We start from the raw sequence: 120,656 nt of genomic DNA, 5'->3' as shown, positions 1-120,656 counted from the left end.
GTGCCAGCTCTCCGAATCTGTCTTGAAAGGACTGTGTTTGAAACAGAAGCCATGCTGCACGGTCACAAGTGGGTGAGTGAGGAGCAAGAGCATCCTGCTGGCAGCCAGGACATGGGATGTGTGGGTAGTGGGGGCCTTGCCCTGCTTCAAGCACCAGCCTGGCTGAGAAGGCATTTCATTTAGAATTCCTTGGATATCTGTGTAGAGACAGAGGAAAGGTGTGCCTCCAGCAATCTGTTCATCCCATCCTGAGGAGTGCCATTTCCATTGCCTTCTGACAGCAGGAGGACTCCAGCATCACTCGTTCTAACCTCAGCTTGTAACCTTTTTTCCTATGGCTGACGGCCAAGTCATTGCTGTCACTTTGACCTTTGCAAACTTGCCTGGAAAATAATAAAGTATATATCTAGAAGGAGCAAGCAGTTCTGACTTTAAAAATAACTAATTGGCAGAGACGTTTCCTCAGCCACGTTTCATTCATTTTTGACAGCTTACTGGGTTTCAAGCTGGCAGCGGTTCTTTCCGATACTAAGTTGAATTTCCAAAGATTAAAAGGCTGAAAGGGTGCCTATGTAATACCATACAAGAGAAAAAGGTCCTGTAACAAAGAAGCGTCCCTGGAACGGCTGTGTTTTCAGAATCCACTCGCATACATAACATTTTAAGAGCTGTCACCATCAGAGCTCGTTTTATGGCCAGTTCCTGAAGGAAGTGGTTGTAAAGATGTGGCATGAAGAGCAGAAAATCCAGGTGCTGAGCAGAGAGCTTTTGAACTTGCAGCAAATGCGTGATGCTTTTTTCTAACCAGAACAACTGCTGTTTGTGACCATCTGAACTTTGAGCTACAAGAAAATGTCTTTGGGGTTCGTAAGGCTGATATCCTGTCTCTAACCACAGCCTGTACCAGACACTTCAAAGGCAGAGAATACAAGAAACTCTGTATTGAAATCATCTGCTAGAAGGGGAAATTTCTTCCCAGCAGCAGACAGTTTGTCACTGATTTATCCCCTCAAACAGGGAAGTTTATGTGCCTTCTTGGGGGAAAAAAATCCGATTGAATGCAACAGCGATGTGAGTTGATTCATTAAGCCTAACAAATTTTTATTTGAGATGCATTGGATTTCTCTGAAATACGATAGCAACCCTTCTACTGTTTGCTCTGGAGATTCCTGTAGTGCCAGATTGGTAGTTTGCGGTTTTTTCCCAGCCTGTTTTTTGTACAGATAGCCCCAAAAATGTGATGATGTTTGGGAGCTGCGGCCCTTTGTTGCAGCTATGTTGCAGATGATGATGTCTCCTCCAAAGCCTCCTGTTGGCAAGTGTTTCTAATCCCCTTTTATGGATCCTTTAGGTTATTATTTTCTTTTTATTATTGCTGAGATGATATTGTGTTCTTATTGTTGTTTGGCTTCTCTGAAGCCTCCCGTGTGTCAAAGACAAAGAGCAGATTTGAGGGTATAATGCGGATAGTGGAAAGGAAGCAAATACATAATTTTCTTTATTTGTTAGACTGCTGTTGTCAGGTAATTTAAATGTGCCCATGCTGTAGCTGTAAATATAAGCTAGGATAAATTGGGTGTCCATGCTGAAGGTGTAAACCCTGTATTTATCTCCTGAGTAAGGTGCCTTTGTTGCAAGAGGTGCTGAATGTCTTCGCTTTTTTTCTGAAACACGTTGGATTTCCTAGATGGCTAGGTATAAAATACTGTATCTGCTGAGGTCAATGACAGATTTCTCACTAGCTTCAGTAACATTTAGCTGCCTCCAACACACAGAGTCAGCAGACTATTGGCAGATGTCTTTGTAAGAGCAGAGAGCAGAACCAAAATGCCTCTTATGTTTGTCCGTGTTTTGTGCAAAGCTCTTCTATGTATTTTCCCGTCTCCAGTGAAGAAATACAAGACACCTCCTCAGCTTGAGTTGCCATCACAATCTATTCAAAGGTCACCTTTTCAGTCTCAGCCACAAGGAACACAAGTGGGAGAGTTGCTCTGGGTGAAACAAGGCCTAGCCAGGAGCTCAGCCACATCGCCAAAGGTGGATCTGACGCAGTGGCTCATCGGTTGATGTTCAGATCCTACCTTAACCCTTCTGATTTGATTGCTTAGCCGGGTCTAACACGATGCAGATGATCAGCCTCTCTAAGCCAGGCTGTAGACAGCTGAAAGTAGTCACTAAGGGTTTTTACAACATGGGTCCTGAGGCTCTGTGCCTCATTGAGTTTAATCACAGCTCGGTGTAAGAAGACACACGCAAATTCAACTTTGGCTTGCGCTCTGAAGGATTTGTATTTGCACAGTTAATCTTCTGCTTGTCCTACTCCCGTATTGGTTCTTGAACCTCACGGCTGGTGAAAAGCAAACTGAAGTCCTGAAGAAATTAATTTCCTATGGGCTTCATAAAAGTAGGCAGCTGGGCAAAAAGAAGAGCTGTTAGTACTGTCGCTGAGGCAAAGCAAAGCGTGAGCTCATCCCTGATTAGACACCAGGAAAACAGTGTGGGAAAAGACTTGCTGAGAATGCCCTACCTGTGGATGAGCCCTCAGCTGGCAGTCATGCCTGACTGGGCACTGGAGATCCACTCCACAAGAGCAGCTTTGCTTTTATACCATATCTCTCTTTTAAACAGCCAGTCATGCTCAGACACATCCTTTGGAAACCAAGCCTTGTTGTTTTCATCGCTTGTAGAATACTTGTTTTAACATATACCAGTGATATCTGTGAGGGAAGTGACATGTTTTCCCAATCAGGGCAAAGAAATGTGTCAAGTGATGCCCTGGTTTTTTTCGGTCTGGCTCTAGCAGCTAAAGGGTCCGCTTCACTATTTGTTGATTCAGCTGAGTGTCAACTGTCTGCAGTGCTGTAGGTGGATGATCTGCTTCTTTTTTGTTGCCAGCTTGAAGTCTGCTTTCACCTTCTGTTTTTCTCACATTCACGCGCATCAGTACAACTATCTTTCCATCTATGAAATTAAATTATTGTAGTTGGAAAGTCAGTGTTTACAAGAGATTACCTATGGCTTTTATTTGCATGATGAGATTCCTGGGCTCCAAACGGCTTAAAATGTCTGAGTCTTGCTAATAATAACAACCCAAAGGGAACGGTCCCACTGACTGTATGTAGGCCAAACTTAATAAGTTAACTCACTCAGCTAATGACATAGCATGTAGAGCCAAATAAATATGACTGCGTGTTAAGATAGCCACTGGCTACCAAAGCTCTGATCGGCTTCACAAATTAAATAGCACAGAACTGCCAGTGCTTAGACTTTGGATTTCCTAAAAGCCACACTGAGACCAAAGGCAACAGTGATTTCTGAAGAAATGCCCATCTTTCTCTGTTAATATCTACACCAAACCCACGGCTCGGTGGGTCACTGATTTCAGAAGCAAACATCTGGGATGTGTTCCCTCTGGCTGCAGGCTGGTACTGCTTGAGTTGCCCAACTGAAGACTGCTCCAATGCTCCCCTTTGCAGAGCAGAGTCCAGCTTATGGAAATGTCACTGCTGACTTGGGAAGCTTCAGCTGCACGCCTCACCGCGTTGTTCAGGCTCATGTGAGCCAAAGTTAGCATAAAAGCTCTTAAAAAAAGGGGCCCTGGAAATGTCAGAGGGAGCCCCTGTTCATGTAAAGGACGAAAGCCATGTTGTCGTGGCTGAATTCCAGAATCTATCCTTGTGTGTTCAAGCGGATGATGGAGGTTTTCTTGTGATGGCTCCCAAACCGGGTGCTCTTTTACAGCCAATAAAGCTAAGTCAGTGTGCCTTCATTTTGCTGTGGGCTCAGCGTGTACAAAAGGCTTACAGTAAACTGTTAATTGGTGGCTGCCTGAGTGCATGTGTGAGCCCTCGCTTTGCCCATCTGTACAACGAGGGCACGAGAGGGGTCCCTTCCTTTTTGACCCTTTTGTCTAGTCTGGCTTGGCTGTGAGAGCTTCCAGACGGAGGCTGTTACCACATGGTTGCACACTGTCTACTGGGATGGGGACCCTGGTCCCAGTGGTAAATAACAGCCTTCATCATCTACTCTCACATTAATAAAATACAACCAGCAGAGTGATCTGAGTCATCTATCAAATAACCCACAGCTCCACCCGCGTGCAGCTCCTCCATATGAATCCTGAGGTTAATTTAAAAAGAGTCTAAGGAATGGTGAGCTCAGGGTGACTTTGGTTGAGTGCTGAAGATTGATGTATCCTCACAAGCTCTCTGTGCTGTTTCTCCAGGCTGGGGTTTTGCATGGTTCCTGGCCAGTCTCTGAAAGGCCGGGGCTGGGTTCCTAGCCACGCTGTGTGAGCTGTGCCAAACTGCAGGTTTAAATATTCATTGCATTCTTCACATGCCAAATCATCTAAGTTGGAAAGCAGGAGCCTAAGATTTGCAAAGCTGCTTTTGCACGTAAAGACTATTAAAAATTCATCAGGACAAGGAAAAAACAACAACATTGCCAGTAGTAGAGAACTTTATGTTGACTTGGCTAACGCTGTGTGGGGCTAAGTTGGATCTAACCCGCATTAATCCACTTAAATGGAAGGGTGAGCCTGATCCAGTAAAAGCAATAAATCCTCTTTAGAGCTGACCAGACTATAGGAGATCGGGGCTGAATTGCAAACAGTTGGCAGGAGGTAACTGGATGGAGCCTGAATTTCCAATGTGCCAGGTAATTTAACCCGTGGCATCCCTCTTCACCCATCTCTCAGGACTGGATCCCTGTGCTGTTGGCCCCAGAGGAGCGATGATAGACAGCGGGGCAGGCAAACTCCAGGCTGAGGCAGAGCTGGAAAGCTCCAAACAGCTCTCCCATACCGCAGGGAGTGGGTAGCAGGGTTAGCCCAGACAGCTCAGGGAACAGGGGTACGATGCAGGAAGGAAAGATGGAGCTTACATGAGCTCCTGCCTTGCTTGGAGGCAGTCTGAAGATACCAGGAGAGCCAGACACCATCTTGCTCTGGGTGAGGGTCCAACTGTGTCCACATCTAAGGCTGAACTGGCGCAGGAGTAAATGAACCTGCATGCCTGGGAAGTGGCTGCGGCTACCGGACAGCAATTTTCTCAAGGCTGACCCAAGGCATGGAACTAAATCCAGACAGGGTGAATAGCTCCGTTTCCTTATTCCTCTGAGAAGCTGGGCCTGAATATGAAAGGCTGTTTAACACTTTGAAGCCACCCACAGTTCTGTCTTTGCCTCCCACACAAACTCCAAGGAACTGACTCATTCCCACCGTATTTTCAGCTGCGCGTAGATCCTGCTCTCAGCCGGGAAGATCCCCGTGCAGCCGAGCCAATGAAGCACACATTGTGACTTCAGTTAGCTGGGCTTGAAAGGGTTTCTCTACGCCGACTAACAGTCAACAGCGTCTGAAGGCATCTGGCCCGCTTGAAAGTAGAGTAAGAAGCATATTCTTTGGTTAGCTGTGTAATTTATGCCTCGTCTGCTGCTCCCTACTCATGATGCTTCCTTATGTTGACTGTTAAATAGCTGTCTGTGAAAATAAGTGATGCTGTCATCCGCCGTTAAATGGAAAGAAGTCTGCTCCACGAGCATGCACTCACCTCTCCTCTCCCCCTCTCTGTGGCAAACATGTTGCCTCTCTCTCTGTGGGGACTCTGGGTTTTGCAGCACTTTAAGAATGTGAGCAATACTCACAGCTCTCAGTGGTTCCTAACTCCAAAAAAGCAGCAAGCTTTTCTTGCAAGGCGAGAGACCGTGCTGTTCCCCTGCCCCCTGCCAACCTGGTGAGCTGAAATGCTCTTTCCAATTTGGATGGATGTCCTGACATCCCTGGAGTTCTAGCTCGCTAATTCTCTCAGTGCTGGGGAAAACATCTCACTTCTTGCTGACATCACATTGTCCTCCTGCTATGTCTTATCCACTGTGAGTCTTTACAGCTTCATGCTATGCCTGAACAATTACACCCACGTTTTGGCTGAGAAACAGAGACAGATGAAGGCAGCTAGAATTAGGACATGGGAGACCTGCCTTCCATTTTCCTGTTCTTCTCACCAAGCTCATTTCTGCTGTCTTTTTCCCTGCTGGGTAGCAGGTCTCTAGCAAATACCTGCAAGGTCACTGCCTTGCACCTTTTCCCTGCTTCTCTGTAGAACTATCTGTGGGCTATTTGGACTCTGCACCACTTCTGCATGCCATGACACCACAGCACTCTCTGCAGATTAATCTTTGCAGATTTTTGAGCATAATCCTGTTCACTATATTGTTATAGAAGATGGGGAGTGTAAACACCCTCTCTGATGCAAAGGAGGTAGCAATGGACTCAAAGAAGGAGGAGGGGATGTGAAAAGGCACACATTATTTTCAGCATGCTACATTTGCCTTCCTTCATGCAACTTTCTGAGTGTTTGCCCCCCTCTGCAAAAATCTGGGGCAAAAGCCTGGCTCCTGTCTGCACTATTGGCTGCCCAGGTGAAGAATTTACCACTGTCACCACCTGAGAACTGAGCAGTGTGAAAGCCTGCTCTTCCATCCTGCTGGCACCGAGCTGGCTTCCATCCACCACAGGGAGCTGCTGGGAGCTCAGAGCCCTGACCCACTCACTATGGCCACTATGAGCTGGGACGTGAATAAACAAAACAGAGATAAAGGAGAGGCTGGGCTGAAAGCAACAGCTGTTTCCTTTGGTCTCATGAGTAAATTCAGGCTTCTCTCCCTGACGGGCTGTGCTTTTTGTCCTTATGCAAAGGAATGAGTGAGAGTGCCTTTCTGGTACAGCAGGGTGGGACTTGTTTACCGTGAAACATGAGGGAGCAGCTCAAAAGGGTTTAAGAAAGAAAAACATCTCTTTTAAAGTGTATTTATTTCAGGTAGTTGCAAAGCTTCTAGCTCTGTTATCTTGCTCCAGCTGTGATTCCGGGAGCAGAATTACATCCTATGCTTGCATGTGTCAATGAAACAACAGAGAGCAAAGTCTTTGGCCCCAGATAGCCTTTTGCTGACTACAGATGAGCTCTACTGTAGATCTGTTTGGATCCTGATGTAACGTTATACAAGCCATTTGGATTTTTAATACCTACATTAGTAGAAGGAGCAAAATCTCCTCTATGTAATTAAGCAGAAGTTTTGGCTTGAGCCTGGGAGAGGCTGTTGTTATAATGCCTCTCTAAAGCCAGGCTTGAGGGAACGGTTCTGCTCTCCATCCGTGGAGCTGAGAGGAGAGCTTAGTGAGGAGAGATGGATTTTCCTGGTACTTCCCTTGTGTAAGCTCATTCTGTCTGTGTGGAAATCCAGTGCCTTTCTTCTACACAGCAACAAAGCCTTTGGGTATTTTCACAGTAAGAGAAAATTCTAACATCGTGATCTGGGAACCAGAGAAATGCAACCTATCTTAACCCTTTCAGTTACCAGGTTACAGTGCCTGAAAACCCTTTGCCAACTCTCTTCACCTTAACTTGTTGAGGAAGAGGGTTGTTCTTGTGGGTTTTGTTTCTTTTTTTCTTTTCCCAAAGGGATGATTTTTTCATGCTATGCTCAACATCCTCAAGCTGATGTAACAAGGCCCCAGACTGTCTGCATGGCCCGGCCACTTCTGTTTACATGTACAAAACCTGCAACAAATTTGGATTCCAGATTAGCCTGTCCCTATTCCCCCCATGCCTCCAAGCTGCAGAAAGGTGGCTGCAAACTGCAACCGTTTGCTCCTAGCAGCACTGGCATTGTCAATGCACAGACCTTCCCCATCGAAACAAAACCACAACCGTTTGAACTGGTCCCATTTTTATGTTATTTTTTTTGTTTCTTTTGAAGCAGGTAGTATCTGTCTTATCATTTGTATTAGCAGACCCTGGTATAAGTCCCCCAGTGCCTCTGCCTTGCGGAGGTGAGGCCCTTAGCCTCAGCTGCAATGCAATCCAGCACAGCTGGGCCTGCTGGGCAGCACTTGGGGTCAGGGCAGCCACAGCTGCACTGAGTTTGGTGCTCTCTGGGGCAGCTGTGGGGTGCTTGTGCTGCTAGCACATGAAATACATTGGGAGAACAGGTCCCTTTGGCACCATTTCCTTGCTGGTTGAAGTGGTGAGTGACAAACTGGAGCCTTGATATTCTATTTACTGTGTTCTGGTTATCTATATCTTCCTTTATTTTTGTTTTTTATGGGGGAGAAGGGAGGTAAAATCCCCAGGAAAGTGAAATCCAAGAGTAATCAAGCCTTAAACACTTCACGCTTTGTATGTTTAAAATGACTGCTACGTTGCTTTAGAACAAACTTATGTGCATAGAAATAAACTGCTGATGTTTTAGAGTGGGGTTGATAGGCTTTTTAAGGTTTAATATTAGCTGGAACTCAAATAGATCCCTTCAGCATTTCCTTTTGTATTTCTCATTTCTATTTTTCACCAAGTCTTGCCCATCTCTGCTTTCCTGAGGCTCTTTTTTGTTTATCCTACACGATTTCCTTCCTTCCTTCAAGTCCAGACCCCTTTGCTCCCCTGGGGCTTCCTATGATAGCTAGGCACTAATCATGTACTTCTGCCCCAGAAGCGCAGATAGAGGCTTCCTCCCCCTGCTTCCAGTCAAAGGAGGATGTAAGGCATAATGGTAATCTTAAACAACACTGCTATTCATTGTTTGGGAGATCTGGGAAATATCCTTGAATTCAGCTTGCTAAATTAGCTGCTTCTTGAGTAACCCACAGCTGCTGCGTATCTGTCCCATTACATTTTACAAAAATGCAGCAGTTCTCATTACATACAATATTCTCTCGACATATGGACCTTCCATTAGTTTATGTCTCTGTGTCGCTCCGTTGCCATGAATGTATACACAGAAACATTTTCTTTTGTACTTAAGGAAAAAAAAAAAAATAAAATCAAACCCAACAATTCTTGAGAACAGATTAAAGACAGGCACTCGCAATTATTCAGATGGAGGAAAGATGTTGCAGTGCCTTAGAATACAGCCTCTGTCGGGAGCCAATACTTAGATTAAAATGTTGCTTCTGGCAGTAAAAGTGCAACTACTCGCAGTTTCCAGGCTTCGTCCTGCACATGGATATATCTCCCTTGAAGTTGGCAGGCGTCTTCTTGTGCATGCAGATCCTGGAAGGCAGATGGACCAGCAGCGTAAGGTGATGCACAACCATCTATCTGAGGTGCCTGAGGAGGCAGCAGTGTGATTTTTGGATTTGGTCTGGTGTCTTTTCTCTTTCCTAGTGGTTCACAGAGGAACTTGGTTTGGAGAAAAATGGATTTCTGGCATTAGTGGATTTACACTCCTTACCCTTTAACAACTTCTCCAGCATAAGAACTTGAACAAACCATGGGGATAAAGGCTTTTCTCTCTGCTCCCTCTTGTGCCCTTTCCTCAGCTTTGTTTCTCCAAGTGAAGCTATGTCCTTGAGGAAAACCCAGACCTCCATCTGTGCTCTGATCCCCTTCAAACTGCTGCTTCCAGGGCAGTGTAAGCCACGATGCATCCATTACTTTAAACAAAATTGCAATGCTGGGACAATCAAAATAAAGTTTTCCTTAGCTCCCTGGAGCACTGTTGGACATCTTCCCCTGCCTAAGGCTTATTTCATTTCCTTCCAGCATCTGGCCAGGGGCGAGCAATGGCTGTGCTCTACCAATGGTACAAAAGTGCTCCGTGGCTGCGGGCTGATTGCTGCCACATCTCACAGACCAGAGGAGGGCAGCCCACAGCCTCTGAAGAGCACCTGAGCACCTGCTCTGCAGCGAGGCCGGCAGATATGCTTGTAGTGGTCTTGACTCTGTGATCGTGATCGGTAGGCCAGAACCATGTGGCTCAACACTGTTCTTCCACCTACCACAAGCTCTCTGTTTTCCATCGCTCCTTCTGTCTGCCTTATTTTTCTTTTCCTGAATTGCATTGATCATACTCTGTTGTCTCTTGCCGTGAGCTGCAGACTTGCTGCTTTAAGTTTGAGGCTCTAGATTTGTCTCATTCTCCAGGATGTTGCTGGGTTTGATCTTGCCTGCTTCAGGAATGTGATTTCACGGCTCCCAAGTAACATTCCAAATGAAAAATGAATAATGAACTCTGCTCTGATGCTCCTCTTTCATCCCTTTAGGACTGAACTACAAACATGCTTTCTCAAACCTTGGAAAAGGTATCCACCTGTCTGCAGATTTGGCCTGCGTTACTCCTGCATCTGAGCCTCCTGCAAGGTAAGCTCATGGCCAACATGTGCTCAGGGCCCTGTGCTGCTGGAGGGGAGGGTGACCTCACAGGAGCTGCAGAGCAGCTGGGAGCCTGTATCTGTGTAGTGATATGCATTGGGGAACTGCTTGTGCTGGGGGGCTGCTTTCTACTGATTCATGTGGGACAGGGTGCAGGATGTCCCCAAGAACTGCCCAGCTGTGTGCAAACCAGTCAGATGGGAGAGGCTGAGGGTGCTGCTGTGACCTCTGGTAGTCCCAGAGGTGCTTAATCCTTGTGATAAGGGGATATCTCCTTCCCTTAATATGAGAGATCCTTCTCACAGAACAGAGGGTTTGGGTTTCCGTTCAGTGGCCTCTAAATTCTTTGTCCAGAGCCCAGAAGCGTCTCTTCCTGGAGTCACTTAGGCCCATTCCTTTAGAAGTCATCCATGATTGTGTTAGTATTTGTGCATAAATGAATATTAATGGTGAATGTGGTCTGACTACTGGGCCCATTTCCTCCCGCAGCTGTTTTTGTGTGAGACCCGATCCCCAAACATCTTGCGCACACATCTTGCAGCCTGGCTCTGCAGGCGAGCTCAATGGGGAGCGCGTTGCCTTGCTGGTGAGGCCTGTTGTGGTTTCGGCACGGACGGAGCACATAGCTGCCGAGTGCTGTCAGGGTCTCAGCAGCCCCACATTTGCCTTACAGCAGACATTTAGGTACCCAGAGAACTTGTGGTTCAATTGAAAAATAGCTCATCTGCCCAAGGCCTCTCAACATGAGTGAGGCTGCAGCTAAACTGAAGTTTGGGGGGGGCTGGATGTTGGGTTTTGCCGCTTCAGCTGGCAGTGAAGGCCCACCTGCAGCTCAGGGGGAAATTACAGCTTCAGCTCTCAAACTGAGCACCAAATCAACTATTGAAAGCACCTGTGTGATGGCACTTCTATTCGGGCTCTGTGCGTGTCTGCATTTCTCCTTTTGTGGATTTGTCCCAGAGAGATTCTTGAGACTGACCGTGGGACTGCTGTAGGAAGATGGTCTTTGGGACAGCAGGTTCTGAGACACAAACCCACATTCCCAACAAACTGTTCTTAATCATTAAGTGAGCATCACCTTACAGATTGTGGATAATAGATTTATTTAAGTAGGGAAATCACGGTGCGACTCACGTGTCCAAACAAACTACCACTCCTCTTTTTTGATGTGCGATCCTCACGACCTGCAAGCAGCCTGCAGTGGATGTGTGCTCTCAGAAACCCTGAAGCAAAAAGCTCTGGCCTTCAGAATGCTGTTTGCACAGTGCTTTTCATGGGGGAAGCCTAACGCAGGATGCGCTGCAGGCAGCAGAAAGGTTCCCACTGTCTGAAATTAATCCCAAATCATTTGCCTGGATCTTGGTTTGAATCACACAATCCAATTACAACTTAATCCCATCAATATGAAATAAATGTTCCCACCTTTGGTAATTTTCTCCGTGCGGAAAGCTGCTCTGCAGCACACAGCCTCACGCCTGTCAGTGTGTATGTTGTGTTCCTGCTGCACAACGGGAAGGGGGGCAGAGGAGGATGGCTGGTGAAACACACAGCTTGAAAATCCTTCTTTTGGCCCAACGTGGGAACGCTCTACAGAGATACTGTCATGGATCCAAGCAGGCTGGGGTTAAACGGTTTCCTCAGCTTTTCTCCCTAAATCAATTTGAATATTCTTGGCAAGCTCTGTTACTATGCATGGTGGGCAGCTGTGATTCAAGCTGGGATTTTTTTTTCCCCTTTCTACTGTCCCAGTCTTCCTGTCTTGTGCAGATGTGATCCTTTCTCTCTGTCTGCCCAACAGCTAATTATTTTACCAGACCAGCCAATAGTCTGAAGAAAACAGACCACGCATATTCTTGAAAGCAACAACTGTGTTACAATGTTGGGGGGATGGGGAAGAAAAAAAAAAAAAGTCACTTCCTTCTGACCCACTCCTTAAGCAAACCTCCATAAATAGCATGCACGCTGACTAATAAGGGACCCATCCATCTCCTAAGTTAGTTACCCACCTTTCACAACAGAAATGTACCCTGTGTATTTGGGGAAAGTTGGAGAAAGCCAGATTGAGTGTACAAGTCATCTTGCCAAGATCACCAGCGACCCAGAAATGTACGTGCCCATGTTGGTGTGAGAATGTGGATGGCACGTCAACTGCTCCCCAGAAACTGCCAGGGGTCACTGTGCTCACTGAAATTTCATTCCCAGTCTCTTACAGGCAATTATGCCCTTCTTTAAAATATTGGAATAAATAATTACTACAATTAAAATAATTAGCCACTGAGTTTGGACAGTACTTCTGCAAAGCTGACTGCTCTGTAATAGTCTGTCCCATCCCAGGTGTGAGCTGTTGAGCTATCAGGTGCACCACAATCACAGCGTTGTGTTTTGTGGCCCACAGCCTGCTTTGAGAATGCCTACTGGTTTTGCTGGCACAAGAGGAGGAATAGTTCATTCCCAAACAACAGCCATCGCTTGCTGCTGCAACACAGAGGAGAGGTGTGCTGCCTTGCTGACCTTAGCCCCAGGATGAAACCTGTCTGCACCCTACAACAGCAAAGAACAGCAGGTTAGTGGGGCTCACTCTGCTCTCAAGAGGCTGGTCTGTTCCTTGTGCCTGGGGATGTTGGTTTAAGCTGTGAGTGGTTGTCGATTTCACAAGTAAAGCAATAGTGTACGCATCCTGAGAGGAAGGAATGAAGGCTCTGAAAGAAAGCATGCACTTCAGCGTGAGGTGGAAGCTGGTCACTACTGTTTGGAAAGTGAAATTAGAGTCTAAGGTGCTAAATGCTGCTGCATTCAGGTTGAGGTCTTTACAGAGATCCTCTGTACCTCTGGTACAAAAGCTGCAGGACCTGAAACAATGCAGAAAATTCCACTGCTTTTTTGACAGGCAGCTTTTTTCCTTGGTAACAACTGCAAGCCCCAGTGCAGTAAAAACCGAAGCCTTCTCCCACCACGTTCCATCCACACCAAAGGATCCAGTACTCTAGACATACTCTGTTTAAAATTCTGCACGAGCAAATCCTCAGTTGTAAATGATCATCCTTATTGCACTGAAGGTAAGCAATGTTCAGCATCAGCTGCTTTCATGGATAAGCTGGGACAGTGAATCAGTGAATCCTCCTTACTGCAGAGTTGCAACTCCAAAGCTAAGTTGTTTTTGAGTATGCAGTCCACTCCTAGAAGAAAGTTCCTTGCCTCTACAACCTCCTGCAGCATTAACAGAATCAGTACGCAGAGCACTACATCCCCACCACACTGCCTCATTCACTTCTCAAGAAACATGAGCAGCGGAGCAGGAACCAAAAAAAACCCAAATATTCCTCACTTCTTTGCTATCTTTTAAAAAGTGGTAACAATTTAATTAGTTTTTCATCCTCCAGGGCTGTAAGTTCTTGTATAATTAGATAATGGGTAATGATCATACAACATTTTGTTCTCATATGGTACACGGGTTCCATCACTGAGAATGTTTCATAGGTTATTCCAGTTACAGCTCCAGGCTATCACCCAGCAATGCTATAGGAAGCCCCAGCCCCTCCCTCCCCTTTTACAAGACTTTCTTACAGAGAACTATTTACCAGCATTACAGGTGCTTGCATAAATCCCCTCAGCTTTTACAAGACTTGCCACAGGGTAGTTTGAAGTAGCACTGACATACACTGCAATGGGAAAAGACAAAAATGGAATATTCCAAGGAAGCTGAGTGGCTGGGCATTTCCCAAAATATTGCTTCTCATGTCTTTAATGCCACCCTTGTACTTCATGCTTTGGCAGGAAAGCAATATCAAGTTTACACTGGGTGATTCAGAATGGGAATTTATTGGACAACAGTAAAGTTTAGATTTGGAACAGCCCCCAAAAGGGCTGCTCTGCTCAGAAAAATGCCTGATGCAAGTCAGGACTTACAGGATGTACTTGTGTTGAGGTCAGCAACTGTCAATTAATTAATTCATTAAAATACTTGGAGAGATTTAAAATGGGCACACAGTGAAAACATGCATGCAAGAGGATCCTGAAACCACTTAAGCTTTAGGGCAAACAAAAAGCAGATGGGAGATGGGTGTGGTGATGAAAAGGTGTAGGCAAGAGGCCCGTATCTGTCATTATTCCTGCAGCTACAATTTAATTACTGTTCCTCAGCTTCGTGGAAAGATTTTTTTAAGTTACAGGAAGGAGCACAAGTTGTGCAGTTGGAAGATGCCCCTCAGCATCATCCTAAATCTGTTAGAGATGCATAATATGCTTTATTTGTCACCTAGAATAGAAAATGTTTCCCTCAACTTTAAAATGAAGGAACTGCTTTCAAAACAACCTTAAAATGCAGAAGCAAAGTCCTACACTTCATCTCCTCCCTGAGCTTCTCCTTGCACCAGCAACACCAAAGCAGAACCCTGCACGTGGCACAAGGAAGGCAAGGAGCCCTGCTCCAGCTGTTGGGGATATGCAGATGTGCACTGCAACCTTGGTTTGTACACTTAGCTGGGACAACAGGATGCAACAACGCGTTGCAGAAAGGTAAGCTGCCTGCCTGAGGGATGTTATTTAAAGCTTATCTTAATACTGTGATGCAGCAGAGGTAAGAGGCTACAGTAGCACCTACTCAAAAAAGTAGCTTTTCCCTCGAGTTCTATGATGGCAAAGTGACAGTGACTTATCTCAACAGGACAGCATACAAATTTATTGAAAAACAAACCAAAACAACTATTTCTGCCTGTGGCAGAAATAAAGCAAGTTTTCAGTTCAGATTTGAATACTTGCTGAAAAGCTTAACTATTTTTTCTTAACAATTCTCCTGGTTGCTAAGAACAAAGGAAGAGAGATATTTGGATTAAAATAAAACCAACCTGCGTTTTTCAACATAATGAAACAGCAAATGAGGCTCGTTTGTGGCAAATGCATGAAGTATCTGTAGGAAGGAAGTCAACACTGAAAAAGTTGACAAGCAAACACTGGCTGAGCAAAAGCCACGTCAGGCAAACCAAGCCAGGGCAGGGAGAGTGGGGAGCACGTATTATCATCACTGCACAGAGGCAAAGCCTGCCTTCCCCCCACCTACAAATACAGTGATGAAATTAAGATTATAGGGGGAATCTTTTTACCCCATCTATTGAAATCCAATCTACAACCCGTATCTAAGATGGCACATAGTTGGCCTAGTCCTTCAGACAGATTCATCCAGAGCCAAACTACACTTTGGATTACTGTAAGAAAACCAAAGTCGTTGTCTGCTGGAGACATAATGCCTGGGAATATCCATACAGATCAGCACATGTAATATGCTAAGATGAAGAAGCTGAATGAGCTTGCTACAAAGCCAGATAAATGAGTTTTTTCCACAACAGAATGCTATTATGTGGCTACCACGCATGGCCAGGTCACTGAAATCAATCAAGCACAGAGCTTGAACTAGGTAAGATTCCTCTCCAAGGCTATATATTAAGTTTATATATGTATATATATATATATACACACATACATACACACACACACATATATATATATACATGTATATATTAATTTAAACAAACTAGGGTGGAAGGAAGGAAATCTTGGCTAGAGAATGGAGATGAGGTGCCTTTTTCACTCTGTGACAGCAATCAATAGGGAACGTGCTATTCTGCCACATCAGATTTCCTCAGCAGAAGCAGCTTGTGATAGTTTCATGATGAAAGTTATGTTAGAAAAAAAACCTGACAAAACTGATTTCCCAAAGGAAACAAAGCAAACGTCATCTACTTTGAAAAAAATCTGATTTTATTTTTATATTGAAAAGACCTGTCAATTTAAATAGATGTTTATTTCCATTCATGGTCTCAACCAGTGCTGCGTGTTAACATGCTGTTCAGAGCTGTATAAAAAAGCCATTTGTGTTACATAGGTTAACATCCTAGAACACTGGGGGAGGGGTTTGAAGCAGCTTAACGTTAAAAGTGGGGTAGTTCCAAAAATCTTACAGCTGATGCAGCATCTTCTAGTCTAATTTTATAGGAGCTGAAGCATGTTGCAAATAGAACCAAAGTTATTTGGTCTTTAAAAATAAAAAAAACCAACAACATGAAAACCAGATTACTTTCATATAGTGCTTCAGTAGTGAAACTGTCAGCTGAGAGAACAAGAGAACAAACACACACTCGTGTGTGCTAACACATTGAGAACCACACTGAGCACAACTGGAACCCCATTCAGTCTGTGGATGTCGTATTCATTCTTCTGGATTCAGGATAGCTGTAATGCAATATGCTTTGTCTTTCTTTCTTTTCTTCCCCCCCCCCCCAATAAATACATTGTTTCCATGAAATCTTAAGATACTGCATAATCAACTGACATTTATTTCTAATGGTGCTGTGAAGTTCTCTTGTGAAAGGGCCAAATTCCAAAACCTTTATTGAAGATAGGCACATACCTAACCGAAGCCAATGAAGAGGGGAGAATGTGGCTTAGAAAAGGGGTTCAGGTCAAGGTCTGGATTTGTACAATTGATCACGTGGCAGATTGTCATTCAAAAAAAGGTTGTTAAGTCATTCTTTGGTTTATTTACACGATTCTCAAAGCTGTCCAGAAAGCCCAGAGACAGTCACGTGAGAAACCATAGCTGTAAAGCAAGCGCACAGCATTTTTAAATCTTTGTGTATTAAATGTTCAGAAGACTAGAGGAATTCAGAATACCCCTTACATTCACGTCCCCAAAAATCTAGTAACTGCATAAGTGCATGCACTGAGGCATGACCGGCATGCCTGTAAATTCATATTGTTCAAGTTAAGAGTAAATATAGCTGCAAAAAACCCCACCCACCTATAATTAAATGGTCATTACTAGCAATACTATAGCATCTGTCCTGTTGCTTAAGAAATGCAGACATGGTCTCTGCCTGTTTGGCTCTCTTGGCCAAAAGGAAGCTGTCTGCTTGATTTAGAAAGAAAGCAACCTTTAAGAATCCAAGGGAGTTTAATATTTCCCCGTTCCCGGGGTCGATCATTAATGTAAAGATGTAGACAAATGGCAAGTATATGAAAGCACATCTTGTACATTCCAAGGTTTGGAAGTCAAAAGCAGATCTTAACCTCCTCACGTTTACATGTTATGGTAGGCTTGGAAAACTAAGTAAGAAGTGAGATAACATTTCCATGACAAGCAAAGTAGAACTACATCTAACTGGCAAATCCGTATGCGAGCAGTTTTTGCTATGCTTTGTGTAAGGCAGATTTGATTGTGCTGATCAGTCTGCTACGGGAAAGAAAATACAGGCAACTCTACTGGGAGAAGATGGCTGATAATTACTAGTGACAACTTCTAGTTTTCAGTACAACTCAGCTTTAATGTACTTTCTGCAAACAGCATTTTTGTCATTGTTTTTCACTTCCTTCCCCATCCCACCTAAAGTATCCAAAAAATCAAAATGAGTTGCAGATATTTACCAACCAACATCTCCTCTTCCAGTGCTATTTTCAACTAGAACAAACACAGGTCATTCTTTATAACCTACTGCCAGTGGTTGTTTATAAACATCTGCTTGCTGCGATGAACACTGGGCATTGAAATATTCATTTGCAATAACTACTTGGCACTAGGTTAATATACTTGTAAAGTTTAATACAAGTGCTTCTGATGTACATACAAGCACTTAAAACATTTTAAACTTAGTTTGGGGAGCTTTAATATCTTTAATTACAGTTTTCACAAGCATTTCTGAAAGTATTTAATCTCTTTAGAAGTTCAGAGGCTCCTCTCTCAGCACATCTAAGTAAGTTTCTCAACAGTTACAGAACAGCTAACGTAACATTCTTGCTCCCTATGCTGAGATAACACGGTACCAAAACGTAGCTACAAAAAGAGGCATTTTTGGTCAGACTGACCTCCAGCTGTCCCTTAACAGAAAAGCAACACAGCTCAAACCTGTCTCCTCCCTCCAAAATAATAAAAAAAAAGACATCTAAGGCCACAAATTTACTTTTGCCAGAATATCCGGTGTTCCCTGGTTTGTGGCAACTGTGTACATGCCCACTTAGAGAAATACAGCATGGAAGCCCCACCTCCTCTAAGGATTCTGATAAACGGCCTCAGAAACCAGTTTGAGGCAGCAGGGCATACAGAACCACATTACATCGACACGGTGTGTAAAGCCATTCCAGCTAGTTAAACTAGTTTCTAACTATGCTTAATCAAAATTCCTTATTGCAGGAAAGAAAAAGAAGTCTTAATGTAGAGAGAGGCAAAAAGATGCAAAGATAACCACCACAATGATCCAATAGCAAAAGCTCCCGTTTAAAGGTTTTCTTATGCTAAAAAAGGCACACAACCCCTTGTGAACTAGAGACAAAAGCTAGCAGTACTACAGCAATAAACCCAGAAGAAAAAGCCTACCAGAATTACCCAATTGCCTACTGGGAAGGAACAATGAAGTAGACAGGCTGCTCTTGCTCTGTTTTGTTTGCGGGGAAGTGGTCAAATTTAATAGTCAAATTTAGCCACATTAAGAAACATTTAACAAAAGCTACCCCAAGAAACCAGAACAAAACCTGACCTTTGGGTCAAAGGCCACAGACAGGCCTTTCCATAGCATGTAGCTGAGTGAGTTCAGAGATTGGCAATGAAAGAAAAAAAGCTTTAGACGTGATGGGAACAAGCTTTGGGATTTATCGAACAGTCACACCAAGCTTCTCCAGCACACGCACTCCCTTTTCTTGGTATTCTTGTCGGGTCATCCAGAAGTTGTCTTTGTCTTTCATGATGTCTGCTAGAACTGCGCCGCCCAAAAACACCATGTGCTTTCGGCGAGGTGGGTCTTCAATTCGGATCTTAAATTTCTAAGGAAAAAAAAACCAACAAAACTGCTGTTAGGATTCTCAAAACAAAGCCTACTCAAACAGAACTGTGCTTTCTACTAGAACAGTGAAAGAACAAAAGCTGCTTAGTGTGAGAAACGCAACCAAAATGCAATGCTAGCACGGGGCACTTTGTGTGAGCTTCCAGCTCGCACAACCAAAGTCAAATAACTACTTTGCACTGGAAATTAGAGAGGGCTATTGACACGTCCCCAAAATTATACCTTCCACGTATCCACAAAAAGCCCAGAAGTCAGAACAGAAAATTAAAGATCGTATTCTTGCATTTTATGAACACGGAAGAAGAGTTAAATACTTGCTAAGCTTTGATGGCTAAAATTATCAGGAGTTTACCAGATCACAAAATGTTTTAGAATTATACCAAATTTGAGGAGGGCAGATGGAACAGATTCTAAATTTATACAACTTAAGCCAGCTTATCTAATGAATATTCTTAATTATTTGATGCCCAAGCTCCAACTGCAAGAGCAAAATGAGCACAGTCAAAGCTACATGTGATTTTGTGATTCTATTCTGTGCAACTGAGTCATTCTAAATGGCTGTAAGAGATCTTCAGAGAATACTGTATTCAAAGCTGAGGAAGTTCAATTCAGTTCAACGTTAGAAACTTCACTCTGAGAAATTTCTTCCATAAATATCTCCTTTTTGAAAAGCACATGACATTGTTACTAGATAGAAGGCAATGCTACCTCCATCATCTGTTTGGCTTTTGTCTGCAGGTGAGCAAGGAAAATGATTCCACTTGACGACGTGTGAACTCTAGCCTTAAACTTTTGAGCATTTCATCTACAATGCATAGCATGAGCCCAAGCTTTCAAAGACAGAAATAATTTTTGCTCAGCGATGACCTTCTATAGCACAAAAACTCACTAGCACCCCTCATTCTACATGAGAGTTGTACGCTAGCATTTAACTGCACATTTTATGCTCAAACTAACCCAAGACTTCAGGAACGACTTTCTATTAGCATGACCAGAAGGCAGCTTTACTGCATATATATGCAAAAGCCAGCACAAGACTGTGAAGAACCGGGATGCACCAAGCTTTTCAAGCTGTGTGGAGGGTGATCCACAGCTTGTCATTTCTGACTACTTGGTTCCCTCTAGTGGGGATTCAGGATAAACCCGTGCCCCACACAAATACAGCAGTGACTCAGAACTTACCGAGAGTTTTTCCACATCTCCTTTCAGAACTCGTTCCAGGTAGAGCTGTTTAAGTTCTCGCTCCAGTCGTGAAGGCAGCCCAGGGTACATAGTGGACCCTCCAGACAACACAATGTGCTTATAGAATTCAGACCTAACCAAGAGAACAATCTTTTTAGTGTGCTACAGAGTTTCTGATAGGACAAGTAGGTAGCTGTACATACAGAGAAGTAAATACAGATCTACAAAACTGACATCACACAAACACAAAAACAACCTTTGCCCAAGTTTGGCACACTTGCTCACACTTCTCCAGATGTCCCAGAAAGCAGCAATTAAAAAAGAAGGAACACAAAAGAAACCCCACAATTCCAAGATTTAATCCTTGCTTATTCATACAAAATAGTAATGTTTTCAGATAATGCATTAAGCTTCAAAAAGTCATCTAAGACCGACCCCCAGTTCCAACATATATCTTCACACAGCTGGTGGTGACTAAAGCAAAAAGATGTTATTTTCTTGGAAAGCAATCCCTGTGTCACAATTCACTGTCAGAGTGCAGGAGTAAGTGTGCTCTTACCTGGTATCAATGTCAGCAGCCTGGATGGTGTTGAACAGCAGTTCAGCCACACCAACCCCCTCCACATTGATTAAGTGAGGCTGGAAAAGTGCCTCTGGTGCCTCAAACCGTTCTCCACCGACTTTGATAATCCTGCCATCTGGGAGCTAGTGAAGAGAAAGCCATTCAGCAGGCTGTTTTTAGCCACTTAGATACAGAAAACAGGAGGAAATGACTTACGTTGTTACTAGGTGTTTTAAAGCAGGAAATTGTTGCTTATTGTCACCACTGCAAGAAGTCAGTGCTACTGAAAGAAGATTCTTCAATTGCTATGTGATTTACTTACAGAGATCAAGGACCAGATACACTGATACTGAAGTACCAAATGCTGCCTTGCAATACAGCTCTTAATTTTGATTTTAAAGATGAACTTGAGGCAAGAAAAATGCTATTCTGAAACTCCTTTCCTTTCATGTGCTATGACAGCACGTCTCCTAAGAGTAAGTTTACCCCCCTTCTTACCAGTTTCCAGTCCCAGATGTATCACAGCTAGAGGGACGAAGCTGAAACAATCTGACATGCTAGCCTAAGTCCACTTTCTCTACAAGTTTTTGTGCTGTAATATTCAAATTTCAAGCATCTACAGTTACAAAAGTCAATACAAAGCTTTAAAGATATCCCCAAAATCAGCTTTTCAAGTTTTCCCAGAACCAAGTAATGTGATTCTACAGACTTCTATGTCTGGGAAGTGAGCTACTGCCAAGACAAACTTACAAGGAATCAAAGCTAAATGCTACCTGATTTTAGACCTCATACATTCAGGTCAAGAAAATGTGCCTCAAAACACTCACCGTGTACGACTCAACTAGTACTGTGGTCTCTAATGCCAATTTCTGCTCCTGTTCAATGTTGTATCCCACATAGCACAGCTTCTCCTTGATCATGCGAACAGTCTCGAAATCAGCAGAGTGGTTGAAAGCATAGCCTCGCAGTAAGAGGAGCTACAGTGAACAGATTAGATTAGCTATAAAGGTGAGAAACAGCACAGATCTCCTTGCCTCCAGTGTGCACAGTCAAAAACTTGTCACGTTTCCCTGGCTTTTCTAACTGCAAATTCAGTATTAAGTCAAATGTGTAACTGTATCCATTATTATCAGAACAAGGAAAAAAAACAACCAGATACAATATCACTGTAAGTAGGAAATCTTCCCAAGAACTTCCAGTGCAATTGTTACAGAAGTGAAAGATACTAAAATAATCCTCACATTTAGGACATTGCTTCAGAACAGCACAATATTGCAGTTAAGCAATATTCTGGATTAAAAAATCCTAAGGTTTACATACTTTTTAAAAGCAAATAATAAAACAGTCTTATTTAATAATCAGATAAGAATCATTACATTATTTTCTACGCTAAAAAAGATGTTAGAATACAGTCTTGTTTTTATTTTACATCTCAAGAAAGCCAAATGTGAGATTTCCCTTCCCAAACACAGAAGGAAGGTCCTTCCCTTCTTAGACTATAACTAGGAAAGTGAGTGAAGTCTGAATAACATCAGTGCTATAGATGAGGAAACGTAACACAGAGAGGCTGAAGCAATACAAAGAATACTGGTTCTCTTTATGTAAAGAACACACAAACAATAAAGTTTCTTTCTACCAAGGGATTTTAACTTGAACCCATGTGCCATCAGCCTCAGCCTTAAAGACTCTTTCCAGCTCACCTTAATGAGGTACCTGGTGATATCCCTCCCAGCAATATCTAACCGTCTGGTGAGATGAGGGAGAGAGAAACCTTCATAAACTGGGCAGATATGAGTGACACCATCTCCAGAGTCCACAACAACACCAGTCAGCAGACCTAGAAGAATGAAACAGGGGAGGAAGTACAACTGTTAGTAGCACCTCCATAAATAGAGCAGAACAGTTTTATCATTGTAATCATATCCTCGTTGGTATCCTAAAAGAACACTGTAATGGCCATCACCCTTTTGGGAAAAGGAAGCAAAACCTAAAATTCAGTTATTTCCACTCACCTAGATTTTAAACATAAAATTTTCACAGTGAAAATGCCTGTATATACACATGTTAAAAATGGATTATCCTTCCTCTTGCCTAGGTGCTTCAACTCTACCATTTGCCATTTTTTCCACTGTTTTCACATCTTAAATTGCATCTTAAATTAAAGAGAATAGCTAAGGTCATTAAATGTTTGTTGGGTTATAAATTCCTGAGCAGATCCAGCTATGTATGTGCAACATGATATTAATTGCTCCAATATAAAGAAATGCAGAGGTATTCATGCCACAAGTTTCTCTTGTTAGAATTACTGTTAGGATTTGTTCATGATGCTTTCTTCTCAAGTACCAATTAATGCTTTCATAGGGCAGAAAATATCTGTTCTTCAACAGCAGGCTGCTCCAAGTTGTTTTATGTTTTGTTGTTCAGAGTAACTGAGCACTATGCAGTATTCTGCTGTAATTGTAAATGGGAGACTGTGTATTTTTCAGACAGATAGACTTGTAATGAACCAAACAAAAAACAATGATAAAGGAAAAAAAAGAAAGAGTGATCAGCAAATAAAACTGAAAACCAGGCCTGCAGGAGTGGTTTGGGTTCAGTTGCTTTTAGTGACTTGCATAGCAGTCCCTCCCTTGAACTTCTGCTCTTGGGCACAGACGCTATGATGACATGTCAACAAGGAAGGACATTCTGATTTCCTGCCACACAGTGGTTAAGTACACCAAGCCACCAGTAAACAGATGTAAGAAGTCATGTTATTAGAACCCACGTCTTGAACATCCTAGATCATGGATGAACGGCAGCCAATGGCAGAATTTCTATTGAATTCAGTGAATCTGTAATTTTCTTCTTATGCTGGCAGTTATTTATTCTTGTTTATATATAGCAGAAGAACCAACATGTTCCTGAACTGAGAACAGTGCAAAGTCACCTAATCAGCTGCTTGACATTCATTGGTGGTGATAAATCTTTCAGAAAACCAAGAGCATGTCATTCAGGCTTGGAAAGATGCTGAAGACTAAAATGAACTGCACCTTGAAACAACGAGTTTTGATAAACTGGATTTTACAAGTAGGTCTGCTAAACATGCACACAAAGATAACTATCCATAATTCCCAAAAACGAAAAGCAAACCTTTAAAACAGAACTGAGCTTGCTTACAGCAGTACCCAAGCCTCATTAATACTATATTAGAGCTCTGCCTTAGCAACACATAAATTAAACATATTTTAAGTTATCTTTGCCTACCTTGAGCATACAAAGTAAGGACAGCCTGAATGGCTACGTACACTCCAGAAAACTGGTATGTCTCAAACATAACCTGCAAGATGAAGGCAAAAATTAGTGTGCAAGTAAGGCCCATCCTTGAAGGAAGTGTCACAAATGTTTGAAAACAGTCCTCATGTAATTCTGTGTTTTCACCGATCAAAAACACTTTCCAAGAAATTTCATCACAAATACTGTATGCAAACATTGAAAACCCACTTGCTTTATGGCAGTGATTAGCACTGTCAGTTTTATACCTTACCTGTCCATTCATGTGAGACGAATCATCTCAAGGACTTGAAACATTTCACATCCACTCAGCAACAAGAAGTGAATGCTTTCAAGAAACCTATGTGCCAAATCCTGCCATTTTACCAAGCCATTTTCTAAAGTGTGTATTGAGTGGGAGGCACGTACTTGCAGGCCAGCCAGCTACTTCATTATTTAAATGTGACTTGGGAACTAAACATTTGTTATAGCTGGATGTTCTACTTCTAATGAGGTTCAGGTTTTTTCTTCTTCATATCAGGATCACCATCTTTACACAACCGGAGATTGTCCAAGACAGAGCAAACAAACCTACTCATACTGGTCTAGAATCAGCACAGTGTCACAGACTGTCCTCTGGGCCTTCTTCCTTTCTTTGAAGTGCAAGAGGTGACAAACTTCTAGAATCAGCTTCAGTGCAAACCTCGCTACAGTGGAAGGAGTACATCTAGAATGACTCAGCTGCTACTTACAGAACAGTCATAGAGTACAGAATCATAGAATGGCCTGGGTTGGAAAAGACTGCAATGATCATCTTGTTTCAACCCCCTCCTGTTATGTGCAGGTCGCCAACCAGCAGACCAGGCTGCCCTGAGCCACATCCAGCCTGGCCTTGAATGCTCCAGGGATGGGGCATCCACAGCCTCCTTGGGCAGCCTGTTCCAGTGCATCATCAGCCTTTTTTTAAAAAAAAAACAATGCAGGTTTGCAGAGCAGCTCTTATTAAAACATGAAAGGAATTGCCCGTCTCATAAACTAGGCTCCCCTAAGCACTGAAACTAGTTGCAGTGAAGAAATGGTTTAAAATTAAAGGATGTCCAGTTTATCGGATCTTGTCCTCTCTATAAACACAAAGAAGGCAAAGTAAACAAGTAATGCACAGCAGCTTCCTCCTCCAAATGCTTTACCATGAAAAAATGATGAACTCTGATCATTCCGGCACAAAGGTCTGTTTTTGCTCTTCTACAGCCTCCCAAGCACTTCTGCCACTTCCAGGATTAGAAACTGATTAAATCCTAAGCACTCCCACAGTTCAAGTAAAAGATATCTTAAAGATCTTAAATATCTTAAAGATCTTAAATATCTTCAAGGAAAAAAAAATGCTGATGCCTGACAATTTCAAAATTCTGAACTATTTAAAGACCCTCCTCTGTTAGAAGAGCACAGTTTTAAAATGGCTGTTCCATATCAAAATCCTGATCCTTGCAAAGTCAAGTTAATTATTTCATAGCTATATTGAGCACATAGCAAAATCCCTGGGAGCACAGATGCTCCCTTTCTAGGAACATCTGCAGTGAGCATAGAGCATGACAGAAGTTAGAGGAATGTAGAGGGAGTGACTGCAAAGCACCTTGCCATGAAAATGGCTTGCTTTGGGTTTTTACAACCCCTCCTCTGACATGCAAAAATCTGCTGAAGCTCATATACAGAGATCTGGGGTTTGCTGTTCTTTCTTTCAATGTTCTTTCTTTCAAGCCATCTAGGTCTGCTCTCTTTGACTACAAAAACACCTCGTCACAGGATGAACATATTAAAAAACCTAAGATGTAAACACAGAGCAGAATTTCCTTCTAGTGACAGCTGCTTTTGGATTAGCTGGTGATGTTCTAAGCGGGCCTAGGGAGGAAGAACAAAGAATTGGGATAAAGAGACCAAGAAAACTAGACTGAAACTAGGAGAAGTGACTGTGTTAGAGTGTATCTCTAACACTACATGACATGCAACGAAATTCAAGCTGCTCCTAGGGGTATTTCAGAATGATAACGGAGCAACAACTGGAGACAAGCAGCAAACATTACCTTAAATTGAATAGCAATCTGTGCCTTGTGCATGCTACAAAAGAAACAGCACTTTAAAAGTATCTATGTTACAATGTACACATCATGTGAACTGCTATTTCTGTGTAGCTGTGTTTGATGGAGAAATGCAGCGAGGAATGAGAACCAATGGAAGTAGAATGAAGTACAGCACAAGTAATTATCTACCACCTTGAGATGGTCCAAGTGACTAAGCTTCTTCTTTGAAATACTATTACTGCAATGCATCACAAAACATAGAGACATCTACTACAGGCTTTAGGAAAACATTAATTCCATTCCCTGCTTCATTCTGGTCTAGCCCCCTGAAAAGGAAGAGCATGCTTCAAAAGTGGAGGACAGACAAGTGTAAATAGGTTGCAGTTAAAAATTAAATATTCCTAGTCCTCCTAATGCTATGATCCATTAAGAATATTAATAGGAACAGGGAACTCCTGTTCAGCTCAAGTTTGAGTTTATGAAAATGGATTCTGGTTCTCCTTAATCCTCTGAATCGTGGTTAAGTATCTACAGTCTCTGGAGTGGCTTTAGAAAGCACACAGGGCAATACAAATGTTTCCTCAGACTTCTGAAGCTATAGGAGGCTTCTCAATTTATGGGATAAAATTACTCAGTACCAGAATAACTAAAACTCAGCCTGTTGCACTTAGCAGGAAAACAGAAACAAGTACACCATTGTAGGCAGCTGAAAAGCAAAGCAGCCTCAACAGGAAATTCAGCCGTTCCTACTGCATGGAGGCAACCCAGAACAGGTCACTACATCCATCACACCACAGCTGACTGCTACACAACAGGTAACACTGCTAATGTTGAGTTACACAACACTGAGATAATGGGCCACTAATGTCTATAAGTGCTAGAAAATTTTCAACTTAAAAACACAAAAAATTGCACAGTTTGATTAATCCTTTTCCACATTGGGTTTATTTAGCAAGACACCAAAAGAAAAGATTGCTGTAAAAACACCCAATGGTCACACTGCAGAAAGCACTGCTATAGCTGTGACAACTAATGGTTTAAAAGGAAAGTTAGTAGGTCATGATAAAAGTAAGTTCTTATTCCTGTAACCAACCAAATTCAGAGGTAGTTTAGGTTGTCCAGGGCAGCACGGGATCCAAGAACCCAGCTTTCTTTCTAAAAAGGCTTTCATTGACAATCCCTAGTGTTAATCAAAGATCAATGTTGTCATCACACCTTTGTCTCAGCTACTTCCAACAACACTGCTCCATCTGGTAAGCATCATCTTGTTCAAGCCTCAGTCTCTTCAGAAACATTACGGGCTTACAGAAGTTCGAGTCATTTAAATTACTTAACATTCGTCCAATACCTGGTAATCAACATATCTCAGATACCTGACGAAAAGCATGCATTGCTGACTGTTTTGTAGGTGATGTGGCTTTAGACACCCAGTCTGCTTATAACTTTTGGATAGAGGGACTGTTTGAATTTGACCACAGCAGCCTTTATAACCACGGCTGATGACACATTTTGCTCAGAAGGTAGGAGAACTGCCTCGCCTCAGGCAGCTTCTGTGCATTCCGAGAAAATGCAGGTTTTTTATCCATGCTTCAACAACAGCACATCCTAGTTCCTATTAGAGAGACATACCTCCACGATCTTCTCTCTGTTTTTAGTTGGGTTCATAGGAGGCTCTGTAAGCAGTATTTTACAATTTTTTGTGTCAATATTAAGTTTCTCTGGTCCAAATGTGTAATCCCAGAGGTGCTTCATATCATCCCAGTTCCGAACGATGCCATTCTCCATTGGATAATTAACTTCCAGCATTGAACGCAATTCACTTGCTTCATCTCCAACCATGAGATCCTGTAAAACGTTAACATTGAAGTATGTCAGTTGTTGCAAAGTCTCCTAAAGAACAAAATCCTCAAACAGTGACAGCAAGCTGTGCCAGCCCACATGTATGTGTTATTAAACAAAGCCCACATTTCAGGATTGCTTTCAGGAACTTAGGAGACAAGTAGAATATATTCCATCTAGTATTTAAATTGGGCTGTTATCCATTCCAAACCTTCTCCAAAATGAACTTTAATTCCATTTTCCAGTTAACCCCACACACACCAACAAGCCCCACTAATGCTAGATACTGCCAAGACTTCTGTACGTGTAGATGTTTCTCCACTGACACCTCCAAAGTTTTGTCATCAGATTTCAAAAGGCTGAGATGCAAAACAGCATGTAAGGATAGTAGACAGACTGCAGAATATTTTCCCTGCACACTGCATGATGCCAGAAAAGGAATAGTGAGTGCTCTATGAGCAAGCAGAACAGCAGCAATAGCAAATCAGTGATTACAAGTTCCACTCTATACATTAAAAGAAACAGTGGTTTACACGTTGCCTATTCCAGTAGGATGTGAAGAGGAGAGACACCTAAATGTAAAACATACCCTGGTTTGTTCCATGCTGCAAGTCCCAGGTCAAAAACCACGGCAACGCATTCTTACGCAAACACAACCAACAAATGCAGTTTGTACAATCATCTCCCACTAATTAAGCAATCTGTTTCTTAAAGGTAGTTATGCAGTTATGCAAACATTGCACATTCAAATTAGTAGCACTCTATCTTCTCCTTTCCCACGTACTTCCCAGAGGAAGTATGCACAATACAACATTGTGTTTGTTCCCTGCTGTCTCTCTCGTTTTCCTAAAGAAGCCTTAACTGATCGGCTCACACGTAGCCTCTAACAGCATGCTTCTAGAGCACTGCTTACAGCACTGCTTTCACTCTACATAGCTTTCATTTCACTGCAGAAAATTGTCTGCTCCACACAAAAACATGCCAGCAGTTACCACGGTGCAGAAAACTTTCACAGTGAAGGTTATTCAATTTACTACTCAATGCAAGAGGTAAAATAAGACACACACAGAGAAATGCAGCATCAAGTCCATAAAAGCCCATTTCAGAAGCAACCTAAAGAGCTGCCAGCAAAAATAGGAAGTTTATTGAGAACAGTTCAAAATAATCTGTTCCTCTTCCACCCCTTCTCCCTGACCAAGGGCTCCATTTGCTTTCCCTTGTGCAGTAGATCACACCTCCATTACCCAGACCGTACAGAAGACAGAAGTCAAAGCTCTACCTTTCAAAATCAAAGGTACTTCAGTGAAGCATACGATGGATGCTTCCCCACCCCACACCACATTATGCCATCAGAAACACCAGCAGTGAGAGGAATCAGCAGCGTTTCATTGTGTGCTGCTCTTGGAGGCTTTGTACTCCTGGACAGGACATGGCCCAGGAAAAGCCTGTATTCAAACACACAATCAAGTCACACCAAACTTCTGCGTCCTGTTAACAAAACAAAGCTGAAGGGCAGAACCATTCATTGTTCTCCAGGGCACACAAACAAACAGCATGCACACTGGGTGAAGGAGGGCAGTGCATACAGCGTCACTGCCGTGACATTCAATGTTTCCATCACTCTGGGACTCAGTAATATTTGTCTGATTGGAAATTGAAACTTTTTTCAAGCCCTTGGTCTGTAACTTTATGTAAAGTAATTTCCACTGTTGGAGATACTGAGCTCACGTTGGTCTTGAAGTGTTATTCTTGCACCTTGCAAAACCACAGGTTATCTCATAAACACAATACATAAAATATTCTCATCAGTTAGTTGCTAGTAAACCAAAGCAATGAAAAACATCCAAAGTGAGTATGTATTCCAAGGCAAAATGTAAGGCAAGACAGAACAATGAGTAGCAAAAAACAGCAGAAGAGCTCCAGGTCCCACCAAGCATAAACACTAAACAAGCAGCATGAGGCACCCACTTACCATTTTTTTGTTATTCTACTTCAACCGGTCAAGAAAGGTGAAGAAAAGGTAGAAGCAAGAAAGTCAGAAAAAGCCTAAATGAAATTCTCCAATTATTTTAAGAACACAGTAGAAATAAGCCAAAAAAAAGATGCACGCACAGCTGGAAAATATTCAGGTTAGTATCGTTAGGGCCAAGTTAACATCCTTGGGATTTTAGCTTAAAAGTCTCCATTTAAAGCTACTGCAACAAGTCACTGGCACGTCGTGTTTGTGCACCTCATGTTGCAAACAAAATCTGTCCCTTTCTAGTAGGATTCTGTGCATAACTACTCTGTAACACTGGAATTTTCTCCTGAGCAACGTGCTCATCTGAACTAGATGAGACTCTGCAGAAAGGGTTCGACTACAGCTAGCTCTGGCTGCTGCTACGTTTAGATTGTTCTAAGTATTCTGCCTTAAATACACAGGAATTCAAAACAATAACATAAAAGTACTCATCTATAAGGAGGCTTAATTGTTCAGATATCATGGAACCAAAGTTCTTCACAATAGCAAGCTACGGATGTAGGAAAATAGAAGAATTAAGGAGCTGGGAAGCATCCTGAAGTGCAACATACAAATGCTGTCTGAAATTATACTAAGGTCATTTTCATTACCAGTGAGATTCTTCCTCCTTCAAGTAAATCTACATGTAAATTAGCAAAAGCCATAAAGGTAACTATCAGCACTATGGAGGCAAATCTACCTATTGTGTGAATTGTGTCAGAGGGAAAGCGTTCACAATTTGTGGCAGCTGCCTTAGCACAAGGAGACTGGTCAAAGCTCAGCCTCCTTCCTCACTTCAGATGCAGAGGAAGTACAGCACCACGCTGCCTTTGGCAGAAACTGAGCACAGCTGTAAGACATGGACTAATGGCTCCCCGAATCTCAAATGCCCTAAAATCCTGTCTTAATTGGTCAAAGATGCTCAGTGATCCGGCCTTCCTCAGGTTATTCACTCCCAGACTTGCTTCAGAGACCAGCGAATCGGTGAAGACTGCAAAGTGGCATCCACACGTCTGGTTTCCAACTTCTGAGGCTACAACTTGAAGCAAAATAATACCAGTGATACCTGAATTTTGTGTTTATGTCCTCAACTGGGGACTGCAGGTACAAGAAAATGATACACCCCCAACTACTGAGGCTGGAGTTCCACAATCATTCCAGAGCCAGCAGCAGATGCATGAGGAGGGTGACCACGCTCTTCTTGCTTTCTAGTGGCTATCTGTTTCACTGTGTTTAAATGCTTTTATGGCAGTAAGCAAAAAAATGGGAATTAATTCACCTTACTGTGAAATGAGAGTCCAGAAAGAAAACGTGGACAGAGCAACTTCACACTGGTAACTCAGTAGATGGATGATAACCACTGTTCTGATCGACTTCAAGTTTCAGAACTGCACAGCAATGACAGCCTGTCTGCATATTTTTCAAAAATTAAACTGATAATCTTCTGGCCACTTCCCTTACCCAGTTTTAAGCTTACAACGTAAGAACCTGTAGTGAATGGATAGAATTCGATTTTGGCACAAAACTCAACTGCTGAAATACATTGCAGTTAAGAAATCTGCAAGCATCTCACAAAGGAAAATGGCACACGCACCTAACAAGTCAACCCACTGTGTTATCCCACCGGGATATTCAAAGCATCTGTGGCATAGATTTCTTGCTACAACGTTTTCTTAAAGTAGGAAGCTGTTACAGGCAGATGCTCTAAAACAGCTAGGAAGAAATCAGGACACAGTTTACACTCTCTAAAATAGACGCATATAATCCACACTTTGGCATAAGAAGGGCAATAAAAACAAAATTATAATTTTGGGGGTCTTTTGCATCTCTCTCATAACAATTACTTGCTTGTACTTCCCATCCTTTTAGTTCAACGCTGACATCTGGAAGGATATTAAACTAAGTTATTAGATAATCATGACACCAGAACTGGCAGGACAGGCTATATCAGATCAGTTGGAAAGAAAACACGACTTCAACAATATGATTTAATGCCAGAGAATTTTTTCTTGCCTTTTATGACTTGTTAACCACTTTATAACTTTCATAAAACTTTACTACTTTACCAGGACCTGCTTGAAGAAATTTTTACACTGAGTTAAAGCAGACACTCAAAGAAACGCCCCTGCCCAAGTCCTGCCAGAGAAAGATGCTTTCTCTGTACTTAAAAATAATAGTAAATCAACCAACACCCTCCTAGCTATTGGGAAGGGGAAAGGCCTTCATCTTTTCAAGCAGATTGTCATGGCTGACACAAGGTAAGGAGCATTGCAATATGAAAAAAAAAAAAAAAAGCAGCTTGGGAAGCTGTGATATCTTTCATCCTCTTGACTTCCTAGCACTACCTCCTGCTGACAGTACTGACTTCTACAGGCAGCAGCAGAAGTCATAGCATCACAGAATAGCTTGGGTTGGAAGGGACTGTCAAGACCATCTAGTTCCAATTCCCTCTCATGGGCAGGGTTAGTCAGATAAATGAAGTTCTTCTTGTCACTCCTAGGAGTCTGAAAATAAGGAACAAGGCTGCAGAGATGTGCGTATTTTCCCCTTTTACTGTGCTGCTACTTAGAAGCAACAGGGAAAGCAACATTGAAAGCCTGTACATGTGAGGTTCTACTTGCCCTTCAATGACTGAAATGAGGGTTTCTACAGTTCTGCATGCACTTCTGCTTCTCTCTCAAGTTTCTGCTTCTGCCTTGCCCTCAAAGCAGCTTTCACAATTCTGTTAAGAGGTGGCCAAAATTTACCTGACAAAGAAATTCCACTTTTTCAGCTGGACCTGCTCTCTAAAGTGGCTCAGCACACTACTGCAGCACATTAGGGCCAGCACAAGGTGAGAATGTGTAGCTAGAAGCAAGACAAGGCTGTGACCACAGCAGGGCCAAGGCTTACTGGGGCCTCAAATGCAGAAGCAATTACTAACAACTGAAGCATTGCTCTGTAACTACAAAAGAAAGTGAGAAATGATAGACTATAAGACTTCTGAAGAAGATCTGGGATCAGTGGTTCCCCTCAGCACCCCACACACACAATAACACGCCAAGAAGTAGCTCAGATACAGCCTCTCGCTCTCTGACAGTCCAGTATCACACACCCATCCACAATAAAACAAAAACACCAACAGAAACAGTGAAACGCAAACACAACCGAGCTTAAACATCTCATGCAATGTCACAGACGATAAACTGTGATCAGAAAGCAAGGAGTACAAAAAGACCTCGAATTTTCAGAAGCTCTTCAGCATTGTCTCATAATCTTAAAGTACAGCTTGATGATAAATAGCAACCACTGCTATTCAATTTCTGCCTTCTGATGTTGACAGCACTGACATACTAGCATTTCAAGTCCCCTTTTGCCCACAACTACTTGAGATCTATCCGCTGTCTCCTCAATTGTAGCACAAGGCCTCTGCGGAGCTTTAGACCACACTCTTGATTTCTTTGTAGTACGTGACAGGGTAAAATCCAGCGTGGAAGTTTATCAAGAGATACAGAAAGGGCATAAAGAAGAATACAGAAACAAGCATTTGCAAACACTGCGTATGTCAAAGGATGCCCTAAATATTATTTATCTGTTAGAGAAGAATAATGAAAAGAATTACCTTGATTTCAATGTTTCCCACTTTAGCTGTTGATCTTATAATAGGTCTTCCAACCAAAGCTGGAAATATGTGCTCCGGAAAATTGGAGCCTGCATAGCCACATTTCACAAACTGAAAAGAAGAAATGATTTGATTAGAGCACTTATTACTTTCTTTTACTAATAATCATCTGTTTGGGAGTAAAACGCCAGCTTTAAGAGCACGAGTCCTACAAGATTTATGCTTTCACATTCCTTTTACACATTTCAGATAGGTGGATATACAACACTGAATTCAAGTACCTTCCAGAATGTTTTCCACAACAGACTGTCAGATTGTGAAGAAGCAGTACGAAAATGACTAAGTGCACTGAGAGGTATAAAAGAGTGCAGTGTTCAAACCTGACTTCCCTGCCGCCCTGTGAGAAGTTCCCCAGCAAACAAACTTACCATTTTGTAACGGATCACCTCATAAGTACCCCAATTAATTTGCCTTTCCAATTAACGCAAGGATCAGCAAAGCAAATGATATGTCAGAAAACACAAAACCTTTGTGAATTCGGGTGTTACAGTGCTATGGAAAAGGGATTCTCTGTGATGCTCTGTACAGTTCAAAACAGATTTCTCAAGAGTTTAACATTTTTAGGGCAGATTTTAAGGAAAAAAAGCAATGAGCATGCAGCAAAACGTACAGGACACAAGTGAAGTCCCAGCTAGTGGTGGCTCACATCAAACAGGACGTTCTGAAAGTGTTTGTTCCTCAAATACATACAAAGGGAAGTTTTACAGTGCTAGCTCCGAAGATACAGCATATGTGCTAAGAAAGCATTAACTGAGCACAAAAAAAAACCTGCCTGTGATGATGTGCAACTCTAACATGAAAAGTTGCTTTCTGTTGCTCTACATTATTCATCTGTGAGGAATGCTTCAAGCTAATTATGGAAAGGTGCAAGAAACATTCCAGTTAAATTTGGGCTAATAGGAGTGGAGAGGGAATTCTTAGCTTTTTGTGCCCCTCAGTTCTTTCCCTGACTCAGAATTTGCTCTCTACAGCAGCAGAGCTGTTCTGAATACCAGCAGAATTACATTACATATAACATTCATTTCACTCATTCTGTTGCAATCTATGTTCTCTGTAAAGGCATCTACTTACTGACATTAGGACAAAGAGTACAAGGGAGTTGCACAGATCTTATCTGTGTATTCAAGAATGCACTGCTGCTATGAAAAGCAAAGAGCCACATTTTTGGATCCCGCTACCTGGACATGCCACAAGGCTTTCCAAATGTTTTACACCACAGGAAACATTCGAGACATTCTGAAGGTCTGGCAGAGTGTAAATAAAGGCTTATAGATGCTTAAAAAAAAACTTTGCCTTCTAACAAATGACTGCTTGCAGAGCACTACACAAGTTTACTGCTACAACATTCTGGCATACAAGAGAACTGAACTAGAAAACATTGAGCTACAAAGATACTATTCTATACTATAAGTTTTACCCTCTCGTTTGTAATTGTAACTTTCAGTCTGTCCCTATGTTAAGCCCTAAGGCCTTGACACACCTTGCTGGGACATTGCACAACAGTAGGATACTGGCAATTCACAAACCTGATAGCTTAGCCATTCACTGCCTCCTCCCTCAATCTCACTCATTTTATTTTGCACAGCCTAACTCCAGCTCTCTCTTTCAGGTCAGAACCAAGAATCTGTACGAGTGACATTTTTACAAACTGTGGTCAGCTCTACGTGGTTAAACAAACAGAAGGGGCAGATTTTCATTCTGACTCTTTCTCCCCTTCAAATCCATCTTGTTTCCCCAGGCCACATGAATCATTACAGAATCACAGAATGGCCAGGGTTGCAAAGGACCTCAAGGATCATGAGTCTCCAACCCCCCTGCCACATGCAGGGCCACCCCTGCATTTCATACCAGCCCCAGCTGCCCAGGACCCCATCCAACCTGGCCTTGAACACCTCCAGGGATGGGGCATCCACAGCCTCTCTGGGCAGCTGTTCCAGCACCTCACCACTCTCTCTATAAAGAACTTCCCCTTGACATCCAAACTAAATCTTACCTCCCTAATTACTAGTGAGTACTGAAAGCAGCTCTGTAGCCAGCATTCCCTGGTGGGAGATGCTGAGTGTTCTCAGGGTAGCATCCTCCCCACCACCACAGTGAACACTAGCTGGTGGGTAGGGTGGAGACGATGTCATGTAAGGTGCTAAGGCTGAAGAAGGACACTTAATCAAACTACCAAGAGATAGCTGACAACAGATAAATGCACCTCAGCAACAAACACGTATCCACGTAACAAATCCTGAACTGTCTTGGATTTTTTGAAGAAGAAACGTATGATGCTCATCCCCTTCTTACCAAAGATCTTTCAAAACATTTGATTGAAGGTTATAAACTAGTTTGGAATATAATCATCTGGAGCCAAATATTAAATAGTCGTGGTGTTCTTTCCACCCTCATGTGAAGCCCTCTATTAAAACTGAAGTACAGTGTGCTTATTGCTCTGCCATCCCTTCTCTGTGCAGCCCTTGGAACAATTAGCCAATGATTTCAGTACAGCACTGTGTACACCACGGCTCAAACATTAAAATCAACACTCGATGTATTTATACACATCTTGGCAAGGAAGCCAAAGTTCACCATCAGTCATTTTTGCAAGTGTCTGCTATACATTCAAAATGCTTTAAGAGCAGCTACTTGCTTTGCCTGTCCGCATGACCATTTTACCATATATAGTTTCTTCTCCATTGCACTGTGGTTTGCACGGACTCTTTCACTTCCTACTGAGTCATCAAGCAGCAAGAACTTGAACGTATAAGTGTTCTTTCAAAGCAAAGAATGAGGAAGCTCACAGACATCACGTGACAGGCTTTAAAATGAACACACTTATATTCTTATCGGGGGCTGTGTTTGATTCCTTCAGTTGATGCAATTCTCAAACAAAAACACTAAATACTATTAGAGAAATACTACTGGCCACTCAGTTACTTTCTGCTAGTCCTATAACAGAACATCCACCTCTATCACTCTCGCTGTCAAGATGCCATTGCCTGCCTCTATTCTGCACTACATGTTGCAAGAACTTCCTCCTAGTCACCTCTTCCTCAAAGCAGTAAGCCACATTAAGGTTGTATTTCAGCACAACAAGAGCAGTAAATTCAAGTTTAAAGTTAAAGCTGCATCTGGGTTTTCTAGTCTCCATTTTTACACAATATTTCTGGCTCCTGACTAGCGACTTAATTTCACACATTAATTATGACATGTGATGCCATAAATGTCAGAAATCCTTTTGACATAAAGCAGGTCCTCTTGGTCACACATGAAAATAGTTACTGTGAAAAATACCTTTTTGAGAAAGTAGGGCTAATTTGACATATTCAATTCTGAGCTGAGGTTTCAAGCATTTTCTGATGTCAAGAACAAAACTTTCTTCCAGTTTAATTATCCTAAATTAACCTAAATATTTCAAGCTGACTGATTTAACAGCCGTGTCCTGATACCTGTTCTTGCACAGAGCTGATCCTGCAGATATGCACTGTTCTGCTCAGAGGTAAACGCAACCTAAACCAACAGAAGCTGAAGTGATGCTGGCCCCTCCTCCAGGTCCCTAACAGCAGCATAAAGGCACCTCACCCTGTTATTTATACCCAGTGCTGGTGTTACCAACTCCAGCCAAGCGCCGTACAGCTTAGTGCTGCGCTGCCACCAGAAGGGCAGCACTGGAGGATGGAGAGGGTTCCTGAGATATGTGCCTCGTGGGCCAAGCCTGATGAGTAGAGCATTAAGCACTAAAAGGGGGAAAAAAAGAAAAAAAAGGGAGGAAATGGGGAAATGCCGTCTTTTTCTAAACAGTACTGTGGGAAGTGCCAGCTGACCCTCAGCCCTGTTCATTTTCCTTAAAAAGGGGAAAACAGGAGAATCACAGAACGGCCAGGGTTGGAAGGGACCGCAAGGATCATGAATCTCCATCCCCCCCTGCCACATGCAGGGCCACCAATCTCCCCATTTAATACCAGCCCTGGCTGCCCAGGGCCCCATCCAATCTGGCCTTGAACACCTCCAGGGATGGGACATCCACAACCTGTCTGGGCAGCCTGTTCCAGCACCTCATCACTCTCTCTGTAATGAATTTCCCCCTGACATCCAACCTACATCTTCCCTCCCTCAACTTCAAACCATTTCCCCTTGTCCTGCTGTTATCTACCCTTTCAAAGAGTTGATTCCCCTCCTGTCTGTAGGCTCCCTTTAGGTACTGAAAGGCTGCAATGAGGTCACCCCGCAGCCTTCTTTCCTCCAGGAGAAGGCACCAGGACTGTCAGAACAGCGCTGTCAGATCCCCGCTCTCATCACTTGCAGTGCTGACAGCACGCTCTGCATTTCAGGAGGCCGAATCCCTAACAACGCCATCCTTTGTCTCAGCTATCCCATCCTTGGCTTTAAACATTTCCTTTTTTCTATCTTCTAAACGCTTAAAAAAATAAATAAATACACACATATATCTATCATTATTTTGGGGGGGGCACACGGGACACACCGCCACCCCTCCCGACGGTCCGCGATGCGATCTCTGCCACTTCCTGCCTCCACGCTACGAGCGGACGACCAACTCCCGCCGTGTGCGCTCACGGGCGGCGAGGCGGCAGCGAGCCCCGAGCTGGGAGCGCCCGGCGATGGCGGCGCCGCCCCCGCTCCGCCCGCGGCCCATTCATTCCCCGCCGCCTCACCGCGGCGCAGGCCCCGCCGCTGGGCCGCGTAGGGCGCGGCGGGCAGACCGGGCGTGCCGGCAGGAAGCCGGCCCGGGGGAATCGCCCTTCTCCCTCCCGCCGCCGCCGCCTCGCGGGACTCACCCCGGTGCCGTTGTCGCACACCACCACCTTCCTGCCCAGCGTGTCCATCCTTGCACCTCCCTCCACCCGTCCGTCTGCCCGACCGCCGCACCGTCACCGCACGACGCCGCCGCCGGGCCGCGCGCCCGCCCTGCCGCCCGCCCTGTCGCGCGCGCACGCCGGAAGCCGTCAGCGCCCCGCCGCCAGCCAATCGGAGCGGGCGGGAGCCTATAAACCCCGCCCACCGCCGTTGCCATGGTCCCACCATCCCCCACATGGGAAATGGCAGGCGGCGTGCCGCAGGGGTTAACTTCTGAAAACGGTTCAAATTCGGCTATCGAGAACGAGAAGGTGGCGAGGCATCCAGCTTCCGAACGTGCCTGAGTTAAGCAGCACAGTGTAGGAGCAGTCAGCGTTGCAGAGAGAGGTAAATTGGTTTAAAAAAAAATCAATTTTCCACATAAATTCCACATGTATACATATATATCCTCATTTTTATAGGCATAACACATCCTTTCAAGAGAAAGCAATTTCTTACCCAGATTACCTTTTGAACTGATGCCTCCCAGAGAGGAAAGAGCTACGAAAACAGATTTTGCAGATGCTTAAGAATTGGGAATATGCTTCCTTCTGACAAATAAGCATCATTCAGAATTTGTATGCTAGCGGCCTCTGTACCTCTGTAACACCTCGCTTGTTCTGTCAGCGTGCAGAAAATGGTGTACAGGAGAATGGAGAGAAGAGATGGAGCAGGGAAGAAAGTAGAAGCTGGGAAGGGTTTTTAGTAAATCGTGTTTTAACTGCTAATAACATGGGCTGAAAGCCGTATTTTGTTAATTGCTTTGTATTTTGCATTCTTTGTTAATGTTTCAAAGTGCATTGTGTTCACAGGAGCATTTTGTGGACCTTCTGTAGTACTTCCACTATGCAAAACGTTTGCAAAATCCAGTCTTTTTTTTTCATTCCCCTGCTTGTTGTTTCAGTGACGAGGCCAACACAGTGAGAAAAGGTCACTTTCTCTAAACAACAATAACAATAATAATCAGAATTTGAAATCACTGAATGAATGACTACTCTTTAAGAAAAAAGCCTAATGCTGTCAGGAAGCTGAAATGTTTCGCTTTTATTTTAATGACCTGATATGACTTTAGATAACGTCTTTATTTCAAAATTATGAGAAACATTGCAAATACCATGGAAAAGTTTGAAAGAGCCATTGAAATGTGTCTATTTTTATTATCTTAGGTTATGCAGACAAGTTGTTCTGTCTATTCCTTCCCCATTGTGAACAGGCTGCCCAAGGAGGTCATGGATGCCCCATCCCTGGAAGCATTCAAGGCCAGGCTGGATGTGGCTCTGGGCAGCCTGGTCTGCTGGTTGGTCACCCTGCACATAGCAGGGGGTTGGAACTGGGTGATCATTGTGGTCCTTTTCAACCCAGGCCATTCTATGATTCAATGACTTCCTGGTCATTCTGGAGCATCAGCAGCTGTACCTGGATATGAATTGCACTGTGATACAGGTAAGTTTTGCATTAATATTTTCAATTTTTCAATGTGTGACATTTTCATATTCATACAAGCAAAGGGTTTACGTTGTGGCTTGACACATGTAACAGATACATATAACAGTTGCCTTAAAAGGCAGTTCTTCACCCAGAAAAATTAGTTGATCCATTTATCTGAAGTCACTCATCTTGTTGAATCCATTGTAAAGGGCTCAGACTGAGGAAGTAGCCTCTGCCTCCTATTCTACTGTTAGACTTGCTATGTAATTCTGGACACATGGCTTAACCTTCCCAAATCTGAGTTTAATGAGCTGGATATGTACCATGCCATATGATGCTTATGCTCATGAATAAAGCACTTGAGCTCTGTGAATGAGAAGTGTTTCAGTTTGAGTTCTAATCCTCTGCTGATCAGTCAGACAGAATGCTTCCACTATGTTTCCTTATGTAGCGAGGCGTTCTCTGCTCTGAGATAAACTAGCCTTTATGTAGGAGATCTGAAGGAGAAAAAAAAAAAACCAAAGAAATGATGCATTTCCTAATTTTTCTGAGATTAAACATTCAGTAGAACTCAAAAAAAATGTTTATTAGTTTAATTGTATTACATTAATATACATCCCCGCAGCTTTTATTACATAAGCCTTTTTCTACTAGGGATTTAAGTTAAGGAAGCCCAAGGGATTAATCTGATAGCTGCAGTCAGAAATCGTAGTGTAATTAAAGTCACCCAGGAAACAGTAATACTGAAGTCTGCCAATCCCTGCAAAACAAATGGTTAATTTGCTGCATCTAGCATAGCATATAAGGTGACATATTAAAGGGGCACAAGTTCTGCACCAGAAATAGGCCTGTTAAGGAGGAACTTGTGCTGCACAGTGTACTGCACAGTGTAGGCATGGCTGTTCTTGCTACCAACTGTTGCTGTGTTTTTGAATAGACTTAAAAGTTTTTGGTGTTTTATTAAAGGTCACATGCAGTGCAGGAGAGGAAATGTAACGTGGCTTGCACAAAAGTCTATTTTAAAAGTTTCTTTACTAATTTAGTTGGACTGAGATGTTACTTTGTGTTCAAAAGAAAATGGAAAATGCAGTGGCTGTAAAGGAGGAAGTTGCAGAGCACCAGAGCAGCCTTGTTAGTAGTAGGGAGAGCCGTTCTGTCGTGTTCTGTACTTGTCAGTGTCTTTTGCTGCAAGCAGGGTAATGGAGAGCATCCATTGGTACACAATTGGAGGAGAAGATCTGCTGTCTGCATGAATGGCATCAAGGAACAGCACAACATTCCCAGAAACTCTGCAGTGTCAGTATTTGTGTCGTGCTTGAGCCATTCTAATAGCATAAAATACGCAGGAGAGATTTAATTTAACTATATCCAAAATACACAGGGTTTGGTATTTCTTTTGTACATAGCTCTAATGATGTACATTCTAGTTAGTGCAACTTGCTTTCTAGGTTGTAAAGAAATAAACAACAAGAAGAAAATAACATGTATTTGTTTCTATTGTCAGAGTAGATTTGTGCATATACTTCACAGCTTTGTTTTCTTGCTGTAAATTGCAAAGTAACCTTCACATAACATTGTGTAAATGGAAAATATCTCTGCCAGAAAGCTAGAGCCCACTATCTGTTGCTTGTGAAGCCACAGAGAGAACTACCCACTGTTTCCTAGGAGGAGATGGAGCAGTGACTTGCTGTGGCTTTAGCAAGAGGGCGAGGCTTTGTGATAGAAGATAAGCAAAGTATGATGACTAAGTGGAGTCCTGAAGCTTTTACTGCATCTGTCTTGTACTGAGTTGAACAGATTTTTAGGAACTTGCCAGTCAGGAGACCTGCCTTCATCCTATTGTGCAGGCATAGAGAAACTATGAACAGAAGCAGGAAGCACTCGGAACAGAAAGGGAAAATGAGCTACTGATGCACACAGAGCTCTGCTTGGTATGGCAGGCAAAGGAGGATCCAGGAGGAACAGAAGACATCTCTTCTTTGTCTGATCAGCCTGAGAAAAGTCCTTAACAAAACAAAGTGGCAGCTTGGAGAGTATAAAAGCACAGGAAATGATGCAATTCCAGTCCCACTTTCGCTTCTTTCTCAGCCTTTGCAGGGTGGGTGAGTAGGAGTTGCCTGTGCCAGCTCTGTGCAGGCTGGCAAAACTGGGGCCAGACCCTACGTTGTTGAGGCTGCTTCCAGTTTTGTTTGTCAGATCGAGAGAAGGACACCCTACAGAAGTGCTGGTATTAATTCTTTTCTCTTAGTTAATCTGTTTTCTTTCCTGCTGAAGCATTTTACCTTTGTCTCTAAATTACATCATTTGTCAAAATCAAAAGAAAATAGAGATTCAAAGAAAGCACACCTTAGAATAGACTAAACACCAAGTATAATTTGTTAGATATACATGAAACAGGGGAAACAGGAACTTATGCACCCAAATAGTTAATGTTTTAGGGGCAGATAAGCCAACACATCCAACCCCCCCCCCCCCCCCCCAGCATTGCATGGCTATATCACCAGCATTCAGGGATTCCAACCTTTGCTAAATCTATATCTTCAATATCTTTGGTTATCAAACCCAAACTCAGTCATTTGCCAGAAGCAGTGTGGTAGTGGGAGCCTGTGCAGGGAATTTTTCACGCTCAGAGAAGACAGCTCATGTGTCAAACTGTGTCAGGTAAGAGTGCTCAGCAGGCCTGAATTTCTGCTGAGAAAAAGGACGGGATTCTCCTCCCTGTTAGCACCACCCAGTCTGAGTCATGCAAGCTGGAAGCGGTAATGCAGTTGCCAAACTTCCTCACCTCGATTATGCTATCCGGTGTAGGCTGCACTGGGATTGCTGAGTGAGATGTTCAGATGTATTATTAAAGTATGTTAAGCACAGGATTGTGCTGTTGGGGATTTTTCCACAACATTTCTTCACCAGACAGAGAAAATCGCAGGGTAACAGTATAAACTTTTGTTTTTGTTGATTCATTTCCAAACAAATATGAGAACACATAAAAGTCACATTTTGCTGGATTTACTTTTAGAATCATAGGATTGCAGAATGGCTTAAGTGAGAGGGAACCTTAAAGATCATCTAGCTCCAACTCCTCTGCCGTGGGCAGGGCTGCCCCCACCAGCTCAGGCTGCCCAGGGCCCATCCAACCTGGCCTTGACACCTCCAGAGATGGGGCACCCACAGCTCTGGGCAGCAGTGCCAGGGCCTCGCCATCCCTTCAGAGAAGAATTTCTTCCTAACGTCTAACCTAAATCTCCCCTCTAAAATTGAAATTTTAGTTTCAATTCCTTGTAGAATTCCAAGTGTGTTTGGCATCTACCATCCAAAATACAGACAAAGTTGTATGATAGAATTCAGACATTGTAAATAGTAGTGGATTTTGATCACAGGATATGATGCTACTTGGTCACAACAGCCCAGGTCCCTGTAGGACATATACTTCCATTGACTTCACTGGAATTTAGAGGCCACAGAGGCCTCTGTGATAGAGGAAAATCTGTCTTTTCAGCTATGGCTCCTTATTTGAAGCACTTTCATTTCTGACAGCCTCAAGTCATGCACTGAAACGTGCAGGCAAGGTATCCTGAGCACTGATCACCTCACTCACAGTAAGCCCCTGTGTGCTCTGCACTCTACCCCCACTGCCCTAAAACACCTGTAGTTGTTTCAGGATGCGTAGCATGTGCAAAGTATTCATAAATTGGAGTTCTCCATTATGCCATTGGTAACATTTTATGGATGCTTTGCAGAGCACCTGGATAACAACCATTCAGGCTTTTGGGAATCTGATCTGCAAAGATTTTGAGTTCTTTTCATACCAGCTGAAGTCAGTGAAACCACCTTCTGAAAACTGAGTTCCAGATACTACAGTCTAGCAGACAAAGCTGGCTTATCCCAAATTAAATGTCACCTCTGAGAGTGGAATTTAAGTGATTATGGCATAGTGGAAGTCTAAGACAGAGCCGAGGCCAGAACGTAAATGATCTGATGCCCAGCCCTGTGCATGAACCACAGTGCTGATTTTTGATTACTGTGAGGTTGGATACCTACTCTATAAGAAAGAAATGCAGTTTTCAAAACTTACCCACAGCAAATGCAGAACCCTTTCTGTATTTCTTATTTCAGTTTATATAGCATACTTTTACTTGAATGAGTGGCTGAGGCAAGATGAGGTGTGAGCAGCAATTTCAGAGTGGAAAGTCCCATAGAAGCAGGATGTGAGGGCAGACAGGCAGGTGCTCAGTAAATAGGCCACGTGCACAGACACTGGGGAGATGAACTCCCAACTCCTGTGTTGCTTGGAAGCAGCATACAGGAGGTTAGGAGATGGAAGCACCTGTGTCTTGGTTTCCTAGTCAGTGGGATACAGGAGAGCCCACTGTGCTTCTGTTTAGGGATAAGAACTTGAGTGAAAGTATGCCACCCAACTCATGTTTCCTTGTGCTTCCTTATGAGGAAAATCTCAAGGTCTCAGACTGGATAATGATGTGGAAATGCCCACTGATAGTAACCCCAATAGCCAGGCTTATGGAAAGAAAGCCTCAGATGTGAATGAAGAATGTGAGGCTGCAGCCTAATTGATTAGAAGCAAAGAACTTTCAGACATCTGAAGTGTGCAAAGCATAAGGCTGTCCTCTAATTTCTCAGTTTTGGCAGTTTTGTTGCCTCTTGAAGGTAATGCCAGTATTAATCACTGGGGGGTAAATGCAACCTTTCTCTCTTTGATCTTTCCTCCTTTAATCAACAGTTTCTAAGTGCAATAAGACATTTCAGATGTCAGCAATGTATTTTTATCTGGCAGTGGTTCAGTGAGTACCCTAAAATGGAGAGGTGCGTCTATTGAAACACAGCATGGTGCTTCTGGAGGAGGAAACCATCTCCTTTTTGGATTTGCTCATTGGTCTGACAGCTTTGGATATCCATGGAAATAGGACTGTTCCTAAGATGAATCCCACACATTGCACAGTTGCTCTGCTTCCTGTAACTCATGTAAACGTTGGTGACTAATTATTCTCAAAGAAACATCCTTTCTGTGTGGAGTTAGCTTTGCAAGCAAAAGAACATTAGAAGCAGCACCCTGACCAGGTCACTTAGCCAGGAGAGAGCAGGGATTGCAGGCAGGAGGTGGCAGCCTCGAGTAGCAATGAGCTGCTATCTCTGCTCAGTTATGCTCAGACCTGAACACTAATAGGAGCAGGGCACGAATAGCTTGGGGTCTGGGTGCTTTAAGCACTGCAGCTTGAAGATGGAAACCTAACTTCGTCCCTCGTGCCCAGTAATTACAAATGTAGCTAAGCTGCTATATAGTTGCAGTGTTGGAGTTGTATGGGTTTTCTCAGAATTTTTAATATTTTGTTCAGTATCTTCAGAGGGAAAGAATGTAGCACTCTGTATTCAATTCGTCGCATTTTCATCTGGCTTTGTTTCTTCTTCTGTGGAAAATTATGTTGCAGACGAGAATAAGACCTCCCAAAATACTGTATCGTTTTGATTCTTTAATTCTCAAGCCCCATCTTGAAAAGTTGATGGTCCTCCACGGCCTGGCTGTAGCCCACAAGGAGATCTATAAGGGAATTTTGCCTCCCTTGTGAACTACAACGAAGTAATGGCAAATGAACCTGCTTTGATTAAAAATGTCACTGACTGAAATGTTCTAATCAACAAAACCTTGCAATTATCCTCTCTCAGCAGAGAGGGGAACTTGATGACATCATTGTTTTTTCCCTGTGAAAATGCTTAGTTGGAAAAGGACAAAAAAAGACTCAGTGAATCACATGCAACATCCCACTTGGAATCTTTGAACAGTCCCAAAGAGTGCCGTTCACTGCAACAGTCAGAGTGTAAGCCAAGAGAGTTGTGCAGCGTTGCTTTCTGCCCACTGGGTGGGTATGGTAGAAATTTTCCTTGTTCATTTTATTGTAAAATCTGTGTATCCCCTTGATTGTGTTTTCCTGGAGTCCCACATTTGAAAAAACAAAAACATATTTTGGACCAATTTTCAGTTTTCTTTTTCCTTTTCCTTTTTTCCTTCTGATGCACATGAAAACTCCTTCCTTAGATGTTTCCATGTAGCAAATGTCCCATCTGACATCCTTCAGATGGAATCCTGCGATTAAACTGTGTGTGCACAAATCTGTTCCCCACAGGGACAGTGGTCTACCTGGGCAGATATGAATGCAAGACTGGGTTTTCTGTAGTAGTCCAATCCTGTCAGACACAGAAGACACTGTCGTCAATGGTTTATCTTTTCGTTAAACAAACATTTTCCTAAGTTTGCATAAGCCGTCACCCAGCTGTGACTTCCACACAGCCTCAGTAACTGGGAGGGTGTGGTGATTAAATTTCCTCGGAGACTTTCCTTCCTCCTGACTACCAGAGTAATTCATTCCTCAGCTAACATCATTTGTTTGCTTTGTTTCTTCGGCCTACATCTGCAGGAGATACCTTGGTGAGGTTAACAGTGGTCTTTCTGATGCAAAAGAGAGATGATGTGTTGAGCCAGATTCTCTAAAGAAAAAAAGGCTTATGTGCATAGATTCTGTCTGGCCCAACACCCAGCATGAGAACATGGAATCCCATTGGCCAGTTCACTTCAGTATGAAAAAGAGAAGACTCCAGTTTTCTGCCATTTGAGCAATTTTATGAAAGGAGATGGCTGGGAAAGAGAGAATGGCTCTTTTTTTTCCCTTCAGAATGCAATTTTTCACGTATCGAAATGATTTATTTGTAGTCAAGATGAGCATCTGTCTTTGTGTGTTTGTGTTTGTTTTTTAAGTAAGGCCACTGAAACTGTGCAAGGATGTGCACAACCTTGTTTCATGCAGCTGAGCAGTGCTATCAGGACTTTCAGCTGAAGGGCTGAGCCTAACAGCTGTCCTGTGTAAGTGTTTGGACTAAACTGTTTAGTTTTCACTCCTTCACAGCCGTATCACTGGAACAGGGGAATGTGCCAAAAGATGTTTTGCTCAATGAAAAAGTGCAATAGATTTGAGCCTTATCAAGTCCCAAGGAGAAACATGCTTTCCTTTTTTAAAGTGTTTGGAATCCTACAACTTCATTTCTGTTTCTTGGTTTTCTTAACATAACAGTAGCTGCAGCATTGGCTTGTGTAGAATGTCAACAGAAGTTTTGTTTCAGGTCCAGATGTGCAGAGGAAGAAGACTTTCCTTCCACAGCTCTGTGGGTCCTTCTAGCTGTCACATACTGACCTGTCACAGAGGGGTCCTGTGAGTTCTCCTTAAGTCATATTAAGCACAATTAGGTAGATTTTATTAAGCAGTTTAAAATCCTGTTCTGACATATGGCATCTGGTTCTGCATCACTTGAATTAGCACAAACTCTTCTCTTAGCACATCTGGAGTGTTAATCCTATTGACTGGTATGACCAGATGTAAAAGAAATCATCTGTATGTGACATGAAGCCCTGTTGCCAATGCACAGTCATACAGCATCGTGGTCGTGGCTACTGCCTGTACAAAAGAGTGGCTAGTTCTATTTGGAGGGCTTGACTATCCAAGCTCTATGAACAGAAAGAAAAGGGCTGACTCATATACAAGCCAACATCAATGAGCAGAATCACATTTAAATAAAGCTACTTAAGCAATTGTTCTCTTATACTGAGAAAAATTGCAGGTAGATTGAAATGATGTGTTTAAAGTACGACTTCGTGGTTGGGGGCACTAAGGAATCTATTCCAAGTGTGGAAAAAAGTCTTTACATATCCTCTAGAGGTTCTAAGAAGGGATAGTTGGGGTGTCAGGGATAATCTTGAGCTGTGAATGGTATGAGCAGACATTTAGGGAACCCTGGCTCTCTGTGTGATAGGAAAGTCTAAGGGAAATGAGCTAGTGCATCCGTGAGCAATGGAATCAGCAAAGCCTGGTTTCTGATGGGTTTGTGTCCCATTCTGGGCTCTTTCCCATCTAATCTGGTGCAAGATCTGATCCAAATTTTCCCTTGGCCTGGATGGTCTTTGTGTCTGTCCTAGACATCATCTAGTGAACAGGGATTTGGTACATCCTTTCCCATGGCTGGAGGTGCTGTTTGGATCTCTTCATCCCAGTTGGCTGCCCACGTCTGATAAACCTGCAACAAATTTGTATCTTGAATTCTTTATTTTGGTTACAGATTTATTTGAAAAGTACACACTGGACTCAAGAGTTATTTAAAAGGGAAGTTAAAACAGCAGAATATGCCCTCATACACAAAATACAATGGCACAGGCCTTTTGCCTTAAGAAATCAAAACAGAGAAGGCATGTTCCCCAAGTATGGTAATTTCCAGCACTGGTGGTATCATTTCAGATGAGGGGGGGATGGGGAAAAGAGAGGGTTTGGAATAGAAAGGATGGATGGAAGCATGATTAAAACCTGCTTTCACTTTGTGACCTTTGAAGTTGTTCCATACAGAGCTGGCATACAATTTTACAACACTGTACACTTGTGGTAGCTTCATTTGTTCATTTTGATCTATTTTTTTATTTTGCAACTCAGTTATTTACTGGGTGAGAAAATGTATAGTTAAAATCCCAGATTTAGTCTAAATGTATGTACAGATTATTTTTTTTTTATTGACTCTTTGTTATGCTGGCATTACTGGTATGATTTGTTTTGTTTAACCTGTTTGTCATTCCAAAGTAATATATATTTTCTTTTCTAAGAGGAAGTTGCACTGGTATCACAGAATCACAGAATCACAGAATCACCTGGGTTGGAAGGGACCCCAAGGATCATGTAGTTCCAACCCCCCTGCCTAGCAGGGCCACCAAACATGTATGGGAAAACTAAATCCAACACAAGTCTATGAAAGAATCTACCCAAGCATGTATCTAAATCCATCTTAATAGGCACATTTTGTAAACTGGAGAGACTTTCTGTAGTTCTTATCAACATTTTTATCAAATCTTCATGCCAGTAGGTCAGAACTCCATTGTTTTGCTGGTGCTGTGGCTGACTTGAAAAATAACCTTCCTTTTATTTGAGAACCTGTAGCTGAAATGTGTGGTCGAGCTAGTCTGCTCTTTTGTCCAAGGAAGAAAAGAAAGGCCCTGATGGAAATAGAAAGGGGAAACTATTGGAAGAGCTGTTTAAAACAAACATCTGTATGTTTTTCCCCCTCTACCTTTGAGAAATTCAACTAGTTCCAAGCATGGATTTAATCTGATGAAGTTAATGTCTATTCATCTCTTGTATATAATTTCTTACATCATTCTGTGAAATAGATTTCCGTGTTCAGTTCATTATTCAATCATTACTTTTCTGATTCTGATAAGCAGTCAGCCTGCAGAGTGCAAGCCCTTCTTTCAACAGTTGCAGTTGATAATACTGAACAATACTGAGTAGATAGACTGGGATTCCCCTCTTTAAGGAATTCAGGACATCGTGAAAGCCCCAGAGTGACTCCTTCTCAACACAGATGGCACGACTGGTGTGTTCAGCTGACTCTTGTCTGAGAGTGTTTGCAGGGTGGTAAACTAGCAGTATCCTGCCTGTTTAGTCTGTGTTTGCACTGGCTTAGCCAACATCAGAACCTGCTCCAGGGATAACAAAGGTAGCAGAGGTGGGGCTCTTTTGGACTTGTTAGGCCATTTTCCTGCAGTGGATGTAATGTTTGTTAGCAGATTAGAACTGAACCTTGGGTATCATAAATGAGTTGGCCACGAGCCCAGTGTGCCCTTGTGGACAAGAAGGCCAGTGGTATCCTGGGGTGCATTAAAAAGAACATAGCCAGGCTCTTCTTGGTGGTGTGTAGCGATAGAACCAGGAGTAATGGCCTACAACTTGAACATAGGGAGTACTGTACAAACTTTGTGGTAAGGGAACAGGTTGACCAGAGAGGTTGTGGAGTCTCTTTCTATGGAGATACTCAAGACCTACCTGAACACCAAACTTTGTGACCTATTGTACGGGACCTGCCTTAGCAGGGGGTTGCACTCAATGATCTCTTGAGGTCGGTTCCAACCCCTGCGATTCTGTGAGTTTGTGGGGTATGTACAGTAAAGAAGAGCTGTCTTCCAGAGAACTCCAATTTAGTTACAAGTTCTCAAAGGCAAATCCTTACATTTAGCTGAAAGGTATTCTCCTTCCTTTACAGTGTATGAAAAAGGCCTCACAGTTTATTTCTGAAGTGAGAGGAGGGAGTATCAGCCTGTTCTTCTGCCTTTTCCATACAGAAATGTTCAACTGATACCAGTGGGTAGATGCTGCACCACAGAGCTGCAAAATATAGAATGACTGAATCGTTAAAAGAAAAGTCCTTATTCCCAACTAGCAACTCCTTCATGAGGGTGCATATTTTTTTAATTTAATAAATATAAAATATTATTTCTTATTCAAAATAAGAACCTGTCAGGTTACACTCTTGTAATTATAATTGCAGTATTCTCTCAGCAAGGACCAGGAGTTTTTCTACATAAAAACAAGCTTGGGAAGAAAAGAGAATATAATTTGAGGCCTCCTTTAAATATCATGAGGATTAAATGCCCCTTTTCTGTCTATAGTAACACTTTCTATAGTGTGTGAATTTGGGGGTATTTGTTCTTAGCACAGTGAGTGAACAAAATGGTCCTCTTGATTCTGTGAATGGAAGAAGTCTTTTTTTGTGTGTAACCTTGGCAGCAGACGTAAGTATGCTCATGGATGAAGGAAAGACAAATGATTATGGAAGCTGGAGACTGGAAGAGGACTTAGAAGTTGTATCACAACGTGTTTATTCTACCCTTAACATTCTTCCCTTGATGCTAAGTATATTAGAAGCGTTGTCTGGATCATGGAAAACAAGATCTATTCACAAAAGAGCCACACTGTGATCCTGGTGCCCCAGAGCACAGCCCACATCCATATCAGTCACAGTTCTTCTTACCATACTCAGTGTAAGTCCCAGCATCTCAAATCACCTTTTCTAGTAACACTTTTGCAATTCCTTGTGTCTCCCTGTAGATCAAGCCAAAAGTAAGCTTTACACCACTACAGCAAGCCAAGCACGGGACTGCCAGCTTAGCAGTGCCTTGAACATCACCACATGGGACTTGTAGTGGCAAAGTGATACTTAACAACTCTATTTTCATAGTACTTTGCTGCATCTCTTTGGGTCATTCATATATAATGAAATATTCACACTGTTGGAGGTGGGATGCTGAGCTCAGCAGCCTTTCAGTGTGACCAACTATACTGTCCATATGTAGATGCAGCAGTTATTTTAGGTAAGTCTGTTCTGCAGTGTAGACATTGGTGAGTCCATTGTTATGAAGGAAACAGAATGATAAAACATTTAATTGATTAATTACACTGTATTCATAATGCAGGCAGATCAGGGTGGGAATGAAGTTAGTAAGGAAAAATGGTGTACCTTTCAAAAAGGAATATTGTCAGTTTAACATAAGTGCTGCTCGAGACTATTTCACAGATCTCACTGATGAATATGTAAGAAAATCTGGAAGTTACAGCATACACACACAGAACAATTTCTCATTCCATTTGCATTTCTTTCCTCCTACCCATATTTTCTCTCCTTAAAGCTGGCCAAGCCACACCTTTAGGGATTTTTACTCTTTGCTCTCATGTCCTGAAATACAACCTCATCATTCCAGACCAGTATGTGACAGTCATTTAGCAATACCTCTGCAAAATATGAGGATGTTAGCAGAGTTAGCAGAAAGCATGTAGTGCAACGTCTAGAAGCCAGGCTAAAAATTTAGTGCCAACGCAGGGGTCATCTGCTTTTTTTCTGTACAAAATGAATAGACTGAATTACTGAGACAATAAAGATGGAGTCTCGTGGTGGTATTGTACACTGCTTTGCTTTTCATTTTGAAGGGAACTCATAAGTAATGGACAAAATCAAATGAATCACCCCCTATATTTCAGCCATCTTGTCTCAGCAAATGGTCAGCAGTCAGTAAGGAGAAGCAGAAACTTCAGGCAATGATTTGTTCCATTTATTTTAGATGCTCATTTCAGGATAGAGGAACTCAGAAGGAGGAAGGCACACCATCTTGTATGTGTCTTGCTTAGCTTCTTAATGAATACTACTCTAACTAGCATACCTAACCTGTTTTGGCTACTGGAATCAGATGGAAATACAGTCAGTATTTGCAAATGCAAAGCTCTATGGAAATAGAATTCATCGTTATATTTCACCCTGCTTCACAGAGAGGCAGAGAAGGCATTTTTTTCATCTACCCACTAAGAACAAAGTGCTGATTTGGCTCTATGGTTCTTGGAAACTGTCTTTGCTCTGCTATTTCCTGTTATTTTCTCAAGCTGTGTATTTTAGATGTGAATGAGGACCAGCCCTGAATCTCTTTTTGCTGGTAGCAGTGTGACATGATGCCTCGGACAGATGTAGATGGGTGTTTCTTGCCAGTAAAAAAAAGGAATGGAAAATGAAAGCACAGCAGAAAGTGTTCTCGGTTTAGTTCTGAGGATTCACTCCTCACTGCCTATGGTAAACCACGGCAACACCTTCAGTAGTGCTGACCTTACCTGACACCAATTATTCTGACACCAATTCCCATCCCCTAGTAGGGCCTTTGGCACTTTGCATAATTGTTATTTGTTTCATCCCCAGACACACGTTGCACTGGCAGACCAAGGCAGCGAGTGCTTACTTCGGTAGCATTGGCAGCGGCTCTGAGCATCTCCTTTCACAGCTCTTTGCTGCAACCTGACATTGTGAAGCTGCCTGCAGGCCAGGCAGTGCTGCAGGACAGGCAGACAGTTCCAAACAGCATTCCTGGCAGCACCAACAGACAATTAAATTTAAAGACGAGGCACTGCCATTCATTTGAATGACTGTGGTGCTTCAGCATATTGCTAGTGCTTGTTGACATATGTAATTTACAGAATTTGGTTTGTGTGTGGTGGGAAGAGGAAATATATCACTGTGGTGATCTGACACCTCATCTGTGTCGGTGGCCTTATTTCATACCTTTTGCATGCCAAATAGAATGAAGCGCTTTCAGAATCTGTAGATGACCTGGCAGGAGCTGAATGAGTGTCCTTAAAACCATTTGTACCGGTGTACCTTTGTGCTTTCTGTTTTGTGACCTTGGCAGATCAGTGATTGGGAAAGTTGCTCACATGCCATCTGCACCTGCTACTTTTGCCGTGCAGCAGTAGGTCATTTCCTTCCCAAACATGACTGGCCTCTGATACCAGTGGGAAATTGGCAGCTCTTCTATGAAAGCAGTAGATTCCAGTTTCTTCTTTTGGCTTTTCACTGAGATAGGAAAGGAATTGTTATGGTTATATCCCCAGCGCTCCGTGTCAGAGCTTTCTTTCCTACATAACTGCTTTTTCAATCAAGTACAATCTGTATATGGAATCATATCTTGTATTGTATAATACTATAGTACCCTGAGATCTTTTTTCTTCCAATACTGTGGTCTCAATTCTAAACAGAGCTGCACAACCTACAGTCAAAATGTTTCCCTTCTGTCTCATGGCCTTTCTTTCTCATTTCTATGAGAAGAAGAGAGTGCAGAATAAAGTTGCTACCTTGACTTCCATGGTCTGGCTAAAGAAACAACATAGCAGGACCTTTCTCCTTGTATTTCTGTAATATCGAAAATGAGGTGTAGGAGTGTTCATTACTCTTCTAATTCTTTTCTCCAAAGAGGATGGAAGCTGTTGCAATTCTTCCTTATGAGGTATCCTTAAAATCAACAGGTAAGGAATCACTGTGTTGAGCAGCACACAGGCAATCCCCCCATCTCCAGCCTCAAGGATCACCTCTGCAAAGAGCTGGAAAGGAGCTGTGCAGCTGGCAGGGAGGAGCAGGAGGTGGTGAATTTAGTTCCTACTCTTAACAGCATGAAACAGCTGCATTGGCTTTACGTGTGGTTCAAAGAGTTGCTCTTTCTGAAAGTTAGGGTACATTGTTTGTGGCATAAATGTGCCTTAAAACAAATGTGCAGTCTTTTTCTTCCTGTCAGCAACTGGAGATGGTGATAGGACCACGTGTTTTTGCCCATGATTTCATGTAGCCTTGTTAATGAAACAGGTAATCCTATTTATCTTAAAATCAAGGCAAACATCTCTCATGTTCTGTCCATCTGTTCCAGACACTAATAGCACACTCATCACCATGGTATTGGAACAGTCTGGTACACAAATAACAATCAGCAGCTATTAGCATAATATTATTACTAGATCCATAAAGCTAATATTGGCAGAGATAGGAGGTGTCACACGTTGTGAGCTAGTTTCTCAGCAGATGTACTGTGTTCTGCCAGAATGTGATAATATTCTGTATAAAAATCAGTAGATGGATGCAATTTTTAATTATTTCATGCAAGCAGCATAAATTGTCCATATAATATAAGTCAATGATCTCTTTTTACAATCAGTAATTAGCAATCCATTGCTGTCTTGTAGTAAAACAGCATTTTTTAGAAAGCTAAGTGTATAAATAGGAGGAATGGCTGTTTGTGAGGGTGGGTAATGACAGGACAGGACAGGACAGAATGGTTTTAAACCAAGAAGGGGAGGTTTAGGTTAGATATTAGCAGGAAGTTTTTCACACAGAGGGTGGAGATGCACTGGAACAGGCTGCCCAAGGAGGCTGTGGATGCCCCATCCCTGGAGGCATTCAAGGCCAGGCTGGATGTGGCTCTGGGCAGCCTGGTCTGCTGGCTGGTGACCCTGCACATAGCAGGGGTTGAAACTGGATGATCATTGTGGTCCTTCTCAACCCAGGCCATTTTGTGATTCCATGATATGATTCTAAGTCCTGTTTTTTTTCAACATTCATCACATCAAACAATGAAAGCTCCTTTTTTCCGTCCTCCTAACCCTCAGTCACTGATGCACACTGATACAGGAGCAAATCTTTGCACGCAGGAGGTCACTCATCCCAAATGTCCAGCACGTGAGACAAGGTGTACTCAGTTGGAGCAGTGCAGTGTTGGAGAGGTGGAATGTCACTGCAGCTTGCCAGATAACTGTCGTGCTGTGTCTGCACACACTCCCAATGCTTTCTGAAAGGAGTGAAAGTAGCTTTCTGCTTTGCTGGCCCACAGAAGGAACACAGATCTTTCAGATCAACAATTTCAGACCTCAGACCTCAAACCTTTCAGATTACAAGGGAAGCAGATTGCAGATCCCTCCAAAAGGTCCTGACTGTCCTTACACCCCTTCACAAATCTAATTTACACACGTTCAGAAGTCCAACTTCAGGTGTTTCCTTTTCATTTGGTCGCTCTTCCTATAAGATTTGTTTTGGAGCTGAACAGCCACACTTGTTCAATCTCTGGTATACAAATAGATAGTTAAAAGAAGTGGATTCCTCTCAGGCGGCATATTTTTGCAGATCTGGCTCAATGAATAGCTCATATATATATATACATATATATATATACACACACATATATAAAGCTTTCCTTTCTTAGTCAGAATATATTCCTGGAAGACCTATTTTGCAAGCTGGTCTACTGAGACTTCTGTAGAGAAGAAAGCAGAGCCTTTTCAGATTGCAGCTTCACAGTTGCTGTGTTGAAAGCATGAAGCAAAAGTGAAACCGAGCTATTATAGTTCTTAGTTTTCATAAACAGCTTTTCCTTGCTTTGCTCTCCAGCAAATTCCTGCTGAGCTAACATTTCTGTTAGCATGACAGTGTCCATACATGCTCTGCTGTAATGAGAGTGAGCATCTTTGTCTGAGCTGGTTGTGATTGTGTTGAAAGAAACAGATCGTCATTGTCTCTTCCACTGAACATGAAACTTCCTTGGTCGTGCTGTTGGTTCAGTCTCCAGTCTCCATTTTCATCTCAATAGCAGCTTTTTGTTTTCTTTTTATCTCACAGAATTCTGCATGTATAATAAACTAACGAGAAACGTAAATGGCTCACTAATAATAGTGCTGCCAAACAGCTGTGTGTGCGTGGAGCTCAGCTGAAATGGACAGGGAGACAAGTAGGAACTGTGTTACAAAAACAGAGGATCACTCCTTGCAATTCAGCTCTGCCTTCCACACAGCTTTTGGCTCAGCTGTGGGAAAGAGTCCAAAGTACTGGGTGACATTCATACATGCTAGATACAGAGGAGGCCACAGGGCAGTATTTTTATCCTGTTATTCACTTTTATCAATCTCAGATATTAAGCAAGAGGTGCAAATTAGCATTAACCTTGACTTAAACATCTAAAAGCTATTTCCCATTAGGCTAAATATGTATATCCCACTGTGTTTCTTGCAGGGTTTGTGTCTCATGGGTGCATGCCATACTGCCCCTTTGGGATACAGCGCAGTGAGTAGGAAAAGAAATGTGTTTGAAGTTGGCATAACTGCAATAAACATAACATTACAGCTGGAACTTTCTTGGATTGCTCTTTTCTCTCTTGCTGTCATAGGCCAATATCTTGGTTCTCTGCTGTCAATTGCTTAGAAGCAATGGTATTGAGGAGTCACTTCTGCCTCAGTTTTGTGCATTTAATGAGACTAAAAAACTACAGCTGGACTAAGTGCTGTAACCACAGCTCACTTGATGTGCCTCTTCTTGCCATGGACATGACTGCCCACCAAAGAAAATGAAGATGCATCACTTTCATTTTTTTTAAAGGTCTTGTTGTTTCCATGAACAGAAAGCAGTAACAAAGGTTTATTTTCTCCTCTGACTGCAGCATGTGTTGCAATATGACATACTGCCACTGCAGTTCTCCCTTGCTTTCTTAGTTTTAGATAGGCTGCATCCTTCTCAGCAGTCTTTTATGTTTATGATACGAAGCTTAACAGACGCAGCCGTGAAATGTTATTATTTTACATCATTTTGCACAATTCTGAATGACACCTTGAGACAGGACTTAGGGGAGAACCATGGCCTCGTAGATGTGTAGAAGTGTGTGCCTCCCCACACGGAGTCAGGGGTCACTACATCTGGCAAGTGCCACATTAGTGCAGGGGCTTGCACTAGAAAAGAGCTGGCGGCACGCTTTCCATTAATGAAGGATGCTGGGGTCTCCAATAATGTTAATTACGTGTTGATGGAGAGAGCAGTAGTCCACTGCTCCTTCCAAACTCTACTCTTAGAGCTAACAGCAACTAAAAATCAGCTCAGTGGAAGCTGTTGCCCTATTCCCCATGTGCTGTATCTCTTCCATGTGGATCTCAGCTGGATAGCCAATAGCAAATCAAGTGTGGCTGTTCTGATTTTCGGTTCAAATGCTATCTCAGATAATAAACCCCAGTGACTTTCCAACCCACTCAGCTTTGTGATGCTCCTTATTTAGTGATGATTTTACCACATCTTCTGAACCATGAGCAAGTTTTGTATTTGGACACTGAACACTAGCCATGGAATGAATATTAAATGGAACAGTATTGTGCTAGATAGCAGCTGAATCTGAATAAGCTCATGCGTTCAAAATGTGACCTGTTTTCTCCACAGTACAGAAAGAATCTCATTAGTTAATGAACATAGGCAGTGTGTGCAGGAACTGATTGTGTTTAATTGTTTATTACTTCATCTTTAAATAGCTATAAATAATTTTAGTTCCTGATTTTGGACAGCATTCTTTCTAATTATTTTTTACCATTGTTACCAGTGGAATGTAAATATTTTCTTTTTTTTTTTTTTTTCTCTTTAATCCTTAGTGGCTAATTTACAGCTCCTGAAATTATATATCTGTTCTGTCTCCTTTGGTTCGCTTTTAGGGAGAAACTGGAGCTGCCTCATCAGTGCCATTTCCATGTTGTCTGATCTCAGGAGAAGGACAGCATGGATGAATTTGTGCAACAACCCTTCCAGCCATAGAAGATTATATCTTACAAGAAAATCCACTGGTGACCTGTAAGCTTCACTGGCCATTCCTCACCCACAGTGGTAAGCAGTCTTTTGAGATCTGCAAGAATCTTTTTGGTATACCTGGAAACTAGTCTAATTATCTAAGTTTCTAAAGACAGAATTTAGAACCCACCCTCTGTGGACTAAAGAATCTGTTTAGTGCTTGTTTCTTGTCTTGGCTGTTCCATGATAGTGAGCTTTACCACTTGAATTCACTGATTGAAGTTATAAGCTGAATTTATTTCTTTTTCCAAAATCTGTTACCAAAATTCAGAGTATTTTGCAGTTCAAAAACTGTTCTTTGCTTCATCAAAGATTTTATTAAACTGCTCTGTACCATCCTCCTCACAGGACTGTAGTGGTGCATATGCTTGTATGATACAGATAACAGGAATTACGAGATTGGCTCTGAAATAATAGGGATGATACTTTATCCTCATCTGCCATCTGAAGGAATTGGAGTAAAGGCTGTCAATTACAGATCTAATTGACTAGCCTTACAGATGTGCTGTGTTAGGATGAAGGCATTTGGTTCTTAACAGACACAGAGCCCAAGCTTTCTCACTGCGTTTCTGTTACATGTAAGGATTAATGCTGAATAACAGTGATAACAGATGAATCCCATCTAGTTTTCTGTTATTTGTTAGCTCAATTCAGTGTATAACTACTCACAGTTTAGTCTGCCAGCCAAGGAAGGTATGCAATTATCAACAATACTGATAGGACAAACCTGTTATGTAAGCATACTTTCAGATCTCTCTAAATTCCATAATAAAACTCTTGAGGTGAAATGCACCTGCTTACAGAATGATTCAGCATCAAGGAGAGGTGTGCTTCAGAGCTCTGGGTAGACTAAATGTCCTTGCTGACTGATCCTGTGCCTTCCAGTTGATCTCCTTCCTATTGCCTCTTTCAGGCATGAAATATAGCAGGATACTTATAAGAAGTAGAAACAAGAAAAACACAGAGTTGTAAGGAAGATTTGTGTTCAGAAGACTGTGGGGGCCCAAGCACGGCATGCACTGTATTTGGGGGTGGGGAGGGTCTCGTTAGTGTGACACCTTTGAGCTGCAACTTGTTTCTCCAACTGCATATCCAATCATTGGCAGGGCAGGAGTCCAAAATAATCCTCTTTGGAGAGAGGAAAGTGCCTGTGGAGCTGGGCTGAAGTTGAAGATAGGCGTAGTGTGGGAGGTGGTTCCTCCTTCCTCCCTGCATCTTTAGCCCATGTGAAAACTGATAATTCCATGAGACGGTCAACTATGCAACTGCAGATCCACAGAGCATCACAGAAGTCTGAGATGCTCTCTCCCGACACACAACTAAGCAGTACACAGACATGCAAGCAGCTTCACAAACTTGCTAACAGATGCCCCATACCAAGTTAAGTTAGTGATGGGTGAGTTGGGAGAATGATGGCCCAAAAAGCTGATATTGAAGAAAAAGGATGAGGCAGTGGAAGATGAAAAGAAGTACAGACGCTGATTTGATTTGCCATTGTTTGCTAGAAATGTATCCTTTTGCCCACTTCTAGATGCCATACAGATGTATAAGAAAACTGCAGCCTGTCAGTCTAACCAGGTGAAGCTCTCCTCCAGTGCCCTGGCATCAAAACTCAATAAAACAACCTTTGGTATTAAATCCATGTCAGTGTTAAATAACATCTGTGCCAAGCAGGGAGGTGCCAGCCATGTTGGATGAATACATGCCAGAGCATTTAGATGATAACTGGTGTGATGAATTAAACTCTTACACAAATAGATACCTAGGCAAAGAGCACAGCGACCAAATTCCATCGTGCGCTACCCTGTTATCTCCACTGGGTTGCAAAATGCTTGAGTCAGAGGCAGGAGATGGCCTTTGGCATTATCTGTGAAGAGTATTATGATCCCCACTAAGCAAACCAGTGTGGTTTTACTTCCTGTTGTTCCTGGGCCTTTTTCAAGCGAGCTTTCTAGCAGTACTCTGCCCCAATGTTTATGTGGCAATCAGCTGAAGTCTGCATTAGCAAGAAAGGGTTTATTTCCAGGAAGGGAACCAGGGCTGAGGCATCAGGTGGCTCAGGGTCCAACCTCCTGTCACACAGCTGTGGTCCTCAGGCTGAGCTGCCATGACAAAAAACAAGATACAGAACCCATCCTTGGATGGCGCAGAGCCACAGACACCAAGCACATCAGTTTGAGCTCTTTCTTCTTTATCTTTTGTGGTGCTGAAGATTATGATTGAAAAGATGGCCAGGATGTAACTTATTAATTAAAATGTACTGGGTTCACCAGCAATCTTAACTGAAAGCCTGAGCTGCTTAATTTATCACTGGAATCGTTTTACCACTGAGCTTTTTTAGATTTCTTGTGGGCGCTGTAAGGGAGCACTGGAATTGCCACTTCTGGAAGCTTTTAAGAAAACAGTTATTTGGATTGAAATAGATACAATTTAGGCAGAGGATACAACTCAGTTGTCTCTTGGTGTCTCTTCCAACCTTATTTTTCCTACAATTTCAGTAGGTGTATTCAATTCCTGCCCTGAGCTGGCTGTGTTCAGCTGCTTCCAGTAGGTCTGTGCAGCCAAAGCTCCAACGGCTTCCTCCGAGGCAGCTCATGCAATACAAAATGTGGTCTTGTCAGTTTTGAAGAAGGTTGGGAAATCGAGATCTGAACTATGCCAACAATGCAAACTCAAGAACAATATAAAGAAAAGTATAAAAGTTAACAGGTATTCCATTTAATATAATCTTCTATTTCAAATCTGCATGGCAATTACATCCAAAACTCCCACGTGCTCACCACAGTACTGGAACAAAATGAGGCTTGGATTCTGAAGAAAGGAGCCAGAATAAGATGCTAGAACTCTTTCCAGAAGTTCCCCAACAGAGATGGATGTCTGCTCTCCTGGGAGAATATCCCTCACATCCCACTAAATGCTCCTGACACTTGATTGTACAATCAATGAATATACAGATGAAATAGTACATTGGAGATCTTGGCTCCTTCCCTCTCAGTGCTACCCATGGGCCCATCAGCTACATGCTTCTCCTTTGACCTTTATTTCCTAAATTAAGAATTCACAAGGAGGAGAAGAATGTGCCGATACCACTTTCGATGTGCTGCCAGCACACCTGAAATGGACTGGTTGTACTGTTAGAAAAACATCGGCATCTGAACAGCACTGCAAAGAGATTAAATACATGGGAGGATTGTGAGCAGTACAGGAGAGACGGGCTGCTATTGATAAGCCCAAATCAGTGTTTGTTTGTTCCCCAGGACTCCCAGTATCAAAACTGCCATTTGTAGAATCTCAGCTTGCTGTTGTGTGTTCCTGGTACCTGACCTTCTCGGTCTGGTTGTGCATTTGTTAGCCTGTGACCTTCCCACAGCATGTACCAGACACTGAGCAGGGGAGGGAGAAGGAAGAGCAGAGGAAGACAGGTGGAGAAACAGTTTTATTTTTTATTTTCATTTTACACAAGGTCTAGGGAAAAGGACACTGGCAGAGGCCAAATGATATCTGAACACCACTGTGCTAACATGGCAGCTTTGTGGGAGGGCAGTATTTGAGTCAGATTGAGGCCTGATTCTCCCTATCTTTGGTTCAAGACGAAGGTAAAAACTGTTTAAAAACTGGTAGACAGCAGACCTGAAACCAGCCCTTGCCCTGTGAGTGTGTGGCATGATGATATAGCTAAAAAATAGAACATTTTTGTATGAAGTGAGGGCAGAAGAGGAAGGAGGAGTGAACCTCATGCAGTTCAATGCTCTCTGCAGTCTGTAGGGGTGATACCCTCGCAGTCCCACTGTCAGCACTGCAACAGAGCAGGCACATGGGCTCCATACTGCAGTGCAGCATCTGTGCTCAGAAGTGGATTATGCAGCTGTTGCATTCTTCCACCATCATTTGTGCTGCTTTGCCTCCTTCCTCTCCCCCCTTACATCTGCCTGCAGCCATCACAGATTGTTCTTCTCTCCTTCCCACTCTCTAAGTTGTGTCCTGTCCCCTTTCCACCCCCATTTCCCAAAGCATCCTCTGGCAGCAGCTGCCATGGGCACCTTTTGTGGCCTAGGGAGGGGAGAGGTGGGAAACAGGGAAGGCAGGTCCCAGCCTGTCACCTAAGTTGGGACAACAGTCAGAACCAGCAGAGTTCAACCTCAAAAACAGGAGTTACTGAGTCAAGTTAGTGAAAACAAGGCACACAGAACCAGGGAGGGCCATTACAGTTCAAGGCAACCTACACACATGCCTTTTCCTAGGCTGCTCTGGTAGCACAGTACAGCTGGAGCCAAAGGAAATTCTGCAGCTGATTTCACTAACAGGATAAAATCAGTCCCATTGGCACAGGCAGAATTCAGCCCTGAAGGTATATGAATAATATTTCTCCAGCCAGCACATGATACTGCTGCTTGTGTTATCCTCCTTTCAGTAAGAGACCGGGAGGGCCTCTTGGACTATCCAGTGGTTCGTGGTGTTCAGGATACACCATGACACCCACTTAATGAAGGAGGAGGAACAGGATATGCTGTGACACAGACAATAAATCATTGCTCCCATCCCAGCTGGAAAGCAGGCAGTGGTCCCAGCCTGTTCATCCAGTCCAACAGGTACGGAACTGTGACAGCAACAGATGACCTCAGCCTGCACCTCCCAACAGACACCATGTAGTTCTGCCCTCCCAGAGCAGATAGGCAGCCTGCAGTGACAGGTTACCTTGCCTGCTGTGCCACTGCTTCGGTTGTACCGATTAAATATGCTTTTCTCAGACATGGAAGCTATTATTTCTCTGCGATGAAGCAGCATCCCACATTCTTATCAACCTGTGCCCTACTTTAGAAGCAAATCTAATCTGCAGCTTTCATAGTTTGCTAGAGCCAGAGCTGGTTTGTTCCTGTGTATGCTCTGAGTTTGCCGATTCTCTACTGCACCAAGTATGGCAGAGCTCTCTTTTCTGTGGCCTGTCAGCATTACTCCTGAGAAAAACAGAACAAGGCATTGGGGTGGTTGGAGCTGTTTGTTTCAACATTCACACACAAAAAAGGTAGAAGCGTTAAAACGTTAATAGAACAAACATCAACTTGTGGCAGCAGAGAACAATGTTCTGTCAATGTTCTGTCTGGGATATTCCTGTGCTTCCGGTCACCTCACACTGAGCATCTCAAATATGATATGTAAGAGAAATGTGGGTGAAAAGAGAGAGTTTCAAAGGTTTCACTGCATTTCTGGTGGTGTGCATTAAAAAAGGGGAGATGGGGAGTATTATTTCACACATACACCATATAGGGAAAGGGAAGCAGAGCCTTCCATGATGGCCACCACGAAAGCAGAATGCACAGCAACGTGACCGATCCACACGGAGGTCACTGTCTGACAACCAACACAAGCAAGCAAAGGAAACCCAGAGCTTTTAAAACCAACGCTCAACATTTCCCATTTCAGTTGGCACACTTTGTTGACTTCCTTTCTGGAAATTAACATAACCACGCTACAAACGCGGAGCCGCATGGAGCACGAGCAGCTCATCACAGTCTTACTGTGGGGAAACAAGACGATCAGCTCCTGTGGACACTGAGCTCTGCTGCCACGGGAGCACTGGCACGGGACGTAGGCAGCAGCATGCAGGCTGTTTGCGGGTTGTTCCTTTGAGCCACCTGGATAATAAACTTTGGTCAACGCGTTACACGGTGCCCTTTGTAACCAAGGGATGCCAGATAACGTGTCGCCGGGGACTGACATTCCCCAGGCGATTATGTGGAGCCGCTGGGATGTGCAGGGCTGAGCAGCACCGAGCGCCCGCCATCCCAGCACGGCTTCTCAGCGACCTGCTGGGTCAGGAAGGGCAGAGCCTCGGCGGGAACACGTGTGCCAGCACCGCGATAGCGCTCCATCGCCAACCGGCCCAATGGGCACCGCGACCGCACCGCCACAACGGCAGCCAGGCCTCGGCAGGCCGCGGCCCCGCCCCGCCAGGCCCCGCCCAGCCGGCTCGCCCGGGCTGCCACGTCTGCCCGCCGACGTCACCCCGGCCGGCTCCTCGGTGGCCAATGCGCAGCGCCTCCCGCCGCGCCGCGCCGACGGGGCCGAGGGAAGAAAGGCCTGCCGGCGCGCATGCGCCACCGCCGCCGCGGGGGCCGCCGGGAAAGCGAGTCTTCCGACCCCCTGCGCTGCCGCCGTCCGCGCGGGGCGGCGGGCGGGGCGCGGACTCGCTTTCCCGGCGTGCCCCGTGGCCGCCCCCCGGCCATGTAAGCGCCGCTCGGCAAGACACCGCCCCGTTTCCTGGTTGGGCTCCGGCGGCCATTTTGGGCTGAGGAGCGAGCGCGGAGGCCGCGGAGCGGGCAGGGCGCCGGCGGACGGGCAGGCCGAGCCGAGCGCCGAGAGAAGGCGGGAGCCGTTGGACGCCTGCATCCGCGGAGCGCCCGCCTCGGCGGCGGGAGGTGCCAGGCCGCGACCGCCACCACTCACAGCGCGCTCGCCGTCCCTCGGGCCGCGGGCCCCACGGACATGTCCAGCATGAACCCCGAATAGTGAGTGCGGGGCGGGGGACGGCGGCGAGAGGATGGGCGGGGGCGAGCGGGCCGCAGCGGGACGGCCGTGGGGAGCGGGGCCTTCCTGCAGGCGGCCTTCCCGCGGCGCCGGGTGACGGGGCGCGGCCACGGGGCCGAAGGGCGGCGGCGGAACGCCACGGCGGGCGGTGCTCGGGGACGGAACGGCGGGGCTGCAGTGCGATCGCGGCCGGGCCTCGGAGGGCTGCGGGGGAACGGCGCTTTGTGAAAGCCGATCCGGGCCGGCGGCTCGGCAGGCGGAGGTCCGCCCTTCGCTTAGCCGCGAGTCATGTGTGTGTCACATGGCTCTTGCAAAACACCTCGAGCTTCTGCGGGTTTTGCAACGCCGGGGCTCGGTAATGAAACGGTCGTCGTCAGCCCGAAGGCGGCGCGGCTTTCCGGGGGGTTGCCGGATCTCGCGGTCTGTCCGTGCGACCCCCCTTCCTCGCCTATCCGCTGGGAGCGAGGCTCGACCCGGGGCCGGGGCTGCCGCAGCCTGGCGGCGGTGAGAGCAATTTCTGTGCCCCCCCCCCCCCCCCCCACCATCCTCGTGGGGCCGCAGGGACAGTCGCTCTACTCGTGGTTCTTCACGTGAGGAACAAGAGGAGAGATTTGGAAAGAGCTTAAAAAAATATTTTGAAACCTGCTGTAGCGCTGCAGAGTGTTTTTAGGGCTCTTTCCCTAACATTGGCTTTGCCAGTGCTCCGGGTTGGGATGACAAAGCTGCTGTGCCCTCTGATGTAACCGGAGTGGCTCTGGTGTTGAGCTGCGTGCATTGGATGGCATTGCTGCTCCAGATGACACTCAACCAATTTCAGTCTCAGAGCTTACTTTTTCTCACAGTGCTGGCTTGTGTGGCCATGGTTTGTGCTCCCGGAACATGGCAGCCTGACTGCGAGCACTCTGTGCCCATTAAATCACCTGAAGAGCGAACAGAAACAGAAGGCAAAGTAGTCATCATCTAGTTTGAGATAGTTTGTGAAAACCAAGAGGTACGGCCAGCAACTCAGATTACATCTTGGCAAGGTTACATAACGAGCTTGCTAGTGTAGGTTCAGGAAACATGAAAACAGCAGCAGGATGCAGCCAGTGGATGAGCAACCAACAAGTGCTGGGTGCCTTCATGGCCATGAAAGCTCCCAAGGCCCCACCTGAGTTCATCCTATGTGCCAGCAGACTTTGGATCCAGAGGCTCCCTGCGGAGTGCTAGGCTGGGCTGTGAGGAGCTGGGGGAGGAGGATGTTCTTCCCATAGCTTTCTGGCCTTAGCAAAGGCTCTCAGCTGATACAGAGGAAAGTTTCCTACACAGAGGTACTGAATGCTGCTCTGAAGTTGAATGAACATTTTGAGGGAGATTTGTTCTCTGCAGAGCACATTTGTTCCTGATGGTGAGGGCTGTTGAGCTCTTGAAAGCGGGTTGAGGAGGAAAGGCTGTAGTTTAAGATTAACTTGTGATATTAAAGTGTCACTTCCTGACAGGGCCGTCTCTGCCGGATGAGGATAAGAGATGGGAAGAGTACAGTGAGATGACAGATATTTTCTTTCCCTGTGGTATACTTTGATCAATATTAAACCAGAAGCAAGACTGATAGGGCTAGAACATTCTTCTTTATAGTTCATCTGCAACAGGTGCAGGTGTCTGTTTGTCTTTCTAGCAGCGCCTTGCCTGTAATGTATGTTCATTTCCTTACCACAGCCCCACACCCTCCTTCCCTGGCATGCCAGAGCTCCATCAGGCATCAGTGGGTCAGATAATGTTTCTAGTGAAAAAGACTTGCAGTCTTCATTTGGTTTATTTAAAATGTTATGAAATTAGAAGCATGGTGTCAGAGCTTGCAGGGATTGTGTGCTTCTGAGAGCTTCCTTGGAATTTTGGTGCTCCAAGACAGCTTAGTGGGTTAGTGAGTGTGCTGCTCCCTCTGAGTGAAGGAGGGCTGGCTGAGATGTCGCTGTGGTGTCTGTGAAGCCACGTTCTCAAAACATCTGTCTGGGCAGTGCTGGGTTGTGTTCCTTTGTGTTCCTCCCCCGCTGTGGTGTTTAAGTAAGCAAAGTGTCCATCTTGACTTCAGTGTCAAGGTCTTGCCGGGTTTGGTGCTTCCTACTTGTTGTGCAAGCTGTGTGCAGCAGGCTGGCTGGTGTGAACGCCGCAGGGTGAGCAGGTCAGCAGTGTTGGGAGCTCATCCTGCTGAGTGCTATGTCAGGTCTGGATTTCATGTTAGGGAGCCGGAAGGGGAATAAGGAAATGTTTGTGGAATACATTTGCTTATAGTATTCAGAGGTGTTACCAAATACCTGCGTGGGATTTTCATCTTGTATGGTGGAACTTGGTGGATGATGATTGAGTGACAGCTTTGGGTTACTGGAGACATCTGGAGTCACGTGTTCTAACCTTTGTAAACCACAGTATGTGTTGCAGAGTAGCATTGTCTTCTAATCCTGTTTGCTTCCACAAGCAGAGGGTAATCAGTGGCAGTCATGCTCCTCTTCAGCAAATCTTGGATGGTGGAACAAAGATGGAAAATTGGAGGCTGCTGTGTCTGTTTGCAGTAACCCTGCAGCTGACAGCAGTGATTAAAGCTGATTCCGGCAGTTCCCTGTAGGGGATGGATGTCTACCTTGTCTTGTCTGTTTTGGGATAAAACCTTCCTGATACTAGGAAAAGAAAGGACACCTTCAGCTAGCTGAACAACAGTATCATGGGCAAGCAGATCCCTCATTCTGTGTGACTTTGGCCTCATCTGTCCTGAACTTCCTGGTCATGGCATGGAGAATCTGGTAGTGCTACTCTCCACTCAGATGTGACAGTTCTCTTTGGAGATCTCCTCTTTTGCAAGGGGCAGTTGAACTTAGTATTATCCAACCCTTCTCTTTGGCAGGAATCTAGTGTGTCCTCTTCCTGACAGGGAGGATGGAAGAGCCTCCCTTGTACTTGCTGTACCTGCCTGCCTTGCTGTGCATCCTCCTCCAGTGTGCTGTCTGGTATGGGTTTAGCACCTAAGTATGCCTGTTTAGCAGCTAAATATGCCTGCTTACATATATAATGAGAGATGGCTGAATGATCAGTCTGATTCATGCCATCTCGAAGTGGTGTGGGGTAGCTGTACTGCTTGTGCTCAGCCTGCTTCACTAGGGCTTTCTGTGCCCTAAGAGCCAGTGACCAAACTTATCAGCCCTGGAAAACAAAACTCAGTAGCTTCAGAAATGGTCGTTGCACTTCAGAGCCAACACCAAAATTAACCTGTGTGACTTGGACACATGAGAGCAGTGGAAGGTGTTTATTCCATCAGCTGAGTTCAGTCTGGAAATAGACTTCAGTAAAGCTTTGTAGTTTGTTTTCGTTTCTGTTGGTTTTAAGCTGTTAGAAGTGTAACATCACGCCCCCTGTAGCACTGTTCATCTGGTTCCTGAGGTCTGTATATAGGCACCTCATGTTTTAAAAGTACCCAGAAATGCAGTGTGCAGTTGGGTGTTATGCATGCAGTGACCTTCGTTTCTGAGAACCTAAGCAGCAAGGTTCTACTTTCAGTTATCCTTGAGTTCACACAGGTCTAAGCTTCAGTCGTGCTGATCTGGTGAAAGTAGGCTTGTGACACAGCGCCCGTTTTTGGGGTGGGAGCCACTTGGTAAAGGCCATTGCCTTGTGCCAGGGCCAGAACGGTGCTGGAGCTGCTGTGAGCACCGGATTGCTTCTGAAATAGAGTGAAGTTGGGAAGGCCTTAGTGGTAAAGGTGTCCAAAGCAGTATTTAAGGGTTTTGGATTCCTGTTGCTTTAATTTAGCAGTAGTGCTGGGTAAGCTGTGAGAGCCTTTCTGCTGTGAGAGCTTTTGGACAGTAAATGCTTGCATGTAAAATGGAAGACTTAATAGCAAGGTGAAGGTGGCTGGTGGCTGCCCTGAGCACCAGGAGGAGGGCAGGGAAGGCCACACGGTGCTTGGGGGCTGAGGACACCTGCATCTTCCTGATGACAGGCTCCTCACTGGGACCTTATCTGCACTAAGAAGGAATTAATGCTTTTCTCCCAACATTAGCAGCAATGTTTTAGTGAGAACAGTGGTAATATTCATATGATACTGTTCTTAAGGAGATTAGAAACGTGCTGCAGGCTCCCATACTTTCAATTGTATTAATGCTTTCCAGAAGTAATAATTTAGTCTTGCAGGGAACTTAAGCTTTGCCAGCAAGTTAACAACCAACATGTATTGTAAAACTTGAAAGCTGAGGAAGCTGTAGCTTCAGTTTGTGATCATGGAGAAGGAGGGATAGGTTGAACTACAGGCCAGGTCTGAGAGCTGCATGCCTTCACCTCACCCTCCAGCCTATGTCACTCTTCTCTGCTGCTCCCAGGGCAGTAAATCCTTGGTGGGGGTAAAGAGACTTCAGTGCTTGTCTGCAGGTGCTTGGGGGGTAACTCCTGCCTCAGTTCCTGGGTGTGGGAGGTGGCTGGAGGAGCACTGACCAAGCTGTAAGTCTGCCCGTGCAGTCCTGCTGGCTTGCTGTCAGGCTTAGAGCTCATCTTGTGATGGAGCTCAGCAGGGCGTCCTCAGCTCCCACCTCATTGCTGTGGCAGCTTTTGCAGGTTGGCCCACAAGACATGGAACTGCTGTCCCAAAGGGCGTGGGGGCACGGGGTGCTGCTGGGTCAGCTCACAGATAGGCCAGCTTTGTGAATGGCCTGTCACTGCTGTCCTGGCAGTGATCACCAGTATGAACTGCTGGCAGTAATAGTGGCCCTGGTAAGCAGTAGTTCTTCATCTGTCTTGAAGCTGTTGAGATAAGTGGGTTGTGTGTGTGCAATCAAACTTCTCTCTCCTGAACTATTTGGGTTAGTGACTGTCATTTTACTAAAACAGTCTTTCTTCATGTCACTACATGACTTGACCTTAGTGAGTTCTGGTCGCCATAAATTGCTAAATATACTTTAGATTACTTTGATTTTTTTGAAATATCTTGAGTGCTTTTTGCTTTATCATGTGTAGGAAGCATGCATTTCTGAAAGATTAGTTGTTACATTTTCTTCTCTCAAGGTTAGAGACAAACCAGAAGCACTATGAGGGTGAGTGGAAGTCTCAGCTGACCAAGTTCCTTCAGCTTGGGACCAGCGAAAAGGCAGGTCACCCAGGCATGTGAGCAGAACAGCTCACCAGCTGTTTGTTTGCTACCAGCTGAGGATGCATGCAGGCTGCTGCCAGCTAGAGTTGCTGCAGTGGTGGGGAGTAATAGGCAGGGACAAGTGGCTTCAGGCACTTGGATGAGTCTTATCTTCATTTGGTTACATGGCACAGACACGTAGCTGTTGTAAACTTGCTAAATGAGAATAGGACGTCGTTCTGGGCAGCATGGGGCTGAAGTGCTACAAGCCTAGGGTGAGTTAGTCTAACGTGGGTTACCTGCTTGCTGCGAGTGGTGGTCCTCATCACACCACCACCTTCCTGAGCACAGATGTGTGGATGTCACACCTGAGCATGAATACATTCCCATTTAGCAATGGCTTTCATTCTCCTTCTGTTCTGGAAGACCAATAGAGTAAGTGGCCGTTCTGATGTGAAGTCTGCAGCAGAAGGCAAGTGTTCATTTTCTGCTAGCAGGCTGTTAAACTTAATTTAGGTGTACAAGCTATTAACACTGTGTATTCCGTTGGTTTTGTTTGCTTTTAGCCAGCTGTTCATGGAGTTACAAGTGGCATTGGGCCTTTGACTTAAAAATGATGTGAAGAAAGCTTGCTGGCCACCAGAACTATTACTTCTGCCATCTGTTGCTGCAGTTGCTCAACCAAAGAGCAAGGCTTGCACTTAACTGGGAAGTGTGGTTTCAGCTTTAGCTAGACCACAAAGGGCTGAAGCAGGGCTGTCTTGCCTTGCTGATAGGCCAGTGTCCTCAGTGGGACTTCCTAGGAAGAAATGCTTTTATCCAAAAGTGCTGTGTTCAGAACATGCACCTCACACTTCCTTTACAAAGCAAATTGAGCGACTTGTGAAAGCGTGTAAACTGGGTAAAGGAGTTTGGAGTTGTAGGTGCCTGTTCTCTAGCAGTGAATTAATTTTACTCAGTCAGATATAATATATTGCTTTAATGAACTTGGCTGTGTCAGTGGCTTTTTTCATTAAGTGCTGTTTTTTCTTCTTGCAGTGACTATTTATTCAAGCTACTTCTGATTGGAGACTCCGGTGTTGGGAAATCTTGCCTTCTACTTAGGTTTGCAGTAAGTGACTGTGCTTAAACTTTATGGGAAAGCAAAACAAAACCTGCTGGATACTTAAGAAGAATTTATCTGCTGTAAGAACTGCTTGAAAGGACTGATGTCTGTCTAATACCTAGCCATAATCAAAGTATTCCAAAGTTCTCCTGTCCTCTGCACTTGTTTCTAGCTGATGTATCCTCAAGCTGTAAGGACAGATGTTGAGGATGTGCAGTTAAGTTTGATTGTCACTCTTTCTCTTGAGGGAGAACATCCTAATGCTAGGTTTTGATACTATTGCAGATAATGGTGGCAGTTCCTGCCCAGGCATCTGCTCTGGGAGGAGCCTGCTGTGCTGCATGAAGTGGTGGTCTGCTGTGCACCAGCAGCATCACATGTGTGGAAACTATCAGGATGTGTGGTGCTGCTTTAGGAGGACAGGGTAATGTGAAAAGCAGAGTGAGCACCTGCTGTAACTGGAGGAGCTGGAGGCAGTGGATTGGAAGTGACACCAGGGCTGGAGCCATACTCCCAGATCAGTCTAGCCTGTTTTTCTTGCAGATGCTTCTGAATACATTTTGTCTTCACATGAATTGTCAACTTTTCTTTTTGATAACCAGCTCAAGTTTGTGTCACCTGATATTTCTGTAACTAAGTAGCTTCTTCCTGTGGAAATGTGACTTTCTACAAAGCTTTTATTTTGCTTGACACAAGGAATTATTACAGCATTCTCTTACATGTGCTCCTGCTGTAGGTTAAGCAGCAACAGGCTTTTGAACACACCTGCCTGAGCGTTGAAATGTTAAGGACATAAATGTCACATTCTAAAAGGTTTAATGCTTTATTTCTACTTTCTGCTTCTTCAGGCAGATGTATTATCTGAGGTGTTTTCCATTCACAACCCAAAGAAATCCCCTGCTTTCGTGCCAGCTGCTGGTTATGTGAAGCCCTTTGTGGCATATTTTACCCAAAGTTCCATCCTGCTGGTACTTCAGGGCTGTAAGCTCCTTTATGCCAGTAGGCTCACGATCTCTAGAACATAGCAGTGAGCCCAAGGTTCCTGTGCTCCCTAAGGGCAGCTGGGAGCTCAGAGCAGCTGTGTGTGCTCTTAAACCAGTGCTGCCATTGGCTTCCTGTGTTTACTCAGACTGTGCAGCAGGGGACTTCAACACAGGAGCCCAAGCTGTAATTCTAAACTGCCTTAGCAACCAAAGGATCTGAAATTCAGATGTGGAGTGTGACTGAGGCAAAACCTTTACCTTCTTGGAGATAGCTGCTGTGTCACAGGTAAAGGAACCTCCAAGGAAGATAAAAATTTGAGGCATTTTAATGACCATCATGGTTATTCAAAATAGCTCCTCAGTTTGCCAACTCGAGCAAAGCTGTCTTTTAAGCTATGGTTCATGAGGACTTAACGTTGTACTGGTTTTCAAAATGAATTTTACTGACTAGTTGTGGCACATAAATCTTGTTTTATGCCATGCTTTCAACTTTTGCTACGTTTCTGAAGTGTAAATATTGATTGAAGTGGTGCAGGTAACCGTTGGACTTTGTAATGGATGGTCAGACTGCTTTTTGCTGGAGGACTAAGTAGCTTTGTGTGCATGGTGTTTGTCTGTTGCATAATTAAGTAGGTGACTGCAGAAGGGCAGCTGGCTTGACTTCTGTTCACTCTTTCCTAGGATGACACGTACACAGAAAGTTACATCAGCACAATTGGTGTGGACTTCAAAATCAGAACTATAGAACTAGATGGGAAAACAATCAAGCTTCAGATAGTAAGTAGTATTTCTGAACTCCTAGCTACATCAATCTGTTAAAGCGTGGTTGCCTTCATGATTACCAGTGCTTATATTTGATTATATTTTAATGATAAAATGGTTTCTTCCCTGTACCAGGAGGATAGGCAATTATTACAAGACTTCTCATTGCCTGTTTCTAAAGAAGGATGCTGATGAAGCCTGCTGGCCCAAAGGGGGAAATGACCTGTTGTTGTGTTTGTTTTTTTCTTCCTCTGGGAAGCAAAGAAAGCTGAAGTGTTACAAGGCACAGTGGGCTGTGAGCTGAGGGGGGAAGGATCCTGTGCTCGTGTGTTCTCATCAAAACTGGGCTCATTCTGCAGTGGTTGGCAGGGATTTGTGCAAGGACATCACACTACTGCCCCGGATGCCCAATTTCTGCAGCAGCTGTTAACAGCTGTCTGTACTGTTTAGTGCTGGAAGTGTGCTTTCGTGCATCTGAAAGGAGGAAGTAACACAAATGCTTGTTAGTTGGCTTGCCCATCTTAGCACTGACTGCTCTCTGGTTGTTTGGCCTTTCCCTTAGAAGAAGCAGGGGAAGAGGCTTGGCAGCTTTTTCCTCTAATCTTGAAGCACTCCGAAACGGTGACTTGTGTAATGAATATCTGTGCAAGGTCACACAATCCCTGCCAGCCATTGCTTCCAGCTCCAGCAGAGGCACTCAGGATGGGCAGGCAGTGACTCAGGGATTTCAGGCTGTGTTGTGGAGCAGCAGTCCGGTACATGGCCGGAAACCTCTGTGGCAGAGCCTGCAGACCTCCAGAGCCAGGAATGCTGTCAGTACTGACATCTGTCTCTGAGTCTGGCTACTTTTAATACGTGCTTAGCCCTGCTCATGATGTGGCCCAGGGAACAGCAGTGTTTGGGTGAGTGCTGCTCCTGCCCTGGCAGGGGAGGAAGTCAGGAACTGCATACCCTTCCTTAACAGAGGTTGCCTTTGCAGCTCCTGTACCAACGAAGCCGGAGGGTTTGGTGATGTTAAAAGATGCCCACACCTATCTGATCTTAACAGGTTTTAAAGCTCTGGCTCATGTGTTTGTTCTCCTCACCACTGCACTGTAGTTTCCATTGAGGTCCAAAGGATGTGAAATGTTATTTTTCATTGAGGTAACTTTAGTGCACTTGTCCAAAAGCCAAATGAACGGGCAGTTCTGGAAAAGCACCTACTGAAGTGCTTCACAGTTAAAGCATTGATTATCTTGAGTCCTGTTTGTTTCTGTCTCTGTAGTTGTGACTTGGCTATGCCTGCAGCTGGATGGCCGATCAGCCAAGCTGCATTTCCACAAGGCTGTGTAACACTACACTGCAGTAACTGGTCCTGTTTGTCTTGCAGTGGGACACAGCGGGGCAGGAGAGGTTTCGAACTATCACTTCCAGTTACTATAGAGGAGCTCATGGCATCATAGTTGTGTATGATGTTACAGATCAGGTAAGGGGTGAGTCTGTGCCTGGTGTTTTCCCACACGGACTGCACTAGGCTGGTATGTAAATAAATGCAATCTGATGCTTTTTGCACTGCACAGGATTTCAACAACTTGGCATTTCTTAAGCATACAAGTGGCATGTTCTTCTGACTGTTAATGTTTATCATATGTGTCTGCTTTGGGGCTTAACACAGGAATAAAAGGAGCTTTGGGATACCTGGCTGTAAAGCTGTGGTATCCTAGGCTTAAGCTAAGATCTGCTGGGCAGGTAACTGACTGTTCTGTGTGAATATTGCTCAGCCTGCCTTTGGCAGCAGAAAGTCTGAGTTACTGATATTCTGAATGTACTTGAACTTTGGTCTGCAATGAAGACTGGAATTTGAAAGAAATGTCAGTGTGTGTGCAGTGTACAACTGAGCCAGTGTTTTCTGTGCATCTTGGAAGATTACTGGTGCTGTTGTGCTGCCTGAAGGGCTCTTTGGAGGCGTCGAATTTCATGAGCTGCTAGAAAAGGAGCAGTTGGGCTCAGTACTAACCTGAGTGGCAGTTCTGTATTTCTGGAGTCAAAGACTCCATCATCTCTATGACAAGGTGGCTTGCACCTCATAGCTGGTGCTCTTAATACCTGGGCTGGTTCTGCTTTCAGCTGTGTGCCTTTTCTCTCTGCTACAGGAAGAGGAGGAGGAGTCCCTGATGGTGTATGTTGGCCACTCGGGAGGGAAATACAAAGGGGTGGAGGGGGAAATGCAGCAAGGGAGGAAGAGTGATTGTACAGGGCTTGGAGCAATGAATTCTAGAGTTTCTAGATCCTGTGTTGACTTCCTTATCCTGAGATAATCAGGGGAGTGCTGTGTTGTGGATAAATACAGCAGCATTATAGTTCTGTCCCTTGCTGATAAGTACGCTATTCTTCATCTTTTTCCAGTCATTACCGAGTAGTGCTGACCTCTGTCATGGTGAGGGGTCTTGCTTACAGTTCTCTTGTCTCCTAGGAGTCTTTCAATAATGTAAAGCAGTGGCTGCAGGAGATAGACCGTTATGCCAGTGAAAACGTCAACAAGTTGTTGGTGGGGAACAAGTGTGATCTGACCACAAAGAAAGTAGTAGACTATACAACAGCAAAGGTATGTTGGTGATATCCTTGCATGGCCGAGCGCTGCTCTGGGTCGCAGATGCAGCTGAGTAGGGCAGAGGAGGCCCTGTGTGCAGCTAGCTTAGGTGCACAGCAGGCTGGGGCTTGGGAGTGGGCTCGTGGTCTGGGAACTTGCAGCTCGTGTGGAGCTGCGCTGGGAAGCAAGGTGAGGTATGAATCTGTACGTGAGCTCACTGTTTGCTGTTTCTCAATTTGCAGGAATTTGCAGATTCTCTTGGAATTCCATTTTTGGAAACCAGTGCAAAGAATGCCACAAATGTAGAACAGTCTTTCATGACCATGGCTGCTGAGATTAAAAAACGAATGGGTCCTGGAGCGACAGCTGGTGGTGCAGAGAAGTCCAATGTTAAAATTCAGAGCACTCCAGTCAAGCAGTCTAGTGGAGGTTGCTGCTAAAACTTGCCTCCCCCCTTTTGTCTCACAACAATGAATTTGCAATCTGAACCCAAGTGAAAAAAAAAAAAAATTGCCTGAATTGTACTGTATGTAGCTGCACTACAACAGATTCTTACCGTCTCCACAAAGGTCAGAGATTGTAAATGGTCAATACTGACTTTTTTTATTCCCTTGACTCAAGACAGCTAACTTCATTTTCAGAACTGTTTTAAACCTTTGTGTGCTGGTTTATAAACGTGTAATCCTTGTTGCTTTTCCTGATACCAGACTGTTTCCTGTGGTTGGTTAGGATGTATTTTTGTTTTGATGTTTCTATTGGCATGTTTAGATGTCAGGTTTAGTCTTCTGAAGATGAAGTTCAGCCATTTTGTATCAAACAGCACAACAGTGTCTGTCGGTTTCCATGCATAAAATTTAGTAAGATATATGTAAGATCTGATTTGCTAGTTCCTTCTTGTAGAATTATAAATGGAAAGATCACACTATCTCTGATTAATAGTTTCTTCATACTCTCTGCATATAATTTGTGGCTGCAGAATATTGTAATTTGTTGCACAATATGTAACAAAACTGAAGAAATGTTTAATAAATATTGTACTTATTGGAAGTAATATCAAACTGTATGGTGATAAATATTGTCTTAATTTGTATTGGCTAAAGGGGAAACGAGGCTTGCATTGTGCACAAAACATATCTTTGTGCAGCCATGGCTCTCAGACCTTGTAGTAGAGCAGAGACCTTCCTTCCCTGCGACAAACATTGTGCTGTGCCCCAAAAGCCTGAGCTCTGGCAGTGCTGGAGGCACACACCAGGCCCAGGATCACCCCGGTGCTGGCGGAGGCGTCGTGCACTCTGAATGTACTGCAGTTCCCCAGCTTAGTCTCAGATCTTAATTTATTTCTCAAGGACTCCACGTAGGGCATCTGTCCGCTTGGTGTGAGGGGAGAGGAGCGCTACTGCCCTAACGTGAGTGACTTCAGCGTGACCTTGAGGTGGTATGACTTTCTACCAGTATAGTACGTCTTTTCTATATACTGTTAATTCCATCCTCTTTTAATTAATACTCTTCTTCGTGCAACAGCTTAGTTTCTCTTCTGTTACGTGTAGAGGCACCAGAAGGATGCGGTGGGGACAGGGCAGCCCCACGCCAGGCTGTTGCTCCGGTAGGCTCTATTGCACCCAGCGTGGAACTAACCAGCAGCAGTGAGGTTTGGGCAGCGTGTGATTTGTTGTACAGAGCTAATCAAGTCATTAGTGCCTGATGTCTAGCTAAAAGCCACAGGAAAGCTAGCCTATAACACTTCCTATACATGTAAAATTGTTCAGCTTTATCTAAACTCAAACGTTCAGCCTATTCTGTAAATAGTCTCATGTTTGAAAGACCATGTAACATTCCCCTAGTAGTAAATACACCTCGTGGTAGTAAGAATATAGCCTAGGTATGTTGTGAGGTATAAACTAAAATTGGTGCAAATATCCTCTGATCTTTTTGTTTTGGGGGGGGACTTTGGCTAACAGCTTTCTTCAACATAGTTGCATCAATCAACAGGCAATTGTAATACATAAAGTATTGTCATGGTTAAGTTGAACTCTTCCACTTGAGACCTTCACAATAAAGTGATGTGCTTTCTATTAGAGATGTGCTTGTTGGTATAATTCATTATAATGTGACTGGCTCCTCCTTGAGGGCAGGAGCCATGGGAGCAGTGAGTGCTGCTCAGATCAGGAAGCGACCCAGAAGGTGTACTGAGGGCAAAACATCTTCCCTTCAGAGAACTGCACAAATGAACTTAAATGTTGAGATGCCTGCTACATAATATCCAAAACAATGTTAATATATACAGTAATAAAAGCATTGCAAAACCAACTTGGCCTACACCAGTTGTTTGGTGTTTTTTGTTGTTTTGTTTTTTTTTCCTAAGTCATGACTTATTTTGCTGGCACTGTTTGATGCTGGGAGCAGGGGGAGAGTAGAGCAGGTTTAAAGGCAATCCCTGCTGAACCAGGCTCTCACTTGTGAGCTCCAGCACGCTGCTTTGTGCTCAGAACCTGCCAGTGGTGGCCACCAGGCAGCAGCCTTTCCTTCCATCAGCACTGGGGTAATGCTGATTCCTGCTGCAGGAGCCACACCAGTGCTGAGAGGAGGAGGTGGAACTTGGAAAAGCGTTAAACAAAAAAGACCAATGTGTTATTTAGAACTCCTGGCTGCTTTGGTGTAACTGTACTTTTTGCCTTCCACTTGTGCACTGCATGTGCTGTATCTGTTCTCTTTGTAAGAATGGGAGGAAATGATGTATTCTGCAAGAGAACATGACTTGCTATTTAGTGTAAAGGTTAATTACAAGTACCAACAGCCTGTAACTTTCTTTTTTTGACTACTTACCTAATGAAGTTGCTCCAAGCACACCCTTTTTTGTTGCAGAAAGGCTCTAGAGCCCCTTTCTGATAAAGGGGAGCTGTAAGAGGGGGGTGGCACAGTCCTGTTCAGCCAGGGGGACCAGCATGGTGCAAGCAGCTTGTGCACAAACCTGCTTGCTGTTGTCAGAAGTCACTCAGAGTATTGGCTCTTTGCATTTATGCGTAACAGAACAGTTCAGTGGGCACTGAAGGATAATTATAAACAAGAGTTTGCTCCCAAGAACCAGAAGGAGCTGCTGCTACTTGGCTTCCAGCACCTATTTCTGAAGGGCACAAACACAGAACGCTGCTATTAGAATCACACAGCTTTACTTAGGTGTGAGTTGCACTGCACACTATGGATTACTGAGATAAAAAAATGTGCTCCTGCCCCGTGGGACAGAGCACTGCAATAAAAGAGTAAGCTACATTCCAATAAAACAAAGAAGGAGGTGGAGAGCTGTACATTCCTCACTCGTAGAGCTCCCAGCTTAGCAATAACAGCAATACCAGGAGCTGCACAGCTTGCCCTTCTGTGGCTACAGTAAAAACCAAACCGAATGGTCCAACACAGCAGTGGCATCCCTGCAGAGCTGTGCATGCAGTCACTGCTCAGCCCTCCTGAGCCTGGCTGACGAAGCTCAGCTCTGATGGAGGCAGCACCTGCAATGAAACAGAAAGCTTTAATGTCGGGCAGTGGCTGCAATCCAAACACAAACAAAACCAACCCACACCGTGCCTCAATCACCTCCACGTACACTCTGGAGAGCATGCAGTGTGTGTCTTTAAGTATTAGAAATACAAACTTTGCAATGCAGCGTTACCCTCTTCTAAAGCTCTGGAAATCTTTATTTCTCCTTCACCACTTGAACAAATGTTCAGAAATGCAGAAATACAGAGCTCTGGGGGAGGAAGGAGTTCCCAAATTGTGCCTCTCAGGGTGCAGGAGCTGCACCAGCCCTCCTGGCGCAGCACAGAGTCAGGCTCCACACTGGCACCCACAGTCATTTCATAAGGACACGGTTTTAGAAGGATTCCCAGTGACAGCTCAACTGGCTGAGGGAAATGGGACCGGATTTCCTCAGTGACAGCCCTCAATCACCGCTCTGTGCCAGTGTTCCCTCTCCCCTTACCCTGCTCGACCACTGGGCCTCTGGTGCCTGAGCTGCTGCCTGCTGCGCACTGCTGCTGCTCTCCCCCTGCACGGGACCCACAGCAGCCAGGACCGACTGGTACAGGCGCTCTGCGTGGTTCTCCAGCTCCTCTGACTGCTTCTCAATCAAACCCAGTGTGTCCTTTAAGGCTGGAAAACAGAAGGCATGAATGGAGTTATTAACATGACTGCAAGAACAAAGAATAGAGCTCCACCTGCCCCAGACAGACTTCTGAAGGAAACCGACTGTCAGATCTCACTGAGCGAGTCCATGTCTGCCCCTTCCAAATTGTGATGCAGTGTTACAAGGGCAGCAGGATGTGACATAGGAAGCTGCAGAGTAAGACTGAAAGTACAAAAATAGGGGCTCTCAGAGGAGTCCTTTATGCAGAATGCAAAAGTAGACCATTAAGACACCTTTGGTGGCTGCAGACAAAGACTTTTTGGCCACAGGATGTGCACATATCCATCAGCCACACAGGCAGCAAGCACTGTGACGGATGACACGGCATGGAGCAAGGTTAAGGCACGGGGCAACCACAGCACCTCCAGCCACAGATACACCTCTGCATCAGTCCTTTTCTTACATCTGCCTCCGTTCTCACAGCAACAACAAACTGCCCACCAACTGCCAGGGATCTGGGGGGCAGGCTGTACCCACATGCAGCCACACAGAAGTGCCCATCCCCTCCACCCCCACCCAGCAGCTCCTGCTCACCTGGCGAATTGGAGGCCATGCACTCAAGCAGAGCAGCTCCACGCTGCAGCACGCTCTCTGTCAGGCTCCGGTGGTCGGCCACATCCTTCCTGAACTCCTGGGGAGAAAAGGGGAGCGCTGCTCAGCAGCGTGTTGGGCAGCAGCCACCCCAGCGTGGCCACGTGCTCCAGGCCATACCCACCACGTAACGGTGCAGCGCCGCCCTCACGCTGGCAGCATCAGGCATAGGGGGCACCCAACCGTCCGCCGTGTCCGCCACATCATACAGCCAACAGATGAGCTCCTCCAGCTGGTGGCAAAACACCTGCAGAACAAATCACAGCTGCTGCTCCGCCAGCTCCCTGCCCTCCTCCTCACAGCGACCCAGTCCCATGGAGTTCATCTGCAGCTGCTCCTCCCCGGGGGATTTTCTCTCTCAATTGAGTACCTTCATTTATTTTTAAAGCGTCTCAGTGAGGGATTATTTTTGTAGGATGCAGTGTAAAGCCTGGGGGCCTCTGCTCCCTCTGAAGCCTCCAGCCCTGCTGGGCTCCGTCTGGGAGTCGTGCTGCTGCTCCAGGTACAGAGAGCTCCCCAAGCAGCCCTGTACACCCCAGGTACAGCCCTCATACATCCAGGCAAGGCCATGTTACAGCTCCAGGTAAGGCCCTTTACCCTGGTTTGTAGCACAGCTGCCCCGACTTCCCAGCCCTTCCCAAAAGTTGTGACTGCTGTTATTAGGTGAACTCAAACCACCAATAGGAATAACCCAGCGAGCAGAAATGTTGTGAGGACGCACAACTCCCCACTACCAGAGGTTCTTGCTCCATCTGAGGAAATTATCTGCCCTGGTGAGCCACCCTGCACAAATTCCTACCAGCTGCCAGGGACCGAGCACCAGACAAGAGGCACTGGGAGCACAGGAGCAAAGTACAGCCCCAAAGAGCAGTGGTGAATGGAAATAGCTGAGAGAAAGAGGACTGTTTAGTCTGGAGGAGGCTCAGGGAAGACCTTAGAGCTCGCTATGCCTGAAGGGAGTGAGGTGGGGGTCAGCCTCTTCTCCCAGGTAACAGCAATAGGACAAAAGGGAATGGCCTCAAGTTGCACCATGGAGGTCAGGTTTGGTATGACGATCTTAGCGGTGTTTCCAACTGTAACGATCCTACAATCCTACATTGCATGCAAAACCTTCCCCCAAGAAGCTTCAGTCCCCTTGTCTCAGCCTACCTTAACGCACTGGGCAAGGGACTCACTCCACTGGTCCCCCTCTGTGGGACAGCCTGCAGCGTGCAGCCTGCTCAGGCGTGTCCCCTCCAGGACAGCCCTGCTGCTGGCAGGGAGATGCGGTCTGTGCAGAGGGTCTCTGTTGATTCTGCTGCTTGGCTGAGCACTGTCCCAGCCGTAGGGGTGACATAGCCCAGCAGGGCCTTCAGTTCTCTCCCTTAGGTCCCTGCTGCCCACTTCTCCAAAAGGAGCCCATTCAGACGAGAGGGTCTCTGGGCCATTGCTGCAAGGTGGAAGGTCCCAGTGGCTTTGCCTGGGTGTCCTTATAGTTAAGGAAAGATCAGACAAAATCTGAGACAACGTTTCCAGCTCCCGGAGCCGGGGAGGCAGGGAAAGGAATTCTTCATCACCGTCCCACTCCCTTGTCAAGGGGAGTACTTGTGTTGTAGGCAGAAACCTCTCAGCGCTTTTCACCTTTCCTTTGTGACTGGAAAAGGGATTCCTGGTACACCAGCTTCCCCCATCCACATCAGGGCAATCAAATGAACTCAGTCTGGCTAACCTGGATAACGTTAAACCCTTAGCAAAACCTCCAGCAGGACCTGCTGTGCCAGCAGAGGAAGCGCTCCTTGCCAAGGATGCTTTTGCAATGGGAGAAGGTTCGTAGTGAGAGAAAGCTCCCGCACTGCCTGCTTTTCCAGCCACTGGTGTGGAGTGTCTCCTTGTGGAAGCCACAGCCCCCTGATGCCGATTCTCTCTCCTTCCCTGATCCTGCCAACGTAGGCCATAGATGCTGGTGGATCTGAAAGTGCCCTCAGGAGACAGAGAGAAGCTGTCCAGATCTACTCCTGAGTCATGGAATAGAGGCTCCGGCACGTTCCCAAGCTTGTACTTTGGCTTCAGCGGGTATGTATAGTCCAGCAAGTCTTCATACTCTTTATTGGGGTTCCAGTGGGGAGACTGACGATCCGGGGATGGGGGTAATGAATCAGGTATGGCGCATGCCCAGTAATCAGCCTGATAGGAGGACATCTTCCTGACACGCTCCATGGCGGCACAGTCACGCAGCAGGGGGCTGAGGGCCTTGCGTGCCTGCAGTGTCCTACCTCCTGTTGTCCTACCTCCCGTTGTCCTACCTCCCGTTGTCCTACCTCCTGTCACACCCTGCTGGTGGCACAGCTCCCAGGCGGCTGCAGTAGGTGTGTCCAGGCTGGCTGGTGAGCTCTGGGACCGCCTCCCTTCCTGCTGCTCAGAGATGCTGTTTTCCTCTAAAGAGAGAGTGGAGAAGCTTGATCTGGAGCGGCTCTGCCTGGGGCTCTTGGGGCTGGGCAGGGTTTGCTGAGGCAAGGACTCCGGGGGGCTGGAGGACGGGGACCAAGGTGCCTGGCTCCAGTGCCTGGAAGCGATGTGATGGATGCTGGCAGTGCCATTTTCCTCTGTGGAGTTCTGCAGGGACCCAGGGAGAGAAAAAAGGAGAAGCTAATTCACGTGCTTGCTCAGTTTACAGCCCCAGCCATGTTACAAGCCTCCTGCACCACCAGGAAATCCCAGTAAAAAGAACCAGGAGAAACACTTCTGATGCATGGGGAATGGTACATAATACTCATGCTTTGTGCCCAGACAGAAAGCCTCTTTGTGCAGCCAGGCCGCGGAGATAAAAGCCCAGCCCCAGCTCCGCCCCAAGAGGCAGCACTGACATGAACTCTGTCCCAGCAGCGCGCCTGCACGCCGCTCCTCAGGCCTGGACAGGGTTTGTTTTTAAGGAAAGGCATCTCGAGGACTTGGAAGGCTGCATGAGTCACTTGGCAGCCAGAGACACTTACTTAAGGAGCTCCATTTTGAGCAGCTTCCAGCTCCACGGCAGCAACACAGGAACCAAGGCAACAGCCTGTGTGCCGGCACCCAGCACACCGCCGGAGGAGAAGGGGAGCTGCCCCCCTCAGCAGCACCCACTACCACTGCTGCACGTTTAATGCAACAGTGTCACTACTTAAAACCCAAAGGCTTCTCCTTCCTGCTTGGGGCAACGGTGTTTTGGGTTTATCTCAGCACGTTTTCGAGTGCACGACAGCTGATGTGGTGTCGGGAGATGCAGTGCTCTGCGCTACAGGATTTTGTGTCACATCACACAAGGTCCTTTGCCTCCAGGCCTTTCCTTCCCCTTGAGGTGAAAGCTCCCCAGGACAGATACTCCTTCCCACCCCACAGGACCCAGACTCACAAGGCCCCATCTCACCAGGGCCCATTGGCAATACAGAGGTCAGCACAACCCTCTTCACCTGCTGCTGTTCCAGGAAGGACCAGTGGCCAAGACGAGATGAATCACCACTGTGGTCAGCTCCGTAGGTCAGCGGCCGTCTCTCCAGGCGGTTTGCTTTCGTTCCAGGCAATCTGGATGTGAGTGCTGTAACACCGGTGGCCAAACCACCACGTCCACTCATTGCCAGGCTCTCCGTGTCGTTCAGGGTGGCTTTGGCTTCCTCTGCACCCAAAAACTGGTGCACGTTGCTGGCCAATTCTGGGCAGTCCGTCTGTCTGTCCATGCAGTCCCACCTTCTGTAACATTTGGCCTTCTGGCTCAGCGAGGCTTCAGAGAGCGACTTTGCCACATCCAGGGCCATCAGCATAGAACTTCTGAGTGATGCCACTGCGTCCCGGGCTCTCTGAAACACACAACAAAAGATGCTCTTCACCTCCCCTCATCTCCAAGCAAAGTGAAAAAGTTGGGTGCATTTTATAGCAAAGCCAGCAGTGTGCCCAAGGGGCCAAGAAGGCCAAGGGCATCCTGGCTTCTATCAGCACAGGCTGCCCAGGTGGGGTCACCGTTCCTGGAGGTGCTCAAGAACTGTGGAGAGGTGGCACTGAGGGACTCAGTGGGGGTTGGCCTTGGTGATCTTAGAGGTCTTTTCCAACCTTAATCACTCTATGATTCATCACACCTTGGTGCATCAAAGTGCAACCCAGAGGAGAGCAAACTGGCCTTGCTGTCTGAACAGTGATGCCCGGATTCTGGGCACAGCACACAGGCACAATGCAACTAAAGCTCTTACAGCCCGAGAGCAAACCTGTGTTCTGCACCAAGGCTTGGTCCTCTCCTGAATTAACAGTCTATCTCAAAACGAGGTTGTGTGCCATCAGTGGGCCCAACTGAGACATCTTTCATCAGAATGCAGAGCACGTAGTAGCTTGGCTGAGCCCTGAAGCGTGCTGGGGGGAAAGCTGAGGTTTTTAAGGGACAAATGCAAAAAAACCTGAGATGGAAGCCACACAGAAGTGAGCAGTACATAGAAAAATAAGAGGGAGAGAGAGGGAGCCACAAACCCTAAATCTTGGTACTTAGCTACGCAATTTTGGGCAACCTGATCCAGGCGTGGACATCCCTGCTCATTGCTGGGGAGCTGGGCTAGACGGCCTTCAGAGGTCCCTTCCAACTCGAAGGATTCTATGATTTCCCAGGACTTCAGCGTTGACAGTGAAATAGTGGCCGGCTTTCACTGCTCACTAATTAGTTTAGCTGGGTCCAAGCAGATTCAGGAAGATCACAACTTCAGGCAACAACGCTCCTCCCTCCAGGGAAACCCACCTCAGGGCACAAGCAGGGCGCTGGGAGCACAGGGCAGCCGGGGAGGCTTTGTGCTGCCGTCCTCCTTCAGGCTGGGAACATGATCGCTGCTGTGGCTGCAGGGCAGCTAAATTCAGCACGGCAGCAACAGGCAGACAAAGGCCTGTTTCACCCGGACGGCTCCTCCTGGACCCGCTCAACCTCTGCTTTTTGCCTTTTGGATGGCAGGGGCCGAACCCCAAGGAGCAGCATGCTGCTGCTGGCCAGCCCTGCCAGACGGCCGCACCTGCCAGCCTTACAGGATCCCCATTCAGCCTTACAGGATCCATTAAAGGCCCACACCACCCTTCCACATCGATGCGTTTTCCTGCTGTGCGTGCCAGGGAGGGATGAGGAGGAGGGGTAACGCTGCTGGTCGGCCTCCTTCTTCCAAACTCAGCTGATCTCACGTGCACAAAGCCCACCCGGCGACAAATCTGACGGTACAGCGGTCACATTCCGGAGCCCATTTCGGCCCACGTGCTCGCCGTGCCTTCCCCATGCCGTCATCGAGCATCCGCCCTGCCCCCTCGCAGGCTTCAATGACCGCCTTCCCAGCCCCCCGGAGCCCCTCAGACACTCTTGCCGTACTTCTCCCAGTTTCCAAGCGCTGCGTGGCACCGCGGGGCTTTGCCCAAAGAAAGCGCGGAGGCACAGGACCGGCAGAAAGGCACCTCCGGACTGCACGCCTCGACAAATGCGCTCCGTTTGCCCGGCAATTCTCTCGTCGTTTTCCCCATCCCGAGCACACCGCCCGGCTGCCCCCGGATCGCCCGCAAACCCCCCGGCTCCCCGCCCCTCCCGGCCCGGCCCTCACGTACCGAGCAGCGGCCCCGGCGGCCCCTCCGCAGCCCTGCCCCGCCGCCGCGCTCCTCTCCGTACGTCGCAGCCAATGGGAGCACGACTTGCGCGGGATCGCTACGTCGCAGCGGGAGCGGCGCGGCCCTCCCCCGGCCGTGGGAGGTGGCGGTGCCCGCTAGCGCCGCCCGCCGCTCTGGCGCTTCAGCTCCGTAAAGCGGTGGGAAGCTTACCAAAAGCTACAGCACTTCGCTCACACACACGGGCTAGGTCGTGGGAGCCTCTACTGCACTGTTACTAAACCTTTCCTACAAACGGTAGCTGCCGCTTCCCCTTCCCGACTTTGGAGAAGCTCCTGAAAATGTAACTTGCAGCTGGCGGACGGAACGGATCAGAACCGAGGGAAAACAGCGATTCCTATTTTGGTGCCAACACCGAAGGCCAGAACAACGAACCCCAGCGCTGGCAGCTGAGTAATTTCAGCGCTTCACCGCTCGCTTGCCCAGCCGTGCAGCGGCGGGGTTCAGCCCGAGGAAGAGGTCAAACAGAAATTGCACTTCTCCTCCGTGGCCGCACGATGTACCCAGCGCACCGCCAACAGCCGGCCTGACTGCGAGCACAGCAGCGCAGCCACAGCGGCGGCTGCTCCCGCTCGGCATCCTCCTCCCAAGCAGTGCGCCGCGTTACCCGAGAATTCAGGCTGCGGCACCAGGGGAGCAGAGCGTAACCTCGACCCCACTGCTGGTTGGAACCTGCTCAGCTTGCAGGAGTCGAGTTATGAATGTTTGTAGGCCTTCCTCCAACTCCAGTAGGCTTAAGCACCTCCATGTAATTGTAACGGCAGCGTACTGCAACAAGAGAATCCGATCTGCCCGACTGTATACGCATTTTGTGACACAGTGATGACAGCCATTGTTGATCACAGTCCCGGGGAGCTCTTCTGGAGTGGCTCTGCATAGGTGCTAGGCTTCAGAACCAGCTTGCAACTCATCTGGTCACAAATTTGTTTAGCTTCAACATCATGACAGTAACTTCCAGCATGTGGGAATAAATTCCAGTTGCCTGGCAGGCTGCCCAGCCCAAAACTACAGGTATCCTCCTTAGTGAGGTAGCTCTACTCTGACATCCCAGGTGTGAGAACTCACAAGAGCGGCAAAGCTGCAAACTTGCCGAGCTCTTTTCATGCAGATCACAGCTCACGAAACTCCCAAGAGATACAGCGTACGTCCATCTGAACGCTCATAATGGGAAGACAGCAGAGATTTGATTCTCAATTACCTCGTTTCACACTTATGTGAGATGACCTGACTCTCAAACAGTGATACCACACAACCTAAGCCATCCATGTGATAGCAGAACAACACAGCCTTGTCTTTCAGCCTGTTAACCAACACACAAAGCACTTTCCTACCTGCATCTACCTGAAATGTAAAAGCATGGACATGCCCAGATCAAGCAGACAGAACCGTGCAACACTTTATCTGTTTTGTTTGATGTCAATAACAATACCTAGCAAGCCCTAATGATGTCTAGATTGAGTCAACACAGAGACTCAGGCTAGTGCTTGACTCAGTTCTCATTAGAGATAAGGCAATCAATCCACACCTTTCCACAGGTCTGGTAAAGCTTAGTGTCTTTCAAATGGTCAGGCACTACAGTTCCGACAGCACTTACCTCAGAAGATCTGCTCGTTTCAGGTAGCAGCCATCTGTGTCCAAAGCTGACACTGGCACAGACAGTGACCAAGGTGCAAGAGCACTTCTCTGCTAGCTCACTGGTCCCATGTTCCTCCAGGTATCGCTCGCAGTGTCAGCAGGGAAGCAGAAAAAACAGAGATATGACCTTAGGATCAGATAGGCTTTTTTGGGAAGCATTACATTCATAGATTCCTAAAATTCACACAGTATCATTATGATTTTAAGTCACGAATTTATACGTCTTTCTTTTGGGGCTTGCGGTTCTTGTAGATTTGCACTCTCATTTCTTAGTTCTAGGACCAGAATTTGGTGCCTGAAACAAACCAAAATACACTTATATAGTAGATTTTTTATCAGGATTTGTGATATATTGCATAGCACACCTTGTTGTAAGATGTACCCTGTGAGCTTTTAATGGAAATGTACTAAAAAAATACTTCAGTACCAAACCCAGGCCCTCTGAAGCTATAACACCGATCAGACCGACCATGTGTGTCAAATGCAAACTTACCTTAAAGTCACCAATGTATCCCAAAGGATTGCTACATGACTTCTCCCACTTCTCAACCTCTCTCCAAAGAAGAAAGTCTGTTAGTTGACAGACCAGGCTGTCAGCCCTTTAGCTGCACAATAATGCATATCTCCAAAAAACACGTTCTGCAAAGGAGTCACAGAGAGCTTGCTTGGGTGACAGCATCAGTACAGAGCCCAGGATCCCAGCCCAGTATGGCACCCAGACACCCAGGGCAGCTACAAGTCTAGGAGTTCACCAAACAAAGGCCAAAACATGAATTCTATTTGGGGTGATTTTTATTTCAGCTTGAGAAGCTACACAAAGAGAGAACAAATAAACATTTCCATAACAGAAGGGAAAAAGAGAGAGAGCGCCCTGTTGTGCCACCCTCCTAATGCAACAAGCCATCTCAGCCTGAGCCACAGGACTGCCTTCTTCCCAGGCAGACGGGGAGAATTTCTGCACCAAAGAGCAGCGTACTACACAGTAAACATCTGTAATATTAATCTACCCCAGGGTCACACAGCCCCAGCCACAGCAATACGGGCCTTTTTGCATATATGCACGTACATCTGGTCTTGGCAGATATTAAAAAAGCTGATACAGAGTCACACAGATCAGACCCATTGCTTTAAAATAAGAACAGTTACAGAAGTTCACAAGCATCAACGCACCCACATGGCATATTCATTCAATGGAGTGGTTACTCTCAGTGCTTTCAGCACTAGGTTTTCTCTGAAGGCAAGTACCTTTGTATCAGTAATACTGGATTGAACTGGAGCAGCAGATGGCAGTGAATTTCAGAGTTCATCTGTGTGTCGCCTTATTAAATTAATCAATCAAATGGCTCAGCATATAAAAATACAAGAATCCTCCCTCCTACTTAGAGCGATTTATGCTCCAGTAGAAATAAAAGCACATACACATAAGAGCATCAGAGGCAGGACTGCCGACAGAAAACTTAGAGGATAAAGAAAAGAAACTCACTTTCCCTGTCTGTTTCACGCCAGGTCATCCTTGTTCTCCCTCCTGTCTGCAGGGATAACAGAGTCTCTTGCCTTTGGTGCATAGTTATATTGAAAAGCCAAACAAGGCACCTTTAAGGGTAGTAAGGCAGATCATGTATCTCTGCAGCAACAGACGCCTTGTGTCTTAGGGGTGGACCTGCTGGCCCTGAATCCAGAGGGCTCATCAGAATTGTCACCCTCACTACGAGTGAGTGAGTCGGTCTCAATCTGCCATAAAGCAGCAGCAATTCAGGAAGGACCCACCTGCAGTCAGCAGAGGTACACTCAGCTATCCTAGTGCTACATACAGCCTCCATCCTGTGCAGCACGAGCTTTGTGCGCGACCTTACAGCAGTGCAGCCAGGATAGCAACAGAGAAGGTCTGATAAGACTATGTTCTTAAACGACAGGAACATTCAGGGATGGGGAACACATTACTTCCACATTGGTCCTTGGGGAAGTAATGCCAACAGTGCATCTACCGTGGGGCAGACCAGGGAGGCAGTCAAGGCTAGCTCGGCAGCTTGGTCACAGCTATTGGACTGATTAGATAAAATGCCATTAAGGTATTGCCTTGAAGTAGGCTTGTTTTCAGTTCCAGCTCTTCCTCCGAAGTTAAAATCATCTTTGTCCCCCCCATGAAAGGATGTGAGATGGTCTGTGTCCTCAGGAGGCCAGGACATGTTTAAGTTTAGCACAGGTACTCTAGAAGCCCAGTCCAAGGACCACAGCAGAACATGCAAGAGGGATATGGAGAAAGAAAACCGATCCAAACACCAGGAAGCCTTGCTTCTACATCAACGTGGCCATCTAGAAAACACATTTATCTTATGGGAGGCACTAATTCATGAGAACACTGTGAGCACATAAAATGCCTCTAGCTATAGCCAACAAGTTCCAACTTAACGGGCATTTTCAAGAACTTTATGTTTTTAAAAGAGAACCAATTCAAACCCCTGTCCTGCCAGAGAGTGCCATTCCACCACAAGTCCACAGGCCACTGAAAGCTTCATGAAATCACGTTAATGCACATCAACAAAGGACCTGGCTCATCCATTTTGTGGCATTCCTTCAGGATCTTAAAAAGCTACAGTGTGTAGCAGTTAATACTTGGGGTACTTTCATGGTTAAGTACAATTATTTCTGGGGGAGCACAGGGGATTCAGGCATGTGGCAACAGTTTCCTTCAGAAAAGACTCCTTTCTGCAATGTGTAACAGAAATCTAGTTGTACTGACATCGCCTATGCAGTTTAATTTCAGTTCCTAAATGCACACCTGCAAAGAAATGTATGTTAACAACACCAGAGTGTTGTTAACAGAAAGACCAAGTGAGAGCTACCTTAAGGAACATCTCATACTGAACTCTCCACTTCTTAAAACCACACCATTCAGTCCGCGTTACAACAGGGCTGGCTCAAAATTCGTTTCCTCACAGTAGTTCCTGTCAGTATGCTTGTTTGCCTTGCCTTTGGGAAGACAATTATAAATGTCTCTTGGGCAGGACTTCAAGAAAGAGCAGCTGGCTGCTGAAATGTTCAGAGCTATCACCTCCTGTTGCCTTTGAGATCAGTGCTTAAATCCAAGTCAGATTTCATAGCTGTTGAGGATGATGTACCTGTTGGTGCTGAGGCTCTTTGAATGGAAAAGTAGTGTTCTTTTTCTGCTAAAAAAGTCATCCTAGAGAGAAGATAACTGTCCTACAGAAGAGCTCTCTTCTTCCATCCTGCCAAAAAAGATGAGTCACAATCCTGCACTAACATGCTATTAATAATATGATATCAATACCCAAATGTATTTATAAACCTCTGAATGTGGACCTTTACAGGGGAGATGACTGTTAGCTAACAATGGCCTTGGTTTCAGGATTTGAAGTCTGCTCCTAGACTGCCTGATGACTCAAAGAAGCATTTTCCTTTTTCTGCCTATATTCACTGCTGAACTGTGAAATAGTGCCTGCTAGTCAAAAATGTAACACCCCAAGAAGAGAATAAACACTCTGTTAACATTAACTTCCCAAGACAGTGCTCAGATGCAATAACAGGGAGCTATGAAATCCAAATAAGGCCCTTAATCACTCTTCATCTGACTTAAAATATTTAGAGCCAACTGTCACAGTGTATTGCCCAACGTTTGGAAAAGTTTAAGACCATTTGCCTTATCCTTTTCCCTGTCCCCTGAAGCAGCAAGTGACCATGGCTCTCACCGATGTGCCCATCTAGATAATAAGGTCTTCTTTGTCCTCATAGAATAACGGCTATCCGAGAAGCATACACTGAGCTACACTGCAAGGAGGAATGTGGGTCAAATCCTGATCCAGAGCTGTACTGTTTATTTCTCTGTGATCGTGGCCAGCAGCCAAGAGCAGCTTATCAGAGCCCCATGCTGATGCTTACTTGTTGCTCAGTGACAGTACACTTCAACAACACCAGCACTGATCTCTGCCTCTCCCTGTAACACCTGGCCGGTTAGCAGGTGGGGATTTGCACAGTCCCCACTCCATGCAGGACAAATGCGTGCAGTCTTTTTGATGATATCCATATCAAAACACCAAGGGAAAGATGCTTCCTTCAAAGCCTTAGCTGCTTTATCCATGTAATTACCTTACCCTGTCTGATCTGCCTGCCATTCTCCTTTTCCCCACCTTTTCCCCATACTGCCTCCAAGATAACTTGTTTTGTTAGTTGAAAAGCTCTTCCACTGAAACTAAGCAGAAACTAAGCTAACAAGGCTCCCCATTTAGGTGTTGAATCCACTATGATGTCTGTTATTTTACCTAAGCCTGGACTTTCATGGCATGCCAGAAGGATGGAAGGAGGCAGACAGCAGAGCAACTCACCGACACCAGCTCCCACTGTTCTTCCTGCAAATGCATACACTGGGTCTCTGATCATCCAGTCATCCATGCCAGCACAATGCAACTCTGACTTAATGATACATACTACGATTACTTGATTCCTTTCAGAGTTTTTGATAAGTTCATTATTATCCAAGATTTAGTGCACTGTACCTTAAGAGTGCTTCACAAACACCGTGATTCACTACTCTCCACATTATTGTCTGTGAGAGAATGGTACCTATAAAGGTCATCTATAGGAAATGAACTGCAAGCAGAGGATTTGTGCAACCTGCCTAATTCTGAGTTGTTCATCACTCACAGTAGCAGTCATTACAGGCAGGTCTGCAGGTACTTTAAGCTGCCCAGTTTAAATCCACAAAAACGTGACATTTCTCTTTGGTGACAGTTTGAGTGTTGATCCTTTGACTTCCTATCTGAAACATGTTGCTCATGACCTGTGGGAGGGTCAAGGAAAAAATGATTTCCAACAGAAGAGTGCTTTTGAGGAGTCGAAGAAATGTGCAGCGCTCGCAGAAGACAGGACTGAAAATTCAGTCTGGAGTGTTGATCAGAGCTACAGATCTTTGCAGAAAGAAGCAATGGTTTTGTACATTAGGCAAGCCCTCAAGGAAGCATCCTGCAACACATGCAGAATGGGCAGTCACAAAGATACCAGGGCCTCTCACTTGACTAAAAGCAGAAAGTCTCTCTTCATCAAACTGCCCAAACATCTGGTTTCACACACAAGAGAATTAACCCAGTGGTGACCATTTTTAGATTATGTCCATCTCTTGCTCCAGCCAGAGTAAATGCCCAGGGAAGAGTACAGAAACAGAGCAAACACACAAAACTACCCTGACAATCTCCCACTGTGTCCAGCTCACAGCATGGCCTCTTTGGTAGTAACACGGCTGCCCAGCAGACAAAGCAGAAGTTGTTTTACCAGCTGCTCCTGTACCCTGGCTGGCTCCCTGCTTCTATTATGCCAAAAGGACACAGCTCTGATTGTCATATTGCTACAGGAAAAGCCCAGTGTTTGACCCTGGTTTGTAGTTTGCAAGAGACATCCCAATAGAGGTTTAAAGCCCTTTGCAATTACTGAATCTTGCAGTGAAACTACCAGTGTGCCAGCAGGGACCCAGCTAAAGCTCTGCTCCTAGGAATACCAGTCTACTGAACATATTCTAACAGTAGCCATGTGCTGGCACCCTTCATTGCTCACTAGAGCCAGTCAGGCCTCAACAGCCATGTCTCACAGCACAAAGCAAGCACCTTTCTCAGGATGACAGATGGCACTCAGCAATCTCAAAGCAACTCTCTAAGTTACTAGGTCTTACTAATCCTTGGTGAGGTAAGGGCAAAATGCATTCCTAAAGACCAGCTGAAGCTGGTCCAACTCAAAACTATGTCCACTGATCCATCAACACATAAAAATAGCCAGGGAACTGCAGACAAAGCAAGGAGATGAGTCAGTGACTGATAAATCACGGAGAGGAAATTCAGTCCCAAAGAAGAAATTAGAGATGGTCCCAAACAGTCAAAGACACATCACTGAAATAAAGAAGGTAAAAAAATAAGGTCTGAGACGAAATGGGATTGGGCACGCCCAGGGCTTACAAACTTTTCCATGTTCCTGTAATTTTCTCCCAAAATGCAATCACAGTATTAGAGGATAGGACACAAGCTGTTCGTAGCCTACTTTCCTAAAACGAAGAGGCTTTTCTGACCACAGCTTGCTGTGTATGCATATCCACCCTTTCTGACTAATAACACTACAATTTTCTTTCCCAGTTCAGTTTCACCAGCACACCACAAAGGCCTCCATGGTGGTAACAAACCTTATACAGAAGGAGATGCCTCTAGTAGTCCCCTTGCATTGAGAGGATGTGACTGGAGCTCCTCTTATGAGAAACAGCTATTAAGAAGGAAAAAGAACACCTGGACCCAAGTCATATGCCCAACAGAAATCTGAAAGTGAAACGACTGTGAACTGCAGCAGGAAAGGCAATGGCAGCCCACAATCTCCAGGGGATGTGGATACCTTAAGGAAAACACCAGAAGGGATGAAAGGATTTGTATTTTCCAAAAGAAAGACTAAAGCCAAAAAAGAAAACCAGCATTATCTAGATTGAATTTATTTCCTCCTGAAATCAAAAGCAACTGACTAAAAGTTTCCATTTTACAGTCAAGCTGGGAGAACTCAAACATATGCCTCGTCAACAGATGTTGGAGTTCAGTACCATACTGGCATCAGATTCATGGAATTCCTGGGTAAGCACAGAGCAGGTGTTAATAGCTGCACCTGTGCTGCTGCTGAGCAGCACCTTCTTGGTCAGCTTGCAGCCTCTTGGTATGAGGCTGCATGGAGACCTGAAATAGGAAGATCCCAGGGCAACACTGCAGGTTGAGGACTGCATCCAAATAGCACAGAAAAACGCACAACCTTCAACAGCCCTTCTATTTCTCTCCCAGTGACCTTACCTGAAGACCTTGACCACTGGAAGCAAATGGCAAGTCTTCTGTCTCACTGGGCTTTCAATCAGGATTCACACTCTTACAAGAGCAGCTGTTGGTAGGTATCACTTTGTTTTTTTTTTAATACAGTCCAGGAGAGTACAATAATAGATCTTTTACATTTGTACCTTATCAAAAAGTAACCTGAAGTCAAGCAGAGAGCCCTAGAAGACATGGCATGGCCATCAAATGCAACGGTAACATCATAGAAAAACAAGAAATGTAATTTCTGACACAGACAACACAAACAAGACCAGTAAGGTATTCTGAAAAGCAGTCACTACCATACATTTGTGTTTCCATAGAAAACTGTGGGATCCTCTCACTGTGTGCAAACAAGAATTGGCAGCTTTTTAAGTCTAAAGCAGAGCTTTTGCAACCTTACAGATTTGTGGCAGGTTAAGAAGACTGGCCCTGAATACTTAATGGCTTGTATAGACCATATGGCACCTGTTTCCAGGAGGAGTGTTAAAATTCCTTTGTTAAATTCCAGCTATGGGAGTGCTTGACCTTAAGCCCAAATGCTCTAACAAGCCTTACATGGGATTACACACTCACACTGATGCAAAGCATGACAATCATCTAACGGGGACTGGGAGAGGCATTCTTCAGCAAAGATGTTCACATTCTGCATTGCTAGTGAAAAATATTAAGACAAATCAGAGATAACTGGTTTTAATTTAATCATTTTCTGGAATCTACTGTCAGAAAGAACATCCCACAGCATCCTGCTAGAGGGACAAGGTACAATCAAGTGGCAGCACCACAGGGAAGGAATATCAGCAGAGCAGTGGCTAGGTGGTGCCTGTGAAGAAGCCCAGCCTTTGGACAAACTCCTTATGAGTACTTCTATCTGTTGGCAACGTCAGCTTTGGAGTGAAAAATCAGAACTGAGAAACATTCACTTCTCAAATCCTGCCGTGACCGTTCACTTGGGTGCTGCCTGCTCTCATGACCTCAACTGAACTGCATGTGTCATGGTGAGGGAGAGCATCAAAAGAGCTAAATGTCTGATGGGAGATAAAAATCCAACTACAGAACCCAGCCTGCAGGGAACAGTTGTGTTTTTCAGTTCCCCTCAAAATATCCACATCTTGTTTTAAAACCATGGTTTCTGGCGTTCTGGTGCAGTCAAAGTTTTCCATGAAACTTTATAAGAAATATTTAAAAGAGAGGGTTGATGAGAACCCTGATTATTTTTTTTGAAACCTCCAACATTTATCAAAATACCTTTCATTTGAGGACTCTCACTGCCAGCTACAAAACCTGCTTCTGGTTTCCTGAGTTGAAAGGAGTTGGGATGACTCTAATGGGAGGAAATGCAAAGTTTCCGCAGGTTTTGATGTGCTTAAAATGAAATACTAAATACTGAGCAGAGGACAGCCCTAGAGAACAACAACTGTCTCCTTTCATTTTTAAAACAAGACGAGGACTGATCAAATTTTGTGGACATGATTATAAATAAACTGGTTAAAAAGAAACTCCACCTGCAGATTTGCAGCGGGCTGACCAATTGCACAGGGCTGCTGCACACAATTAAACAGCCAGTAATGACACACTCACTGTGTTCTCCCTCAGAGGTGGCCACATCTCGTTCTGAGCATCTTTTAGCAAAATTCATTGAGTCCCTTTACCAGGAAAGATGCTTTGGAAATGAAGGCTGCTGCTGCTATAAAATTGGAGCTGCCTCTTCCTAATGCCGTGATCATAAACATCAGCACCCGGATACCTTTTCAAGATAGCTTCCTCTGAAGCAACAGGGGAAAAAAAACAAGGGGAGACTGATCATTATTGTATACCAAAGCAAACTGTAAATATATGTTGCTGAGTTTACAGTGTGGAGAACTGACCACATGCACTCACCTTGTTAAAGTAGCCAAGGGAAAGTGCCACGAGGCCAGGGCAAATCTTGGCGTGTATGCACAGCCATCACTTTGTAACTACCTCCTGACCAAAATGCCAAGAGAAATCAACAGGAGTTTTGCAATGTTTGCTGGACTTCGATCAAGTTTGGGGGGGTGCAAATTCAGGAAGCATGTGGTAGAGGAAAAAGGTGGAGTCAGAATCCAGAAGCACCTGGGTCAGCCCCAAGCAAAGGCTACCACCTGCCATTAAGCATTACCCTGGCCCAGCACCATGTAGAATTAAATGTAAACTGCTGCCAAAAGGATTTATAGTAGGACCAAATTCCTAGCAGGAATGAGTATACAGCTGTCCCAACACTCAGAGATCACTGAACTACATCAGGTTAGAAATTCACCTCCTTTTTTCCCCTTTCAAGCCAACAATCAGACTTGCCTATTGTCAGTTCCCACATGTGTGTTCACATTTTTTTCTCCTGCACAGTTTTGCTGGAAAAGGGATATGACTTAATTTGTTTGGACTGACCCATTATACAAACATAAGCAGGACATGGCGTGCTAGCAAACGTGCATGTGTGTTTTCACGAAGGGAACTGACTTCTTGATGTTGTCACAGACAAGCTTCTTTTAGAGATATTTATACTGGAACAGACTCCACATTTTTTTTAGCCCCAGAGGGATGACTTTAACAAAATTCGTGTTTCCTCTGGATTTTTTTTTTCTCAACAGCTTGCTAAGAGGGGAGGAGATAGCCAGCCCTTGATCTGCACCAATATCTCCTTTGTCTGGTCCCAGAGTTTGGGAATTACTCACCAGAAGGTAAGAAAACTGCAATGTAGCGGGGGAATGGAATAAGATTTGGACCTCCTCGTTCATGTATGACACTAAAAAAAAAAAGCAACACCCTACTTCCTAGGTTATATTTGATGTTTTTAAGTGATCAGAGAACAGGACAGGAAGGGGAGTGGGAGAAAAATGTTGCTCCATATTGTGTAATTGTCAGTAAGAGTTTCCAGGACAGAAACTAAGCTTAAGAAACATTCTCACCCACTGTGGAGTTTCTGAACTGTATCTCCATTCAAACAGCAGCACAATAAGCTTACTAATTTCTCCCTACCATAAGCACTCATTGGGTTGGCTGCTTCCCCATATCCAACCCACATAAGCCTTCACTAAGAGATCTCTTGTAAAACCAGACATTTCAATTGGCATTCGCCTACATGTATACATGTATACGTGTGTACGTGCAACACATATATACAGGTACACAGATGAATTATCAAAATACTATGACAAAGTGTGTGTTCTTTCTCACCACCCCGTTTCTTCCCAGCCCACCTCCCTCCCTTCCCCAAGCCAGCAAATTTCAAAACAGAATGGAACTGAAAACTTTCAAGAGCTGCCCAGCCCTTGCTAGCACTGCAAACGTCTAGGTGCATTAACAAGTCCCTGGTCCACCTCTAAGACGTGTTTGACCAACAGCTTCTAGTTCACAGTACTGATTCCTTGGATTCAGGGTCTGATGTACTGGTTGTGTTGGAGACTTGTTTTTTGTGGGTTACCAAAGGCGACGTTTCCTCTTCAGACTTGCTGTTAGCAACTGCTTCCACGTTGACTTCTTTTAGCTCCTGCTCTTTTCCTCTCTTTTCTTTTTCATTCAGGTAATTGAGGATACCTGCTCCTAGGGCATCCCCTTCCACATTCACAACTGTGGTAGTTCGGTCCCTGGTTAAGGTTAAAAACAAACAAAGTGGCCTTTTAGTTTAAGAGTGTTACAACACAATAAGGGGGGCCAAATTCTTCCCTGCAGATCCACCAATACTGCTGGACCTAGAGAAGGAAGATGTTGTTACCCACAGGTATTTTCTACAGAAATATCATTCCCATTTCAGAACTAAGATTGTGCACTGGAACTGGTTCAAGCCTCCCAACTCTTGCAATCAGCTGGATCCGGTTTCTCAGCAGGTTGCTGTAATGTTATTACTTTTTCTCAGACATCCTTCTTTTCCCAGCCTGCTTTCTTCCCCCTCTCCAGGCCAGCATGCCTCAAATGCAAGAGCTGGAACTTCCTTTAGGCTTATCCAGAAGATAATTCATAGCACTCAATTTTTTCTTTTTTTTTTTAACTATAGAAAATCTAGTATCTTAACTATTTAAGATGCCCTTCCAAAAGCAGAGAATGACTATGTCCCCTGGGTTTCTCACTATGAGCATCTGTTCCTATCTTTAGTTCTACGGTGCAATACTGGCGTGCTTCAGAGTTGAATAGAGGAGGGTTATAACTCAAAGAACAATTTCTTCATGTGCCTCTTGAGATTTCTGCTAGTCATTCTGCAGCATGTGCTTAATTTGTAACTGTGATCCTCTTTGGTAATTAAATGTCTGGCTTTAAAACAAGATAAAGGACTCTTCTGTCCCTCTTCCCCATTTTTGTTACCACAAGACTGAATTCCTGAACTAGAACAACACTGTTGACCACAGAGGGATACTACATATTTTTAAAAGAAGGCAGCCAGCATGACACAGGCTAAGGGCAATCCAGACAGAAACAAGCTGCAAACTTCACTCATGCAACCACACAGTTCTGAATACATACAGCTCATGGAAAGCACAACTAGCACTGCAAGCCCTCAGGAAGATGGAACACGAATGGATGGCCACTGCTTTGCCTGTCTCTCCTGAGGTGGCTGATACCCAAGTGGTGACAGCAAGAAAGAATTATGCAATGAGCATCATAGATGTGTGTTGGTGTGGGAAGGGAAGGAGGTAACAGAGCTGCCCTCTAACCCAGCCTTGGAAACTCAAGACTGCCCTCACACACCCTAATTTCCACGTCCTCTGTGAGAGCAGTCCATCCTTACAGACAGAGGCAAAGATTATGTACGTCTAAATCAGGAAGTGTCCCCAAAAACTGCTAAGTGAAAAAAAAAATCTCAAGGGGGAATTCAGATTGTCTGACTGTTACTGACCAGCACTTGCAGCCCACTACCCAACCAGATGGTCTAAAAGCAGTGTGTGCTTTTAAATTTTCACATTGAGCATAATTCACCAGTATTTAAAGCGCAGGCACGTTGAGTGCTCAGAGGAGCCTTTCCAACTTGATTTTTTTTCCACTATTCTACAAACTTTCAATTTCCTAGTATTTCTAGAGACTACAGACAGACAGGATTGTTTGAGAAGAACTGGGAGCCCCTTTTCCTCAGAGCTCATATGAGCAATAAGAAATCATCTGCATGTTGCATTTACTCTCATCATGTACTAATGGCTAGGTCCCCAGTTCTTAAAGCAAATTTTCTAGGCTTTGCTTAATCTGATTTAGGTGGTACAGAAGGTAAATTTAGGCTTTAATGAGGACATAGCTAAAATGAGTGGTGAAATAGGCTCTTCCAAACAGAGCCAGGCAAGGAGATAATCTCTCATGTTTCAAGGAGGAAAATGGTTCTTGGGAAAGGGAGAAGGAACCAAGCAAAGGTCTAACTTCCTAGACCTTTCCCAGAAGATGGAAAGCAAAGGTGGTAATACTGTGTACTGAACTCGCAATTCCCAGAAACATCTTCCAGCCAGGACACCAGACACAGCTGTGATGAATGCTGCAAGCCCTCTGTGTACCTGCCCTGCTCTGACACTTGTGCTGGTTGCTGCGACTGGTCTCTTGCTGTTATAGTTCAAACAACAGCTGGCAACTGCTTCTGATGAAGGTTGCTTCACACATCTGTTTTCCATCACTATTCAGGCTGTTTTCCTTTTCTCCTTTCCTTCTTCATATCCAACTAATTTCCAGCAATATTTTGAACAAACTTAATCCTCTGGAGGGAATTGAAACTTGAAATTGAAGTCAATAATGACTGAATGTCTCAGTAAAAAATACTGAACGGAGTTTTTAGCACACCAACTGCTTAATTGAGTAGGAACCACCATATTCATCATTCTCCATCACCTGTCATGAGCTTCCCATCCTACAGAGAGCCACACCTAGTAGGGTTTTATTTTATACTACACTTGGACTATCATGTAACAGCACATGCATGTGGTCTGATGTACTTACACAATCCAGTCCACTGCTAATATCAAGGAGAGATCGTTGGTGGGAAGTCCAATGGCCTCCAAGATGATAGCGATGGTGAGGACTCCTCCAGCTGGAACCCCAGCTGCACCCACACTGGATGCAGTTGCTGTAACGCTGCAAATCAATTTGTTTCTGGTTAGTAGGAGCCCTGCAGCACTCCTCTTCTACATTTACGTCACACATTTCCCTACTTTAGGAACTGTAAACAAACTCCACAGCAAGGGACACACAGATCATTTGCTTCCCAGGCAAATCCTTTCCTGCCTGCTGAGGCACAGTAATGGATATAGAGTACAGTTGCTCAGCAGGCTCCACGGCAGCTACCAAGATAACAGCTCTGTCTTTAATAACATTTCAGAACAGGAAAAAAACAAAACAAAAACCCAAATCATTTCTCACTATGTTAATATCACATCCATTTCCAAGTCATACATTGGTTCAAAGATGCTGAATACATGTTTTCTTCACTCCCCAAATGTATAAAGGTGAACTGTGCCATGCACAGAGGATAAAGCATGCCAGACTAGCTTCACAGCAGGAAGAAGCACAACCCCACTGCTGAGCTAGGACTGTGCTGAAGCTCTGCCCAAAGCATGAAAACCTGTGTGCTAAGCAGGACTGATGTGCTTTAAGATCTAGCCTCAAAAGTCCAAGTATGCTGTCCATAGAGGCATACTAATAGCACTGTCCTTTCTTTGTGTCTCACCTGCATTCAAACAGATCCTTAAGCAGTGCACGTGCAACAGACATGAATCACACAGCTTTTTGTGCGAAGATGTCTGCAACTGTTTTTCCCTTGAGCTATCACTGGATTATTCTAGGGCTTGTGTCAACACTTGACTCGCTATGAGTACATGAAAAGCTAATTTGGCCATCTGCAAAGACAATATTCCAGCCCTGCCTTAAATAGACAAACAGTATACTGAGAAATGCAGTAAAGAAGGAAATAAAACCTGGGTGGGGAAGGTAGGAAATGTAAGAAGGTATATGGTGGATAGAGTCCCTGACTTCTTGGCACAGTGAAGGGCTAAAACTCCTTCTAAGATCCTCACTTATTGGATTTTGGGCAGGGAATGAAAGAGGATGGCACATTTACTGGACCTGCAAGGATGTTCCAGGCATAGAGAGGAGAGTGCTAGAGAAAGAAGCAGGACTAAGGCAGCGTACAGTACAATGGGGAAAAGCATAATGATCAGAAGGGGGATGGTCATGGGTCTGACCTGGGAAACCAGTGATGAAGTGGTAGTAAGGGCAGAGAGGTATGCAGGAGCAGAGTCTTGAGTATGAAACTGAAACAAAAGGAACCGGGGAGCTGGCAGGAGGATTTTCTAGGACATCCGGAGGGTAGCATTCTTGGTAGTGCAGCATGCCACATTACCCAGCTTAATGGCAAGTGGAGTGGGAGATCATTAAGTAAGGAGAGGAATTCAAGGTGAGGAGCAGCTTTAAACAGTTCAAAGTCTGTTTCATAATTTCGTTACTCCTCCCAGGTTCCACCTTTTATTAAACAGAGATTCTGGTCAACCTTATAAAGCTTGAAAGACTCCATCCTTTAATCACCCTATCATTATGCCTCACAGCAGTTTGCAAGCTTTAAGTCAGAGACATGGAATGCAAACTATAAATGCTAGCTATTAACAGGGAGACCACAGGCTTTAATGCATCTGGAGGCCAGAAGGATGTGGTTACAATAACAAGCAACTTACAGAATGGTAAAGATTTGCCCAGCGTTGAGGTCGACGTTGTTCAGCTGAGCAATAAACACGGCTGCCATGCACTGAAAAATAGCAGCTCCATCCATGTTCACAGTTGCACCAATAGGAAGGATAAACCTGCTGATCCTGTTGTCGACTCCATTGTTTTCCTCAATACACTTCATCATCGATGGGAGAGTGGCTGAGCTAGGAAAACAGAGCAAGAAAGAAGTCAAACACAAAGCACCAGGGGTGCTGAGTAGCAGGTCTGCTGCCTCATGACTGTCATGCTTCTAACACGCTGCACAACAGCATGTCAAGATGGCAATATCACTTTGTAGCCCCTCACTCATGATAGCTACGTCCCTCCCTGTTGGCCTTGAATAGCAGTATTCAACAATCTCCTTCTAAACAGAAATAGCTGGTAAGGACTCTAACCTCCAAGATGCAAAAACTCATGACCTAACAGTATATAGCATAACACAGATGTGGAATGATAAGGTCTCAAAACACAAAAAAACACAGCAATACGTGTAAATATAAATACAGCTGTTGCAACAGTAATTTCTTGGTGTTGTACTACTACCTTCTCAAATGGACAGGCAAGTGAAATAATCACTGCTGGATTTATTTCTTTCATTATATAATTGTATGGCTTCCTTCACAAACCCTCTCCTACTTCACATATAACTCAGCTCCTGTGATAGTTGCGTGTCTGCTTCTTTTGGAAATGACTCAGAATGTTTTTATATATTCAGTTATATATTCGTGATCTTTGGTCCAGATTTAGCCTCTTGGGAAAAGGTTAAATGATATGTTTGATAATTTGGCATCCTTCTTTACAACAAATAAAAGCTGATAAGGCCAGAGCTTTGAAATAAAAAATGCTAAGTCACTTTACGCTAGCTAATAAACCTGCTGTGCTCATACAAAATCAGGCTCAAGTTGTTCCAGATTCTGCTGAACTTGGATAACTAAACTTCTCAGGACAAACTCCCTCACTGCCGACCCCTTGCTTTACTTAAAACTGAAAGCTGGCAAGATCTTAAGACAAATGCTTTCACCTCTTCCTCCCCAAATTTCCAACTTAGCATCATGCTACACATTATCAGTACCTTGAGGAATTGTTTTCAACACCTAACGATAAGCATTTCCTGCCTAGTGGGCTGCTGAGAGCAGTGAGACTCTGTGCTCAGTCGCCTCCTTTTGCAATTTTAGAAATATTTTCACCTAAAACTAAACACATTCTGTCATTAAGATATAAGCAGTTTATAGTGACAATTACAATGTATATTCCCAGACACATATGTTCCCCAAAGAAACACCCACCTGGAGCAAGTGGCAAAAGCAGTGGCAAATGGTGTGATAAGTCCTAAGAGAAAACGATACGGATTTTGACGTGTGGATGCAAAATAAATGAGTGGCAGAATGATCCCTCCATGGATGAAGTGGCCCAGAATAGAGGCAAAGATGTATTTTCCCAGACTGGTCACCAGAAGCACAATATCTTCCATTTCCACAATCTTGCTCCCGACAAGGAACATAATACCAATAGGTACATACCTGCATAAACAAATACGGGCTGTCATGAAGTGTAAAGAAAAAAAAGTTGAAAAACATGTTCTCTCTACTAGAGATAATGCTCTTCTAAAGAACATGCCACTCCTACTGAGGGTCAGCACCTTACTTACCACACACACAGATCATACAAGTTTGGAAGGCCTCCTTTACATGTTTGCTTGGTGGAAGGCAAACAGTCAAACTGAAAAAAAGAAAAATGTCCCAGACACTCAAAGAGATGTCTAGGGCAATGAAGAAAGGAATCCAGGCAAGAAGTAAAAGCACTGGCTGAAACTACTGGAACATGATACTCAGGTGGCCTTCTAGTGCACTGGGGAGGAAGGCAGGCAAATCCCCAAAATCGAGGTTGCTATTGAAGGGAAGGCAGATGTTAGGAAAGAAAAAGAAGCACGTGACGGGAGCAAAGAAAGGAGTGGAAGAGTGGCATATTATGCAGTCTGTGACCACCAGCAGAAGTATGAAGTTAGGTCATTAAAATGGTGGGCATACTGGGTGCCAACACAGTCTGTGCAGGAAAAAAAAGGCTATCCCTATACCAGAGAGCCATACTGCAGAGCTCAGCTAAAGGCTGCTGATGCGCTTGACCAAGAAAGCAAGTCATTTAAGTCCAATGACCAGGCTTCCAGTGCCTCCCTCAAGTCAACGGCCACGTATGCATTTTTCCACCTCTCCTATCTAGAAATGTCTCAGGACGTCAGCATTTGTTTGACATTTCCTTTGTCAGAAACGGTTGGAACTGCTCCAGGGGGAAGGGCTGCATTTGTCACAGCCACACCTCTGGCTTGGAATTGCCCTTGCATATGCAGCACAACAGCTACTACTAAGCAAACCATGGAAATCACTCCAACCTCATTTCCTTCAAAGCCATACTTGGAAAGTTTATGTCTGAGCACCTCTACCTATTCCTGCATCTAAGGCTAAGAAACACTAAAACGTCAGCTAGATCTCCAACACCCTGTCCTAGAGGCACAGCTGCAATAGATTCGCTTGCACATCTCAGGAATGAATGCTTTTATCCCACTCACCCCTATAACACAACTCCTATGTTCAGCTAGACTGATCTGTGGAATCAGAACAAACGAAAGATTTAATTAAGCACTTAAAGGCTTGGAAACATGCAAACCTTCAGGCTGCCAAGATCAACCACTTACTCCTAGCCTGCCTCTACCTCAGCAGGTCTGTAACTCCTCTGTTCTGTACCTCACTGTGTCCCAGTCCAGTGTGAGCATCCGTGCTCTGGCCTCCACTGGCTGAATCTCTGGAAGGACTTGTCAAACTTCACCTCTCAGCCTCTGCCAGATCTGCCAGGTCTGTCTGAGCCCCTGTCCTGTACAAGCTCTGCAAACATGAACACTGAACTTAACCTGTGGCTAGATCCTTCCCTTTGAAGAGGGAGGCTGGAGAAGAAGAGATGGAAGTTAAGACCCAAGTGCTGCTAAGGACAAGAAAGGCTGTTGAACGGGACTACAAAAGAGCACAGACAGCCTCCCTTTTTGGTGGTACGATTTTACCAATTCCAAAGTATGCTTTGGGAAGTACATGCAGCTTGACATATTTTGGATCAATATCAGGAAGGCACAGGAACTTAAGGAAGTAGTAAGGGCTATGGTGGTGTTGAGAGGCAGCTGTGGCCCCCATAATCCACAAAGTAAAGGATTACATACCAACTGATTGGCTTGAAGCATTAGCACTGTAATCAGCTGAATACAAGAACTGCCTCTTACCAGCATTTGGTGTCCAAGGAATTACATTTAAGAGTAAGAGACATAAGCTACTTTTAGACTTCACATTTTTCAGACTTTTAGGATAGCAAATAACACAGATCTGCCTGTGCAAAATCCAGTTTGTTTGTTTGTTTGTTTTTTCCCTCAAAACATTTCTGCTTCTTTCTTGGAGGAAAATTACTGGAATCAAAATTGAAGGATGGAGAAAATGCACTTTTGCTAAGATAACTTCATAGCTTTTCTACGATAGCTTTAAGAAGAGAGTGATAAATACTTTATAATTCATTTATTCATCAACTGTTCATCCATTGTGACTGAACAGTCACTCTGTCATCCAAGTGGACACTTTATGCACACTTTCTGTACTGTTGCATTTGGCAGAGCTTTTCTCAAACCATTTAACAGTGCGTGGTGCTATCGTCCAATCTCACTGGGTATATTTCAGGTCAGTACAAGAAACCATCTGACCAACAGAAAAATTAAGGCATGAACCTGCAAGTACAGTTTGGCACCACATCTGCAGATGCACTCCAATCACACATATCCCTAGCTTTCACATGGCTACATTCCTCCCTTGCTCACACCTCATTTATTCACTGAAACCCCACACCATTAGGCACACAATGGCAGCTAGCCACAGGCTTATGTTGTTTTGAAACAAAATGTCTTCTTTACTCTAATTAATGAAAATGGACTTCAGGACAGGATTTCTAGCAGCTATGTGATGCCCTAGCTAGGCATGATTATCTAATCACAGGTCAGAAACAAGTAGAAAATACCCTGCAGAGTAACAGCATAACCTTTGCTTTTGTGCTAGCGAGGGATCTGATATGAAAAAGCTGGAGAGATGGATAAACTGTGAGATTCCTGAATTAAGCATAGTATTCTATCGCACATGTACATGCAGTCCCACACTTACCACATAATCCAGGTAACCAAGACCATAGTTGCCTCGTTGAATGAATTAAAGAAGCGAATGAGATCTTCTCCTTCCCGGCCAAGCTTTTTCAGTGCCACTCCTAAAACCAGAGCAAAGAGCACCAGCCCCAGGATATTCATCCCTTCAATCTCAGTACCAACAGGGATCTGTAGAGGCAAAATAAGAAGGCTTGGTAGGTGTGAGACTGGCACAAACCCCAACGAAAGAGCCACTTTGTTTTGTTTCTATTAGCTGACCCAAAATCAACAGGCAGAACCTATTTTGGGAAGGACAGCATTTTACCCAAGACAGTTCTGCACTGCAGAATGGAAATGCATTACACAGTTGAAGGGAAGCAAACAAGATCTGGATTTAGCCCTAGTACAAACTTCCTTGGTTCCAGCTGGCATGGATTTACTGAAGAGGGAAAGGGCCTGCCACAACCTCCCCTTGCACTCTAATACAATGCATGTGTTCTCAGCAAGCTGAATGGAAACCTCACAGTTCGCTCAGGACAAGCTCCACTGCAGATGTGAAACAACACAGATACCAGTCACACACAGAGGGTAAATGTGGAACAATGGTTAAAAGATTGAAACTTCCTTCACTTTCCCCTTGATGATGGGTCTGTGAGATACTGTGGGTGCAGATGGCAGATACTGGCTGTGCTGACTTCCTAGCTCTGCTTATTCCAGGTGTCAACTGTTGTAGGCACTATGATATTCTACTGCATAGAGCATCAAATTGTACCTGAGAGCTGCTTTCAGTGGTCTGGTTCCAAATACCCTATGATTTTCCTGACACATCTGAGAGGAATCTCCTCAAAAACTGCTGGCTCCATTACTTTAGTGCAATATTCATACCAAGGTGAAAACCATGAGAAAACAGTCAACATAAAGAACTGAGAAGGAGAAAAAAAAGGCAGAGAAAGGTAGGAAACTGTGGAAAGCTGCTCATTCATCCATCCCTATCAGCCATGGAGACACACAGAAGAGATACTGCTCTCCTTCTCTAAAATCACTCAGCTGTACAGTACAAGCAAGGGAATAAAAAAAGAGGAAATCCACCTATGCACAAAATTTAGCTTACTCAAGTCTGCTCTGCTGCTCCTCACAGCTTGTTTCTCAAGAAGGACAGGGGCTCGTTTGGCAAAGCAGCATCCTGTGAACTGAGTGAGCACTCTCCTGGCTTCATAAAAATACAATTGCTTTGATAAACACTCTCATTCCCCAACTTGGGGGTACAAACTCCACCTGTCAATTTTTTGTTTTATTTGGATGGGCTCCTAAAACAGATCAGGCTTATGGACAAGCTTCGGTGCTTTGGTTAAAACAGACACCAACTCAACACTAGGAAAGAAGAGCACATTCTCAGCTAAAAGTTTAAAATGAATACTGAGCAAATAACTCAAGATCCTCATCTGCTATAGATCACAATAAAAGTAATGTGCCTGAGATCATTCTTTCACTGGAAACATACTGCTGAACTCGACTGTCTCTAAGTGACAGGTGGAAACAAGGAACTGCACAGGAGGGAATAAAACATAAATTACACACAAAAACATACCAGCGTGAAGGTTAAATTGCTGCTGAGTGGGCATGATGGGTCAGATATGATGATCTTAGTGGTCTTTTTTAACCTTAATTGTTCTATACCAGGTTCACTTGATATAAGGCTAATATGAAAACCCCTGCCAGGAATACAATGTCACCATAATGGGTCCAACTGTTTTGTTTTGGTTCTCATTGAGAAGTTTAAAAAAAAATAAATTATCAGTATCCAATCCTGCTATGGAACACAAACACAATGTTTCAAGCTGCTGAAAGTGCCAGGCATCCTGACCTGGATGTTACCAGAGCGGAGAATTTCATGACATTACTTATACCAATGTTTTGCAAAGCATCTCTGCTCCTTCTGCTGGAGTACTGCTCTTCTCAGCTCATTAAATGCAGCAGCATGAGCCTGGAGCCTAGCAACCCACTACCATTTGGACTTCTCAAAGCTCTGGTCCCAGGAACAAGGCTAAACAGCAACTCAATCTGCAAGAGGATCAGGCAGCTTCCCACCAGCTGTGTAGGGCATGTAGGGACACGGAGCAGGACTGAGCTGGAGCTCCTTACGCCCAGTTTGGAACACCATTTCCCTCATTAGAGAAGTTCAGAGGTCTTCTGGCTCATTCAGTTCCCACAAGCATCAGTCACTCCGCTTTCTTTAGAGCCAAAGGCTTGCCAGATTTTGCCTTGGGAAGCTAGAGGAGGGCAAGGAACAGTAGAACCTCCAGTTAGATACAGCCAGGACACGTGGTTTCTCACCTTTCATCTTACCATTCACAGTGGCCTACTGTGCATAAACTGGGCAATCTATCTCAAACTCCCTCACCTCATCACTCTCTAAAACAAGGACACAGTTAAGTCCTCTCTTGTCCTCAGAAATGTGTAACACCCACCCAGCACTGCCATCTTTGCTGCTGCTCTTCTCCAGGCACTCACACTTACGAGCCCTTGAAGCCAATTTTTTCTTGCCATCTGGGGACCAAGATGTTCTTGGTGACAAGAGAAAGGACTCTGTGCACAGCCACCAAAAACTTCTTTGCTGGTTCACTTTATTCACTGTCATTGTGTCCAAGCTACCTTCAGGTCGTGCTCTCATTTTCTTCTTCTTGAGCCAATTTCTTTCAAACACACAGCATCCCCCATCACCTACCATCTCTGCAAATTTAGGCAGAAGTTGTGCCCTGGAATTTTCAGGAGCAATCTACCATCTTCAGGGAATTTCACCTCCCTGCACCAGAACATGGAAGAAATCCAGCAGTAAATCCTGAGCGGAAGATCCTCTCAATCCCAGCTTCAAAAACTGGCAGATGCTGAACAGCCTTTTTGTACTCTAACAGAAGAGTCCATCACCCCAAAGGAGCTGCCAAACCAAGCAGCATCGTGGACATCAAACAAAAACAGCTTTAATGACAGCTTTGTTGCTGGGCAAACTATAGAACACATCATTGTTTGCTTGAAATTATGTGTCCTGGTAGAAAGATTCACAGACTTCTTCTGGTCCTTGAATCCCTCTGAAGATCCTATTGTTTTTTAGCTCTTTAAAAAAAAAAAAAAGCATATTCAGGAAACAACTGCTGACATTGAGCTAACTCAGGAGTAGGTGGCTGAAAAGATAATGCAGCCATGTGATGTGAGGAAGAAGAGCAACCAGCTGTTTGTGTATTTTTACTACTGCCACAGGAGGAACTCGGTGTCTCTCATGGCCTCCTGGAGAGAGGATGTAGCCATAAAAGCTAGGTAAACATGAGGGAGCATGTGAAACAACAAAAAAGAATGTGGCTTAGCAGAATCTACGTGCCCCTCTACTCATATCATCAGCAACAGAAGGCAGTGCCTATTAGTAGGAAAAAAAAAATATCAATAAAAAGCTTTGTTATTCATCATTGGTATTGAAAAGAGTAAATATTTCTTCTATTTGATCCAATACTCCACTGATGAAAGTAAATATTAGATAGGAATACCATCTTGCTTCTCTGTATCACAGATTTTATGGCTAGTTAAACTACCTATTATCCCAAAACTATACTCTTCCCTTCCAAACTTCTCATCTATCCATAAATAATACAGTCAGAGCAGTACTGAAGCTAACAGAACTCAGATGATGCTTCTTTTTTTTCTTCAGTCCACTCTTCCCTGGAGACAGGAGGGCATCTTCTAGAATTGAAGTTCAGATCTGGTTCCACACCACAAACTGAAAAAAGTTTTGGAAAAGTAATAGGGGAAATAACATTTACATCATAAGCATGGGCAAAAGCAAGCACCTGTGGCAAAGTCACAATATTGTTTGTGGTACTGCATCAAACTTGTCAGGTAAATAAAAATATGAAACGGAAACCGAAAAAAAATTCTCACGCATTTTAAATTGCCAAAAAATACATTCTTATTTCTTGAGGAAAAAATCACATCTTCCCAAAGCATTTAACAAGTGCTCAACAGATGAGCCTATGCCCAATGGATATGGCTGGCCCCAATCTGTGCTCGGTTGGCAAGACCACAAGTTCTGCCTAATCTTCAGTTGGCATGAAGAAGAACAGGAGTCTTATTCACCTTTCCTTTACTCCTGCTTAAATCAACAATAACTCCATGATGTAAGCAACCACACTTTGCCTAAGTGCATGTTGTTACAGCCTTTCATGTCAAAATTGGTTTTAGCAGCACGAGGCTGCATGGGCATGTACTGCCTGAGGGTTTAATAGCACGAGAAGAGAAAGTGTGCTTCTGGGGTCACATGGCTGCTCTGCACTCATTCCCACACATCCATGGCAGAGGGAGTGCGTGCAGATCTGGGCTAATGTTCTTACAGGCACGGGCAGAGCCTGGGCAGATGCAGCTGCCTTTTTCCCCAGTGAGACCGCTCACCATGCGATAGCAAGCTTCTAAGCAAGGACTGATTTTCCCCTGCACAGCTCTTGTTGTGCCATCAAAGCCACCTACCACCCTGGCCGTAGAAGTGGGAGAAGTTCAGCCCATGAGCTGAGAGCAGAGTTGGGAAACACAGTGCTCTGCACTGCCTGCTCACACACTGTGTGTGGAGAGAAGGTAACGAGGCCAGCACCTCCTGCACCAAGGGATTGGCTCCACAGTCCCTCTGGATGTGCACAAATTGCCTTGTTCATAGACTGGTGGAACCAGAGGGCAAGCCCCATCTGAACCTCTCATGGCAAACACAAACACTGCAGAAGACATGCTCTAGAGACTTATAAATCACAGTAAAAATTAAGCAGTATATCTGGTGTCTCAGACAGTCAGACTGAATCTGAGAGATACAAAATAGCCTTAAAAGCCATTTCCCATCACAGTTCTGTCTCCCCAAAACCCCACATAAGCCTGTTTGGAGTGAGGTGAAACATTGCAGGTAAGGTGCTGGGTCAGTTCTGTAGCATTCTGTCTGTAAGGTGAATGTTATTATTACTGGATCTATAATATATTGGTTCTGGTCAGTAACAAAGACATTTCATGGCCTGTTCTGTAGGAGAGATTCCACTAACAGACCGCAGAGCATCGCTGCAAGTCCTACAAGCTGCACACAGAACACAATCCTGTCCATTAGGATTAATTTTCACCACACTGCAATAGCAGCCTACTTCTGATGTTCTGTCTAGAACTTGTACTCTTCCAGACCACTTGTTACTAATTAAAAATCACACACACAAAGTTTCTGCACCAAGAGAAAACTCTCAACTCACCTTTCCTTTAAAGATGAAAAAAAAAAAGATCATTTTCTGAAAAATGTTAAGGGAGGGTAAGGTCTAAAGGACACATTCAGTCAGCTTAATTGCTACTTAATGTCAAGGCTATAGAAAATTAGAAGATCCTAGGCAGATGGACTAATCAATACTGAGATCAAGTGAGGCTGAGGCTGGGAACGCATGGCCTAAAAAATCAGGTATTGAGCACCAGCTCAGTTGAGCCCAACTCTCTTATCCATCACTGCTTTCCTGTTTGACTGTAGGTAACTCACCTGACTTGTGTGTGTGCCTCAGCTCCAGACAACTAAAGTATTTGCTAAGACTGTGTAGTAAAGTGTTACAGCTAAATGCCACTAAGAAGTGACCTTACCTTTTCCAACGTGACATTTCCAGAGGTAGTGTTCCTGAGCACTATCTTATAATCTGTTGCATACTGCAAGAAAAAGAAAAAAAAACAACACCTCAGATTATTAATATGACTGCATCCCTTAGCATTTCACAAAAAGGAGGTTACTATCAGAACTTCTGCTGGAAATCATACTGTGGAAAAAATGAGCCTGCCTTGTATAAGAAAAGAGAGTGATACTCCTTGACCACGTGGGGACAGAGAAGTGCCCTGTGATCACTGATCTCCCAGGTTTGGGCAGTAGACAAGGGATTCCTCTTTACTTTACTCTGTTCCTGCTCATGCCTCATGCTGTTGCACAGCCTCCTGTGGAAGGCAAGTGGTGCTTGCACTATTTCACTACTAGAAATGGCAAGAGAGACATTAAAAACACAGCCATGTATGGCTCTGCCAGCTAGTCATGGCACAGTGTAACCAACTGGGCACAAAGCAGAGAGTTGCCATCATTGTCCCAAGCAGTGCTCTAAGTGGAGCAGCCTACAGAACATTTCTGGTGGAGCAACAAAACACTGGCCATGAATATGTTCCTTTTTTTTTTTGAGGAGTACTGTTCCAAATCATGCCACTTGCTGTGGAATTCCTGTGTTACTACGTCAGGTGCTTCTAACAGTCCCACCCACCAGAAATAGTATGACTTCTGATATTTTCTACACCATCTTTAAGTGTTTGTTTTGTTTGCTTTTTTAATAGCAAAAGTCACTTGGTCTGCCTGCATCCAAAATTCACCCACACTTCTTACCGTTCGGAAAGCAGCAGCAACAAGATTTGCAGGAAACAGGTTTCTGTAAAACACAAACAAGAAAATGAAATATTTTTGCAGTTTCTAAAAGTTCTCTCAGAAAACTCCTTCTGCAAAAAGAAGTGCGCTGGCATTAGTGAGGTATGGACTGCAGGAGACAGTCTGGCAGCATGGAGCAGATGTCTTGCCACCTCTCCAGCAGTGTGAGATTTCAACATCTCCTCTTGCTCATACAAGAAGTCCCTACTTGCCTCCACACCCCCATTTAGGTTGGAAACCAGAGGCAATCAGACACCATGCTGTATAAACACACCAACCAGTGGCTACCCAACCTGGCTTAGCCATACCAGCTGCAGCAACAGCTAATAGCCTTCAGGGTTAGGCAGATTTTTAACCTTGCTCGCATGATTATCATCTGCCCACAGCATGACCACGAAGGACAATCCAATCAGCACAACTCAAATAAGAGCTTAAGCCCTCAACACAACAAGATTGGCTTCCCTGAACACCAAGCCAAAGCAGAACAATGCCAGGGGCCAGAGCTGTCAGCAAGCACTGAAGCAGTTAAAGGGCATGGATGGAAGCAGTTGCAGCTTGGATGGAAAGCTGGAACATCTGAACTCAGCAGTGCCTTCATACAAACACAAATGGAGCATCAGGTCAGAGAGGGCAGTGTGCAACCTGCCAAACGTTTACACTGGGTGCAACGTGGACAGAAAAAAAAATTATTAACTGGGGTATGTAAGGAAAAAGTTGCTGGCTTCTTGTATTTTATAGTTCACCAGTTCTTTTTACTGCTCCGCTTCCTTTCTCCCCCTTCAGTGGGTAAAGAGCACGTGTTCCCCTGGCCAAACAGCATCTTGTTTTGCTGCGTCAGAAAGCAAAATGAGAAGGGAAGCAGCTCACCTCTGGGCAGAAAACGAGACCCCAGGTGGCAAGGACAGGAATTCTGGGGCTAGGAACTGAGAACGCTGCCAGCCCAGTGCAATAAGGATGCACGTGAATTCTCCGGATAAGAAAACAGAAAAGCTTACCTACAGCCTATCACCTGTGGCAAAAAGAATTGGGGGAAGCTTCTTCTCATCCTTTGTTCCATGAACTGCATAAAAACAGCCTTCAAGAAAGCTCGAGTTCCCTTCAATCTCTGTCCTGCTAATCCCCCCAAGAAAGAAAAAGGGAAAGGAAAATATGTTGCTGGGAAAAAAGAAAGAAAGAAATCAGAATGCTTCCTCTCAGCTTTTCAAGATCAGGGTGGTTACTTCTCTTTGAGAATAGTCTGGGTTTCAAAGGAGCAAAGATGACCAAAAAAAAAAATACGAGCAGAAATCAAATTGCTTTTTTAAAATCAGCATTTCCATCCTGACAAAACCAAACCGCAAGAAGCAACCCCAAAGCCTAAACAATACGGTTCTCCAGTGCTTCCATGTGGCTGAGGAACCAAAAAGCCCATAATTTACACAGTACGTCAGGCAAGGGCCCCAGTAATTAAACACCGACTGAACAACAAGCATATACTTATGGCACATACTGAGCGATGCCAGCAACCCTGCTACACGAAGGCAAGGGGCAGGTTCTTGCTTCCAATGCTGAGCAGCACACAATGCTGCACAAACATGAGCGTATCACTGTCACTCTGCTTCATCTCTGGAGCACTGCTCACTGCACTTGTTTCTGAGAACTGAAATAAGCATTTCTGACAATTGACCAAGTTGTACATTTGGATTTTGGTTCAGCAGCCCAGGAGGATCCCTTGCATCGTGTGTTCTGTCCAGCCCAGCTTCTAAGCACGCCTGACTACCGATTTACAATGACATGTAAAGAAACAAGCTCTCTCCTCTTTGTTTCAAACCCTGAAGTTTAACAAAGAAGGTGCTCCAGGTCATAAAAAGCAATTAACAAATAAACAGCTTATCACAGAGGCACAAGTCCTGCACAGACTATGCTCATCACTCACTAAGATCAGTTTGCGTGCAAATTAAATTAAGCCTTAATTACAGGTGAGTCAGACCACAGGTTTTCAGCTTCATTGCCCAAGACGGGTTTGTTCAAGAACATCACCCCAGTGCCTAAAAACAGGGGCCAGGATGCTGCGGGCTTTGGGGAAAGCCAAAAGCTGGCTGCTGACCTGCCTGGGCTCATCTGTGCTCACAGGCTTCACCCAGCATGTGCAGCCAAGCAAAGCTCACAGCCCCGCAGAAAACCAGACCTCTGTCCCTACAGTCAGCAACCCCAGGTGAGCTGAGGAGTCGCACAGGGAAGTGCAAACATCCTCCTGGCCAGGTGAACCAGCAAGTAGAAAGGGTGTGTAACTGGGTGTGCAAACTAAATGCGGGTGTCTGCCAGTCAGTGTTCTTGCACAGATCAAACCTTCAGCTTTCTCGCCTTGGATGTGGAGTTTAAAGAAATCAGCATGGTTCTATCACAGGATTACTGACTACTGCTGCTTGTTTCTCGCAGCCCTGCCACCGCCGTGCCCCATGCTAAAGAACACGGTCAGCTCTCCAAAGCAGACTTGTGCTATTGCAAGAGCACGCCTACACAGAAACCTGAGTCTGTGTGATAAGGAGCCCTGCATGGAGCTTGGGATCAGGCAGCCCAGGGCTGTGATGCAAAGAGTGCAGCAGAATGATGCAATGTAGCAAGGCTTGACATCATGGCAGTGTGCACCTCGGCTGCCCCACTGCTCTATGCATCGGACAAGAACAGTTTTTGTAGCCTGAAGCTGAAGTACATGATAGAGGGAGACTGTGCACCGTCCTTTGAGCTACAACCAAATAGAGAGACAGCCCACCAGACAGCTGTCATACATAACAGCTGTGTCCTGGGGCTGGAGCAGCAGCTGGGCTGTGCGATGAGATCTCCATGTACCTGCACACTGCCCAGAACAGGAAAGCACCACCTCAAATCCACTTAAAATAGGAACCACATATTGCAATGGTACCAGCTGCAGAAGTTTCAGGATTTGCATATTTTCTGTTTGACTACAGCAAAGAACAGCATATATAAATGCTAAAGATGGATATATTTTGCCATGCCAGAGCTCTTACAGAGGGGAAATGGGGTTACCCTTCTGTAACAAAGCACAGTATATCCCAAACGTGCAAGTGCAGCTTCACTTTGGAGGCTGTAGCTTCCATCCTTATCAATTTTGATGTTACAATCAAATTCCTCTCTCCCTTACCTTGTGGAATAAAGCTGCCAAAGGAACTCCTTTGTTGCATGTATAAGGGATTATTGTTAATCACTATTTCTAAATGTTTCTTTTGCTAGAGCTCTGCAAACAGCTTTGCTCTGGCAGCAAAACCACGAAGGGAAATCCAGGCGAGCAGAACAAAACCCTAAAATAACATGCATTCCTCTTCTGTTGCTTCTTACACAAAGGTTCCACTTTTAAGGCCAAAAGTCTTGTGTTGGAAAACATTTTTCTGAGGAAGTCTGGACTAAATGAGGTGAACATTAGGAAAATATTCTGTGCTGCTTTATCTCCTGTTTTTCAATGAAGTCTTTTCAATGGTAAGAGTCCACAGACAGCAACTTTACTGCCATCTGAAAACCTGCCAGAACACATCACAGCTTGGACTGCTCTACTAAGAGGCTTTCTTTTTCCCTCTTTCTCAGGATTTTCATTCACTACTACACAATCTTCTTTTTCTCATCTGTTTTTCTCATATCACTGTGGACGTACTATGCTTGTACATTATTTTTGGGCGTGCGCCACTGCTTTAACCCAAAGGAACTTGAGAATGTTACTCACTTATAGCAGGTATTTAATACTTTCCTGCCCTAAGGGTCCAGTCTGTAACTATTTTGTCTGGGAGATAAAGCATGACTGGGTCAAGTCAGTAGTAAAGGCAACTACCGAAGAACAAAAGAAAGGAGTAGAGAAGATCAACTTTCTACAAATAATATTAGAAAAATACACAGCATAGGCACGCAAAAAAGCCAAATGCTTACTACACACAGAACTGAGTCAGCAATCCCTGCGCTTTGAGTGAGCATCCAGGCACAGAAAATGACAGAAGCAAAGGCAGGCAGTAACATTCACTATTTCTCCTTTTTCTGCGAGCACCCCCGAGTTTCAGCCATCCAGCCTCAGTACTGTGGTTAGTGTGTCTCTGCGTAACTGCAGCTGCTCCCAGCCACTTCTTAATTCTAGTTATCACTACGACGCTGACATCTCCCCCTCCTTTCCTAACAGTACAGTTTTGCTGTTTCCAGAGCAGGACTTCAGAGCATACTCTGAGACCGCCTTCATGGATGCTGCTTTGGGCGAGTCACTGGAAAACCAGGATTTGAAGCAGCAAGTGCTACTGGGGTGACTGGTGTCTGAACAAGAGCCCACCTTCCCTGTGGTCCATCCTGGCCCTCAGCTCTGTAGCCCAGCCAGCAGAATGCAGCCACTGCTTTTCCTTGTGCTCAAGCTCCTGTGTGCCTCCCTCCAGCTCTGACAGCGCTAAGAGGTAATCCATGGGCTTGCTCACAGAGCTGTGGGTACTCCTTTTGGCAGCCCAGCTCGTAACCTCTGGCAGGGAGACAGAAAGGGCAGGAAGGAGCAATAAAAGGAGCAGTAAAATGTAAATGCTGCAGACTCATCTGTCACCCCAAGAATCCCTGACACTACTGCAGGAGGCACACATCTTGGACCTCTGCGTACCTTTCCTATGAAAAGCAAATGATGCTACGCCCATCCCACTCACCATGTTACTGTGAGATTAAAAACAAAAACAGAATTCCCAACCCAAAGCCAATCCCATGGTTTCAAAACACATTTTTCATCCCAAAATAAGGCAAAGAACGGCACCGTCTGAAGCCTTTCCTTCCACTAAAAATATTGTAAAATAGTCTGTTGAAACGTTCCTTTTTGATGAGCGAGACTTTCTACTGAAGTCTTTTGTATAAAGTTTCATCAAAACACTGATCTCACTAAGATGAAATGCCAGGCTCATCTGCTGTTAGAAATTTCAACAGAATCAGAAGTTCCTGCAAAACTGTTCGTTTTCATTGAATCAGCAAACAAAGATCAAAGCCAAAGCAAAACTCTGACCCTATTTAAACACGCAGTCTTGACAAGTGCCCATCAGAAGCGTGGACAAATCAATACAGATTCTTGCAAAATATTTGCTCTTGCTCATTCCATAGCACTCTGATAAAGCACAATATGTTAGCTGGTGACTGCTGTTGTGCCCTCCCCAGCACCTCAGCAGCAGCTAAGTATCCAAACGTCCTCCAGACATTCTTGTGACAGTGGAAAGCAATGGCTTTGGTCATTCATTAATAAACTTCCCAAAAGCAGAAAGGATTGGCATCCTGGGAAAGGACAACCCGTGTCACCTCCACAGAATCAAGGTAACTATCTGACTCACAGCTGTGACTTAGTCCAGTTTAGTGTGTTTTCAGTGCGGCTGTGGGACTCAGATTGCCCACTTGTACCTTCTTTCCATCTTCTTTCTGAAAGGAACTAAACACTGAAGGCTCAACGGACACAGTTCTGACACAACTGAAAACAGTTTCCTTGTATCTGATAGAAAAATTGAGGAACAGAAGTAAAACAGAAAAGCAAAGAGCGAGATGCTGCAAGACTGACACGTGCTGAAGGCAACGTTTCTGCCCTGTAGAGCTGAGGCCCCGTTAACTGAAGTCAAGGCTGCAAGAACCAAGATCAGCACTCAAATCAAAATACCCACATTTTTCAAGAATAATTAGGTTATAAAGAAAAAAAGAAAAGAAAGAAGGAATTTAATGGGAGAGGTAGGTATTATTTTCAGAAGACACACAGCTCATTCCATCCCTAGGTTCATCAGGGATTTGTTCGTCTTTGTTAAGACAGGAGCTTTTAGAGCTGATGGCACAGTGATGGCTCTCTGTCCATAAAGCTCCAAGAGAAGGCTGAATTCAAAGGTCACTACCATGCATATACTGAGGAAGGGCCCCCAGCCCTGTGCTTTCCAAAGGAAATCACTCAACAACCTGAACACTTTACCCAAGTCTCATTACTCTGAGCGTTCCTTCGGAGCTCAACCCTACCACCAGCAGGACACTTCTCAACTCTCCATCTGCATTTACAGACCAGAGCAAGAAGCAAGTTCACAACACCCAGAGGGTCTGTCCCATTTCTCACCCTACTCTGTGCAGGATGGCAACATGCAAACAAGCCACCAGCAACATCAGCTGCATTAGGACGCACCGGGGAAAGCCACCACAACAGTCACCTTCTTCCCAGCTGTCACCGTTGTTCTAACTCCTCCTTTTGCCATTTTTCTTCACCTGCCTACACTGCTTATCTGCTCCATGTCACCTTTGCAGCCAGGCCACCTACTTGCACTGTCTTTGGTGTGGTCTGTCAAGAACTGTCAGGCTCAGCTGCAAGAGAGGTAGGTTATGGATATGAAATACAGCCTTGCCAACGGGTGACTGGTGGGTCCGTGGATCTTATTTCTCTATGGGGTGAAAAGGGCAAAAACTCGGATTACTGAATACAGCCTTTTTTACTGCTAGTTTACCCAGATGCACCAGTCTCAGTTGAAAGAGCAAAGCTTCAAAGCAAAAACCCCTGACTTAGCTCGGCGCCCTGCTGAGCGCAACCCTGCATCTGCAGGCACACAGGGCAAACGCTGCCGTACACTCCCGTTCACATCTCTTAACACAGCGCTGCGGCCGGCAAGCGGCGAGGGAGGAGCAGGAAGGAGGGGGGGATCCCCCGCGGCAGCGTGCAACACCGCCGGCTCTGTCATCATCCTCCCAGGGCGGGAGGCGGCGGGGCGGCCCTACCTGACGAGGTCGAGGAAGGAGTCCACCGTCTTCTTGCTGGTGGCCGGCACGTTGCCCGGCAGCCCCAGACCGGGCGCGTTGAGGGCGGAGGCGCCGGCTCCGGGTCGGATGATGAAACCGAGCGCGACGGCGAGGCCGGAGGCCAGCAGCGTGGTGCCGAGGAAGTAAGCGATGGCGATGCCGCCCAGACGGCCGAGCGAACGCGCGTCCAGGCTGGCGGCCCCGGACACCAGGCTGCAGACCACCAGCGGCAGGATGACCATGCGCAGCATGCGCAGCAGCAGCTCCCCGGGGAAGGCCAGGTAGGCCACCTGCGCCGGGCCCAGCGCCGCGCCGCGCACCGCGGCCCCCAGCACCACGCCGGCCACCACCCCCGACACGGTGAGCAGCACCAGCGCGTTGCGCCGCAGGAAGCCCCGGCAGCCCCGCAGCCGCCCTCCGCCGCTCGCCGCCGCGCCCTCCGCGTGGCCGTTGCCCGCCTTCTCCCCGCCGTCCCCTTTCTCCATGCCGTCCGCCGTCTCCATGCCGCCCGGCTCGCTTCCCGCGTGCGTCCCGCTAGCCGCCCGCCCCCTACTGCCGGGCCCCACCTGCCCGCGCGCGGCCAGACCGGCCTCGGAGGGCGGCGCTCGGGCAGGGGGCGGCGCGGCGGGGCGGGGGGCGGGAAGAGCGCGCCGGGGCCCAGCGGCCGGTAGCGCAGCTTTTCCGCGGCGGCTGTCCCCGGCGCGCCCGGTTCCGCGCCTCCCCTTTGCGCTCCCCAGCGATGTGCGCATGTCTCCTCAGCGTCCCGAGGCTCCCTTAAAAGCCCCTCAGCTCGCACGGCTCTCACAAGTTCCCTCAGTGCACCCTTGGTGTCTGTACAGCTCTTCTATGCCCCCTTAGCAGCTCCCTTGCTTTGCCCCTCAGAGTACCTAGCTCGCACATGTCCCCTCAGTGTCTCCATCGCTCTCACATGCCCCTCTGTGTCCCCACAGCTCTCACATATCTCCTCAATGTCCCCCTCAGTGTCCCCCTTGGTGTCTTTGAGGCTCTTATGTGTCCCTTCAGCATCCCCTCGGTGTGCCTCTCAGTGTACCCAGCTCTCACATGTCCTGTTTATGTCCCCACAGCTCTCACATGTCCCCTCAGTGTCCCAGGACTCACACTGGTCCCTCTGTGTCTACCTGTAGCGTAGACCTCATTTCAGTTAATTTCCTCACCACAGCCTAGCAGAAAACATGCTGTGAAAATAACCGGCCGTTCATCTGCTTTTCAAGTAGACCAGACTAATTAAACAGGCTGACAGAGCCATAATCCCTATTTAATGAGCATCTTTTCTGCTTTCCAGCCTCCTGGATAGACCTGAAGATCCTTATCCGGTAGCTGGGATCTGTCACTGCAATAGCACCACACAAAGCAGCTGTGCCCACCAAAGCGTTTTTTTATTTTCCTCACTGCATTGAAAGCCCACTGTGACTTACTGTACCCAAAAGACCATTGAAAATTGTCCTCATGTGCCTGCTCCCTGCTGTGTTGTAATGCCCGATGAAAAAAAGCAACATGGTTCTCCTCTTTGCCTTCAGCTGAGGCAAAAAGAATATTCTATTGGCTTTCATAATACTCATAATCATCACTCGTTACTTACTTTAATTACTAATATTTGTGGATTATTCTAAAAGTACTCATTTTTATTAGTGTTCCCATATGCAAACTGAAAAGCTGGAGGATAAATTCAGGGAAGTGGAAGCAAGAAGTAGATATGAAATGGGAAAACCCACCTGTTGCAGCACATGGTATGAAACAAGTGCAAGAGTTAAAACAGGGCCTTTTCCACGTTGTGAATCAATAGCAGGATCCTGCTCTGCTAGAGGTGGTTTTTGTGATCTTGTGGTGTTGGCTCTGCTCAGAGCAGTACTGGGAGAACCATCAGACGACATGTATGACCATATACTCACCTCAAAATCTTAGATCCTACTGCATGTTTTATAACCTATGCTATGGCTGGTTGGTCACAGCCAACCTTTTGGGAAGAACAGCTCACCCTAGGGATGCGTGTGTTAATCTTCCTGCTCATGACATTATGAGAGTTCAGATTCTCAATATCTTCTCCCTTTTTTCTCTTCATTTTCTTATTCTAACAGCTATCTGAACAATTATGCTTCTTCTCTTCACATTTCTTCAGGTGACAAGGCTT

General features: G+C 45.0%; 4 protein-coding genes and 2 long non-coding RNA genes across 11 annotated transcripts; 3 read left to right on the top strand and 3 right to left on the bottom strand.

Annotated features, from left to right (window-relative positions):
- The first annotated feature begins 7,931 nt into the window (after positions 1-7,931).
- On the top strand, positions 7,932-12,535 carry LOC125689075 (uncharacterized). The gene is made up of 3 exons (XR_007375016.1): positions 7,932-8,025; positions 10,040-10,136; positions 10,638-12,535. It is a non-coding gene; the product is annotated as an uncharacterized LOC125689075 (long non-coding RNA).
- A 3,860-nt stretch (positions 12,536-16,395) lies between these two features.
- ACTR2 (actin related protein 2) lies at positions 16,396-38,459 on the bottom strand. The gene is made up of 9 exons (XM_048935871.1): positions 38,325-38,459; positions 33,484-33,594; positions 27,674-27,889; positions 23,964-24,036; positions 22,418-22,554; positions 21,545-21,694; positions 20,715-20,860; positions 20,156-20,288; positions 16,396-18,953 (listed from the first exon to the last, which is right to left on the bottom strand). The coding sequence occupies exons 1-9, from the start codon at positions 38,370-38,372 to the stop codon at positions 18,783-18,785; spliced, it is 1,185 nt and encodes a 394-aa protein (XP_048791828.1). The 5' UTR covers positions 38,373-38,459; the 3' UTR covers positions 16,396-18,782.
- Positions 38,460-38,563: 104 nt separating this feature from the next.
- On the top strand, positions 38,564-63,447 carry LOC125689074 (uncharacterized). 3 transcript variants are annotated; one of them, XR_007375014.1, is made up of 5 exons: positions 38,564-38,730; positions 39,745-39,825; positions 57,444-57,612; positions 60,362-62,165; positions 62,998-63,447. It is a non-coding gene; the product is annotated as an uncharacterized LOC125689074 (long non-coding RNA). The 3 variants fall into 3 exon arrangements; XR_007375015.1 differs by lacking the exons at positions 60,362-62,165; positions 62,998-63,447 and adding an exon at positions 59,108-60,031; XR_007375013.1 differs by lacking the exons at positions 60,362-62,165; positions 62,998-63,447 and having other exon boundaries at positions 57,444-59,101.
- A 378-nt stretch (positions 63,448-63,825) lies between these two features.
- Positions 63,826-76,924, top strand: RAB1A (RAB1A, member RAS oncogene family). The gene is made up of 6 exons (XM_048935873.1): positions 63,826-64,082; positions 70,226-70,298; positions 71,957-72,052; positions 73,407-73,502; positions 74,490-74,621; positions 74,849-76,924. Exons 1-6 carry the CDS (start codon positions 64,060-64,062, stop codon positions 75,044-75,046), a joined length of 618 nt encoding a protein of 205 aa, XP_048791830.1. The 5' UTR covers positions 63,826-64,059; the 3' UTR covers positions 75,047-76,924.
- An 832-nt stretch (positions 76,925-77,756) lies between these two features.
- CEP68 (centrosomal protein 68) lies at positions 77,757-87,237 on the bottom strand. 4 transcript variants are annotated; one of them, XM_048935868.1, is made up of 8 exons: positions 86,591-87,237; positions 82,797-83,180; positions 81,669-81,963; positions 80,521-81,638; positions 79,496-79,618; positions 79,315-79,411; positions 78,577-78,746; positions 77,757-78,106 (listed from the first exon to the last, which is right to left on the bottom strand). In XM_048935868.1, the coding sequence occupies exons 2-8, from the start codon at positions 83,142-83,144 to the stop codon at positions 78,056-78,058; spliced, it is 2,202 nt and encodes a 733-aa protein (XP_048791825.1). In that variant the 5' UTR covers positions 83,145-83,180; positions 86,591-87,237; the 3' UTR covers positions 77,757-78,055. The 4 variants fall into 4 exon arrangements, with proteins under 4 accessions (XP_048791825.1, XP_048791821.1, XP_048791822.1 ...); XM_048935864.1 differs by having other exon boundaries at positions 80,521-81,963; XM_048935865.1 differs by lacking the exon at positions 86,591-87,237 and adding an exon at positions 84,940-85,041 and having other exon boundaries at positions 80,521-81,963.
- Positions 87,238-87,404: 167 nt separating this feature from the next.
- Positions 87,405-119,050, bottom strand: SLC1A4 (solute carrier family 1 member 4). The gene is made up of 8 exons (XM_048935869.1): positions 118,487-119,050; positions 111,719-111,761; positions 110,944-111,006; positions 105,332-105,498; positions 102,437-102,670; positions 101,120-101,314; positions 99,393-99,527; positions 87,405-97,072 (listed from the first exon to the last, which is right to left on the bottom strand). Exons 1-8 carry the CDS (start codon positions 119,008-119,010, stop codon positions 96,838-96,840), a joined length of 1,596 nt encoding a protein of 531 aa, XP_048791826.1. The 5' UTR covers positions 119,011-119,050; the 3' UTR covers positions 87,405-96,837.
- Between the last annotated feature and the right edge of the window lie 1,606 nt (positions 119,051-120,656).

Source organism: Lagopus muta, chromosome 2 (genome assembly GCF_023343835.1).
Source record: "Lagopus muta isolate bLagMut1 chromosome 2, bLagMut1 primary, whole genome shotgun sequence".
Classification (NCBI taxonomy): Eukaryota; Metazoa; Chordata; class Aves; order Galliformes; family Phasianidae; genus Lagopus; species Lagopus muta.
Note: the sequence above shows the minus strand (reverse complement) of the source record. Positions and strands in the feature narration are given on the sequence as shown.

Excerpts from the sequence above, each read along its gene's own strand:
- ACTR2 (XM_048935871.1), bottom strand. The coding sequence starts at position 38,372 with ATGGACACGCTGGGCAGGAAGGTGGTGGTGTGCGACAACGGCACCGGG. Across the intron at positions 22,555-23,963 it reads CCTTACTTTGTATGCTCAAG|GTCTGCTGACTGGTGTTGTT; the intron begins GTAGGCAAAGAT and ends TCATTCTTCTAG. Across the intron at positions 20,289-20,714 it reads GCTGCTGACATTGATACCAG|GTCTGAATTCTATAAGCACA; the intron begins GTAAGAGCACAC and ends TCTCTTGGTTAG.
- RAB1A (XM_048935873.1), top strand. The coding sequence starts at position 64,060 with ATGTCCAGCATGAACCCCGAATA. Across the intron at positions 64,083-70,225 it reads TCCAGCATGAACCCCGAATA|TGACTATTTATTCAAGCTAC; the intron begins GTGAGTGCGGGG and ends TTCTTCTTGCAG. Across the intron at positions 70,299-71,956 it reads GCCTTCTACTTAGGTTTGCA|GATGACACGTACACAGAAAG; the intron begins GTAAGTGACTGT and ends ACTCTTTCCTAG.
- CEP68 (XM_048935864.1), bottom strand. The coding sequence starts at position 83,144 with ATGCTGATGGCCCTGGATGTGGCAAAGTCGCTCTCTGAAGCCTCGCTG. Across the intron at positions 79,619-80,520 it reads CCCTTGCCCAGTGCGTTAAG|GTGTTTTGCCACCAGCTGGA; the intron begins GTAGGCTGAGAC and ends TTTGTTCTGCAG. Across the intron at positions 78,107-78,576 it reads AGGCCCAGTGGTCGAGCAGG|GTGCTGCCTCCATCAGAGCT; the intron begins GTAAGGGGAGAG and ends GTTTCATTGCAG.
- SLC1A4 (XM_048935869.1), bottom strand. The coding sequence starts at position 119,010 with ATGGAGACGGCGGACGGCATGGAGAAAGGGGACGGCGGGGAGAAGGCG. Across the intron at positions 101,315-102,436 it reads GCTTTTGCCACTTGCTCCAG|CTCAGCCACTCTCCCATCGA; the intron begins GTGGGTGTTTCT and ends CTGTTTTCCTAG. Across the intron at positions 97,073-99,392 it reads TTAGCAGTGGACTGGATTGT|GGACCGAACTACCACAGTTG; the intron begins GTAAGTACATCA and ends AACCTTAACCAG.